Consider the following 142,834-nt stretch of genomic DNA (forward strand, 5'->3'; position numbering starts at 1 on the left):
TTCTCCTTCCTCATTAGTGCAGTTACCTATAAAGCTATGCCCTTAAACCATGATTACTACAAATTTATTCACTATATGTGCCATGTGAGAAGCTCAGCTATCTCAAACAGTAGCTGGGATAAAGGGTTCAATGTAAATGTTGCTTAACATAAACCTAGGTCCTTAGGATTAGCGTCGTGGCTCCATCAGTCGCCGCAGGGAGCTTCTGCAGCCTCCCCGTCGTGCCAACAGCAGGGGCAGGGTGCCCCAAGGGATCGTCTCTTCAGCAGGACCTCCCGGCCGAGACGCTCCCCAGCCCAGCTGAGCGCCACAAGCCAATCTCCCGCACCCCGCAGCATCTCGCTCAGCTACAGCAACCCCGGCACCCGCTGTGTCCTCAGCCCTGCCCCGACCCCGCATCCTCCTCCACCCCGGGGGAAGAAGGCGCTCCCGGGCCCTGGGCTCCGCGGGGGTCGGGCCGGGCCTGCGCAGCCCGCGGGGCGCGGCCCCTCTGAGGGAGCGGGCACGGCCGGCCCGGAGGGGGCGGGGGCCGGCGGGTCCCGGCACCCCGGGGCGGGCAGGGGGCGGGGGCGGCGGCGCCCCCCGGCCGCCGAGGGGCCGCGCCGGGCGCTGGGGCGGGGTCTGCGGGCGCCGGCAGGGCGGGCGGCGGCGGGCGCCACGTCGGCAGCGGGGACGGGCGGAGGAGTAAAGTCTGAGCGGAGCCCGGGCGGGCCGAGCGAGCCGTGAGCGCCGTGCGGTGAGTGAGCGAGCCAGGCAGGGATGAGCGGCCGCTGCTCCCCGGCCCCGCCGCCAGCCGGGCAGCCCGCGCAGGAAGGGGAATTTCGAGGGGAGGAGGCGGCAGAGCACCCGGCGCGCCCCAGCGGAGCCGCCGGCGGGAGAGGCGGGTCCGGGATGCGGAGCCGCCGCCACCTGCCCCCGGCGCGGGCACAGCCCGGCCGCCTTTGTGCCTCCTGCCGCGGCTCCGCGGGGCGGGCGGGCCGGGCCGGGCGTAGCGGCTCCGCCGCGGCCTTGGCTGCCACGTCAGTGCCGCCGCCCCGCGCCGAGATGCCGGCGGTGCCCGCGGCGGCCCGGCCGGGGGCGGGGGTGGCTGCCCGGCCGCCTCCGCTGCCCCGCCGGGCACGCAGGTAGCTGCGAGGGGAGGACGCGGCGGGGGCTGCGGGGCTTCGGCCGCCCCAGGGTGAGCGGGGGCGGCTCCCAGGGTGCGGACCGAGGGCAGGGTGGGCTGCTCTGCCCTGCCGCTGCCACCCTCCCCGGGCCCGTGGGGGAGCGGCGCCCCGACCTGGGAGGGAGGGCAGCGGGGAGGGCCGTGCTCGCCTCGGCCTGGCTCCTGGATGGTCTTGTTCTCCCTCGGGAATTTCTCCGACCTAGGAGAAGCTTTGTTTCGGGTTTTCTTCTTTTTTAAAGTTTGCCGTGTTCGGATGTTTGCTGTAGTAACATAGTCTTTGTTTCATCCATGTCTCTCGAATCCAGCTTGATAGAGTAGCATATTAAGAGATTTTTTTGTGAACTGTTTGGGACTAGCTTAGTTTTCCACATTCGCCTAGCCTAAGCGTTTATGTAGTGTAACCTGGAATTCAAGGCAAGTTATTTTAGCCAATTGCCTAGTTCTGGTCATTGTATGAACCTCAGAGACAGCCTCTGTGGATGCAATTAAATGTTTCCTTCTGCTCATTTAATTGGGGTGAAAATGAGAACTGTGCATCAGGATGTCACTCCTTAAGGAATGTAAATATCAAGTGCTCCTAGCTTGTTTCAGTGTGTCCACTGTGTTTCTTCAGGCAGGATGCCCCTGCATAACTGGAGGGGTAAGTGCAAATAGCTTAATTTAGCATGTAAGTATGGGTTTGTATGCACATCAGTTTTAAGACCGCTCAGTAAATATTATCAAGCTTTTTGTTAAACTGCGGTTAAATATTCAGAAAAGTTAGTATTTCCTCCTCACTGTAGAAATGGAGAGCGCTGCAGAAGTGCAGACTGAAGAGGGGTCCTTGTCCAGCAAGTGACTAGGTTTAAATGTCAGGTAGGAGCCAACAAATAGGTGTTGGATGCTAGGGAAAAGATTACTTCATTAGCAGAAGTGGCAAGGAAGTTCAGAAGCTGCTGTAAGGCACTGTCAGGTTTTGTCTTTGAGGGTCTTCTGGAAAAGGAGATCTGAGTCTGATCTGGAGCTCAGGTATTAAGAGTGTTAAAGGGAATGTGGAAGGCTTTTCTGAATTCTGAGCTAGGAGGAGGCGGAGGATGACAAAACTGGTAAAAAGGAGTTTTCATGCTCTTTCTGAAGCTGTGCCATGCACCTTACTGGAATTTACCACATACTTCTTAGGAACCAGCTTTGGAGAACTATAAAAGGGAATTCTGGTTCATGCCACCTTTGATTTTATATCTTATAAATCGTTGCATCAGAGAAAACTTGGTTGCCAACATCAGGTGTTTCGTAGAACCTCTTCTGGACCCTGGTCTGTATTTTGGTTGACAGTGATGGAGAAATGGTGGATTCTTCATCCATGGTAGCTATGATATAGAGATGTCCTGGGCAGAGTTAAGGGTTTCTTTTTTTGCAGGAGCTATTATACCTCTCTTTTAATTGTGTTATGTGTTTAGTTTTTAATACAGATATGTTGCATTACCTTCTCAGCTGTGTTCAGTACCCTGCGTACTGTGAGCCTATTATGTACACTACTTATGGCAACTTCTTTTGGAGGGTGTTATAGCCCATCCTGCTGTAGGCTTGGAAGTAAGTTGTGGTTCACACCTGAATCAACTGAATCAACTCCTTGTGGTCTTTATTTGAAAATGCAGTCTTTTTTTCACTGCATACTTGCTTCCAAGCTGGCCTTGCTTTGCATATAAATCTGAATTTTGTAACTTGGGTTTTAAACTGAAGGCTTGTTGAAATATGTGCTTGGTTTTTAGATAAATGCTTTCTACATGCCTGGATTTGTTTTTGTACTTTAGTGCTCCTAGCACTGATTCTTCTTGAAGAAGCTCAGTCAACTTTCTCCCTTGCAGTAACAAACTGAAACATACATTTCCATGTTGGCTGTGCTCTGGAGGTTGTGTCTGAGAGAACTAGGAGCACTGGGCACAATTGCCTGTGACACGTTACAAGCCCTAATCCACGGAGCAAGGCAGCGAAGCTGATAGTGAGGGGTTGCTTGTGCAGCTTGGAGCAGTACCCTGAAGAGCAGCCATAGTTGGGATTACCTTTTTTGGCTCCATGCTCATTTCCTTGTTTAATTTGGAGAGTAGAGCACTGTTGCTCTTCCAAAAATTTATTTCCTAAACTACTATACCTAAAAATATTTTTTTCCATGTACGTGAAATATATCAGGTTCGTTCAGAAACCTGCTGCAGCTGCTGAAAGAGGGGAAGAGCTGTGCATGTGGCAAGGGTTGTTTGTTTTCCATCAGCTCTGTAGCCAAGCTTTCTAACTTTATAGCTGGTAGCCAGAAGGAACATAACTTTTATTGTGGTGGACCAAGACAGGACGGTGGGTTTGTTTGCAGCTCTGTCAGGCGAAAGTTCCAGCAGTGGCTGCTGGTGCTGCAGCTGAAACTGGCCCCATCCTTGGGTCATTTCATTGCTGCCCACAAATATCTGAGTAGTGGCATTGAAACAAGCCAGTTTTCATTGGCTGCTGCTTGGGCCAGGTTTGCTGTGCTGAGACAGAAGGGCTTTTTGTCTGTAAAGTCAGAAAGACACCAAGAGCATCTGCTGAAACTTGGGAAGTTACACACGTCTGTAATTGTTAGAGCCCACTTCTCAATGGAAGGATAACACTTCACACAAGTTACTGTCCAAGAGCTTCAGGCTCATTAAGGAGCATTTGTGTCTTAACATGGATTATTGTGCTTCATAGCAATCCTCATGGCAGCAAGTCAAATTATCTTCATTGCCCAGAAGGAATTGGTGTTTTGGTGAAGTAAGTCTCTAAAAATGTGGCATCTTAAGGCCATACCAAGTGTGCTTCTTCCATACTTGTGGGGATATGTATTCCTGATTCCCACTGTACACCCAGTGACAGTCACTGTTCCCTAAGATGTCATTAACCTTCTGCCTTTCTCATAGGTGTATTCTGAATACTTTTGTGGAAACAACTAACTAGAAATCTTCACAAAAGAAGATATTTGGTGAGTAAGTTTTATTTCACTCAGCTTTGATGTGAATGTGTGTGTAGCTGTGCCATTATTTCTAGAGCTTCTTGACACTCAGGATCTTATAACACTGTTAGTGTTACAAATAACTCTTTAATTAAAAACCCTTTTCTAAACTATTTATTTATTTATTTATTATAACAGTGTAGAACATTTAAGCTTTCTATGTATTTCGTATTTGGACAATATGGAAGTATGTTTTTTTTCAAATCAGTTGAGTGACTTCCATCTTTATTTTTTAAATTTTTTTTTTTGTATGAAGGCTACAATTTATTTTAATATATTTTTAAGAAGGATGAGAAGTTATTTCTTATCTCTTGAATGAATAACATCTTCATAAGCACACAGGGGAAAAAAAAACCAAAAAGTAGTTTACATTCATCCCTGTTTGAAATCTCTTTTAAGATAGGAGTTTGTTTCACTTCTTGACACGAGAAAACACAGATGAAGGAGGAAACTGGAGTGTACCAGTGATATGATAGATTTCTGCTTCATTAATGTCTCTATGAGTTTTGCTGGGCATCGTGGAGATCCTGCCTCTTTCCATGTCATCATTTAGTGAAGATGTTAAATGAAGCTGGAGGCGTTTCTGCAGTGACACAAGTGAATTTAGCATCACAGGATGAAAATGCAAAAGAAAGATCTCTGCTTGCTTTCTTCCTCCCTTTTTCTTTGGCCAGTCTTAGTGTACTTTGAAGAAGTTTCTGAAAACGTATGAGAAGAGTTCCAAAGTTCAGGTTTCTGATAAATTTTTGCCTTGTGTATGCCTGCAGTACCGGTAATCATTGTGACTAATGATTCAGTGCACAGTGGGGACTTTGAATCTGCAGCTTCCAGGTTTCCAGAGTTCCTTAACCTACAGCATATCTGAATGGCTTAACTCTGCACTAAAGTCTTACACTTTCTTCTCTAGGTCACTGCCTTCTGTTTCAGCTGAGTTGTAATCTCTGTTGGGTCTCATGAGCTTTGCTTTCTCTTCTTTGTGGGGACACATCTTCAGGGAAAGCTTGGGATCCTCCTGAAGGATACACTGCAGTCTGGTGACAGAGGGACCCTGATGCAAAGCAGAACAGAGAAGCCTAGATCTTAATAGACAAAGGAGGCATTGAGTGCTTTTACCTCCGTGGTATTACGTGAAATGTAGTGAGTGGTTTCTGTTTTTATATCTCCAGTTTTTGAAGAAAAAAGTTGTATTACTGCCCTCTTGCTCTGAAGACTGGATGAAGTAATCTGCCACCAAGTGGTTATTCCAGGCCTTTGACCTCCAGTCAATAGAAGTACTCATCTTAAATCTCTGGAAGTGAGCCAGTTTAAAACATGCTCCTGTGCATATCCTGTTCACTAGATATGCTACACCCTGTTTAGTACACAGGATTTTTGCACAGAGTCTCTCAAGTCTCCTGACATATTAGATTGGATACAAGGATGCATAAAGCAAACTGTAATGTAGATATTTGAAAATTTTCTGTAGAAGTCCTTTGTTGGATCTTGGTCTTGATTCTGGGATTCTCTGGAGAGCTTCTACAGAAAAATAAAAGGACCTGAATTGTGCTTTGTGAGATCTTGTGTGCAAAGTGTTGTGTTTCGGGTCAGGCTGTGAGCCTTTTGTGATAGTGATGTGATTCTGTTTTCACTTGCCCTGGTATCATGGAACTGTAAGTAAAACCTAGTACAGGCTAGTTGGGCACATCTCTTGCAGCATCATAGAATTGTCAAAGTTGGAAGAGATTTTCATCCAGTCCAGCCATGTACCTAGCATCCCTGGAGTGCTTCCAGACACCTATAGAACCACTCATGGAACAGTAGTTTTCAACTTCCTGACCTGCAAGCCCCTGAAGGCTCCCTTCTGTGGACAGATTCAGTCCTAGCAACAGTGACCTACTTGCCTTAGCTGCTGTTCTCAGGTGTGTGTAGTTCTGCATTGACTTCTGGGGCCTGATAGCAGCAGGTTGCCAGTGCCTGAAGCAGACCACTGAGGTCTGGTTGCAAGTGAGTGAAGTATTTCTGTTGCAGTGGTGTTAAACCAGTGCATGTGAATTATATATATTGTGTAATATTCTGATGTAACTTTTAAGGAGAAGCTTGGGATCAACAATTATGTGACCTTGAGGTTCTAGGAAAGGTAATGGGAAGGGCTGCCTAATCTGAACCACTTTTTGTGTAAACTGCTGCGATTTTTTTTTTTTTATGTGCTGCTATTTTTTTTTATTTTTCTAATATACTTTTTAACTGGACTAGAAACTCTGCTGTGCAATTCCCCTACCAATACATTGCTTTGCTCAGCTTAGCAGGAACTGAAATCAAATCTAACAGTCTAAATTAAATTGTGGGGAGTTATGAAAGCAATCCTTACCTATCTTGTCTGCAGTCTTGCTTTAACTCTTTCTACTGGATAAGTCTTATCTTAATTAAATACTGGTATTATTTCTTGTACAACAGATTCCAGGGGCTTCATCTGGGCTGTGTCTGCTGTTACTGTTGCTGTATCCAATACGTTCTTAATAGTAGAAAATACTAAACCTTGTGTGAAGTCTTGTGATGGTTTCTAATGTTCTACCTATGTCCAAAACTGGTAACTTGCTCCAACTCCCCTCTAAACTTTTTGATAATCCCTGACTGTTCTTTATCTTTCCTCTTAAAATTAGATAATTTTTCTCAATCTGTTATGTGGAATTGTTGGCAGATACATTTTGGAAGCCCAAACAAGCAGTTTAATCTGGTGTTGTTTTAGGAGTTACATGCTGCCTTGATAGAAACTAAATTCATGGAGGTAGTTCTTTATAAAAGATAATTTACTTCTGCCTTTACTCATTTGTCTCCATTGAGTCTGCTTTAAACTTATTTTGATCACTTTCTCATTCCTTTGTTTGAATTAAGACTTACTAGGCTCTGACTTTAATTTTACTCTTTTTAGGACTTTTCCTAAAGGCAGTGGTTAAGCTCCTTTTGCATTCCTGGTAATAATCTTCATGACCAAAATGGCCACATGGTAATTAGGAACGTAGTTACTTCATCTTGATACAGATAATTTTGATTGAATAATGTCAGGTCTGACAGTTTCTTCTGTCTGCTCTTTCTTACAGTGCTTTATACTATTTCAAGTTGGAAAAAAGCAACAAACCTACATGGAGCTTCACTTAGTGAGGATGATAACCTTGTATTTCTTCCAGCTTGAATTAGATGAATGCAAAGAAGTCATGTAGTATCTGAATCAGGTCTTTTCTCAGAACCTGATTGTCCTCAGTTGCTCCCTGTGATTGGTCAGGTTGTTATTTTTTAAATTTTCTTTGTCTTATTTGTGATTAAGTAAAATAACAAGGAGTTCTATAATTGATACTTTTTAAAATTGTCTTTTAGCCCCCACGTGTTTTAGTTTTCCAGCTTGACATGTCACTACTCTACAACTTCCTCACGAGTGGAAGCAGGGGGGCAGACACTGATATCTTCCCTCTGGTGACCAGTGACAGGACCCAAGGGAATGGCACAAAGCTGTGTCAGGGGAAGTTTGGGGTGGATATTAGGAAAAGGCTCCCCCAGACTGTGGCTGGGCACTGGAACAGGCTCTCCAGGGTAATGGTCACAGCACCAGCCTGACAGAGCTCAGGACAATGCTCTCAGGTACATGGTGTAATTCTTGGGGCTGTCCTGAGCAGGGCCAGGGGTTGAACTTCAGTGATCTTTGTGCTTTCCTCTCAGCTTGGGATATCATATGATACTTTTCTATTTCTTAGCTAACATGTTTGCATTTCTGGCTTTTGAGTGGCACTTGTTCAGCATTTCCATCAAACTGGCCATGCTGGTAGTAGGTGTTTTGGCTTTTCTGTTTGGCTTCTTGTGTGAAGATACCTGTGTTTTCTGAGCCCTGAACTGATACCCTTAGGGCTGATTGGGAGGACTCTTTAACATTCAATTTAGGCTTGCTTCACATCTAAAGGTCTATAATTTAGTATGTGGGTGCCAGTTTTTAGTGTGATGTTTTAACTTCATAATAATACTGTGAGGGTTTTAGCTTTTGTTTTCCAGATGAGTCTTCCCACCTGTTTCTGCCTCCTCATTTCTTCTTCAGATCCCAGCCAACTGCTTTCTCACCCAGAGCATGTACAGAGAGATCTGGGCATGGCAAGAGAAGCAGGAATTATTTTTTTGGTGCTTGCTGACTCCTGGAAGAAATTAAATGATTTAAGGACTTGTGCAGAGGGAAGGGAACTAAGAGGTCACTGGCAAAAAGAGAAAAGGATGCTGACTGGTGTAATGTGACTTGTTTTTCCTTTTTCTGACCTTGGTGCTTGCTGAGGAGGAAAAGCAAGATTAGCAGGAGGATTCAGGAGGCAGGACTCAGTATCAAGGCATGCTTTGGTGGGGGAGGAAAGCAGGAAGGAAACCTGGACTGGTTATTACTTTCTTCTGCTCCAGAGAAAGAATTCTATAAGCAGAACTGCTGTTTGTGCTTTCTCCTATTTTTCCCCTGTCAGGGTCTGCTGCTCTAGAACTGCTCTAGGAAACAGTTTCTGATGTAAAGAAATCTTCCCTGAAATGTTTCCATTGGAAAGTTTGTGTAGAGTTAAAACAGTCTAGTTCTGCTGCTATCACCACACCATTTATGCAGTTCTGTGACAAGATAAATCATGTGTTTCTGTTGCTGTTCTTCCATCTTGTTTTCATGGCATTTGTTCAAATTATGCTGCTAGGACTTGGTGTTTTTAAACAGCTTTCCAGGTACCAGCAGATCTCACAGGCCTGCTGCTGTTGTTTCTCTAGTGGCCACCACCTTTGTGATCACTAGGCTTTTATTTTTCAGTACTTAAACATAAGCTGTTGTCTGGCAGTAGCTGTTTTGTTTTCCTACTTGTTGTCTTCCTGATTGCTTTTTAGGTTTGAGATGCACTTGGTGTGGTGTGGCAGCTCTCACCAAGCCTGCTGATGTGGTGGAGAGCTCCTTTTTTAAGTATTTAGTTTGGCTGAAGAATGCAAAAACACAGTCTGATAATAAAAATAGGAGCAATTTGGCAGAACCTGCTAGCTTGTCCAATAATGAAAAAGATGTTATTTTTGTCAAACTTAATCTACTTGAATTTTTGATTCATGGATTACATTTATGATTTGCCAGAAAAGATGTGTAGCACATGTGAATTTCTTTTTTAGGCAATAATGAATCAAATGGACAAAAATCAACAGGAAGTCCCATCATATGTTCGTGATGAACCACCAGAAGGTATGTATTAGTTTTCATGATACAAGGTAAATTAATCTGAAGTTCAGTTTTTTCTTCAAAAAATGGATCTGCAAGCTGAGCAGTTTAACTTTCTTTTACATAACAGTAAACAAATCAACCCTGGGATGAGATGGGCCTGGATTATAGTTCACTTCTGCATTATCCTGATTACAAAAAGGCCACTGAATATAACTTGGTAAACAATTGTACCTATGAATTATAGAGAAGATGGGCGGTTACTGGAGGACTTAATTTGCAGATTAGTTTCCAGAGGTATGAATTGGTCTAATGGGCATTTATTTCTACAATTCATTATGTGAGGCAGAAAGAGCCCAGCTTCACTATTGGACACATTGCTGTGTTCATAGTGCATGTGACTTTTATGCAAGGTGTGTTAAAAATATATAGAACTTCATTAGTGCTTCTGGAGACTGTTTTCCATCATACAATTAACAGTGGTTCCAACTGTTCACAATCTCATGGTTTCCTAAAAACAAGCATGCACTTGACTTCGTTAATGCAATGACATCGTGGTCTCCTGAACCTACTGAATATTAAACTGGTTATTAGACCTGCAGAGGAAATGCAGTTGCAAATGAGCAGAGTTTCTTCGAAGCTGTGGACTGGCAGGATTGTGCAGAGTCCTATTTGCATAATATGACTGGAAACATAGTAGATCAAAAGCCATTCTTGGCATACAGGTTGTCTGTGTTCTGTCTGCTCTTGCTTTAAAACCAAATGTGTTGGATGTAGAGAGGTTGGTGAGTTATGATTCCTCTCAGTTTATTGGTCTTCAGTTTATAACGGCCTTTAAAGCTCTGTTTGTTGGTCTGGTTTTTTTTTCAGCTCAGCTTTTATATGTTGTATAACTGAACAATATACCTCATTTGGACTTCATATTATCCACTAACTGTTGCAGAAAAGATTGAAGTGGAGTAGCTCACTCTACTCTCAAAAACTATAAGGAAAGAAACACAAGTAGAAGAAGATGAAAGGGAAAAATAGGTTTTCATGGCACAGTAATTCTTCACCTCTGTTATATTTGTTATAGTAGTATCATGTGAGGACAAAAAATCTTGCCCTTTTGGGGTTAAGATCCTAGAAGCATTTCTGATAGCAAATAGCCTGATTGGAAGATACACCTTAATGTGTTATCTTCAAGTCTAATTTTTAAGGCTGGGTTTTGCTTGCTTAGTTGCTAGGGGCTTTTTTGCCTTAAAGATTTGATTGTGTTTTATACGTGTTAAATATCATGTATGGAAAGTGAACAGTGGTCTGAAAAATAGAACTGATTCTTTATTGAATAAGACAATGAAACAAGCAAGCATTTTTTATCTTCCTAGAATATTCACTAGATTTTCCAGATTCAGAGCATAACAGCAGAATTTGATCATCACTGATTATTCCAAAGTTTTATTTAAAATCTATGAGCAGCTAAGACTTACTTTCTTCTGCATGTTGTTTTCTTTCAGAATGACAGTAGCTAGTTTGAATATGAAGTCTAAATAGATAAAGTTGGTGTAGTTAGAGGAGTAGAATGGAGCACAGCTCATCTTAATGTAAACTCCATCCTTGAAGAGGCTTTTTCCTTTTGGTTCTGGTTCACGTGCACTCTTCAAACCTTATGAGTTTGCTTAAAATATTGGAATACCCTTGAAAAACAACCCCATTTTGAATGTTGTGCAAGGCCTTATACAAGATAACTTATACCATCATAGAAAGGTGGCCAAATCTGGATGGAAGGAAACCAGTTCAGTGTTGGCAAGATATCTCTCTGAACAGGCTGCCAAAATACTCCTTAGAGGAAAGGCTGAATTCCAAAACCAATTTGCAATTTTTCCTAAAGACAGAAATAATTGTAGTTTGTTCAAATCATGCTCAACAAGCTCGGTGCCCAAAGGCTTTAAAGAATGTGTGGAAGAAGCTTTTATGCTCCTGCTTTTTATGAGTAGTGCTATCCTAATGCTCTGTTTTCTGCCTTGCAAGCAGCAAGGCAACCTCTGCAACCTAAGTCCATTCAAACTCTTGTTCATTCTTGGATTCCTTTCAGTGGGAAGCTGGCTGCAAGATAGCCTGGTAGAGCCAACTCCTGGATAGGGAACTTGTGTCATTTTCTCAGTGCTCCATAAATCAGAGACTATTCTGAGTTGGAAAGCACACACAAGGATCATTGAGCCCAACTCTTAAGTAGAGGTCCCATGTGGGGATCAGCCCACAACCTTGGTGTTAGCAGCACCATGTCTAAGTGATTGAGCCAATCTCCTGAGATTTAGGCATGATCTGGTATCCTTTAGAAAAAAGGAGACCAGAGATGTGTTTCCTAGAGTAGAAATCAACTGGCAATAAAACTTGGCAGCACTGGGTATTTGCTAGACCTCATGGACAATGCAAACAGGATGGAAATGGAATGTGCCAGCCATTACCAGAAGTTATTTATACACCATCACATTCTGTATTCACACCTGTGAAATTGGGTAGATGTTACCTGAAGTAAGGTAGAGATAAAACACATACAGATTATGTTTGTTGGTTTCTTTAATTATTTGTGTAAAGTCAGTTGTGTTGGCAGGGCTGGACAGAGGTCTCCCATGCATCTAGAGCTGGTTTTTCTTTCCTGCTGCCTCCTAGAATAGTTGTCCTCCTCCAAGCATGTTATTTCTGCTCCTGACTCCCTCACCTCTTTATTTCATGTCTGTTTATTCCCTAGCTCTGCCCACTGTGGTTCCACTTGCTCTTTTCTTGATTTCCCTATTGTTTGTTATTTGGAACTAGGTGTTGTATGAGCATCCAAGAAAAGCAGCCTGCAAGGTAAGTACAGACTGTGTGCAGTGGCTGTTAGGTTAGAAAAGGAAATACTTCTTGAGTAATGCTTTTTTGAAAGTGCTTAAACCCTAGTGCTGAGATTGATTTGCTTGTTGTTTCTTCCCTTAGGGTCGCTCAAAGACCACCCGCAGCAGCAGGCTGGCGTGCTTTCTCGTGTGACTGGTGGCCTCTTCAGTGTCACAAAGGGAGCTGTTGGTGCCACGATTGGGGGCGTTGCTTGGATTGGAGGGAAGAGCTTGGAAATTACCAAAACAGCTGTCACATCCGTGCCTTCCGTGGGAGTGGGTCTAGTCAAAGGAAGTGTTTCTGCTGTAGCTGGAGGTGTTACAGCTGTAGGATCTGCTGTTGCAAGTAAAGTGCCTTTAACAGGAAAGAAAAAGGACAAGTCTGACTAAAACCAAAACTGAGACATACTCAATTCTGCAGAATATTGCATCAGTGGCATTAAAATCTGCTAAGATTGGGACCATGAGAAGCCATGTGTCTTAGACACTTTATCTTCTAACGAGTTGTGCAAGTAACTCGATTTCATCTGAAACGGACAGAAGGAGCTTGGCTAGCACAGCGTATGAGGATTTATTAGAGCCTAGATTGAAGCTTTGTATCTGGTGAAATGTTACACTTGATAACTATAGAAGTGAGTGTATCTGAAGGAATAATACATATTTGAATAGTCATTTACTGTACATCTTCTGATGTTTTGGACTAAAATGTGAATGTAGAAACTTAGTCATCTCTGTGATGTCATCGATACAATGAGATGCCAGTTACTGTTCTCAGTGGTTTCCACATCCTCCGCTAAGGATCCTTCAGCTGTTGTAAAAGCACTGTTGGACATACCCAGTCTTGGTTATGAACCTGTATTTGTAGGCAGCCTGTAAATATCCCTGACTGCATTCTGCCAGTGAAGACTGTAGCGAAGAGACTGGAGGTGTGTAGAAATTTGAAATGAGAATGGGAGATAGAAGTGAAAAAGTTTAACAACGTGGTAGAAAGGATCATAAAGAGTAAACTAACTTAATGCCTTATTAGAAGAAAATCTCTTTTTACTAGGTGAAGCTGTGTAAAGAACTGTCCTGTTGTTTCAGTGCAGTTTACAGAATGAGCTTTAGGCTCTTTATAAATCCTGATATCTGAAACTTTGCTGTTTTTTACTGAAAACGTGATTGCTTCATCTCAGGTGTATTTAATAATATGCATCTATCCATCTATCTCCTGCAAGTGAGAACTTGCTTCTAATAAACTTCTTATAGACACTAGAAAAAAATGACAGCCTGTGGAAACTGGGCTGTTTGTGGTCATCTAGCACAGCTGTCTAACTTGCTAGAAATTCTTGTGTAGCTGGAAACCACTGAAGAACTAGCAAAGCTGTTCTCTCAGCTCCGTGATGCACCAGGTTAGCTTTTTGTTCTGTTTAAACAAGGCAATTTTCACTACATTTCTCATACTTTTCACTTTGATTTTTGAGTAAAATGCAATACTTTTATTTAAAGCAAACCAAAAACTGTAGATGAGGCCTTAAAAACAAACAAATATGATTCAAGTAATTTGTATACTGACAGATTCCAAATGTTGACACCTCAAATGGGAACACCTGTACATCCTCTGCAGCATGCGAGGCAAAATGCACTTGTAATGGCACAGCGTGAGGTTGCCTTAAAATAGAAACTATTTGTGGTCTTTTATTTGTTTACTGATTTTGCAAATAAGTAACCTCTTTTGAAGCCCATGGAAGGCATCTGTTCATGTTGTGTATGCAGTATTTTTTAAAAACTTGTGTTTCTATGGACAACTTGTATGCTTACTTTTTCAGTGGCTGTGGTTGTACTAGAAGGTTACATGGGGAGGACTTTTTAAAAATGAAAGAAACACGAAACATATCACTTGTCAAACTTAGTCCTCGGTTCACGGGTGTTGGAAGTATACATGTCTCAATTGGGGTACTGTAGTCACCCAGTCTCTGAGCCATTGGTACTTCAGCTGCACTCTGTCAGAACTTTATTTTATGTCAGAAATCGTATCTGTTGGAAGCATGACACTTGTAAGCATGGGAACTTGGGGCGGTGGGGAGAGCAAATGCCCAAGAAATGGCATCTGCTCCTTCTGTTAGATGCACCAGCTGCTTGGTTCTGATCTGCTGCAAGGGTGTAATGAGGTAAGTTGATGCAACAAATGGAAGGCTTTAACTATGTTTTTATAGTCGAGCAAATTGCATAGAATATAGTATTGTTTAGAGGTACCAGTTAGCTCTAGAAATGAGCTAGCCTAGATTTCAAAGGCAATCTTGCTGCAGCATATAACTTAGTATGGTCTGCTCCCCTGCAATTTCCAATGTAGCAATATCCCCCACGTGCTGCCACTGAACTCTTTAGGAGTCACCTGTTTGGAGCAAAGTGATAATTTGTGACACTCAACCAAACTCTTCCTAGAGTTTTTCTGTAAATGAGAATGTTGAACTGGTCATACCCATTTTTTTATTAAATTCTTTAATTTTAAACTATGAAACTTGTGGTAAAACAAGTGTGGTCTGAGATAAGCAATGTTAGATATGTAAGGAGTTACCAACACTTCATTATATTTTGTTCTTAACATATCCTGTAGCTATTATTTTGAGTCTTGTAACTGAAACACTTTTACATGGCATATGGTTTTAGTTTTCAAAGAGCTTTGTCCTATATCCTGTGTGTTTTCCATTCATTTATGAAACTTGCTTCATCTTAAAAACTTGTTCCAATTCTGTCCTGGCACCTGTGAAACATTAAATTGTTACTGTTTCAGACATTTGAAAGCTTCCTTAGTTTTGTGGAGAAAGGCATTCTTAGGTGTAAATCTTCCCACAGTACCGTGCTCCAGAGCATCTTTTATTTATATCTACTTAGCACCAACCAGCTCTTAACAAAAGCTGTAATTTCAGTGTGTAAGCTGTGCACAGACACAGCACAACATTCTTTGTACTAATTTTCTTTTGCCCTGGTCAATGATGCTTGGGAATACCCAGTTTTAAAACCATAGTGAGCTGAATGGAATATGGAACTGAAATTTTCCAGGTGAATGAGGTTCTTCTTTTGTCTTGGGATTGTTTTTGTGGTGGCTTTATTTCACTTTCCTTTTTCCAGTCCCTGTTCCAAAAGGGGAAATGTTTATGAAGGCAGCTTGTATGCCTGACTGCCCTCCAGGTAGTGAAAGACTTACAGGCTGGTCCACAATCACTAACAAAAGATGAGGATTTCAGCAATACAGTGTTTGGTGACTGGGAGCTTTCCTGAGGTTTTATTGCAAACAAATCCAGTGAAGAAGAAGAAACAGGTCCCAGGATAGAGTTACAAATGAAGGATTGACTGACTTTTCATCTGGTAGTAGAGAAGAGAATTTCTGCTCATGATTTTTGTTTTGAAAGAGGAAAAAAAAATTGAAACATTCAGAATGCAAAATGAGTTTGTGATAACTCAGGCTGTGACTTAGTTAAGGAAATGCATCCTTGTCCTGTTCTGTTGCCACTGGAAATAATTTAAGTGATGGGAATAAGCTGTTGCAAGACTTTTGTAAAAACAGGTATCTGTAGAAATGCTAGAACTAAATATTCAGGGAAAGCACCATTCTATGTCTAGGTTTCCTTTTCCTCCTAAGCTACCAATCAGGTCTCTGGCTCAGTTACACGAGGCTTTTGAATTCAGATAATATTGTGGTGTGCTTAATAGCTGAGCAGGAAAAGGCAATCAGAAAGTAGCAAAGGCAAGTTCCTGTGAATTTTTAGTATGGCTGTCTTCCTAGTTTCCTCTTAAAAAACGATAATGTGTTTTGAAACAATCTGCATAGACACAGCCTGGTGTCCCCTTCTTGGATTCCTGCCACTGTCACACGTGCTCCTGCAAGAGTGGCATTTTCCTCCAGAAAGGCCTGGCATGTCTGCACTCGCCTGCAGAGTGCTCAGTGTAAGCCCTTCAGCTGTTGAGATCTTGATACTGCTCCTACAGGTGTTCCCAGCCCTTCCCAGTGCACAGTGGATAACGTGGCAGACTATATAGAATCATCATCTTGCAGCATCATCTCCCCCCCTCAGAGGGTCTGCCCTCTGAACCAGTAATTCAGTACCAGCTTTCTTCATCAATTACAAACCACATTTTAAGACATGGAGGCCTGGACTTGCCTGCCAAAATATGTGTGTTAAAAGTTACCTTGAAGAATGCCTGGAGTGAGGCTGGCATGTAGCTGGCTTTTATTCTACTGTCAAGAGGGAATATGTGTGGAATAGCTAGTTATGAAAGTCTGAGAAATAAAATCACTGATCTTAATTCTATTGAGATGATTGCCAGTGATGCTGTTTTATATGACCATTCACAGCCCATAAATGAGAAGAAATCAAATCCCATGAGAACCTAAACGCTGTCTGATAGTTACTATTTTGAAAGCCAGCACTTGTTGCCAGTTGTCATACGGTGTTATCTGAGAAGCAGTGCTATCCATATATTTAGAAACTGTTGCAGCTGTTAGCAAACCTGGTAGTCATGTTTAATCACCAGTGGTTTACAGACTAGAGTTTTGTTGCACCTAATAGAAAAGCATGACTTTCTCTTTTCTCCTACCATAATCTGAGACTTGAGTCTCTCCCTAATCTTTCTTGTCCCCAAACCTTGCTAGAAGGCATTAATAGCAATAAATGTATTTCCTCCTCTCCCAAACCATTTGCAAAAGTAAGTAAATTTTGAAGTCTCAGATATATACAGGTTATCATCTTGTAGTTTCTTTCCATTATGGTTTATACACAAACATACTAGGGTCTCACCGTAGCAGTCAATGAATAAAAAAAATGTGTCCAGCCCCTGTTCTCAGAACAGGGCTTTGCTGTCCAAGAAATCAAATCTGTTGCAGGTCAGGATCCAGGAGCTAGAGCTACTTCAGCAATAAAGAAATCAGAGTGCTTCCTGAAGACAGTGAACCAGCTAATTGATGAATACTGCTGGAAAAATAATCATTTTGCCTTCCTCAGATAAAAATTGTGTTGATCGCTAGCACAGGCTGGACTGTGCAATGACAGAGCTGAAAATCTAAAGCAGTTAATGTCAGGTAAGAAAATGTCACATCTGAGGTATTCTTAGAAAAAAAACCCCTTTATCATAGCCATAACTTCTATCATATTATTTGAAAGCAGTAGAATACTACAATTGTATAATGAAGTTGTGCCTAAGACCCCCTCCTGGACAAAGTACAGTGTAAGGCTACAGTCTGGTTAAGATTGCTTTTGTTTCATCTCTTCTAAGCAAACTTCCCTTTTAATTTTCTCTTGTATAACTTGGAAGTACAGCATTCAAATTAATCTTCAATGTGTAGAGGAGCAACAGGATTAAAAATTGGTCTCTCCTTTTTTGATTGTATCTTACCATAAGTGACTTCAAAATCTTTTTTAGTACCATTCAAGCTTTCTAGATTTCCACTCTTTATATCGTACCCTAATGCAGAGAGCTTTTTAACTCTGTACTGAACGATCTGTGTTGTCAACTCCAGCACCATTGGTGTCTCTCTAATCTGTGCTATAGAAATTCCTTCCTTCAGTAGTCCTTCCAGTCTTTCTTCCAAAACTGGAACAGAATAGTAGAGAAGGGCTGGGCATTTCAGCACTAGTTGTTTCAGTTCTTGATCACTGCACTTGAAGACGTTTTTGGAGAAAAGCATGCTCTTCTGCATAGTGGTAGAATTAAGTTGAAAAATGAAGCCTTTAAGTTTGGACAGCAGCTGCAGAACTTCCTGGTCAGTGAAATCATTCTTTTGGAGAAATTCCAAGTTCTCCTGGATTGCAGTGGAAGTATTTAATAAAATAAATGGATTTTGGCTCAATAGCTTCAGTATCCAGATCTTCATATTTGCTGCAGAACCCCCTAAATTTAAATAATTTCTTTGTAATGTCTCTATCACATTTTTGTTTTTCTCAACAGGGTTGTAGAAAATATTGGGTGCACTTGTTAAGAACCTGGTGATTATATTATTCTTAAGTCCCAGCTCTTGAAAAAATAGTATGTTTGCCTTCTGGTTCTGCTGATACTCAGTAGTAAAAAAAGACTCTGGAAATTGCTCTATTAATTTAATCAGCTGTTTTTCATTCTGGCATACTAATTGCCATAAAGCTCTTTGAGAGTTTATCTCTGCTGGGGTGTGGAGAATTGCCTCAGGGCAGCGTTCTATAATGTTGGCTACAGTGGTCTCATCTGCTCCCATTTCCTGTAAGATACCAGCAATTTCTTTGACATAGGCCACATCCTGGAGGAGGACCCATTCTTTCAGTCTGCGTATCTTTGTGATGTCAACTGACAAACTGTAGAGATTCTCAAGGGTTTTTTTATTTTCCTCTCTTGACTTCGTATCAGTTGTGTAACTGGAATGTATTAGGAAGCTTCTGTTTGTTCTGTCAGGCCATCCTGATGAAAACTTCAGTCCCAGGTTACAGCTCTGAGATCTTGTCAACAGAAGAGTGAATGTGTCCTTTGCACCGTGAGCGACTCCTCTCAACATCGTGGAAGTCAATCCTGGGGAGACACAACTGTAAGAAAACACATGGAACAAACGAGTTAATGGTCAGAATCATTGATGTTTAGACAGAACTGGCATAAGAAATTAATCTCCAGAGTGCTTTTTGTTATTGGTGCAAAATCCAGCACATGAAAGCAGAGAAAAAGACTGTTTTTGAAATGTTCTGATGGATATGTCACTGGAACAGTAACATGGATGCAGCAGACTTGATGTGGGGCAGTGCTCTGTCTGCATCACTGCCTGCAGTCATACAAGCTCCAAACTGCCAGCCATTTCTTGCAGCTAACATTGTTACTGCATTACAGATCACTCACACTGTATGAGGAAAATGATTCATGCAATTTCATTTGACAGCAGTCCCTCTAAATTAACAAAAATGGCAGCTTAAATATCTTTAGTTCTTATGAATGTATTTGCTTTAACTTCTCAAGCACTATTTGGAGCGTGAGTTGTTCTTTCATGTGTCAGAAACCCACCACGCAGTGCTGCTTCAGCAGCACTTTGTAGCATAACTTCATTTTGAAATCATTCTTTATATAATTATGGGTGAAAAAACTGACATGAACATTTATGTAAGTGTTTTTTCACCAGCTGAGTGTGTTAATTGAGTTTGAATAAGCACCCTGGTATTTTGTGGGAGGAAGCAAGTCCACAGTAATATTTCCAGGCCTTCACCTACCTCTTCCAGCACCAATGCCTTATTTCTGCCTCCAGGTCTCTTCTGTATGCAGTGTCCTTGTGGAACAGATGTGTGGCTGTGCTGGAGCCCTGGGGACTACATACCTCACCTTTGCTCAAACTGGCTGCCCACTTATCACCAATAGTATGTGTGCTGTCACCTGCTCTGCAGGGGCAAAGGAGCCTCAACAGTCAAACAAAGATATCATCAAGTGTATCTTTAACTTCCTGGGGGTGTTTTCGTAACAGCTCTTTGGAAGTACCGACCAGAGCTGCGCATCTCTGCAGTACTCCTGGGAATAGCTGCTGCTGGTAACATGCTTAAAACTGCTCAAACTGAAAGTGAGAACGTTTGGACAGCTGCTTTCACCTCTCCCTAAGTACAGCATGCTCTAAAAAGTACCTACCTGATCATTATTCATTTACTTTTGGTTGGGTTTCTTTTTTGGGTTTTTTTTTGGTTTTTTTTTAGGAGAGGAAATACTGTTATGATCATGCAGTCTAATTTCTTACTTAACAAGATTCCTATTGCACAGCTGCACAAGAGCCCTAGAATTTTCCTTATAACTTATCTTCTAAGAAAATATGTGGTTTGTTTAGAGCACTTTAGTGGTAGGTCCTCTTTCTAGTTGCCAGATAAGGTTAAATATTTTCTAGAGGTAAGTCCTTTATCTCAAGAAAGTGCACCTTTGCTTTTAGATTGCTCTTTTTCTGCTTCTGAGATGGACTACTGTTAAGTTACTACATCATAAACTAACAGAATATGACGTAATTTCCTGTATGCACATTTACATTATTAACAGCAGCTGTTTATTGATGACTTATTCTTTAGTATTATTTCACACCTCTAAGGCAAAACCAATTGCCTGATGCACTGCTTGTGTCAGAACCCCAAGGCTGATGGTTTTGTTTTCATACAAAAAAATGAACTGTGACTTCAGAAGTGCTGTCTCAAGCCCCACAACAGAACAAGTGACTTTTCCCAGTAACTCAGAAAGCACTGGAAGTACTGGAAGGGTAGATAAGCCACAGATGTTTTGTGTGCTGACCTTTACATGTCCTGAAAAACTGACTGCAAACACTGCCTCTGTCTGAGCACTCTGAGTAGTTCTTCTGAGTTTAGTGGGTCCAGGCAGAATAAGCAAATCTCTGAAGGATCAGGGGTTTCTTCATTAATGCTTCAGCTTAGCTAGAAGCAGCCAACAAAGCGAATTGTTGTAAAAATTGTTTGGGATGTCAAAAAATATTTCCAAAGTACAAAGTGGAAAAGCAACCGTGACTTACTTCTACTTTAATGCATAATCCTGCTGTTAAACAAAATTGCCTTGTGAGTAATGCAATCCCTTAAAAGACTGTAATTTTTATTATTACAGAACTTAAAAAATTTCTGATATAGTAAATTGTGCTCTTCTAAAATCTGACATGGGAATGGTTGTTACATTCATTTATAAGAATTTTTATATTTTCTAAAAATGTCTGGGATCATAGTCAATTTTTTCCCCTGCTGTTAGTAAGGATCATCAGAAACACAGAATACTGTAAAAGAAAGAAAAAGTTTATTTGCCAAAATTAATTTGACTGGGGTACTCAGGAGCCCTTGTAAAAAAGCCCTATGCAAAATACAACATGTGAAATAACATGAATTAATTTGAATGTCATGGTGTTCTACAGAAACCAAGAAGATCTTGAGTTATGATTTGATGGATTTCCAAGTCCATAGATGACCGTATCACATTTCCAGGGTAACTGCTTTCAAGAGTTCAGAGTTCTCTTAAAGCTCTTGTTGGATCTAATGCATGTTCTAATGTGCAGGACCCCACTGTAACTTTTCATGTACTTAGATTGCTGTGGGGATTGTAAAGCAATTGAGAGATTAAGAAAAAATACCCAGCCAGCTCAGATAAGATGCTTGCTCTCACTGCCAGCAGCACCCTCTCACCACCAAGTGTTAGAACAGCAATAAGGAAGTGAGTTAAGGTTCAAGTTACCTGTGATCCTGCTTGCTAGCACACCTGCAGACCTGAATATACAGAGTAAAGGGGTGCTGTAAGTTTTACTATTTAATGAGACTCCTATGTAAATCTTATATAGGAAACAGATGCAAGGATCAACCGGTTGATTTATCCCCCGTGAATTTTTGAATGTGTGTTTTGAGACTCAAATATCACTTTTTGAAAATTAGGAAACCCAAACTTTTACTCATGCTGGACTGTTCACAAAATCTTTTAGTAAAGAGGGAACAGTATGACTGCCTGACCCCTACCCTTCTCATTATAGGAAACTTAGTAGGCTGTAAAGAATTGCATTAATCTACTGAATGCCTAGACTGAACTTTGAGTGAACCAAAAAGAGTAGGTATGTACCTAGAAAAGAGGAGTGTAGACAGGGTTTGAACAGTTTGTGAAAGAGTCTGGGTTATGATAGGTAGCAGTTTTGTAGATTAATGCACAGTAAATGGTCACATTTCTGCACTTAAAAAAAAAAGAATCCCTGCTTTGCATTAGTGGTGGAAATGAGGTAAAAGATTATGAAATAGATGATAGGCCAACATAAAGCTTTCTAGAAAAAAATATAGAGGATCCTAGGTTAAAACAGGTTTGAAGGGACCTCAAGAGCTCAAAGCAGGGTCTGCAGGATCCAGGCTGCCTTGTTCAGTCCGGTCTTTAAAACCTCCACGGCTGGAGTCCAGCCGGCCTCTGGGCTACCTGTTTTACTGCTCAATCTTTTTCCTACATCCAGGAAAGGAAAGACATTTGAGAAGCGCTTAAGGACGCACCGCACCGTTGAAGCCCCTGGTCATTAAGTGGCGGCGCTTTCAGCCCAGAGCGAACAAGGGTCTCCATCACAGGCCGCTCCCACAGCCCGCACCGCGCTTCCCCACCCTTTGGACTCCGCTTGGGGGCGGAGAGGCAGGAGCCGGATGTTCTCCTGCCGGCAGCCCGGGAGCAGCGCTGCAGGCCCGTCCCGGCCGAGCGCCGCTCCCGCCGCGGCCACCGGCGGCCGACGCGGGGGCCCCGCGCATCCCTCGGAACCGCGCGGCTGCTCCCCCTGCACGCCGCCCGCCCCATCCTCAGCGCCGCCGGCGCTCGGAGCGGGACGGGCGGACCGCCAGCCGCCCCTCCGCCCCCCGTGCCCCGGCTCCGGGCCCGCCGCAGAGCGGCCCAGCCCCCGCCGCGGCCCCGCCGCTCTCACCGGGCTCGCCGCCGCCGCCGGGCCGCACCACCGCCGCCGCGGGGGCCGCGGCACGTACCATGTGCGGCAGGGAGGGGAGGGGCGCGGGGACGTGGCTGTGCCGGCCCGGGCCCGTCCGCGGAACCAAAGCAGGCTGGGCCGGCGCTAGGAAGAGCCAAAGGTCGTTGGATTAAAACAGCTTGCAGGGAGAAGGAGTGGGGAAAATAGAAAAAAAATTAATTATTTCTAAGTAATATCAATTTCTAATAATATCAAAGAACGGAATATTTTAAAGTTGGACTACTTGAGTGCCTGTACTCTGACGGGAAGCGGATGATCCTTTTGATTCGGTAACACCGACATCATGATGGGAGACTTGTCTTACACCAGTGTATTTTCTTCGAATGACCACTGCCTTATTACATAATTAAATTCACGTATAGTCTATGGGCTTATATGGTTTTGCTGGTGGCTTTTCAGGAGCTGATTGAACTGTGATCGTGAGAACCATGTTCCTCTCTCTTATTTTTTAATCTGTTTTTTTTATCTACTTTGTCTACTTACATTTCTCATCTGGAGTAACAAATCAGCAGCCACATAAATGATTACTAGAAAAGAAATACTTTAATATTGGATTTTTTAACTAACTCCAAGTCTGCACAATCACATCTTTCAGAGTGTGAAAATCACTGCTATTGTCTCTGTGAACCCTTCTTTTGTCAGCTACATGTTCAGTAGTCTGTATTGGGTCTGTGAAAAAGAGATAATGAAGAAGAGAAATGCTGTAGAAATAAACTACTCTAGGAACAGGGTTCACAATTGGTCTTTCCTAAATAACAGCTGTTCTAAGAACAGTTAACAAAGCCTGTGAATATAATGCATACAATGATGTTAAAAACATGCATCTGAAAAATAGCTTCTGATTTGTAACACAAAATGTACTGTATACTTAATTCTTTATATTTTTTTCACTTCATGCCTTCGTGTTATCTTTTTTCCTTTCTATCTTCTCCCCACTCTGTTCATTTCTGCAATCATTCATTTTTGCAATCACAGTCTGGGCTAAATTAGCAATATTGTTTAAAAAAGTTATTCACAAGAGAACACTGTCAAGAGGTTTACTTGTATGAGTTCCTTGATTAACTGTCATTCTATTTTCTATTTCAACTAAGTTGGAGTGGCTCTTCCCTTGAGATCTGTCATTTTAATTAATATAGTCTGCATCTATTATATATTAATTTATCCCAATACAATATTAATTATACATTAAAATGTTCTTTCCCTCACTTCTGAGTCAAGAACAAACTGTCTCACATAGAAGGCATAGCCACGTAGAGCCAAATAGTGTTTTGACATAATGATATGCTAATGATCTATTGCAATTGTTATTTAGCCTGTAGCAACCAACAGCTTAGAGACTGATGGTTTTTATGGCTGCAATTTGTTTATGAAACCATAAGGTCTAGTGAGGAAGGGCTGTTTCCACCTCAATATTCCCAAGAAGGTGGATTGCTTGATGCTGGACTTTATTCAGGGCTGTCTTCAGTGTGGCAGCCTTGTGGGGAGCTAGCAGGACACATAATGAATATGGAAAAGCAATTTAAATGTTTGAAATAAAAACTATGTTGTGAAGTGACTTTCCTTGCAAATAAGGAATCTAAGTCTTCAGTGTGTTCAAAAATTATAGAATTTACATGAGCTGGAAGGACAGTGGTCATTAACTACTGTACTTCCTTTTTAATTTATTTGAAAATTATTTACCAAATATTTGGTTAATAATAATGATAAAAAAACCCCAGGGAAATAAGAACAAACTTTGTATTAATTGAGAAAGCAGTTTTTGACTTTACAACGACCCCATTACTCCAGCTCTGAGTTGCAGCAAGGGTATATGATGGAATCCCATATGTTCTTCTTGGATCAGAGTGATGAGCTGTGGAATAAGATTTTCTACATACTTCAAAGTGATAATTGAAAAACTCCTCATAATTTATGCTATTGTTAAAGTCAGTGGTCAAAAACTGTTCAGTCTTCACACGCTGTACCTTTTAAAAAGAAGTTTTGTGAAGTTTTCTGCTTGTGACCAAGCAGAAAGGGATTCTAATCATGGCTAGGGCCTTTGCATACCTTGATCATCAATGACAGGTGGGGCCTCTTCTCCCAGGCAAGCTGTGAAAGGACAAGGGGAGGTTCAGGTTGGACAGCAGCAGGAACTTTTTCACGGATAGAGTTGCTAAACACTGGAATGAGGTGCCCAGAGAGGTGACGGTGTCACCATCCCTGGAGGTGTTCAAGAAACAACTGGACATGGCACTCAGTGCCGTGGCCCAGCTGAGAGGGTGGTGCTCAGTCAGAAGTTGGCCTCAGAGGTCTTTTTCAACCTAAATGATTCTGTGATTCTATTACTGCATTTATTGTGTCATTCAACGTGAGGAAAGAAAAGCATGAAGGGAAATATATAATGCATGGGTCTCTCCTTGATGACTTTTACTTTCTGTGGATCTTAGCAGATAAAATATTTTAGGAGAAAGAAAAATAAAAATAAGTACTGTCTGGAATTCTCAAAGTTAAGCAAGGTCCCTCCTGCCTTTTACTTGAGACGTTATTTCTAATGAGACCGCTCTTGCTGTTGCTGCCCACTTGTCTGTGAACACTCTGGAAGCTGTAGATTTGAGCTGCGATCCACAGGTGGAGGTTTATTTTCAGAGCTGTATCCAGAGCCGCCTGTTAAGGCTCCAGAGGGTTGCACTGAGTTCTGTGAGCGCGATGCCGCCGCCGGCTGCTGGCCGTGTCCTGCGTAACCAAGGAGCAGGTCCAGGGAAACCCGCTGTGTGGGCAGCGCAGGCAGACGGTGGTGACAGCTCTGTAATTAACAGGCCTGAGAAGTTCACCATTTACTAATGGCTTTACTAACGGCGCAAGAGGGACCATTTTAACCCGTTCTGCTGCTCGAAAGCCCGTTCGGGTGCGGCAGCGCCGCACGGCCGAGCCGCTCTCTCTTGCCCGGGGGCTCCCTTTGACCAACGCGTCCCGAACGGCACCGGGCAGCAGCGAGCCCTCGGCGCGCGTCACGGGCGCGTCAGGGCCGCAGGAGCCCTCCGGGGCTCCGACAAGCCAGCAGATGCTCCCTACGCACACGCTTATATAAGCGCCCCGCCTGTTTCCCGCGGGATGGGGCCGGCGCGCCGGCACCGCCGGGCACAGCCCGGGGGCGGGAGCGGAGCGGGCGCGCGCGCCGCCCCATACATAACAGGCTCGGGGGCGCGCGCGCGCGCCCGCGCCTCCCGGCGGAAGCGGCGCCTCCAGGAGCCGCCTCGCGGCCCCGTGCTCATCCGGGTCCCGCCGCGCCGCGGGGGGGGGGGTGGCGGAGAGCCGGGCCCCGCCCCCCGCCGCCGCGGCCCGCCGGCCCCGCGCCGCCCCGGCGGGTGGGAATCCCGCCGAGGTCGCGGGTCTCCCGGCCGCCTCCGGCCCCGCCGCAGGCGCGCGGCCGCCCGGCCGGGCCTCCCATCCCCCGCGCGCCGCCGGTAGCGAACACACCTCAGAAACGTGAGGGCCCGCGGTCACGTGGGAGCGGCGCCGGCCAATGGGCGGCGGGGGGCGGGGCGGAGCGGCCGGCGCAGCCCCGCGCAGTCACAGGGCGAGCGGCGAGGAGGCGGCGGCGGCACGGACGGCGCTTTCCGCGGGCAGGGCGCCGCCACCGCCCAGCAGACGCTGCCGGACCCAGCGCTCCCACCTTTCGTCCCTGCTCTCCCCGGCGCGGGGGCTCCGCGGGGTGATGCGTCCCCGCCGGGCGGCCGCTCCCGCCGTGTCCGCCGGATCCTAGAGCCGTCCGCAGCGAGGCCCCGCGGGCCGCCCGCCGCCCGTCCGTGCTCGCCCGGCGGCGCCGGGCCATGAGCTGCCCCGCGGGCGGCGGCGGTTCCCGCTGAGCGCCCGCACCCGGCATGGGGGTGAACGCCGTGCACTGGTTCCGCAAGGGGCTGCGGCTCCACGACAACCCGGCGCTGCGGGAATGCATCCAGGGCGCCGACACGGTGCGCTGCGTCTACATCCTGGACCCCTGGTTCGCCGGCTCCTCCAACGTGGGCATCAACAGGTGGCGGTGAGTGCGGGGCGCTGCGGGGGCCCTAATCCTCGCGTTATGTATTCGGTCACGCTGCCTCCCCGCCATCCCCTCCCCTCCGCGCCCGATTGGGCCGCCGCCAGCGCCGGCTTCCCTCGGCCGCTCGCCCTCCCCGCGGCCCGGCGGTGTTACATATCCAGCCCGGCGCCGGCCCGGGCTGCGGCTCCCGCGGCGCACGTGGGAGGGACGGGAGAAGGAGCCGGGAAGCCCGCGGCAGAGTGCGGGGCGCTGCGCTGTGCCTTCCCGGGAAGGGGGACGCTGGTTCTCGCCGCCGAGGGCGGCAGTTCAGAGCCCGAGCGCTGGAGCTCAGAGCCGGGTTGCTGCCGGGCGGAAAACCCTGTGGGGAGCAGCTCGGAGGGCTTGCATCATTTCAGGATCTCTGGGCAGCCGGGAACCCCAGGGCGATTCCGTCCTGGAGACGCTGTGAGGCTGTTCACTTAGCTCAGAAGTAGTTTTTTAGAGTAGCGTTTCTGCACGGAAGGGTATCACAGAATATCCCGGGTGGGAAGTGACCCACAAGGATCCTGGTCCTGCATACAACAGCCCCGAGAAACCCACTGTGTGCCTGAGAGCGTTGTCTGAATGCTTGTTGAACTCTGGCTGCCTTGGTGTGCAGTGTCCCTTTCTGGAGCGTGCAGATTTGTTCCTGCACTGTCAGGCCAGTTGTAATTCTCCTACCCGATGTAAAAATGAACTTTACTGTGGAGCTGTGACTGATGCTTGCATGCTAAATGTGTGCCATAATAAGGCAGAGGTTAATAGGACTTCTGTGCATGCTTGTCATGTGAGGTTAGTTAAAACATCACTAGGAATCTGAAAACTGTTGCCCTTGTAAAATGGTTGGTAATGCAGTAAAGTTTGTGTATCATCTGTTCCTCCAGTGTCAGGAACTTGAAATGTTAGAGAACTTAGCCTGCTGAGACTACAATGCAGAGAAGTTGCCTAATTATGGGACAGGCACAATGAAACTTAGCCTAACACTACGTCAGAGAAGAATGACAAAGCTTAGAAATTTCAGGTTTCAGGTTTAGTTGAAGGATTGTTCCTTTCAGATTTAATAATTTGTATCCTAGCTTTTATTTTACCAGCCAGGTAGCTTACCTTTGGAGGTTTTTGGTTTCTATTTTTTTTTTTTTTTCATGTTTTGAGAGGTTTTCCTTACAATCTTCTTGTTTTCAAGAGACAGAAATACTAAAGATTCTTTTTGTGAACTTTAACTTGATGGTTATTTCATTTTCACTGACAATAATAATAACTGTTAGATACTTCCCTTACCTGAGATTTATGATGTACATTTATAAGAGACTTTTAAATGTCTTTTGCTTTGAAGGGATATAGTTTTTTGAATAACATTTTGACTTCCTGAAGAAGCTCAGAGGTCTTAATTTTGTGGTTGAAACATTAATAGCTACTTAAGTTTTAAAAGAATGTAGGCAATTGGCACCAGTGTAAGTGTTAAGGAAATCACGTCTAAAGAATACTTCCTAAGTCTCTAATGTGCCCTGCAAATGAAATGCTGAACAATTTTTGGTTTTATTCTCTGAGCTAGTGAATGATAGACAAATGTGAACTTTGATTCTAGCAGGAGGAAGTTCATGTCTTCAGTGCTATTGGCCTGGATCTTCAATGACTGTGTAATATGATCATTAGCTAATGGAGTCCTTGAGTACATTTATGTGTGATATATTGCAGGTTGGTTTACTTTAACAGTGTTTTCAGTGTTTTAGAAAGCAACTAGTCCTTCCACTGCATTTTGCATTTCAAGAAAAATGCTTGGTTTTAGTTGCTGGTTAGAGGGACTGAGTTTGGGGTAGCTTACAACTCCCCTGTCCAAAGCACTTCCAGCAATCTCCTGGTACTCAAATACTCCCAATGCACATGCTTCACATGGATTTGAGTAGGAAATCTTGCTGTCTGCATAGCCTGTTTTTTTGAGATCTTCAGGTTTTTTTTGAAGTTTAAAGGTACAGTAGCTGTATAGAATAACTGGCTGCTAAAGCTCTATATTTATTCCAGTTCTTCTCAATAAATTTTTATGTGAATAGACAGTTACTAGTTTGGTATGAATCCATTTTAGCCTCCAGTGGTTTTAATGAGATGTTTTTAACCAGTGCAGACACATACATACATTTCCAATAAGTATACACAAGATCTGTGATGCAGTTTTTTGGTTTGCCAGTCTCATTTGGCACTTATAATTAATAATAAAACATGGGTTTTTTTATGTTCTTTTTCATTTGATGACTGAGCAAAATTGTTGCTTATGTACCTGTTTGTTGAATAGGACGTTGAATTAGTCAAAACCATTTTATTTGAGACTAGGAGCAGAAGCCTTTCAGCATTAGGAAGGTGAGTCAAATTTAACCTCCTGGTGTGAATTTACAGTGGTCTTTGCTTAATTTGAGTTGATTGACACCAAGTGTTTGTGGGCCTAGTGCCTTGGGCAAAACTCTTCTTTGTCAAACTATGACTAACACAATCTACAGTAAGGAAAAATGTTGAAAGAATACAAGAAACCAGGAGGTTTAGTTTCTTGTTAGCATACTGTCACTCTGCAGGGGCACCGGTTATGGTTTATATTAACAAATGTGTGTTAAATCTGGTAAATAGCAACCTTTAATGGATTGGTGTTTTCTAATTAACTTTTCTCTTTAAACAGTCATGTAACAATCGGGAACTAATATTTTTGTGTAATTGCACTATTGAGCAAGTCTAATTACTGAACAGTCACATGGTCTTACTGACCTCCTTTCTCCTGGCATTCAGCCTACCTGCTCTAAATTCGTGAATGCTACGTAACAAATGCCAGGACCTCCCTCAGCTCACTTCATTTTTTTCTGGTTCTGATCTGTTTCTTCTTATTGTTCTTTTTTTCCAAGCTGTCAAATAAATCAAGATGTGCTTTCATTGAAACATGCTTTTTTCTATGGGATGAGTTTGCAGTGTTGTTCACAGATCAGCACTTGAGAGAGAGAAGTTACTTGGTGCAGTAAAAGGTGAAGGAGAAGTGGTGGAGGGAGATGCCAAATGCTAAAATCACACTAAGGCTCTCTTAAAATTTTGTCAGTTGCCCTTAAACTTAGGCATGAGAATTAGCTTACATTTAATTGTGTCAACAAAGGAGGCAAACAATGTAGCTTGCATATTCCAACAAGTAACCATTACCTACTTCTGGAAAAATGTATTCCTATGTGCTCACAGACGTTTCCATATTAAGGAGAATGGCATCTCATGCTTAACATCACCTAGGGGAGAGCTTCATTTAGCCTTGGTTTGAGGACAGAGTGACAATTGATCACAATACTTGAAAAGAAATGCAAACGTTCTGTTAGTTGCTGCATAAGGATTTAATTTAGGTAATAATTTGCCTCTTTTAGTTTGTCTTTTTGAGTATGTATGTCTGTCTTTGATATGCTAGTTAAAACACTGGTGTGACAGCTGATTTTATAAAGATGGATAGTCTAATCTTGCCAATCCTTGTATTTTTTTTAACCACTCTTGAAGAGAACAGATTTTACTTTTAAAATAAGAGTAATATAATTTGTTTTATATTTATCTTAGATTTTTTGGGTGTATTGGTATGTTCAACATCCTTCAAAGTTAGCTGCTTCTATTATGGCAGATAGTGGTATTGACTTCAGAGAGAGAAAAGAGGTGATTTTTTTTTTTCCCCCACACAAATTCCAAGCAAATAAAAAACTAAAACATGGAAATGGGAACTTGTTAAAAAAATAATACTTCAACATCTTTCTGTAGTATTATTAAATTTTGCTGTTTTGTACATCTGATTTTGAAAATATACTTACAGTTTCAGCTTACATAGGTATGATTTGTGTAATAGAGATGTGTTTGTTGGATGGGGGATTGGTGGAAAAAGGTTGTCAATAGAATTAATCTATGAGTGATTTGAGTTTCATATGTGTATTTCAGGCAGACAAAATTTGTGTATTATACTTTGTTAATTTTTGGTGACTTGCTTAGTATGTAAAAACAAATGCACAGAAATACTTATGACTTCCCTGATGAAAACATCCATTTAAGTTTGTTTTTATTGTGTAGCATTTAGAATGAAAATCTGTTTGATCTAAGAAATATTTAACATGAAGCCCACCAAAGGCACTCTTATCATTCCCCTCAGTTACACAGAAAATAGAAAATACAACAAAAAGCTTGTGAGTCAAGATAAGGACAAGGAGAGATCACTCAGCCATTACTCTCATGGGGAAAATGAATTAATTTATTACCAATTAATTCAGAAGAGGGTAACTGAAAATAAACTAAATTCTTAAAGCATCTTCTTCCCAGTCCTCCCTTCTTTCTGGGTTCAGCTTCACTTCTGTTTTCTCAGCCTCCCATCTCTGAAGAACACAGAGGGATGGGGAATGGAGGTTTTGGTCAGTTCATCAAATATCGTCTCTGCTGCTTTTTCCTCAGAGGACTCTTCACACTCGGATTTTCTCCACTTTGGTCATTCATGGGCTGTAGGTGAACAGCCTTCCTCTCAGTGGTCTTCACTGCAGACTGCATGGCAATCTGCACAGCTGCTGGAGTGTGTCCTTCCCATCCTTCTTCCCTCACTTGGGAGTTTGCTGTGTTGTTTCTCTCACATATTCTCATTCCTCTCTGGCTTTGGTGGCTCCTGAGCCATCAAAAATGTTTTCCTCCTGTCAGATACGTTTTCCCAGAGGTGATACCTTGGGCTGTGCGGGTCTGTGTTGGAGCCTTCTGGCATTGGCCTGGAAAGACAGATGGAAAGCTTCCAGCAGCTTCTCACAGCAGGCCACCCTTTAACCCCCCAAAACCTTGACCTGTGGCCATGCAGACCCAGTGCAACCCAGCATACCCTCTAATGAGTGGCTGCAGCTCTAGAGCAGTGTGTGCCGCTTGGAGAACTTCTGTTCATCCAGCACATGAAATTGAGGGTGATTAATCTGTGGAAAGTCTGTAGCTTGTTTCCAGAAGTTGCGTTTTCAGATGGAAGCTGTGGTACCCGCAGTTCAGTTGGAGAAACCCCTCAGTGCCACACCCCTAGGCTGCTCACCTGTTCTCTTCCACAAAAAACATTTTTTACCCCAAAAGTGCATCCAATTCAGCAACTCCCTCTATAATTTGTATTATGTGATCTAGCCCTATGATTTACAAAGTACGTCATTGAAGCATACTGACGTATGTCCTCATGGGTTTAATCCTGCACTGTTGATGAAAGGGTTGGTTCCACCCTTTTATGATAGCACACAACCCTGTGGTGAGCCAGTTTAGCTCATCAATCTGTCCAAAAGAGATTAATTACCAGTTTTGGTGGTATTAGCTCTGTGGTAGATTGTGCCAGCAAAAAGGTCACCGTAGTAGTAGTGAAGAGGCAAAGAGTGGGAAGGGCAGGTACCATTTCTTTCAGTGTCAGTATAGATTTGAGTCAGATTACAATGGTCATATCACTCTTGGCCTGCATTGCTCATGTCTGCAGTAACCACCAGGTGTTTTTTGAAAAAGGATTATTGGTTTCTTCTGTGGCTTGCCATTTGTTGACACCCTCTGAAATTCTATTGCTGAAAATAAGTATTGGCCTTTTTACTGTGCTGGGAAAAGATGCAATTTCTTTTTTGTCAGACTGTCAGAATGTGAGAAATAAGCATGCTAGCTGAGAAATTGTACTGTGCTTGTTTCCTTATTTTGGTGAATGATCTTGTATCACCAGAATCTGTAGTGTAACTACTGTTCAGTTGGACAAGAAAACTGCACTGGTTGATGTGGAGGGAGCAGGTGGTACTGCAAATTGAATTGTGCTCAGTAAGCTGATTTTTCCAAATAGCAGTTAGTATAGGCCAGAAAAATTATAGTGAGCATCTATACAATTTGGGTTTTGACTCTAGGGTTGATCTTGAAGGTGCCTTAATCTCTCAGGTTAAGAAATTTTGATTTTTTTAGACGCCTGGTTTAAATATCTAATCTCCAGGTTTGAGGATGTTCAGAGAAGGTCTGGATCAAGTGTTCTTATATGTAATAGTATGTGGACTTTGAGTATTAAGAGAGAAATGTGGTTTTGAAACAAGTCCATAGGATTTTTTAGTCTTCCTTCTCTTGGAACCGATTTTTGTTTTATTTCTGTTTTATTTTGCAGAAGTATCAATAGATCATATTCTTTATGTGAGTAGGGCAAGGTAGTCTGTCCACACCTCATAGTGTTTCCTGCTCTGGTCACAAACGAGGAGGGTGATAACCCCCAACAAACACCATCTGTGATGAATGTGAAAGCAGCTTTTTTAGGCAGTCAAGAATACAGACTTTTTTTTTTCCTTAACTGATCAGTATGTGGCAGTGTCAATGAATTCTCCATCAGGTCTTCAAAACAAGTTATTTTTACCATTCGTTTTTGAGCACTTTAATACAATAAAATATATTTTCCTCCAGTTTGGGAAAATGTCTCTATCCCAACCAATGGAAGCTACTCTTTAAATATATTAGGCAAATATTGCAGAAAAGCCTTGTCATTGTGCACTGCCTGAACTTTTCAGTTTCTAGCAGTTTATCTACAGCATGAAAGCCTTTATTTTCAGAAGTGGTTCTTTCCCATACTGTGTCTCAGTGCCTGGCAGGTTTTCAGGTTAGTTATATAACCTGTGATAGGAGGAAGGTCAAGCTGCCAGCAAAGTCAGCCATTTTTTCAGTGCAGAAGTCACACTAAAGTTTGTGATGTTATGAATTTGCATACTGAAAGAAACCCTTTGCTTTAGGGAATTTTGTGAATTTCCCATAGTGACCTAAAAAGACAAAAGTCAGCTTGAGCATGAGTGGGTTGTGTAAGTAGTGTGAGAGTATGTGCCTTTGTGTTCCACGGGTTTACTAATTTACTTAACACATTTTAGCAGGTTTAATAGCCATACCTTTGGTTACCCCTAGGAAAGGACTGGATTTGATTACCAGGGTAAGAAGTTCATCATATTTTAGTGCAGTACATTTCACTTAGATTTCTCAGAACTCTTAATTTAACATTGAGCAAGGTTAGATTGTGTGCTTCTGTGTACTTTTGGCTTTCATGTTCTTTGCAATCTAGGTCAAGAGGTGAGTTATAATTGCAGTGTTCTAAGCCTGAAGCCTCCATTTGTTTTTCAGGTCACTGTAAAGCATTTGCTTTCACTGCTTCGGAGTTTTGTGAGTGTAAATGATTTTCTATAAGGGAATAAAGCTTCAGTAGAGGTGAAGAATAGACTGGAAAGGACAGGTCAATATTTCAGTGTTCTCTTTCAAGTGTGTAAGTGGAGATGACTTTGGCAAAAGTCTGTATGGGTGTCTATACTTTCGGAACAGTTAAAAATTGGAGCGCATTCCATTTACCAGTGGAGATAATAAAACCAACACACGAGCTTTGTTAGCATTGGTTTAGACAGTAGGTGAGCTGCAGTGATCAGAGCTTCCTAAAATATGGGAGTTTTTTTGGTAATTTCTGTACTTTGAAGTTTAGACCTTTCAAATACTAATGCAATTTAAAAATAAATAGTAAAAAAAAAAAAAATCAATGTTGGTAAACCTGGGTGGAAAATAAGAGTTTCATGATACTTAGAGTTTCAGAAGTAAATTCAGGTGTCAAACTGTTGCTTAAAATCTCTTTGAAAAGTTCTAGTGTGACAACTTTCTTGCAATAAGATAAAACCTGTTCAGTTTTATCAGAAATGGAAGGGATTTCTTCCATTGCACATCGGTTAGGATGTGTCTTCCATATCTAATTTCTGTATTAACAGGCATGTGGATGTACACCTGAGCTTTTGTGTTATGCATTACTTCCTTCTACAACTAAACTAGAGAAATTTTCTGGACCTGTTTTAGAAATTTACTTTATCTCAGTGTTTCTTAATTTATAGAAAAGCATTTTCCTTCCTGTTCATTCTGATGCATTTCTTCTTTAACATCTATATGTTTTTGGCACTTTTAGAGACATGAAAAGTAAAGGCTGTAAAATTCTTGCACTGAAGGTTTCTACACTTTCAGAACAGAAACTCTTATCCCTTCAGAATTAACACCAGAAACGTTGAAAGAATTCTGTTTAAGCTCAAATGGGGAGGTTGTGAAATATGACTACATATTATTAATTCTTCAGTGATGGAGATGAAATATCTACACTACAACTTACTTAGGAGCAATTCCTGTAAGGAAGACTTGGATTTTTCTACCTGTTATCTATCCAAAATATGAAATCCATTATCTAAGAAATGCTTTATTTTTTATAGTAAGGAACCTGTGGAGTTCAGTACTTGCAGTTTGGCTTGCTTTTTTATTTTTTTCTGGTTTCTCAATGCCAGTGTTCTACTGACCTTGTCGGTGAGGGGTAAACTGTGCTGCAATTGAGAGAGAGAGAGAGAAAGGTATTGAAAAAACATAAATAGGAGGGTAATTTGTATCTGACAGAGAAATAAATAAATAGACAACTTGTTCATGTAGGCTGTTTGTTCCTTCATGTCTTGGATAGTTCATAAAACACAGTCATATTCTGAATGGTTGCAGTTTTGCTGTGCACTAAGGATATAGGACCCATGGCAGACTTATCTCAATTTCACAATCTGTGCAATTCTGAAGTACTGGGGAAGCATACAGAGAATTGTGATATGGCATTTTATACAGCAGCTAGCATTGAAAATATAGTTAGTGGCTTGATTTCTAATATATTGGATTCACTGAAGAATGGACTAAATGTTGTCTTTGCTATGTTCTCTATAGAGTTTCCTCTGCATTGAAATTTTGTCTGTAAATCCTGTGACATCAAGTGAATTTTTTTTTCATTCTTTCTCCTTCATACTTTATATTCTAGAGACTAAACAAGCTAATTTTTTTTTCTAGAAGTCTTAAGGCTGAAGAAAACATTGTGGCTTTTAGCAGAGATTACCTAATATTTTTTTCTCTTTTTCCTGTCTCATGGGAGAAGCATGACTACATCGGCAAAACTGAGGCATGCATTTAAAAGAAAATATTCTACATGGTAGTTTTTGCCATCCAGGTTTCAGAAGGCTATTTGGGGAGGAGGTTGCATTTCAGTTTTTTTCTTTGTAAGTCTTGCTATTAGTGAACTCAAAAAGTTGAAACCATCCAAGTCTTAATGCGGGTGATCAAGCCAAGGATGGCATCTGAATTATTTGTTTTATTTGTGTTGCCTAGGGATAATTCCTGTAACTTTCCTTCATTACTTTTCAGTACATGACAGGCCTGGTAAGGTCTAGTTTACTGTGCTTTATCCATGCTTATTTTTAGACAGTTTAACTGTTTACTGCTTTTGCACAGTATCTCCCAAATCCTGTGAATGCTTCTGTAAAGGTCACTGTGAGAGACTTTTTTATGTTTTTTGCTTATATGACCTGTAAAATCTCCTAATATGTAGTTTCTTCAGTTTATGACAAAGGGAAAAGTTGTAAGTTGTTCTGATATTGACAGTTCTGCTTCAATTGCTTTGTATTTTCCCCTTTTATTTCAAGGCTTTCATAACCTGAGGAGGCCTATGTAAAATTAATTTTTATCATATAGTCACGATGCTTTTCAGTGAGTAGGATTTTTTAACATGGTTGAAATTTTCTTTCTGTAAGCTAGTTGCCAAAAAATTTGCTGTTGAGAAGTACTTTATTTCAGCAGTAGTGTGTTTTTCTTCTAAACCATGAAGAAAATCATGAGTTTGTGGGGATAATGGGGATGTTTCTATTTTTACAATTTAGAATTTGGCTTTTTGCATTCTTTTGAATATAATTCCACCAACCGCTCTTTTGCAATGCCAACACTGAAACACTGTTTGTCAAAGCAAAATTCTTCAATGCTGCATTTGCAGTATTTGAGGAAGTTTTTCCTCCAAGTCTTTACTGCTTCCATATGAGACAGTACAATGAAGCTTGCATTTTTGGCATTGGAGGTCACACTTTGAAATGGAAAAGTGTTACTAGTAATCATGTATTGCTCTTTCAACTCAGCTTTATCTATTTCTCATCATAATTCTTCACTTTTTTTCCTTCTATTAGTCTGTCTTTATTCAAGAATCCTATCATTGCTCTATGGCTTGTCAAGTGCAGTGGTAAAGTGAAAATAATTTTTGGGGTTTTTTTTTATGATTTTCTTTGAAGAATATTGGGATTTTCAGAAACAGTTATGTGATTGTAAGTGACTTGTTCCCAAATGAAAGTGAGCAGGAAATTTAAAAAACTTTTCCACTTGCAGTACAATATTGTCACCAATGGCAGTATTTTTCCTGCTGAACTTAGAAATTTTAAGCATACCTAAGGTAGAGTAAGGTTTAGAGAGTTGGTTTTTTTGTCTGTGTTATCTGTCAGAAGCTTTCTGTTGACTGGAGTATTATTTATGGTGTATTATAAGGTAATGCCTAGCTTGGTTTTTCTTGGAATTAGTTTTTGGAAATGTTTGTCTCTTGTGCTTGTCTCTTTAATTTTACCTTGAAAGCTTTTGAAGTTGGGATGGAATGCATTGATCAAAAAATACCTAAGTACAACTCAGTGTGATTAATGTTTGAAGTCTTGTAGTCTTATTTCTACAGAGATAATTATTTCCTTCATTAGTTTGAGGTGATATTTTTTCCTTTATCATAAGGAAAAATGCTGGTTTTAGCAGCAACAGTAAACAGGAAATTATGTAATTGTCGACATTTCTTCCTCTGTGGTACCTTTGTGTCTCCCCTCGCCAGCGCATGCAGGTTTAAATAGGGTTTAAAAACATATAAGCTTTACCTGCCATTCACCAGGTTTTTCCTTTATGCAGCTTTAATGTTATTTAGAGCTGTAATAAAGGATGGTGTCCGTGAGCCTGTGCTTGGATGGTGGCACAGAACAGCCTGTTTGTGCCGGTGCGGTGCCAGCTGTTGGGTCTGGCAGGGGACACGCTGTTCACGAGCGCCTGTTCCTTTTCACACCTTCCCCTTCCACTCTTTATCAGCTCCTCGGCTCTGAGCGCTGCCGTGGCACTTCCTGAGCTCCGAGCACGTATTGGGTTTCATGTAACCTTTAGCCATCGACACTTCTGAATATGACACAGAGGAGGAGCAGAACCGACCCGCTGCTTGTACCTGCTCAAATGAAGCCTTTCTCTGTCCCTTTAGGAAGTTCAGTTCAGCTGTGCTACAGGAATCCTCTCGGAGCGGCTCCATGGGGAAGGAATATTCGAATGTACTACAGCGGTTACATATAACTGGAAAAGTAGGTCATTGTGGCAGGGAGTAGTCCAAACAGCTGCCCCGTTGCTGCAGCAACGACCTACTTTGCGAAACTGTTTCTGTTGATTCATATTGAAATGTTCGTCTCGAAAGCGCTATAAGGAAACGATCGGGAGATATGTAACAATGGGAGCTGCAGGCTTTGTGGACTCCTCCTGCCCTCCTCCTTCCCCCACGCCCCCGTGGTTTTGCCCCCTGATGTTGGATATAGGAGGGTTAAAGCAAATAAGGTTTGTTTCTGTTCAGCATGGGGAACTTCTAATGAGGAACATCTGGTTTTTGCTTGAAGGTTCTGCATGACAATGCCTATCATTGGTGATTGTTTCCAGAGTTCAGAGCCTGCAAATTTTCCCCTATAAATTTTGTCTACAAAATTATAACTAATAGTTATATTATTAGTTAATAAGAGTTAAAACAAGCAAACCAGAGAATCACCTTTTTCTCAGAGAAGATGAAATCTTTTTTGAGCACTGGAGCAGGTTCTCCAGGGAAATGGTCACAGCACCAAACCTGACAGAGTGACAGAAGTATTTGGACAATGCTCTGAGGTGTGAATCTTGGGGTTGTCCTGTGCAGGGCCAGGAGCTGGGCTCACCAGCCCATATGGGCCCCTTCCAACTCAGCATATTACCTAATTCTATGAGTATTACTCTTCTGGGATCCTCACAGTTTCTCTCAAAATTCAACTGCTCTTATACTAACCACTTGTCTCCAACAAAGTTTATCCATGTTCAGAAAGGTGGGCTTGGTGCCTGCCCTTTTTTTTTCTATTGGCAGTGTTGTCTGAGTCTTTTCTTTTGCTGTTAATTCTAATCCTCACACAAGCAAACAGGAAAAAAGGACAGTGATTCTGTATAAAAGGGTGTTTTCCAATTGTCTACCTTTATTCTTTCAACAGAGTAATAAAAAAGCTGTCACTGGTGTTTAGGAAGTGAATTTTGGTAATCCATTCCTGTCTTCTAAAAGGAATGGGTAGATGGGGGAAAATGGAAAAGTTTTTACAGTAAAGGTTTCATTCTTCATAAAATAACTCTTTATCTAAACTACGACTTGGGTTGAGATGACTGAGTATCACTCCTTAGTTATGAGAATTTTCTTCTTGACTGTCCTGTGTAACTTTTTAAGATCAGTTTAGTTACTTCAAGGGATGTACCTTCTGTTGGTCCTGACCTTCAGTATTGGAGACAGCTGCTGAGGTTGTGGCAGATGAAGTAACACATTTATCTAATCATTGTTTGGATTATGTCATCTATGTGTCTTGAGCTATACTTCAGTTCTGTTTCCCAGGACTTACATGACTGAGCTCTTTGCATCTCCTGCATCAGCCTCTGCAGCCTGAGTTGAAGAGTTACCTCCATTAGTCTGCCCACATGCTGAGATAGTTGATGACAATGTGGAGGTTTTCAGGATTTTTGCAGCTTGATAAACAAATCTGTGTTTCAGTTGTTTGTTTGGGGTGGGTAAATGCTTTTTTTTTTCTGCATGATTATTCCTCAAAACCCTGAATACATCTTTAACAAGTTTACCTTGTATTCAGCTCTAAATGACTGATTGCAGCTTTGAAAGACCAGTTCAGAAAATTTTTGCATTTTGATTCGTAATAGTAGCAATGGGAAATTAAGACAATTTTGGAAGTCTGACCACCGTAAGGTGAGCACCAGTCAATTTTAATTAAGATTTCCAGGAATACCTTCAGGATATTTTTTTTCCATTTTCCAAACTTTCTACCAATTTCTGTGCTTGCTAAAGTATTTCAGTTCTATCTTTAATTTTCTTCTATTAGTTTAATAGATTTTTGAGATATGGGAAGCCAGAGATGATGGAATTGTACATTAAGGACTTGCAATTTATCCAGTGTAGTTGAGAAATTTATTTATTTAAGCCAGTATTTCATTTCTAGGAAACATAAAACTGCAAAATTTTACTAGCACTAACTGTAACCTTAAAGAGGTCACTTCAGTTTAAGGAGATGAAGAAGGTTTTGCTAAAGTAAGTGAAGGGCAGTATAAAATCTGTCCTTCAGAATCAGATTGCAAGACTATCTTGTTGGAGTGCTCTTATCGTGCTTGTCCTTTTGAAATGAGCCTTAGCTGTTACTTTCTCATGGAACAGCTTAGATTGCTGAAAATAACGTGGCTGAAATAATTTATAAAGTAGGCCAGCTCTCTTTTAATTACATCAAGCCTTAAGAGCTGCTAATTTAAATAAGAGAACTTGGATGCATGCAAATAAGGTGGTTTAAATTTATGTATGACCATGTCTATACTCTCAGGTAACTCTATTTTGTAATTTGCTTCTGGATAATATTTCCCCAGTTGTCTCCAGTACAATTTGTTTGCTCTTGGTTTTCCTTTATGGATCCAACTAGTTTCTCTGGAGACAACAGGTGTAAAGAATTAAAATCAAATAATAAAGACTTTGATTTATCAGATTGGAATTAGAGCATTCAAAAAAATAAACACCTAATATGTACATTAAAGAACAGAAGATACTAAGAGAGAGATATAGGAAACTGTGAGCCTATTAGTCTTCTAACACCAGCAGGCTGACCTTTGTAACATGAAGTAATTTGAGATGTTCATTTCAAGTTGTATGGGAATAATTTAGGTGAGTAATGAGTGGCCTTTGGGTGTGAAGTTAAGATCCAGACTTTGTAGAAGCTGAATACACCATTTGCTGTGATGTATGGCTCACAAAATAGGAACCAACTTCACAGTGCTATTGAACAGAATCACAAAATGATTGGGGTAGGAAGGGACTTTGGAGATCATCAAGTCCAACCCCTCCTACTAAGGCAGATTCACCAGAGGAGGTTGCACAGGATGTGTCCAGGTGGGTTTTGAGTATCTCCAGGGAAGGGGACTGCAACTGCTTTGGGGCCTGTTCCAGTGTTCTGCCACTCCCACAGTAAAGAAGTTTTTCTTCATATTCAGATGGAGCTTCCTGTGTTCTAGTTTGTGCCCATCATCCCTTATTCTGTCACTGGGCATGGCTGAAAAGAGTTTGGCCTCATCCTCTTGACACCACGCTTAAGCTATTTGTATTCATTGATAAGATTCCTTCTCAGTCATCTCATATCCAGACTACACAGGCCAGGCTCTCTCAGCCTTTGCTCATTAGAGAGATGCTCCAGTCCCCTCATTGACTTTGTAGCCCTCCCCTGGACCTTCTTCATGAGCTCCTTGTCTTTCTTGAGCTGGGCAGCCCAGGATACCCAGCCACAGCCCTGGACACATCACTCTGGACGTGACCTCACCAGTGCAGATCATCTCTCTCCCCTGACCTGCTGGCAATGCAGTGCTCTTCCTAATGCATCCCAGGGTACCACTGGCCTTCTTGGCCAGAAGGGTACATTGCCAGCTCCTGGTTTAACCTGTTGTCCGCCAGGAATCACAGGTCCTTCTCTGCAGAGCCACTTTCCAGCAGGACAACATTTAACCTGTACTGATATTTTCATGCACTTCTCCTGTCCTCCATGACCTTTCAAAGATGATGGGGAGTGGATGATGGTTTAGTAATACATCTGCCAACTCCCTCAACACTCATGGGTGCATCTCATCGGGTTCTGTGGGTTTCTGGATGTCAAGCCTTTCATCAAAAGGATTTCTAATCTGATCCTCCTTGACCAAAGGAAAATCTTCCTTTTCCTAGACTTTCACTCTTGCCTCTATGCTCAGGGATTTCTGGAGTCTGGCTTTAGCAATAAAGACTGAGCAAAGAAAGCATTCAGAAACTGTGCCTTCTCTGTATACTTGTCACCAGGGCACCCAGTTGTTTCAGCAGGGAGCCCATGTTTCCCTAGTCATCCTTTTGCTTATATTCCATTCCAAATAGAGCTTAGCATTCTTTGTCATATCCCTGCATACTCTGACAACATGCCTCTATTCCTCCCAAGTGGCCTGTCCCATTTTCTATATTCCATAAATGCTCTTGTGTTTCAGTTTTGTCAGAAGCTCCTTGCTTATCCATACAGGTCATCTGAAGCTTTTAATTGATTTCTTACTAATAGGGATGCACTGGTCCTTAGCTTGGCAGAAATGATGCTTGAGTATAAACCAGCTCCCTTGGACTTGCTCTTGATTATTAACCATCTCTGCCTTCTGGAGACTTAACCCATGGGATTCCTCCAAGTAGGTCCTTGAAGCAGCCAAAGGTAGCTCTCCAAAAGTCCAGGGTTATGATCCTGCCTATTACTTGCCTCCTCCATCTTTGGGAGATTGTGAATGTCTTTTGAATAGGACAAAAAAATTGTGTGTTTCCTTCCTTTGGGGAATGCTAACCTTGAAAAGTTAGTTCAGTTGGAAAGAAATTAATGAGGGATGGTGTGTAAGGAAATACTAGCTTTGTGACCAGTGTGAGCTAGGTTTGATTCAGATGAGTTTGTTGCTCCTAATAGAGCTGTAGTGCTTGCTGTGGTTGATGTTCTATTCCCACTCCATATCTGAAATGGTCTTTATTCCTTAGTGTCAAAGATGTACCCAAAAGGACTCAGCTTAAAGAGATTGAATTTTAAACATGGTTTTCTCTTGATTATTGTTCAAAGCCCCTTCTGCTATCTGTTTTCAAAGAAATGCTTTTTTTTTTTCCCCCTGAGAACTTCTTTTACAGCTGTATGTGGGCTTGGTTTTATCTTGCATTTGTCCTCAATCACAGCTCTGCTTTGGCTTAAAGATTATAACAGTAGTAAATATTAGGGGAAAAAAAGCCAAGTGACGCACTTCATGGTCAGTGTTTGGTTTTGTTTTTGCAAGTGGATCAGCTATACAAAGTTATAAAAGATGCTGTAGTCCTGAATTGCTCACTAAAGGAGCTGTTTTTTCTTTGCTGACTGTAGAGCAACACTGCAGGAGATTACTTAACTCCCACAGCTACTTCACTTAAGTATTTAGAGTTGAATAACATGAACTTTTTCCTGCTCTTGTGTATAAGCTCAAAGGATAATAACTTTATGAAATATATTATTGTATACCATTTTAGGATGTGGAAGTTGGATGTGGGAATCGTTCAAACATTGTGGTACAATAAGAGATGCCTCTGTGACCTTGATTTGGTAACAGGAAAATACTACAGTGGCTGGCTGCCAAAGGATGCTGTGGAGTGTACATAACACTTAAATCCTGTCTGAGCTTAATCTTCTTACAGTTTCGTAATAATATACTCTTGCACTAAGACACATTGGTTGGTGACAAACAGGAAAATATACTGGTAAAATACTAAATATTTGTGTAAAGGGACATCAAATTTGAGATACTTCTTAGTGCCTCATACTCTGTTTTGGTTTTTGATTTGGTATTTGCATTGTGATTCCTGTTGAAATTAGTATGAGGTGTATATATACTTATACTGAAATTTCCTTATAACCTAATTAAGCATGTGGCAAAGTATATGTGAAAGAAAAGTGCTCTCTCTCTTTTTCTCAAAAGAGAAATAAATGGTGCATGATTTGTGTGATTACTACATTAGGGTCTAATGCTGTAAATTATACTCCCTCTAATAAAATGTGGTTGGTATTTTACAGTGTGTAATACTCTTTCTTTTTATTGAATCCAGCACTACTAAACTCTGAAAGATAAAGGAGGAATATCTGATAGCATTGTTGGAAAAAACAATTGAACAGGGTAATAAAGCTAGCAGATATTAGGCTGCCTAAGATAATTCTGATAGACAAAGTATGGGTGGCAATCAAATATGTGTAACGACATGAATCCCTTGTTAGACAGAACTTTTCTATTGATGGAAGTTAATGGCTTGCTGTGAGGACTAGTGGATAGATAAGAGGTATTTAAAAAGAGAGGTTAAACACAAGTTTGGACAGATTCTTGGAAGCTGACTGGTCGTGGGTAAAAAGTATTAAGCTTAGGAGCAGAACAAGTTTCAGCACTGTTCCTTTTCACTCAGATTCTTAAACTTCATCTCAGGATGAGGAAGCCTAGTTAAATTCCTATATTTTCTGTTTGTGCAGTCTAATACTCCTGCTAATGGTAAAATTCAGAATATGTATTAGTTGAGAAAAATTATTCATAATGGTTTAGCCCACTAGCATTTTCAGATGTGAAGAGCATCTGCAAGACAAGTAATTGCATTTTAAGTCCTCTCTGTTCCCATCAACTGCCCCCATTTTGTACCAGCAAAGATGCTTATATGTGATTGTGGTTTCTGGGTGTTTGTTACTCCTAAAAGTAACCCCAAACAAGACTTAAGGGAATCCTTAAATATTGTGTCATAGGTATCCTTCTTGCAGGTCTCCTCCCTAAATAAAATTGTTACCTTTTTAACAGACTGCTCCTAGCTTCTTCCCTGTACAGTCTTTAATCATGTTAATAGTGCAGAGACAGGAACATTGCATGATGTAGTGCTTGCTTTAGGCCATTTTGTTAATGGTTAACTGTGTTAACAATTATTTATTGAAGTTTTTGAATAGCTACTTTTATGGTGTCAGTTTCTTTCAGTTGCATGGTAGCTAAAATTATGAGGTGTATTATGCAATTATTGCCAGTTTCTGGCAATTAATTTATATTTTAGACCCCAGGCATATCTTGTATGATTAACAGCAGGGAAGGTTTGTGGAGTTTCTTGGAGTCAACTGCTAAGATTTTATGTGCATGTCTTTTAATGAATGAAGTCTTCAGCAGCTTTCATGAAAGTTCTGAATATCATAATTAGATGTCATAATTAGATGTCTCTGGCAAAATGTGTAATGCTCGCTAAGAATGTTGCTTGCAGACAGGTGTGCTTTGCATCAGCATCTTCCCCATGTCAAAATGTGTAAGTCTTGTTAAAATGTGTCTCTGTCGTGTCAGTACCTCTCACATAGTTTGCTACGGTGAAATTATTGGGAACATTTCCGTCTGGTTTGCCCAAGGAATGTTTTAGACCAGATACAGAAAACTGGGCTGATGTTCTAACCTGATAAAAGTTATCTGGGCATCCTTTTTGTGTCTCTTAATGAAGAGAGACATAGCTCATATAATTCAAAATTAAAAAGTGCTTTCCCATTGACTGTTAGATTGAGGTAAAAAAGTTAGTTTAGATTGCAGACTCAGAAACGTGACCTCTTTTTGTAGGGAGAGCTTTAAATATCTTCTCATTGCCAGAGTCTGCTATAAAGTATAGTAGAGTTTAAGCCTAGTAGCTCTTACTTCATAGATGCTATGAAGAAACTTTGCTTCTAGAGCTTACATACTGAAAAGAAATACTTTTTATGATAATGAGGTTTCATATTCATTCTCAATTCACAGACTAATTTACAATTCCTTTTTGGTTTTATTATTCTGTGAGAGGAATGTGTGAGCATTTTGGTGTATCTTTTCAGAGAGAAAGGTCAAGTAATTTTGCATTCAGTTAAGGATGCTGTGCTGCTTCTGCAAGTTTTAGGGGTACTAATGAGAAAAAGAGGAGGTGAAAACTTTGTTGATGACAAGTAGTTGATTAGATTATTATGTTTCTTGGTCAGGTATGTTTTCAAAAGCGAGTATTTAAGAAGGTTCATATTTAATTGAACAAGGCTCTTTGTGGGGGAGATTGGACTAGATGACCTTTAAAAGTCCCTTCCAACCCAAACTGTTTTGTGATTCAGTAAATCTGTGTAAGGGCTTTTATGTTAGACAACTTCTATTAACACTTCAATGAAAAAATGTCTGTAGATATTGTATAGCATAAATAAAGTTGATGAAAACAAAAGAGATTAATTATTTGCATCACATTTTGTTAAAACACATTTGGTTCGACCAAATGATTCAAATATGATTAATAAATGGCATGCTTGTTGTGAGTAACTGTGAGCTGAGTGTGTGTTCTGAAAGCAGTGTTCTTTTGCATTGCTATTACTCTAGATATTGTAAAGTCACTAGGGTTTGATTTGGTCTGTTATTTTTGAACAATGTGCTTTCCGTGAGTCTTGAAACACAAGCTGTGCTTGAGCTGTTTTTAATTGGTTCTGGTTTTTGTTAAGGTAAAGGGGAGTGTGTGTGTCACCTGGCCACCCTCCTGCTCTTTTCCTACATGTATATTTAACAGTTTGAGTCTACACTGTTATTTTTGTTAAGTACCTGAAAGAGTTTTATGGAGATTGAAGTGCTGGAGTGTGGTGAGAGACAAGAGAGATAACAGAGGGGATTTGGGGAACCAACAAATAGAGATTAAACTGTATTAAGGGCAAGTTTAGGGATCCTGGCTGTGAATTGGAGACTAGGTCAGTGCATGTTATCTTCTTGAATAGGATTTTGTGCCAAGTCCAGACTAGAAGTTATATATTGTAACCAGTCAGGTAGGAAGAAAAGAGGCTGAGAAAACAGAGGGAACTCTGAAATGCCAATAGGAAAAAAAATCAAGTTTCCTGAAATACAGAAATAGTTATGAATATTTTATGTCACCAGTTTCTTTCCATGACGTTTCCCTCTACTCTGTGATATGAGTTTAGACAACAAACACACAAGCCAGTGTAACAAAAACAAAACTCCATACAACCAAATGACAAAAAATACCAACCAACCAACAACAACAGCAACAACAAAAAAAAACCCACAGAAAAAACCCCAGATAAACAAACAAAACCACCACAAAAAACAATCAACCAACCAAATAAAACCCCCAACCCCCTGGACTGTTCCAAAGGTATCCAGGACAGTATTGCAGTTTGTCTTCCTAGTCATCTGTGAAGTATATGTGAACACACATGCTCCATGGAAATGAGATTCACACGGATAAGACTGATGAATAATGTGTGTCATTCCAGGTTAAAAAAAAAAAAAAACCACGAGAAAATGAAACTCAGAAATTAATTTCCAGAGTCCAAATAGAATTGACTTTGTCCTGGGAACGTGGGGCTCAAGTTCTCTCTGATAGAAGCATGTGCAACTCCCATCTTATTCTTAAAATGACTCCTGCATGGTTTCTAACTAAATTAGTATAGAGAAGTTTCTTCTTCTTTTCTAACTACCGCAGAATTTTTTCAAAACAGAACTGAGCAAAGTAAGAAAATTAGGCATTTTTGGTTTGTTCCAGTCATTAAACATCTAAACATAGTTTGCCAGCCGAGAAGCCATTGTATTCTTTTATGCTGGTTGCCAAGAGGCCTGTTCTTACTCTTTCAGGTCAAGTGAGCCACACATTTTAAGTATTTAATAGCAGCCAGGGGAGGTTCCTCACAGCCTTTTAGATATCATTTTTGGTAATTTTTTTCCCCATGTGAAGTCGGAAGCAATAGGTAGGCATTAGAAAATGGATATTACAGGTTTACAGCAATCGTGTATGCTATATCCTTCCTAGAAGGTGCAGCATTATCATTATATCTGGTTAGCTTTTGGGATTTGCCTTAAAAATGTAGCTTTGTATGAGCTACTGATTTTAGTAACCTTAGTTGCTCAGTGCCTTTGTCTTCATACACTGTGGGCACTTGCAGAGGTGCTGCACCTTCCCTGGTAGCTGTGCACCTTCTCAGCAGGCACAGTCTCCAGCTGCCCTTGGCGCTGCTTCCCCTGCCTTGGTCTCAGGCAGCTGCTCCAGGGCTGTTATCACTGTGGCCTTGCACCTGCACAGCGTCATTACAGCAGGGTTTCTCAGGAGTAATGGACAGCACTGTGGGAATTGCCTATTTTTTTTTTCCTCCCCCTTTGGGTGTAGCTTGTGGTTTATGGCAGGGGATGCAATAATGTGTGAGGACAGAAGTTAATGACCAGCAGGCGCTGAGTCAGCAGTTGCCCTGGTCAGCATGTGCTCTACTAAATGCCAGCAACACTGTAAGAAGTAATGGCTGAGGGGGCTTGAGCAGCTCCTGCTGAAATGTATATGGTTAGTACAGAACTACAGACTGTTTAGGGTTGGAAGGGACCTCTGGAGATCACCTAGTCCAACTGTCCCTGTTAAAGCAGGTTCACCTGGAGCAGGTTGCACAGGATCATGTCCAGATGGGTTTTGAATATACCCAGGAAAGAAGACTGCAACCTCTCTGGGCAGCTGTGGGGGTCCAGGGAGTCCCTCTGAACCCTCTGTGGGTGAGAGAACCCCCCTGTCAGACCCCTGAAAGACCCCCGAATAGAGCCAGGGGGGTCAGAGAGCTGGGTCCTGCACCATGGGAACATCTGCCTTCTCTCAGAGAAGAAATGCAACCGTTAAGTGAATCTAGAGTGTGAATTAGATAGTTAGCATGTAGAAAAGGTAGTTTTTAGGATTGTTTATATTAGCAGCCACGAGGCCAAGATGGAGAATTTGGGGTGTGGTGTCTTCTTTCTTCTTCTTCTTCTTGTTCTCCACGTTGGTGAGGGATGCTGGGAATCACAGATTGGTTGGGGACAAAACTAGACATAGTAATAAGATATTATAGTATTGGAAAGATAGTGTAAACATAGAATACATAGTTTAAGGTATAAAAGATAAGTCCTGCCTTTCGTGGGCAGACTTTCGTCCTGGATGCGGTGCTGATCAGACTGCTGCTCGCGAGCGTGAACACTGTATCGATAAGAAATAAAAAACAAACCTTGAGACCGGACGATTGTCTCCTGCAGCCTTTCTTCAGCAGCTTCAAGAATACCCTGAGCCTTGAACCACCATCCTATGTCCATCTGAGTGGTCTTGGGCACAAGAGACCCTCAGACAGTGACAGGCAGCTTGTTTCAATCTTCTGTTACCCTCAAAAAAGTTTTTCCTTATATTCAGATGCAGTTTCCTGTTTCAGTTTGTGCCTGCTGCCCCTTGTCATGTTGCTAAACTTTGCTGGAAAGAGTCTGGCCCCGTCCATTGACACTGTATTTAAGATACCTGTATGAATTGATAAGATCCCCTCTCATTCATCTCTTCTCCGGATTACACAGACCCCACTCTCTTAGGCCTTGCTCCAGTTCCCTCATAATCTTTGTACCCTCTATTGGACCCTTCCCAGTAGTTTCTGGTCTTTCTTGGGCTAGGGAGCCCAGAACTGGACTCAACACTCCAGATGTGGCCTCACCAGGGCAGAGTAAAGGGAGAGGATTACCTCCCTCAACCTGCTGACCAAGGGAAAAATACTATAGAGGAGCCATTTCTTAGACTGGAGAGAGTCCAGGGGAAGGGCACTCATCTGGGGGCCCCCAGCACTTCTCTTTCCAGCTGGCTGCAATGTAGAATTCTTTTTTCTCTTTCGTTTTTATTTCTTCCCCAAACCACTTTCACGCTTGGAGTTATTTTAGTTATTGTATCTACTAATAAATCTTTGCATATGTGAACCTGTCTCAACATTTTTTGTGCGACTACCTGTTTCCCTTGCAGATTTGCAGCACCCCATTCTCCCTCCTTTTATTTTTACCTGATGTGCTAATTTACTCATTAAATAATTCAGGGGAGGTTACAGCCAAGATGTGTGTGTTGTATAGGGGCTGTTTGTATAAATGAAGGCCAGAGGGTTAGTCATGACTGTGTGCTCCTCTGGTATGCTGTTTTTAGTAACAGTTCAGTATTGTAAGAAGGGCTTGGATTAAGTTTAGTAGCAGAGTGCCAACAGCTGATTATCTCTGTTCATTGGGATTTTTTTCTGTAGTGTAGGGGTTTTTCTGTCTCTAGAATGACAAGAGATTTATGGTTTTAGTTAAGACTAGAATATGTTTTTGTCCATTCCAGAATAACATTGAGGGGAAAACTGAAATGACAAGGCAGATTGGTTTTATGAATTATGTATTGTGGAAGATACTACATGGTGTCATACCACTGTAAGCCAAGTACAATTAGGATGTGAACATGCATGCATCACTAAAATATGCAATAAGTGTTCAAGATCTGATAATTGTTATTGATTATTCTTCTTAATTTCCTTCTTCTATTATAAAATTGTCTGGTTTGCCTCAGAAAATAAATGCTCTTTTAAATTCTTGCAGATTTCTGCTTCAATGTCTTGAAGATCTTGATGCCAATCTACGGAAACTGAATTCACGCTTGTTTGTTATCCGTGGACAACCAGCAGATGTTTTCCCCAGGCTTTTTAAGGTAAATGCCACCTTGCAGTTGTTGTTTCTATCCACAAATACGACCAACAAACTAATTACAGCTAGGAATATTTCTTGTACTGTTTCATTCAGTGCAAGTTTTTCATGCAAATACTAATCTATCTTTGCAGTTTCTCATTTAAGGTTATTTGTGTTAGTTTTGAGTTTTTCCTCTCTAATGTACATATCACCCACTGAGCTGAGTTGTTTTTAGACTTCACTGTTTTTTGTTTCTTTCTTTCTTTCTGGAAACAGAATTGATTTCAAATGGTTTGCTAAGTGTAGGAACTGTATATTACTACATTTTCCTTTACAGGTTCCTTTTGTAGTACTGAAAATTTTGTGCACGTGAATCCATGTTCAAAGCCTGACCTGTAAAAGCAATATTTTTTTTAGGCCAAACATCTACTGTGGTTGCTTTTTTGGCCATTAAAGGTGACTTAAGTTTTTTCCTAGTAGTAAGATTGTTAAAAGCGCAGTGTAACTAAAAAGTAATTTTTAGTGAAAGAAATTTAAGGCTTTTGTGGGAAAGAGTCTTACTGAAGAAATTAAAGCTGTGAGTGACTGTCACTGATAGTAGTATGTTGTCTGGATAGTAGTGTATTTGAGGTAGTAATACTATAATGAATACTTGTCAAATTGATTTGAAGAGTTTTTCAGAATGATTAATTGAGGTGACTGAAACAAGTGAGACTGAGGGTGCAAAAAGAGATACTAATTTTTCCAAAGAAGTCGTATGTTCAATATTTTTATACCTAGGACTTCAATAGCAGCCTGAAAACTCAACCCATACTCACATTTCCATCTTCATTATTGTGATTTTGTTGTGAAATGCTAACTGGATGATACTTCGACTGGTTTTTCCTTGATTTCCCCTTAGTGAAGAATTTCCTGGAGGAGTACTGTGGCATTAGCTGGTGCTTGCAACCCTCAGATGTTCAAGCTTGTTACATTTGTCTGCCAAACTTAGTTTGATTGTGTTTAAATAGGGGCAAAGGTCTTCCTGTTGTGTATTGCCTTCTGGATTTGAGCAACCTGTAACAAGTCTTAAATACTTTAATGACTACTTTGGCAGCTCCCGTTTCAGATTTTGCTGCTAGGCTGTTCTTTCTATGCCTGGCAGCATTGGATTGCCACATTTTTAGAATATTAATTTTATTGCTGAGAAGAAAATTAAAATAATTTGTAATCAAGATAGCGTACAGCAATCAAAAAAGAACATTCACATATGTCTGTGTCTTCTGTCAAGTTAGTGTGTTTGTCATATATTGGTTCACTTAGGGACTTTTCAGAACATCCTCTATGCTCAAACAAGTTACTGAAGCTCTTGAGTATTTCTTCATTTTTGGCTGAAGTCTACCTGGAACATGCATCTGTGTTATATAATTACATCTCACAACTTCTTTTGCCAGAGCAGTAGCTGTACATCAGACACCTGCAGTGCAGTGAAGGGCTTATAACACTGAACAAAGCTTTTCAGATCATCCCTATTAAATGTCTCAAAGGTGAGCAATGATCCTGACACTGAAGTACGAGCACATGTGGAAAAGATAAGTTCAGTTGAGTTTGGAAAAATAACTTCAGTTAATGACTTAAGGAAGGAGATAGTGGAACTTCTGTAGAGCCCTTTCAGGTGTCAGGAGCCCTATCACAGATGCCAGTATCTGTGGATTTCCTGGGAATGAACATATCACAGCTGTTTCTTGGTAAGGCTTTCCTTTTCTCAGATTGAACAATTCCTTCAAAAGGCAGAACACTGATCTATCTTTATCCTTAAAAAAGACATCAAACACCTTTAGGTTCTTTCATTTCAGTTAAGTTTTGGTTTGTTCTTGCCTCATCCTCTTCAATTTGTCCTGGTCTACTTTCTGTCTTTAGTTCTTTGGGCTTGGCTCAATAAAGAAAATAGAATTGAAACAATCACTAATTTTTTTAATGCATCAGTGTTGTTAAAACCGTTCAGCAGTATGAGTATGTGCAAAATGATCTGTGTCCATGATTCTTCTAATTGCCTGGCTCATGCTGATGTGATCTAGGTGTATTCACATTACACAGCAGTTATCTCAGAGTTTCTTCTTCATCCCTTAGGGATGTGACTCTGTGTCTTGGACATGTTTTTTTAATGATCTTCTTTGCAAAAAGCCAGAAGGAAAAAGAGTTTGGAAAGGTGTCTGCTGCAACTTGTCTGACAGTGGTTTTATGTTATGAAGCATTATGAAATGGGAAGTAAATGTTATGTGATGATGTAGGAAGTTGCTTGAGGATTCAAAGCTTGCTGGGTTAGTCTTGGCAGGCTTAAGGATGGCGAGATCCCAGCCTTGTTTGAAAGAGCAAACACTCCTTGGAATAATCTATCCTCAGGGCTGGGCTTCATTTAGGAGAGAGCTGAAGTCTGGAAATGAAACAGCACCCCAGGTGATTAGCACTGAGTGCCCTTGTCTCTGGTTTGAATCCAATTCTCTGAAATACTATGGTGTATTAAACCAAGTTATTAAGATTCTGAGGGATTAGAAAGATGTTTGAGTTTGTCTGGCATGGTGGCTTTCTAGGATCATCTTGTGCATACTTCCCCTTTCCAGTTTCTTACTGTTGCAGAAGCCTTAACCATTACTGATCCCATTGTTCCCTTCTTTTTCCTCACCTGTGACTGTTGGTCTCGGTAACAGCATCTGTGCCAAAGAATATTAGACTTCAAGGCATAAGGTGTTCTCTTTGTAGAAGATAGCCCTTTTTTTTTTTCTTTAATTAAGAATTTGAAGATTGTGAGAGTGAGGAGAACGGATTTGGAAAAGGTAAAGAAAGTCTTTGGTGATAGGGTGGGGCAGTATTTCCACACCCCTCACTTGAAACGTCAGTTCTGCTGTTAAAGTTGACAGGCACGTGTGAAAAGCTTTTCTGCAGAGCAAGGTACTGATGTTGATCCTTGTTCAGAAGACAGCCTTTGTCATCTTTCCCTTTTGTTGAGTATCTTAAGGTGTGTGGATCCTAAAGTTAGAGATGTGTTTTCATAATTGGCATAGAAATTGTTCCATTACAGTAAGCACCCACAGTAATAGGACACATGGAGGTTTTTTATGCTTGATAACTACTTAGATGCCAAAAAGTTCAAGTTTATTTTTGTTATTCTGGGTGCCTAATGTATTTTGGACCTTTCTATAGCTCTGAATAAGTATCCACATGTAAGAGCTGGTGTTCCATTCTGCCCCTGTCCTAGTTCTCCTTTCCCTGACCCTCCATCATGCAGCTGAGTTGCTAAAGGACCACACTTGTGGTTTGTGTTGTAGGAATGGAACATTGCAAAGCTTTCTATTGAATATGATTCTGAACCATTTGGGAAGGAAAGAGATGCAGCTATCAAGAAGCTGGCCAGTGAAGCTGGAGTGGAGGTCATTGTTCGGATTTCTCATACATTGTATGACCTAGACAAGTAAGTCATCATTTACCTTGGATTTTAAAAAAGGAGGAAAAAAACTCTTGGAATTGTATGTAGTATTTATTTATATATTGTGGGCTACTTTCTATATCGAACAGTTCGTAGCTAGGAAATCTACAAATTTGCTTTGTTTTGCTTTTATCTATCCATCCAAATTTTATAACATACTGGGTAGAACTTCAAAACTCCAAAAAATGATATGTAACTGTATCTGAAATGTGGTTTCAATTTGGAGTTCTTTTGAAAATAATGTTCATGTTAATTAGCTGGCATTAAGTTACTCCAATATGGCTGTAATTCCTCTCAAATAACATCTGGTTTTATCTAGTTGTTTTGTTTGTTTTGTCTTTATTTCACTTTTTGTGAAGTTATGAGAACTCAAAAGTTATGAGAAAATCCTTGAAGTTTTTTTTAAGAACTGTTTCCTACTAATTATCTATTCAATAAATAATTTGGGATTGTTTGCTATCCCTGTATTGCCTTATTTAATATCTTGTTTATATTTTTGCACAGATCTATTTAATGGATTAGTGTTAATTCCCTATTATAGAAACATAATCCACAAGCTAGTTACAAGTATGACTTGTCTTCTCTTAACATGAAGTGACTTATTGTGGTAGCTGCCCATTTTATTCTGCCACAGGCTGATGTATAAGAGACTGTTAGACACATGGGAGGGCAGTGAAATTGGAAGTATTTACTTTTTGAAACCAGTAGCTGACTTTTTTTAATCCCAAATTGAAAATCCTTTTTTTTTCCCCTCCCACCCAAGCACCCTGTTAAATAAGCATTTGGTTCCATCTACCACTTTGTAAATTTTTCTTTGACGTTTTCCTTTTTTCCATGACTTCAGATATATTTAAAATGGCAATGCAAAAGATGAAACTGTGTTTTTACAGCAGTCAGTGTATATAAGCTACATGTTAATTTCCCCCCATATTAAGACAGTTTTAATATCAACTACTGTTCTCAATACCGGATGGGGAAGGTGAATTTCTTTGGATGTAAATATTGTGGCCTTGTACATGGCTTGGATACTCCTGTATGTAGCTAGGATCTCTTGTCTGCTTCTGATCTTTTCTTTGCTTTGAACTGTCCGTGTTCATTATGTCCTTGTTCATGAGGGAATTCCTGTAACCCAGGAATGAAGAAAATTGACTTGGTTATAAACAGTTAATTTATATGTTTCCCTAAGTGGGGAAAGAAGGATGGTATATTTAAACTAAATTTCTGGATTACCATGTGTATTTGGAATTCTATGTAAGGTGGAGAGAAGTAAGAAGATATTTCTGTGTATGGGTAGGTATGTATATTTTATAAGAAAAACTGTTAAATATTATTGTCTGGCATGCTTCTTTTCTTTTTTTCTTTAATGTAGAATCATAGAATTAAATGGGGGACAGCCTCCTCTTACTTACAAGCGATTTCAGACCCTAATTAGTAGAATGGAACCCCTGGAGATGCCTGTGGAGACTATAACCCCAGAAGTAATGAAAAAATGTACTACTCCAGTTTCTGATGACCATGATGAGAAATACGGTGTGCCATCACTTGAAGAGCTGGGTATGTTCTAAGATTGCTTTGACATTTTGAAACAACTAAGATGTAATCTACCACAAAAAGCACAATACTCAAAACAGCAAGTGAGGTCCTGCTAGTGGTTAATTTTTAACCTGATGCAATTATGGCATACAAAAGGAACAAAAAAAGATAATCCACTGTAAATTTTGGTTGTTTTCTGGTAAATGAGAGGTCAGGTTCAACTGTTTTGCTTCTCATAATACAGCATAGCCATTTTCCCAAATAATCATTAAGCTACTAATGAATAGTCTTTGATGCTTCATTTAGTATTAAATATACTTTATATCTTTGTTCTTCCGGTCATTAATCGATCATTTAACAAACTAGTTTAGAAAAACCACCCTCTTTTCTTGATATACAAAAAAAAGATAATAATAAGACAATTAATTACTTTAGAAGGCACTGGGGGGGGAAGGTCTTATGTTTATATAAATGTAATTTAAAGGAATAATATCAGCTATTGTCCTGTGAAACTGCTCATCTCTTTCCTGTTTCCCCACACATCCCAAAATACAAGCAAGTGTGCTATGACCTCCAAATTGCTAATAAAATGGTCTGGACAGATTTTGGTTAACCTGTGACTGCCTTGTCTAGTCCATTTGAAGTCTCACAAAATAGACCTTGGTTTTTAAAGCCTTTATAAGAAGACATGATCTCACTATACAGTGGTTAAACTACAGGCAGACATGTTCTCCCATTCATCTGGTGAGCAATCTTGGGGCAGGTGGGAGAATGCAGAAAAAATCTGATTACCTTCTTTTTATCTTTCTTTAGAGGCTCAAGTACGTGTTTATAATCAAATTAACAATCTCTGTTATTTAAGTTGAGGTCAGTGATACCTGGGAATGTTCTGAAGATGGCACTCATGCTTTACCTTGGTGGAAAAGATTTTAGATATCCAGTAAATTACAAAAGCAATTGTTGCTTCCTAGTAGTAATTCTAAAAAAGTTATGATTTTAGGATAGCCTGCATATTGCCCATTTGAAAAATGATAGAGGGGTTATTTCATTAAAAAAAAAAAGACAAAAAATCAAACCCAGAATTGGGACTGAAGTTAAGACCATTCAGCATCTAAAATTTGATTTATATTAATGTGAATATAAAAGGAAAAACTTGAGGTTTTGCTGCAAGTTAGAGGTATTTGGATATGCTTTGAGAAGACTTGGCTGCATATTGATTTAAAACACACTTTTTCGTGCTTCCAACTTAGGGTTTTTCTCAGGATGCAGTAGTCAAATATCAATATGCTATAATTTTCTTGCCTTGCAGTGTAAGCAAACAAGCAATTTCCTTGTTCCAATTTATCTTTCAGGTTTTGACACAGATGGTCTGCCTTCTGCAGTATGGCCAGGGGGAGAAACTGAAGCTCTCACACGCTTAGAAAGACATTTAGAACGAAAGGTATGTTTCAGATCACTGCAAATCTGATGTGTCTGGGAAACTTAGTTATTCTTTGCTGTGAAACTTAAAGGGATTTGGGCAAGTTGTGTTAGAAAAAAATCAAACTCACGAACTTGTATTTGAGGCCTCAATGATATAAATCAATACTCTTTTTTTTAAAAGGTGATAGTGGATTGTCTTTGATATGAATTTTAGGGACAGTCTGTTTTACTCTTCTGTACTAAAAAAAAAATATTATATTTATTTTTAAAGTAATTTTATTTGAAACATACATTTTATAACTTTGAAGGGGAATTTCTCTGATAACTAATGTATTGCTAGCTGTCTAGGTTTCCAGTGTATTTAAAAGAAAGGCACAGATAGTTCTGGAAGACAGTCCATGCCTTCTGCATTGAGTTGGTTTACCTTCTAGAGGTTCTGCTGATGCAAAAGGAATGCCTGTGTATCGTAGGTGACCTGACCATCTGTCCACTGTTTGGATTCAGTTACAGACAGTGTGTGATTTCTCCCTTTCTAAGTTGCTGTGTAGCCTCTAGTCTGATTTTGCTGTGTGGGGTTTTGTTTTGTTTTTTTAAGGCGTGGGTAGCAAACTTTGAAAGACCACGGATGAATGCAAATTCCCTTCTGGCAAGCCCTACGGGGCTTAGTCCTTACCTCCGCTTTGGCTGCTTGTCCTGCCGGCTCTTTTATTTCAAGTTAACGGATCTGTACAAAAAGGTAGGACTTCTGTGTAGTCAGATATGTATTGTTAGGTGCCATGGGTTTCCCCTACTTCTCCTAATAAAATGTTTTTCTTTAATGATGTTCTTCAGGTAAAAAAGAACAGCTCCCCTCCCCTCTCCCTCTATGGCCAGCTGTTATGGCGTGAATTTTTCTACACAGCGGCGACTAACAATCCACGGTTTGATAAAATGGAGGGGAATCCTATTTGTGTTCAAATTCCATGGGATAAGAATCCTGAGGCTTTGGCCAAATGGGCAGAAGGCAGGACAGGTTTTCCTTGGATTGATGCAATTATGACACAACTTCGTCAGGAAGGTTGGATTCACCATTTAGCCCGGCATGCTGTAGCATGCTTTTTGACTCGAGGTGACCTCTGGATTAGCTGGGAAGAAGGAATGAAGGTATTGTTTCTTATTCTTGAATTTCTTGAAGTGCCTGTTAAAGTTTCAGATAGTCATTCTAGAATTGTTACTGTGTGGTAGAAGTTGAATTTTAAAGCTTAAATTGTGGGTAAAACTAAATTGGTTCTGATAAATCAGGTGTGCTGAAATTTTGCATCTTGAATGTCCTCTTTTATTGGGATGTTAAGAGTGTTTGTTGCAGTCAGGTCTGAAATTCTTTTAAATTTGAGATTTCTTCCTAATTCTTGACAAATAAACATGGATAACTATTGTAATTCAGATTTTTTTTTCCAGTCATTCTGTGTGTGAACAGTTTCTGTTCATATCTTGCATCTGCTTCCCTGCAAAGGGGAAGTACTATGGAAATTAAAGAGAGAAAACTAAAAACTGAGAATGTCCTTTCAGCAATTTCTGTCACTTTGCCCAGTGTTAGAACTGTGGGTAAAGGCAACATGATTTGGCTGAAGGCTCAATGCAGTTAATTTTATGCGAGTATAAGATGCAAGTATAAGTTCAAATTTAAGATGTCAGGTTTTTGAAGAAAACAATGGAATAATTTATTCTCGCTAATTAAGCCTTTGGATCAATTTTGCATATTTAGAAGTGTAGCATAACTTTTACTGAGCAATAATAATCTATGAAAAATTGAGAATCAGACAATTTTATTTTTAAAATCTAAAAAAAAATAATTGCCATCAGGATTTTTACCACATTTTTGTATATATAATCATAGGAAATTTCCTTTCTTAACAAATCAGTTGTAAGCAAACACCTTTCAGTTTAAAAAATTTTGGTTACTTCTGAAGTTCACAAATACAGACATTGAAGATGCACATACATAGGTAACTCAGTATATTACAGATAAATTACTCTGTAAATTACAGATGCATGGCAGCTTGTCCTTACTTTTGCAATAATGCAGATACATGAAGGCCCCAGACTTGTGCAGTGGAAAGATGCTCAACTCAAGTTTCCATAGCTAGCAGAAGTTAATCTGGCCTTCCACATTGTGTTATTTCTGAAGTCTTACTACATGGCAGCATCTAGTGGAACAATTGTGTGCTAACACACTTCATGTCTAAAGATCTTGTTGCATTATGAGTCACCATCTATTTGAAATGTTTTTTGAAAGTGCTTTAAGATAAATTCTGTTTTTTCAAAATAAACTTTTTTCCTAAGTAGTTGTAGATATTTAATAGAAGATACTTTTGTAACACTTATTCAGTGTATACTGTGGAATCAATGCATTATTAAGTATATGGAGAAAGAGATCAAGAGGTCATTGTTTAATGGTATAACCTTATTAAGACCTTGTATAGGAATAATAGTTGATTTTGAGTGGCAGTACTAAGATGTTGAATTTTTAGTGCCTCGGCACGAAGAAAGATGGTTGCTTTGGAACATTTGAAAATTATGCAAGTTTGAAAGGAAAATCAGAACTTGAAAAAATATGTATCTGTTCTTAAAATACTTCTAGGTGCACTGTTTTTGTAAAAGGTCCTTGAGCATTGCCTTTCACAGAATGAGGCTTTGCTCTGTTTTTTGTCAGCCTGCATTGCTAGTGATTTGACTAAGCAGATAAATTTCCTTTATAAAGAGTTAGTACTGTCTGTGTTGAAGATGAAAAAACAATCAGTGCTGGAAGCTTGAATGTTTCACAGCTACTGAGCTCCAGATTTAAAGTAAAACCCTCATAAATCTTCAACTTTCTCATATTTTGTTTTATTTTATTTTAAAAATATAATAGGGGTAGCAAATTAGAATTAAAGTGTTTGGAAGATTTTTTTTTTTGGTCTTCAGACCAGAATTCATTATCTGTCACACCATCCTTCAGTGTTCTTGGTGGTTCATAATGCCTCCAGGAATTTGAGTGTGTTCTCAAAACTGTGATCAACTATTAGCCTTCAAGAACACAACTTCTGCATATTTGTGCTGTCCTGAAACTCTTGAATTCTACTCTTAGGATTCCTCACATAGGGAGGACATCCTGTGCAAGTTGAGGTATTCAGACTAGCAGTTTGAGTTCAAAATGTACTTTGTATGTTCCCTGTTTTCTGGAAGTTTGCAAAGCTTACTCAGCTGTGATGTGATGAAGTAATTCTTCTGAAATCAGCAAATGCCACTTGGAAGTCATAAGGCTCCAGCCATCCTTTAGGGATTCATTTTTCAAGGATGTGTTTGTGTAAGAATGTTTAGCTTCCTGAGATGTTTACAAGTTTGTTTACGGGATAAAAGTCTGGTTTTGAATATTTTCTTTTGTTTTTTTAGTTTGGCACTGAATGCTGCTAGGTAAGAAAGTGCTTGAATTAGAAACTCAGGAACTAATCCTGAAAAGTAAGTGTCTTGAAAATATGCCATGCCCAGACTAACTTGTTGCACTGATTTCTTAAGGTCTTTGAAGAGCTGTTACTTGATGCGGATTGGAGTGTGAATGCTGGAAGCTGGATGTGGCTATCCTGTAGTTCCTTCTTTCAGCAATTTTTCCACTGCTACTGCCCAGTGGGTTTTGGCAGAAGAACTGACCCAAATGGGGATTATATCAGGTAACTCACAATCCAGAAATTGCAGTGATTGGTTCATGAGTGTTGCTTAAACTATTGAGCAGCTTTAACATGACCTTTTTACCATTTTTCTTATTTCTTTAAAGACGGTATTTGCCAGTACTCAGAGGTTTCCCTGCAAAGTACATCTATGATCCTTGGAATGCCCCAGAGAGCATCCAGAAGGCTGCAAAATGTATTATAGGAGTTAATTATCCCAAACCAATGGTAAACCATGCAGAGGCAAGCCGTCTGAATATTGAAAGGATGAAACAGATCTACCAGCAGCTTTCACGATACAGAGGACTGGGTATGATTATAGATTATTTATTTATGTAAAATTCTCACCTTCTAGCAATTCAAAATTTAGTCTCAGCAGTAGAGAGTCAGGGCTAAGGGCTAAGCTTGGGGGAGGTGATCAGGGTTTGTATCCAAGTAAATATATGTAACTGAGAAAGGAAAGAGTTTGAGGGAAGTGCCTCTCCAAATATTGCCTGGATTTTTTTTTCTATGGGTCTTTGGAAGCATTTTTGCTTAGCTGGGCCTTTTGTGCAATCTGTTAAACTCTCATATAGTTAAGTTTTAGTACCAATGATTAGAAATTTAATATGGTTGATAACTTCAACGATACTGTATTTGCATATGCAAATGCTGTTGCAGAAGTAGGCATCAACCCAGCCCCTGGTAGATTCTTCCCCTTTGCTCCGAGAGGTAAACTGAGAGGTAAAGCATTTTACTGCTCAGGAAGGTTCACATACTGGGTATTGAATCAGGATATGTTGCATTTAAACCCAACACATTGGATATGTGTAACTAAGGAATATTGGAAAAGGTATGCAGAATATGATGTAGAAAAGTTTAAGTTAAGTAAATGTGAACTAAAATTGTTTGGTAAGAAACAGAAGCAGGCAAGACAGAGAGTGTTCTCTTGTCATAAAAGTAAACCACTCAAGGTGAGGGTGGAGAATTCGCCATCACAAGGAAAACAGAATGCTGCACTTGATATTTTTTTCATTTCTATCTTTCTTTATATATTTTGTTTTCATTTTTAGGTCTTCTTGCAACTGTGCCTTCTAATCCAAATGGAAATGGAAATGGTGGCCTAATGGGCTATTCACCAGGAGAAAGCATTTCTGGTTGTGGTAGTACAGGAGGTCAGTCAAATTCTTTCAATACGTAGAGTTATTGGGACTGAACTACATGAACTTCTTTTATAATGCCCTTGCCATTTTGTATTATAAGGAAGAACTACTTTTATGAAACAATTTTAAGTGCAAGTCACAAATATTTTCAAACTTATTCACTGTTTGATAGTATTTATATAGACATCTTTAAATTATTTTTTTGTCTCAAATATGCAAATATTTTTCACCTGTGTTTTTCCCCCTCCAAAAATTACCTCTTAACTAGTATCAAACAATTTGATTTCAAAGGCATTTGAATATGATTTTCTCCTGGAAGTGTATAATATTTATATTAAGGAGTGATATTTATAATAAGAAGTGACTTGTGAACTTCCAAGTGAGAATTATTAACTTGTAAAGTTTTCTAATGCTGGCATTAGATTGCTTAGTGGAATTTACTTCCACTAAGAAAAAATAAGAACGCTATTAAGTTGGTATTAATCCATGGTGTATCTTAAATTCTTAAGTGCTATATATTCCTTAGACTCTTCAAGGTAGAAGGATGTGGCAGAACTGGAAATCTACTGGGTTGATATTCTTCATAGGCTTTAGTCAAGGTTAGAAGCAGATTGTGGAGGAAGATGGACCTTATTGTTCTTAGCCAGTACAGTTCTCCTGAAGATTTAAAATACAAACTCCTTAAAGCTGGGTGCTTGAGCTTTTATTTCTTACAAGTTTAGGACGTGTATAAGACAAGAAGGGTTTATTTTTAAAAAATTGACATTATGTGCACTCTTTTCTCTTTAAAATGCATTCATGTGTACATGTACCTACACTTTTCTTATCAGAAATGTATTCCTTTTGTACGAGGTTGAGTGAATTTGGAAAGCAAAAAACCATTAGGGCTTTGGATCTGTAATGAGTTGGTTTGAAAAAAAAAAATTAAAAGCCACAATAAAGAGGGGGTAACCCCTCCCCACATTTTAAATCCCAAAACGGGAGTTGTACCTTCTGTTATGTTTAAGTCTTCTCCCTGCCTCTCCAGGAGCTCAGCTGGGAACTGGTGATGGTCATACTGTTGTTCAGTCATGTACACTGGGAGACTCTCATTCAGGAGCAAGTGGAATTCAGCAGCAAGGTATTATGGCAGTGTCTGTCTATAGAGGATCTTCAAATGCTTGCAACTATGGAAAACCAGACAAAACTTCAAAATAGTATGGATAGATTTGGGGTGACAGCTGCTGTCCACAACATGAACTGACCTTGTTTCTGTTCTTGAAACACTGAAAGTATTTCTTAGAGTGAGCTTGCTTGTCTTGTAATTTTTATCTCTAAAGTGCTCATCTTGAGCAGTATTTCTGTGTTTTGAGTGGGAGGGATCACAAGTGTGACTAAGCAAAAATTAATAAATATTATCCTAGGCTACTTTAAAAGAAACAGAAAACCAGAAGTTCATCATGTGCATTGGATAGCAAAATTTGTATGTTATCTTTTCCCTGATTTCACTACCACTCTTTCCATATATAATTAATTTCCAGTTTTGTGTCGATAGCCTCTTATTGTGGAAGCAAATTTTTGTTATTTTAACTATACAGAACCTTAAGCTGTGGTTTGTGATAGATCCAAGTTGCAATGAAATTTAACCCAACTGTTTGTTTCTTTGCAGTCTTAACAGAGGTGGTGTGTTTACTGATCAGGAAAGGCTGTAATCTGTGTTTTGTTTAAGCACCCAGAACGTAACTGGAACACCGCAACTGTTCAGAACAAGAAAAAGAAACCTTGCAATTGCTTCTGCTGATTGCACTATTCATGCAGAACACTCAGTTTCAAGGTTGCCAGTAGATAGTTTACATTAATCAAAAGAAAGTTCTCATCTTTCTTTAAAGTTACTTGCTTTTTTTGTTTTTTCACAACTAAGTTATGCCAGGGATTCATTAGCATTGCTATAACAAAATAATAAAAAGGGTAAGGAGACTTGGCAGAAGTAATGTCAAAATTTCTAACTTCTAATTAAAGTGTTTGGATATACAAGCGTTCTGCTTGTTGAAAATATAATGCATAAATATATATGCACTAAATGTTGTTCACTCTGCAGATATAAATGCATATAAGTTTAACTGCTGTAGACTTACCATGAGGCTTATTTTTCTTTTACATAAGAACTCTTCTGCATTCATGATAGTTTCTGGCAAGATTTTTCTTGATGATGGAAAATAAATCAATTGGCTCCTTTTTCTTGTTGTAAAGAACATGATTTTACACTTGCTTGCAGCTCTAAATTTTATGTAGTATAATAAATATCTACTGTATCTGAACAGGTTACTGTCAAGCAAGTAGTATCTTACACTATGCTCATGGAGACAATCAGCAATCACACTTATTGCAAGCAGGTAATTTAAACAAAAATGAAAAAAAACCCCAAACATTTTTCTTGGATATATAAGGGTGCAATAGAGTCTTAATGTAAACACTGATTTTAAATTATCAGGAAGAACGGCCCTTGGTACTGGCATTAGTGCAGGGAAACGCCCAAATCCAGAAGAAGAAACTCAGAGCGTTGGACCAAAAGTCCAGCGACAGAGCACAAATTAAACTGGTAAGATCTGAGGCACCTTAAAGTTGTCAAAGTTCTGTACAAATTTTGTGTCTGTGATAACATTCATGTCACTGCAGTGCAAAGGATCCTGAGGTATTGCTGTAAATGTCTTCTGGGGACTGTACAAACAGACAGTACGAAATTCTGGCTCTAAGAGATTTGTGAATTAGGAAGTAGTTGCAAAAATAGAGCCAGACTGAAGATTATCAGACACAGATCCAGGTATTAATGAAAGGAAGATGGATAACTGTGGTTTTAATACATTAGCAGAGCTGCTTATGTAGCTTCAGTTACACTCTGCTCCCACATCTCACCTTAAGTTGTGCCAGTAGCAGTTTGTTGTGAATGTATGGTGACCTCAATCAGGAGACTACGACAACTTAAAAGGAAGAGCTCAGGGCCTCGATTAGTTTAGATCTGTAAGTGGACTAAGCAGAACATGTTTCAGAGAGGTACTGCCAAAAACCTGTAAAATGCTGATGTGGTTCTTAAGTGTGAAGATGTAGGGACCAATATAAGATTTGAAGATGTGAGCATCTTGTCATTGGTCTGTAATTGAAGCAGGTTGCTCAGACTGCCCAAGTTTGTCAAGCTGTGGTGAAAAAGACTTGAATTTGGAGAAGGCATTGTAGATGGATGCACACAAACAGGTGTGAAAATGTGGAGAGAGAAGCAGAAAACTGGAGGAGGAGTTTTGTGTGTGTAAAATCATCAATGTAGGGAAGTCAACTGTAGTTTCTGGATAAAGTTTGGAATAGGACAGAGGAAAGAGAAGGCCAAAATTGTTATACCTCTTGTCCCAGTAAGCTTGATTTGAGAGGAACAAGGAAAATGACCTAAAAAGAATGAAGACTAAATTAAAGAGTGCCAAATAATGGAGGACTATCTGAAATAAGAGGGGACATGTTTTCAAGACTGGGAGTGCAGCTGCAAAGGTTAAAGGTGATTGAGATATTTAAAGAAAATCAAGTGGAGCACTGGTCGTTGTGAAATTTGAAGAATAAGTAAGAATAGCACAACAAGCGAGATAATAGCACATGGAGAGACGTTGGAACTGGAAAACAGGGATTCCATACAACAAGTGTAGGAGATACATTCATCATCTCTAGAGATAAAAAGGGAAATTCAGTCTACTTCATTTGGTTTTGACAGCAAGACCTAATTTTGCTTGTTATACAGCGGCAGCACTTTGTCAAAGTTACTGTGGTGCATTAGGAACAATTGTGTCGTACTGATGTGATTCAGTGCAGAACCACAACATTGTTTCCATAATGCTGTCAGTTGAGGAAGTGAGCTGAGACCTTAGTGAGTGATCCATCTGCTATTTTCTCACATACTGGAAGCCCTCTAAACTGCTTCTGTATTCTCAAACTGATTTCTGTTACTTGGATGGGCCTGAGTGGAACAATTCCAAGAGAGTCTGTGTTTCAGTAGCTGTCTAATCCTTAGTATGTGTAGATTCATTCAGCATCCATGTTTTGTATTGCAGAATTCCTTAGGTGCTCGTGTCTGTGTAGAAGAAGTACCTGCAGAGCGAACGCCTGGTTCCTGTCTAAGCTCTTTTTCAATTGAGAGACAGGTTGGAGGGGTTTTTAGTTTGGCAGGGAAGATGATTTCGTTAGGGGTGTTCAAAGCATGCTGCAAAAGCATTATAGTAAATGCAAACATCAACAGAGATCATACTCAAAACCACTGCTGGCAAAAGGTTGTGCACTTCTAAATACCACTCGAGTACGGAGGCTTTTGTTGGGTTTTCTCTTATTTTGTTTCTTTCTCCTTTTAGCCTCTAAGGTGAGAAATAAGAACTCTGAGTATTTGGGCCAATACAGATTGGGACAGGGCTTCCTGTGTTGAGAAGGGGGGAAACAATATTGGTCCTTTGAATTACTTTTGGCTTTAAAGACTCACATTAAACTGCTTAAGAATATTTTTTTTTTCTTTTTTTCTTGCAGCTTGATTGGAAGAGAAGTTTACCACTCAAAGAACACATGGGACAAAATTCCTGCTACTCTGTATTGGAGCTAAAGTGTTGTGAGAGTTCATGTTCTAAAATTACATACTTTTTCATAAATTATTTTCAATTGTTCTCAGTTGTTGTAAACAAGTCCAATTTTTGGAATGCATTATTTCTAACTGGCATTTCTATGGTTTTTAACTTTTTAATGACTCTTTCACAAAGGGCAAATTGAGTTTTGTATATAAAGTATTTGGTGAAGAATTTGCTAACTTATTGTAAATATAAATATTCATGATTAGTGATAGACCCATCAATATATTTTTGATAATCTTTCATGTATATGGTAGTAGGAAAAGCTATAGTGCTGCTCTGAAAAACAGATGAAAATAGAAAGTTTGGAAGTTTTAAAATTGTTATTTTTAGATTCCATACTTGAGCTCTGTATGATCAACTTCATATTTTCATAATGTAAGTGCTTAGGACTGTGTTTAATCAAATACAGTAGTTGTAACCATAATTAATCACATCTGTATATAAAACACATGCCAATTTTAGTCGAGTTGTAAAATTTTCATGTATATGTCCAGTCCTTGTATTTCTCAGTTGCCTTGTTCAGTAATGACATACCTTGTTAATAAAAGAAAATTGTATATATAGATATATATGTTCGTCTGTTGTGTATTCTATTGCTCCTGCTTATATTTCCAAACATAACTATTTCAGGAAAGAAGAGAAATACTATCTTTAGACTTAATCTGGAAGTCACAAACAATGAACTATATTATCTTTTACTTCCAAGTTTCATGATACTGAAGCAAAACAAAATTCAAATTATCCAGGGCTTTTTCTTGAAACTGCGTGTATGTATTCTGACCATTAAATATTTTTCACTGATATATTTATTGTTTCTTCATAGTCTAGGTGTCTGAGTTGGTTTTTTTTCCCTGCTATAATTATAATTTACTTGATAGTTGTGAAGTTTTTCCTGCAATGCATTTAATTTGCTGCTTTTTGAGGATGTTGATTTCAGACTTGCTTGAATGCTCAGTCAATACTGTCTCTAATGTTTAGAGCAGTTTGTATCTAAATGTTTTCTCAGACCATTAAGATCTCTGAAGATGCAGTATGAATTTGCACGTGACTACTTGAATGGGCGCCCAGATTAAAATCCTAGAATATTTGAGTTGGAAGGGACCCAGAAGGATCACCGAATCCAACTTCTGGCCCTGCACAGCACCATACCCAAGAATCTTAGGCACCATATACCTGAGAGTGTTGTCCAAATGCTTCTGTCACTGTCAAGCTTGGTGCTGTGACCACTTCCCTGGGGAGCTGTTCCAGTGCCCAAACACCCTCTGGTGAAGAATCTTTTCCTGATACTCAACCCAAACCTTCCCTGACACAACTTCAGGCCATTCCCTGGGTCCTGTCACTTGTCACCAGAGACACAGAGATCAGTGTCTCCCTCTGCTCTTCCCCTCATGAGGAAGTTGCAGACTGCAACTGCGGTCTCCTCCAGGCTGAACAGACCGAGTGGCCTCAGCTGCACCTCGTACAACTTCTCCTCAGACCCTGCACCATTCTTGCTGCCCTCCTTTGGGCTCTCTGGGACCTTTAGAGCCTTTTTATATTGTGGCACCCGTACTGCCCCCAGCACTGGAGGTGAGGCTGCCCCAGCTCAGAGCAGAGCAGGACAATCCCCTCCCTTGCCCAGCTGGCCATGCTGTGCCCGATGCCCCCCAGGATACAGGTGACACTCCTGGCTGCCAGGGCACTGCTGACACACATTCAACTTGCCAGCAACCAGGACCTTTCCATGGCACTGCTCTCCAGCATCTTATTTTCCAGCCTTATCCCAGGTGCAGAATCCAGCACCTGTCTTTGTTAATCAATAATTAATATCAGCCACGTGAAGTTTAATTCTAAAGTGAGAGGAGTTAATTATCTTGCTCTTAGTATCACATTGGTGACTTCTAGACAGGGGGCACTTCTGTGTGTTGGTTTAAAATTCAGATTAAACTTCTGCAACAGCATATGTAGCTTGTGGCAAAATAAATTACCATGGTATTAGATTTTAGATTGTAGTCAATGTAAATATCTCTACATACTGATTTGTATACAATGGCAAAATCAAAAGCACTCTAAGAAAACGGGCATGTCTACTGTCTTGAGGCAGAGAATGTTTGAGATTGATGGAAAAAACTCAATAGTGAGAATAGAGAATAAGATGCTAAGTGTTTTCCACAGACCAGTCCAAATAAAATGGAGGGGTTCCCTAGGGACATACATAATAAGCAGAAGAAGCAATTCTTTTTTAAGTAGTCTAAAAATAGGAAAAAAATAGTCCTAAACTGCTTCAGACATGTTTTACTCTGTCAAGATAATGCTGAATTTTTCTGCTAACCTTATATTAAAAAAACCCCATACCATCTAAATTAAATATTCCACCTAGATTTTCTGAATGATTAGGCTATGAAACTCCCACAGAGAAACTTCATTAAGAACATCTGCTTAAATATTACCTTCCTCCAACCAGTTTGCAAGTTCAATAGGTGAAAGAAGAAATTTCCCAAGGAGTTTATTTTTATGGTAAAGCAATTCCCCCCTTCTTAAGTGCTGAAAGAAGCATTCCTGTTCTTGGTGTAGGCAAATCCTTGGATTTGCAAAAGAAAATCACTTGTGTGCTGGCTTGGAGTTGTTCTGGGCTGTGGTGGAAGAAATGGTCTGTGATCAGTTTAGTGTGAGAGAGGGGAGAAGTTGCCTTCAGAGTAGCAATAGCCTCATAAAAGCCCTTTGCCTCATATTCTTCCCCTCCAACCTACTGAGTGCTGTGACCACAAAAATAAATTAAAATAAGGGGAAGGCTTTGTTTGCACATTAAAAATTACTAAAGCCATTGTAACCTAGGGTTTTTCTCCCACCACCCCCCTAACCCCCTTGTGATTTTTCAAGGAATTGGACATGTGCTATAAATCCAGTATGGAATAAAGGGTGAGATATTGTTGCTTACTAGATCTCTCCTCCAGAAATGGATCTTAAAATACTCCTCAAAAAAATTCTGTTCCCGAAGGATTTAGCTGGCCCTTCTCTGGGCTGGTAGGAGACGGGGAGAGGAGAGTTTGCAGGCTTGTGGTTTGTGGGAAAAGAAAAAAAAAAAGTACTCTTGGAAACCTGCAGGAACAATTTTAGGGGATATTTGGGATAGGAAAATACGCCAGTTTTGAAACGTCTTTAAGCATTTGGGCGTTTGCAAGGGAACGTTGTGTGACCCTTCTCGTACTGTTGTGTGTACACGTATTGTACTGGTGCTGCTACGTGCTTATGGAGGTTTTTGAAAGGAGAGGAGCAAAAGGAGCTAAAACACAAAGCCGCGAGGTTCCGGGTGCGTGTTCGTGCCGGTGTTAATTTGCTAATTTAATTTATGTTTTCCCGCGGCGGCTGGCGCGGAGCGGCGCTGGGAGCGCGGTGCGTGTGGCTGAGGGCGCCGCGCCGGCAGGGGGCGCTGTGGGCGCGGCCGTGAGGGGAGCCCGGCCGGCGGCGGCGGCGAAACCGGCTGCTCGTCACGGCAGGTACTCCGGGGAAGGGAAAGTACTGGGAATTACAGAACGGCTCATGATAGCTACCCTGTGCTTCCCGGTCAGAAACCAAACCTCTTCTGTTACTCTGAAAGTCGCTTTTCAGGAACACTGCCCTGTGTGCTTGCCTGCACAGACACGCATTCTCTTTTTCAAATGCATCTTGCCTAGAGGTTGTTTCCAAAAGCCAGTTTGTAAGTATTGTCAAGATTTTTACCTGTTAGAAATGTTTGCTGGGCTGGCCCTTTTCGGACCGGAGCATGGAGCCAGGACAGCTGAGATCCAGGTTCTTGTCTCTGCTCCATCTGCAGGTAAAGCTCTCCCCATTCCCAAAGCCTCCGTGCACAGGCTCCTGCTGGCAGCCTGTTGTTCTGTATTAGATTAGATCAGATCAGATTAAATTAAGCAGGCTACAAAGAGAACCTCCTTTCTCTACTTTGTGCTCCTTATTTCCAATAGGAAAGTGTTCTTTGGACAAGAATCCCCACCCTTAAAGGACTAAGCGAATGAAACTCTTCACTTGCTATCTCAGCTTTCAACTCCAATGCTTATTGCAATTTTTTTCCCCCCCCAGAAATTTAAAAGTGGTGAAAAATTCTGGGTAGAGGGGAAATTTGCATTGGTCCAAAATGCACAGGGAAATTTAAAGCAGACATAGAGAAATAATTTTAATGTTGATTTCAAGGGATCTAAGCTCCTGCTTTTGAATACTGTGCACTGCAAATGCAAAATTCATTCAATATTAAACTAAAGAATGCAAATAGAGTTGATTTCAATATTTTTTTTTACAAAATTGCTTGCAGAACAGAAAGATAGAAATAAAAGAAAAGGAAAAGAGACCCAAAAGGAGTTTCTTTCTTTGGGATGCTGTTGGTTTGCTTGCTTGCAAGAGGTCTTAGTGCAAATTTCAAAATCTAAAACCTTTAAAGAAAAACTGCAAAATGCCAAAGGGCAGCCAATGTGCAGGACTGTGTCCAATAATCCATGGTTAGTGGAAGTTTGTGCACCTAATGCAAGGTAAACGACATTTTTCTCTGCTTTTCTTACCCCTACTAATTACACAAAAGACAAGAAGATAATCTTATTAACTATGATTATTCTGACTGGGAGTAACCAAGAAGCACATTAGTTAATAATAAGAACAATTTATAAGCAGCAATTGCAGAGAGGGAGAATTTTGTTTGGCTGTTTGGCTTTCTAGAGCTTCAGACCATGTGGTCATCACACATTAATTATCTGGACCATTCTTTTATCTCAAGTGCCTTTTACCCTGACCAAGTCAGGAATATTTTTAATCTAAGTCATCCTTACCTGATAGTGTTCTGAGAAATGGCTTCCACTAGCAAACATCAATGATATTGCATTCAGACCTCAGAGTGGCTGCTACATGCCCAAGAACAGAGGATTTCAAGAAAGCTTGGCAAATGGATGGAAAGAAGATGATGGAGGTAGGGAAGGATTCTTACAGAAGCCTTATGGAGGGAAGAAGGAAAAATAAAGGGATGGTGCAAGGAAAGTTGCCAGCTGAAGGAAAGAAGAAAAAAAACAGATAAGAAATAGAAGTCCATTGATATATAGGGGTTTATGGATACATTTAGCATCCATTGTCTTGGCTTACTGGATAATTGTTCTGTTATAACATAAGCCTTTCTTTAAAAGGGTGAAAAAGGGGAAAGAAATAATCCTCACAGGTATTTTAGGTGCTACACAGTGTTACAGTTTTCTGAAATACTTGCATTGCATAGGGTTTGTTTTCCAAGTGCTCGTGGATTTTGATGGATTTGGTCCCAGTTCTTCTGCCAGCCCCTCCAGGAAGGAAGAGTTCTGGGGTAGCACACTGGGATTTTCTCCCTCGGGCAGGGCAGCTGCCCTGGGTGCTTCAGCATCGCTCTTGTGTGCTCAGCAGAGCATGCCTGGGACTTGAGGGACTATCTTGCCTCATGCAAAACGTTTGCATATGTGTGGTTTTTTGTAATTAGCACAGTCAGGCCTTGATTTTGAGACCTCAGATGCTACTAATTACAGCACTTAACTGATGAGGGGTCCCCTCCTCTGCTGTGGCTCCTGTTGCTAGACTTCTGCCTGAGAAGCTAGAGCTCATCAGAGGCTTTTTCCCCATGGGTGTTGAGGGTGTAAAAGCTGGGATTTTAGATGCTTGTAGAGGCTCTGGTGTTGTGTGGTTGTGGCAGAGTTCAATATAAATACATTATGCAGCTCTGCTCCTGGGCAGCAAGGGGAGCACTGAGGTGGCTGTGCAACAAAAGCCACTTGCAGGGTAGAAACACCTTGTTGTAGTTATTCAGAATAATTTTGCTTCCAAGAATGGTTCCTATTTCTCCCTGTGGTTCTCCTCTCTGCCCTGCTGTGGCCCAGGTTACCATAGGGAGAATTAAGAACCATTCCCTAGTTTCTTGTAGCTGCTTGGTCTTGAGCAAACAGCAGCTTGCTGGGAGACACCTTCCATTAACAGGGTTCTTAACAGGCTCCAGACAAGACTTAGAAGCCTGTAAATGGTCTCACTTTGGAAAGCACTGGTTTAATCCTCTGGTTTAATGCCAAAAGTGTAACATAAACATGTAAAACACCCTAATCAACTCACAGCTGGTAATGGCAAAATCAGCTTAATGCAAATTTGAAGGTACTATCTGGAATATTTATTATGGTTTTATGCTCCATGCCATAAAATATCACCCAAAGTAATGAAGCCTGTAGATAGAAGAAAAATTATTGAAATGTAATTTTTATGAATGTGTAATGTTTGTTCTGCAAAGCACTTTGTCATGTACTTACAGGCCTAATCAAACCTGTGTTTGTGGATCCAGATAAAGAATAATGCAATTTTGAAACCCCTGAAAACACCACTGCTTGATGAGCTCTCATTTAATTCTCAGTTTACAAACACCAAAAACATCCTGGGCTGGTTCTCAGGCTACATGTGTACGTCCCTTGGAATTGGAGAATGTGAAAGAAGTCACTCTCCTCTTACTGCTGTTGTTCATATGTGTGGAAAATCCTGACAGAAATGAAGCGGTGGGAGATGGGAATGCACCAAGACTTTCTAATTTGAATACCTGACCTCAGAATCTAAATCAGATTTAGATGGTTTCTAAATAATTGATGACAGCCAAAGGTAGTCAGAGTCTCTGTTTTGAGATAACTATTTCTCACCTGACACTGATAGGCACGTAGACTCCTTCACAGAGGTGCCATGGGTTTGTAGCTCCTGCCCAAATTCAAACTAATACTCTTTCCATGGGCCTCTGTTGACACATTGAGCACTAACAATCTCTCCATAAGCAGGATAGCAACAAAATACACAGGAGCATGAATTTTCTGTGAAGTCTGTGTCCCAGGTTTGTGTCTTCCTCCCCATGATGTGAGCAGAGCCTGGAGTCTCTCCTCTGGCTGCCCTAGCAAATGCTCCAAGTTTAGACACAGTTCTCTGCAGGCAGAGCCAAGCCTCAATCTGTAGCCGTTTTGCATTGTTGGGTGGGTGCTGTTAGGAGTTAGTGTGATTTATGTTTTACTATCGCTCCTGCAAAAGCTGGCATCATTGCATGGAGCATATTTACAATGGAAAGAGATTCCTGTGGCTTCACTGAGGTGGTGGTAGATTCCATTCTCCATGTAACTATTTTTATCAGATGATCTGGGGTGAGTTTCTGTCTCTACAGCTATTATGGCATGATGCATTTTAATGTGGTAAATATTATGGTCCATAAGTTTCTTTCAGCATCCAGTGCCCGAAAAAGGAAATGTAGGCCCACCCCCACCCAATGAAATCTTTCTAGTATGCAAGAGCAGTGATTTCCAAGCCAAGCTCTTCTCCTGGGACAAGTATAAATGAATGGGTCCTTTTTTCTCCGATGCTAACTGCAGTCTGACAGTTGTGGCGTCTCCACTGGATGCTGGAGGCAGGCAGGGGTGGGATCTCTTCCTGCTGGAATCCCTGCCATGCTGTGTCTGATGATGAGAACTCTCTGGCAGAGTTTCCTTCCAATCACCCTCTCTAATTTTAATCTGTAGTTCTTGTGCCCATCTACACACAGCAGACTAGACTGTGCTGTGTCTAATTAAGAAGATATTTTGAAATTATCTCTTGAACCCTTGACCTTCAGAATTCCCTCAGATGAAATCCCTCTGATCTAGGGAGAGCTCCCTCATGGGTTGCCACTCTTCATGTGAAAGTAGGTAGGGTGTAATTTAAAAATATTTACAAAGTTCTGTTCTGGGTAACTGAAACTACTGTTAATTGCTCATGATTTCAATCCAGACAGCTGGTTTGTTTTTCTGCACTGCTCCCACAGGAGAAGTTGCCTTTCTCCCTGCTTCATATCCCCAAAGGCCTGATGGTTTGCATAGCATAATGTCTCTGTATGTTGTTCTCAGTAACCCTTGACTGAGTAGTAAAGGCGACCATGGCTTGTTCCAGGCATTGAGACAGAGAAGATAGTATGTAAAGCTTTTTGGCTTTGAAACTTTGGGAATGACTGCACTGGGAGCTGAGAGAGCACAAAGAGGAGAGGAAGCAGGGCTGTCTGCTGGGGCTCTGAGCAATGTGGTAGACTAGACCTTGTTAGGAGGGTAGATGTTATAAAACCTCTTAAATGGTAATCTGAGGTCAGTAAGAATCCACCTTTGACTCAAACTAACTCTCCAAAGGTTGGAATGGATATTCTTCACTGCTGCACAGAGCACATTTCACCAGAAAATTATGCATGAGTAGATAGATCCCACTGGACAGCTAGAAATCAGGTATGGCATAGAAAGGGAATAACAGGAGAGCTGTTAATAGTTTTCCTGAGAGACGTAGGAGAGAGTATTGGGGGCAACAATAAATCAGTAAGGTAATCAAAGACCAGGTGCAAGCAACTTAAACACAGCAAAGAGCAAAAAGACAGGAGGAAAGAAATCTTCTCTATACACACATATATGTGTGTGTGTGTGTGTATGGCCTTGTATATAAAAGGAATAGAGGAACACTAAAAGCAGCAATGCTCTTGAAAGGAAAGATTAATGAGCTGGATATTGCTGTGGAATGAATGTCTCATTACAGATAGTGAATGAAAAATGGTCTCTGAAAATGGGAAAAAAATTAGAAGGAACTGAACTAAAATCCAAGCAGCAAGAAAGTCAAGGCACCTTCATATAAGTGGATAAACTACTCCAGCTGCATCTGTGGAACCACAGCATGCAGCAGTGGCCTCCTCCAGCTCCATGACCCTCCTGGAGGGAGCAGCCTCTCCACACAGCCGAGGCTTGGGCCCAGGAGGAATATCTGAATTGGGCTGCACCACGGGTGAAAATGGGCTGTGGCATTCAACATGCAGGGTCTGGAAACCACAGAGTGGTTGCCTCTATTGCTTTGCAGGGGTTTCACTCCCACACCTTTGCTGTATCTTAGGGACAGGCAGGATGCAGCTGGAGGCAGTGTGTGATGGAATCTTCCAAAGGGTAGTCAGTCATGCCTGGATGACCTGATGGCTTCTTTCTGTCAGGACGTTGTTTTGCAAGCAGGGTGAACCAGGAGTGCTCAGCCTCCCCACTTCACACCAGGGCTTTACTAGCCCTGCCTGGCCAGCAAGCCTGGCAGCTCCCAGCCCTCAGCTGTGTCTGGGGAAACAGGGAATAATTAGGGTATGAGGAATAATTCAAACCAAGCAAAACCTAAGTAGTCGACAGCAGGAGCCAGCAGTGTGGTACCTTTCAGTCAGTTCGTGAATGAAGGAATGTGCATGTGCCAGAGCCAGAGTCCCTGCAGCAAGAGGAGATGCCCTGTGGTTTGAGCTTTCGGTTATTCACTCATGGCTGCACAAACTTCAGTGCATTGTTGTGCCCTAGGCACATGCTAAGTGTGACACACATTATTTAAGTTACTTTTTGTTTCTGGGAACTGCTCATTTTGAGAGGTATTTAGGAGAAACATAGCAGGTTAAAAAAAAAAAAGTCTATCCCAGAAGGAGGGTTGTGCCCAAAGGAAACTGGGAAAAAACAGACAGATCAGTGATAATGTTGATAAGTTTTAATTGTAACACACAGAAAAAAATGGAATGAAAATTCTTTAGATAGAAAGAGAGTTTATTTTGGTAATTCTTACTAATATTCACCCTATGCCTGCTTATATTTGATATATTATGTGCGGTGAATTGTCCTAACTTAATTTTTAAAAATTGGCTTATTGAACATGAATTGTACCATCCACCCTTTTTTTTTTAAAAAAAAAAAAAGACTTTTTTAGCTAGCGGTTGTATTAATTAGGGAAAGATGGTGGGAGCCAGAGGCAAATATGTCCATCTGCTATGTATGAAAATCATTGTGTTGTCCGTTCCTCATTTATTGCTGTCCCCTTGTCTTTAATGGCCAAAGCTAATGACTGCACAACTATAGAAGATACCAAGGAAACAGTGTACACCCAGTAAAACCCTCCAGCCAAACTGAAACTCCCCATAAGATCTCCATTAAATAAAATCTCTACAGATGGGTTCCCTTAATTGTAGGAAATGGAATACAATCCCTATAATTAACTTTCCATTCAAAGGCTTTCCCCCCCACCTCAGCATCTGGAAGGAGCAGCAGTGATTGTTTGGCACCTCGTTGCAGGAGGGTGCGGCTGGCTCTCCAGAGCACCCCACTGCCCAGGGCCCCACACCAAAACCAGTCTCATCTCTTTCTCCCACACTCCTCCACAATCCACCACGCTGCACTGAGAGGTTTCTGCCTTTGCATGGGTCATAACGCCAGTATCCACCAGCACAATGCCTATTTCTCCTTGCCTTGGAGGGAAATGTGAATTCTTCTCTAAAGTCTTTTCTGCCCTGGAGGGCTAAAGGGTGAGCAGCTCTTCTGTGCTGCAGCACAGGGAGAAATGTCAAGAAGTGGGAAAAGTGGTATTGAGGGATAGCCAAAGAGAGCTTGCTGTTCTCCTTGGAGCAGCTGGTGATTTTGGGGCAGACATTGCCTTATGACAGGTTTGTGGAACACGTCTGTGTGGTACCAGCTGTACAGAAGGAATGTCAATCCAGTGAGAATTTAGGCCTCTGTTTTCAGAGCTTACCGTTTCTTCCAGGGCAGCTCTGTGTTGCATTTTCTCTCTGCTCTGTAATTAAAAGACTTTGTCCAAATCTTCAGATCTCTGTCCCGGTTATTACCTCTTTCTCCTCTTCTATCCCACTATCCTCTAGTTATCACCCTCTTTTGCACACGTCCTATAATCATCTCAGTCTTCTTGCTCACAGAGTTCTTTTCCCTCCATTAGCTCATCCACTCTCTAGTACTGAATCCCATCTACTGTTCTTCCTTTCTTCTTCCATCTCCTTGAGTCAGTGTGCCGAAATGCCTTCTCCCTGTGGCATCTGTAAAACTGTGGGTCTTGTTTTTCTCTTTTCCTTTCTGCAGTGTGAGGCTCTGAGGTGCAGTGAAGAAAACTTCCCAAGAAGCGTAAGGTGGTGCCAGGCAAACTGAAAATTGTATGCTCTGGCTTCAGGCTGCCCAGCATCCCTGGTCTCTTGGGACATTTTGTGTACTGCAGGTGGTAACACAAACGAAGGCATTGGGCTTGGAGAGGCCCTGGTCCCTAAGGTAACAGTAAGTACTACCAGTAGCTATGACTAGCATGGGTTCTGGTGTCTTGTCTTGGAGGAGCTTCCACACAGATCCTTGTTCTTAGGGCTCCCAAGTGTGCCAAAGCTGTTCTTGTGGAGTGTGGGACCAGCTGCAAAGCTCATATGCATGGTGTCTGCAAAGGCTTCCCCAGGAAGTTGCAGCTCCTGCTCAAGAGGGGTATGGAGTGCGGAGGGCTGCCTTCCCCCCTGCCAAAATTACCAAGATGAAGGCCTTTGCTGGAAGTTCAGAGCATGTCTAGCTCACAGCTGTCACAGACAAACAATGCAAGAGAAGACAGGGTCACACATAATCTGAGGTGGGTGTTGTGAAATGACCTGGTGTCTTGCCTATGGACTTGACTAGGGAAAAGTATGTCATGTAACATGGGCTCTCCAGGCCAGCCCTGACCAGGAGCAGCACATTCCAAAGGCAAGAACACGTACACAGAAAAGGGGCAATATGAAAAAAGCCATCAGATTTCCCTTTTTGTAACTCAGTATTTATTTTACTGCAGTGTGTGAGTATCCACACTGTACAAATCACTGGACACTTGTGCTGAAGGCATTTCCATGTTATGCAGCACAGCACTGTGTCATGCAGATGTTTTACTGCTGCTTCCCATGCAAGAAAACCAGTCCCTGAAATACTGATGGTTTAATGCTCATTTGCTTTTGCTTTGGTCTGCAGCAGCTTTGTAAGTTTTCAATCTATGGCACTTGGGTTTTTTCCTGATGTTTGGGCTGAGTTAATTTAGGAACCCAAATCTGCTTTTAATCAGTGTTTTATAAAACAGTTTTTTTTTCCTTGGAAATAAGTCAAGCATTGGTATCTCTGAAGTTGCTTGCTCCCTGAGATGACTGTCAGCTGCTGTGAAACACTAGGGTCTGCTGACTACTCTGCAGACAGTTTCAGGCATTAAAGAATTACATATTTTGCTCTTTGTAGAAAACCCAGACATCATTCAAACTGCATAGGTTCACTTTCAGGATGGGCAGCATTTTTCTGAATTGAAGCAGTATCCCCATGCTTGTGCCCACATAAGGCACTAACCTGCATCTCAGGGGCCTTTGTCCAGTTTTCTACGTTCAAGAGCAATTCAGTTCACATAAAGATTTTAAAAATGATGGAGTCTTCAGACTACATCCTCAAACATTATGTAGCTACTGTAAAAGGCTTACATTGGAAGTCAATTTTGAAAATGGGACATGCCTGACAAAATAAGAAAAGGTAAGCATTTTTATGCCTTTTAAAGCCATGGAACATCATGCAGTGCTGCCACACAGGGCCCCAAGATGTCCCTTTATCACACTCACTGAAGATGGTGTATCACCCCTTTTGCTCTGTGCACAGTATTTACTTTCTGCTATACTCCCATCTCCTCTGGGGTGGCTCTACCTGGTCCTTCTCTCTGAGAGCCCACAGGAAGAGCAGTCCAGTCTAAACCATTGCTTCTGAATGCCATGTTCTTAACAGAATTAATTCACTCACCTGGCAGGAGGGGTTTATAGGAAAGTACAGAACAGCATGTGGGGTGCAGCAGAACAGGTGTACGATTCACTAGAAAAATCTGAGCATGTGTTTAAGGGAACTGCTGGGTTGCTGCTGTAACCCCTCAATCACCTGCAGACATGCAGCTACATAATTTACCACCAGTCTTAATTGCACATAATATAGGATAAACAAGATAAAAATCCCTTGTTTTTTGCTCACTGCCACTGAGCTGGCTGTAAGCTGAGTCCCACATTGTTTCCTGGAGTCTGCAGCAGCCCAAGGGTGCCACAGCCTCCCCTACCCTGCGCTGAGCCAGAAGTGGTGTAGAGGTGCAGGTTCCTGTCTCCAGAGGGCAGGTTCCTGTCTCCCTGCTGTCACTGGACAGCCTGTTCTCTGCAAGGCTTGAGCCACTCCAGGGGCAGACTTGCTTCTCAGTGACCTAAACGCTGCTTCTGCACATGCTTAAAGTCAGGGATGTGGCGAGGGAGGACTACTTCGTTCACTGTTTGCAAGAAGACTGATTTGAATTTTTTAAATGCTTTTCCTTCTTCCAAGTGTATTTAATCTGCAGGGATATACCCAGCAAGTGATTTTTCTTTACAGAGTTTAACTAGTTATTTCAAGAGACTGCTTCATGAAAATTGCTATCTCTGTGAATGTATCTTGTAAAGCTTTCTGATGACCTAATTAATTTTGCTAAAGTCTCTTTAGTGGAAGCATTTGCTACATAAAGGCAAGGTACCCACTGTCATCCAATGAATTTTTAAATGCATCTGGGTTTTTTTTTTTTTTTTCATTTTTCTTTAACAGTCTTTGTTTTTGAGCCATCAGATATCATGACTGGAATATAAACTTTTCTATCCACTGCCTGTGTCAGAGTGTAAAACTGAAAGTATTGATTCAGCTGTATACTCAGCTTGTGAGAGGCTGTCTAGTAGCTGCTGCTTTTCTACTGCTTACTGAGTGAAAAGCAATTCTGCTTAGCTTTTCCTGCAGAAGGTATCCTGCTGGCTTTTCACACCACAGGCTTGTTCCCAAGCCTCCAGAGTCACAGGAGTTTCATCAGTGATTTAATTAATTATTTGTAACTCTTAATTTTTTAAGGTAGGTTACAGTCAGTAAGGTGACAGAGTCTGATCCTGTCTGTACTAAAGTTAGTATAAAATGCTTAGGGTTTTCAATGTCACTGGATTAACTCATTAATTGTAACTGTCATTTGCAGGGTGGTGAGGACTGTGAAACACACCTCTCATACCTGTCGTGCAACACGCATAGACACAGATTCTAGTCTGAAATCCTTATCAATAATCACGTGGGAAATCACTAGATTTAAGAGACTTATCAAGTCCACAAAACCAAAGCACAGCCTGGCACTTCTCATATCGGTCATTCGAGCAGTGACCTGTGCACGCCCAGGCATCTCCACCCAGAATAATTTCTTAGGTGTAAAATGGCAGGCTGAAATCATCCAACATAAAAGAAAACATGGTGTGTCAAAATATGATAATCTTTGGACATTGAACTTATTAGCTATTGGAATGGATACCTGTCCTTTCCAATGATCTCTCTGGCAAATGGAAACTACTGCTTTTTTCCCCTCAGCTTTATCCCATGCAATACTATAGTCAAAGGTAAATAAAAGTGAAATGTATTCACTTCTCAACTAGCGATGTCAACTTTGCTTTTCATATCCAAACTAATTTTATATATTTAAATCTGCTTTCTGTTTTGCTTTCTGCCATGGATGTGTTGCAGTAGAAATAGAATAGTAGACATAGAAATGCAAGGGGAAAAAGCCTCGAAGGGGCTGTGCTTCTGGCTAGTTTGATTTGTTGATATCATTCTTCATCTTGACTTGTTCTCCTTTTTTCAGTACCTAATGTCTCTCATATGAGACTACTTCCTTTTTGTAGTCCTGCTAGGGAGAATTGTGTGCAGTGGTATTTTTTAGGAGGGCATTTTTATAAATGTTTATGTACACCAAATAAGCCATTCTCAAATACAGGCCATTTGGTCTGAGAGGGGAATTTAAACTTAGGAAGAAGCAATGGGACTAGAAACACTGGAGAGCAGCAGTACTTGCCACTAGCTAAATGCAGCTGGAAAGATAAAATGATTTTGTAGAAATAACTCCACTCAACTTTTTTCAAGACTTCTGGGGCCAAATCTGACCCATTAATATTTTTAATTTTGTGAACTTCCAGTAGAAATATTGATGCACAGGAAGGCACAGACTGACAGTCAATGAGTCATCAGTCTTATTTTATAGATTGCCTCTGTCTCTCAGCTCTTCTAATCAAATATGCATTGCTTGGAAATGTTCTCCCAGTGCATCCTTGCTGGTTAATTAGAATCCCCTCACCTTGACTCTGAAACTTCTCCCACAGATCAAATGGAGCAGACTTCTGCTTCTTACCCAGGCAAATCTTCCAGTAGCTCCCTGGGTTTGTACAGGGTGATGTTGAGCCTGAGGTGGTGCTGAGACCCTGCTGGCTCTGCTGTCAGCCACAGGGGAAGCCACGGCAACTTCTGATTGAATAAAACCCTCTGTCTTTATCAGTGCTGAGAGTCCCAACCTGTAAACTCAGTGAAAGTTGTTGAAATTCAAAGAGGACTTGTCTCCTGTTGGAGTGAACTGGAGCAATGGCAGTAAATTATAAAAACAAACAAGCAAACACACCTCACCAAACCACAAACAAAATACAACCCACGTCTTCTCCAGCTCCACGGATAACTTTCCATGTGGGCCTAACTCAAACGTAAGCAAAGTCCAAAGATTAGATCTACCACTTTTCTCTGATCAAGACATGCACCTATCCAAACAAGCTTAGTCTAATGTGATCTGTCTTTCCTAAAATCACATTGCCTTTTGGCCTCCTTTTGTTTCTGCATCTTGATTATTATTTTCTCCAATATCTGTTTGAGAAAGTTGTACATGATAGAGGTCAGACTAATGAACTGTACTTTTTGAACTACTTCTTTTCCCAGCTCAAGATCTTTATCTTTCTGTCATTTAAGTGCCTGCACAATTTCCACTACTACTTGTATGTTAACATACATTGCAATACCTATGGAAGATATGCATAATCTTGTACTGTCAGTATATACAGGTTTTCTGGCTGTTTAACATTAAATAAGGTTTTCAAGAAGTTTTACCAGATGCAGTTTAAAACTCTCTCTATTGCCATCCTTACATTTGTACATATGACTGCCTCTGCTCAGTACTGCCATTTTATCAATAGTTAACGTAGGCAAAGGAATCTGTTTCATTTATTTAAGTCTTTCAGATCAATAGGGAAAGTGTCATTGGAATTTTTTTCTTTCCTATGCAAAAATATCATCAATTATTAATCAAAGCAGACTAGATTTCATTGAAGATCTGCCTTCCTGCAGCACAATACAGTATACTTAAATGTTAAGGTGCACTTTTTCATAAACTGCTGCATGTTAGAGTAGCTTTTAATTGCAATATGAAATGAATCTCCTGGTAAAGCCTAAATGAGTGTAAACATGGGCTGCAAAGTTTTCACATGCAAAGAGTTTTGGCATGAGTACTGAAACTGTGCAGAACAGGGAACACAGATGGTCCTGTGGAACTTCAGCAGAAAGCCTGAAAAATTATCCTGCTCCTCTGGGGATGGGGCATGGCAGGGACGTTCATCCCTGTACAAAGGGCAAATAGGCCCCAAATCCAGATCAGCTCTAGAAAAAGAAGTGGAGGCATGACAAAAGCTGAATTTCAAGGCTAGGTGTTTTATTTCCTGCAGACATTTCTGGTAACCCTCACCCTAGATAACAAAGAATCCTCATCCTGCCAGGCCATTCCAGGACTGGGGTTATTGAGGGAAATAGGGATGTTTGCCGGATTGAGTCTCAGACCTTGGATCAACGTTGAGCAAGCAGCTTCCAGTATTTATTTTAAAGCTCTGTTGGCTCAGTTGAAGCCATGCCTGTCATGATAATTATGTTCAAATGCAAGCTAAAGTGACTTAAAGACACATTTAGAAAGACTGTGAACCCTGTCAGAATTGATAACTGAGGCCTCACTTCCTTTATTATTTTCACATGTTCAGTTTATTGAATATGTACAGAGAATGAATTGAAAACCAAGTGCTGTATTTGTGAGACATTTAAATTATGTATTAGTAGCTTGAGACACTGTGGTTAGCCATTAAATAAATAATCGTAAACAGACCAATTCAGAATGATCTATTTCTATATTTATGTTTGCAGTCTAAGAGAGGAAATGGATGCTTTTCAATGAGAGAAAAAAAATCCATCCATCATGGGGTCCTCCTAAGGTATCCAGTGCTAGTATAAATGGTATTTTTAAATGTAATGTCAAATTGGTTTCTAGCATGTCCTAGGAGTGGAAGGCAGCCAAGTTTCTTTGTATTACCTTTTTGTTTTCTATATGATGTATACATTCATTTTGAGAGAACTGTAGGCACAGTGAACAGTTTGTTGTCTGAGCTTTTTTTTTTTTTTTTTTCTCTTTAAGAAAATTGTTTTCTGTTAATTAAATTGGAATTCATCCCACTGAAACTCACCTGCCACAGAGCTCAGCAGGCAGGAAAAGGCAGTCCTGCTGGCCTTGGAAAACAGTAGCAATGTTCCAATTAATTGCAGTTGGACCAGAAAAAATGGCACTTCTCACAATGACCTCATGGTTTCAATGTGTGCACTCAATTGTTTGTGCACTTCTTATTACAGCTGCAGCTCCTGGAGTCATGAGAGCCCTGCTGCAATTCAGTGTCCTCGTCAGAAAGAAAAGAGGGGAGAAGTTTCTCCCTCTACCTGTGGATGAGAATGAAAAAGGGGACCCTTAGGACTCAGGCATGAGAAGGTACATAAAGGTGTCTCAGGTTGTCATAGTAAACTTAACCCACAAATGCTTTTTTTTTAATCCTTGCATGATAAGTTTGAGAGACCAGAGGTTGGTTATGCTGCAGCAGAGTCATGTCCTGTTGTTCAGAGCTGTAGGTTCAGTTATGCAGGTGACTTTCACAGCTGATGAGAAGTTAAATGCACACCTGGAATGTATAATCCTCAAGCATGTGACTTATATGGGACAAACTTTCTTGAAGTATCCTACCCTAGGGTCTGTTTGGGCAAAATATCCTGTCTGTCAAAACACCTTAATGTAAGTAAAATTTAAGTTACTAAAGATGAGGTGCTTTTGGGATTCTGCTCTGTGTTTTGATAATTGTATTATTTATCTAATTTATGTCTCAGTTCGATTGAGAAAAGTAAAATTCAAGCTCTTTTGGGCTTTCATTTTTTTCAGATCTTCTGGTTAATTTAAGGTTTTCATTCTCAACCTTTAGCACAGTGCTGTCATAGCAGCAGTAAGTGCTCTGAGGGAGTCCTGGGCTTTGGAGTTTACCTTTCTAGGGGAATATGTATGTAGAAGAATCATTTTTGTTGTTTGAAAAAAAGGATCTTAACCTGCTAACTTCCCTCCAATTTTATGTGCTGACGTCACTGGGTTGCATCAGCAGAGATCTGAACCCATGTGGGAAATATGAGAAGCTGCATCCAAGTGTCAGGAATAGGACCACTTATATTAATACCTTGTAAATACAGGAACGAGCTGTTCTTTGGAAGGAAGAAAAATTGCACAGCTCTGTATGTGAATGATGGATCTGTTACACTTGCACAATTTCACTAAAAATTCTCCTGGCAAGAAAAATGCTCTGGGAAAGCATCCCTAAAAAATTCAACACTGTCAATAACGTCAGCCATACAAACACCACCTCTGTGTGTGTCATCATATGTAAATCCTGCATAAATGTTTAACTGAGATAAATGTTTAACTGAATATTTCTGCTATTTTCCTCTCACCCTGAGAGCTGTTTGCATTAGTAAACAAATTCTAATGTTTATGTACACAGACACCCACTCTGTCTCGCTCCATCATTTAGCTTTTATTCTGGAAAATTATTCTCTCTGGTGATGTAAGGCTGCTGTAATAGCTGCACTGAGGGATGCTGCCTCCCAAAAGAGAGCTTTACCAGTGGGGTCAGATGATAAAAACTGGGTCAGTGCCCTTTAATGGATACCTAAAGTTCTTTTAATCAAAAGCAAAAGGCACTGCCATAGTCTGTCTATGGAGGAGATACAGACAAGGATAGAAAGCAGGTCTCTCACTTTCTCTGAAAGTAGTTTAGGTAGAACAAGAATTGCCTTTACAAAAGAAGGAAAAATACTGCAATTAGGCACTTGGCATCTATGTAGTCCTGGTGAGCAGAAGAGTCCACAATGGTTCATTCAGGTGGATACTGTGTTCCTGGAGACAAAGCCATGGCATGGAGGTGAGAGGTTTCCCTGAGGCTGCAGAGATTCTGGAGAAGAAACAGGGAGAAAAAGAATATTATGTGATGCCATACTTGCTGCTGTGTCCCCTGGAGCCCTGCACATGGAACAGAGGAATCTGTGAAATGCCAACTGAAGCTTCAACCATTTTCTCCCCTCTCTGGCTGGTGAGTACTGTTGTTAAAATAGACTCTTTCCAGCCATCCTCCTCATTGCTCCTACAAACCACATTAGTAAAAGTGGTAGGGATTGCTTTCCTCTGCCCATGATTTACTAGGAAACATTATCTCTTCCCTTTATTTTTGTACAATCTTTTGTTGCCTATAAGTAATTTTCCTTGATCCCAAATGAGAGCACTGCACTGGGTCTGCAATGTGCACCATGTCTAGTCTTGTGCTCAGATGTAGTGATGTGCCATATTTTAAAACTTGGTGGATAGAAGAAGCAGGCTACATAAATATGTTAGAAAACCTGCAGAGTGTGTTTGTTGTTTGTAGCTGAGTTAGGGCTGTTTGCAGGAAAGTGCTTCTGTGCTGTGGGATGTTGTACTTTGTGCTTCTGAAGGACATGGAACATGGGGGCCTGGTCACCAGATTTTGCTAGGAAAGACTCACCTTAGTATGGTTGTAGATGATGAACCTGCCACAGAGACCTCAATGCAGCTGTCAGCAGACAAGCTGTGAGGGGGAAAAAGCAGTCCCTGCAGGATGCTGCTGATGTTGGTATGTGTCCACTCAGCTTCAGCCCTGCTCCCTCCAGCCTGGTTCTAGGGGCTGACACAGGTGATGGAAACCAGCCCAAAGGCAGCTCAGGCCATGGCAAGAGCAGTCTCATCCCTAGGTGAGAAAACACACCAAGGCACAGTCCCTGTGAGCACCAGAACAACTAATCTTACGTGGCAGGAACCCCATTGGGTGGCAGGGTGCTGGGGAAGTCATCAAGGTGGCTGTGTGTGCCTGGCAGGGGGAAGCAAACTCTTTTGGAAGAGTTTTGCCACTGATTTCAGCAGAGCTGGGATTTTGGCACTGGTGATGCCACACAAAGGAGAACGCTCCCATCAAAAAAAGCTCAGCTGCTCTGAGAGGCGGGTGTCCTACCAGAGTTTGGAGTAGAAATCTGGCGACTGGAGATAGCAGACAAAGCACAGAGCCATGGTGAAACAGAGCTCTGTTCTTCCATCTTTACACAAACAAAAGTCCCATTGAAAGCTGTAAGACATTGAGTCCTCTGATTGAAATATATATATATATAAATACATGTAAAAATTTGATGTATTACAGTTTCAGCTCTACATTTTCCCTTGATTTTAATTTTCTCTGTGGAGTTCAAATACAGAGTGTTCCTTCACAGCTTATTTTCAAAGCCATTTTTTGACTTTCATATTTAAACTTATTTAAGGCCCTTAGATTTTTCTTCCAGCTGTGGAAGGCAAAGACAGAAAGAGACAGAAAAGTCAAAGACTCTTTTACAGTCCTGAAACCTTTAAAGAGCATCCTTGAAATATAGAAAAAAACCCTCCCACAATAAATAATGCTTCAATTTTTTAAAGGAAGAAAGGAAGTTATATTTTTGAATGTAGTTTTTACCCATTTTAAGAGTATGAAATAATTAAAGTGTGTATATGAATAATTATGCTTTTTCTCTGTACCTGCAAGTATTTGTAGGGAGATGGGCTGGGGTGTTGTTTCTCACTTTTGCTCCTGTTTTGTCTCTCTCATGTTACCAATCAAGCCCTGCTTCCCAAGCCGGTGCCCTTGGAAAGGAGAAATGCCTGAGCTTATGCCAGAATCACTGTCCTTGTTCTTAGGCAAAACCAGGTTTCTGACATGTGTCACATGCAGCACATGCCCTTCTCAGGCAGGTAACTTTCTCAGGGATTTCATTCAGCTAGGATGGGTATTGCTGTCTGAGGTTTTCTTTCCATCCTTCTCTGTAGTTGATGTGACTGTTTCAAATTTTTTTTGCTTGTTGTGGGGAGAAAACAGCCAGGTTTTGCATTCAAGCAGATTTGGCAGAAACATGTGTGTGTCCAGGTGCCTCTTGGAGTTGAGCATCCCTGGGTGACTGAAGCTCTCATTAACGGGGCTGCAGTCTTGGTCTCGCCCCTTTTCAGGTCTGAGGTGCCCAAGGTGCCTGGACAAGCTTCTTGAGTGCAGCTGGCAGAGGCAGCTGACAGATGCAGCAGCTTGTGCAGAAGTTTTTGGGCTCTAAATCTGAGAGTGGACAGGTAGAGGCTCTTGGGAGCTCTTTGTGGACTGTGAGATGAGGACACCATCTCCACTAGTGAGCTCTGGTAGCCTAGGGTTAATCTGCCCTCTGCAACCTGTATTGCTGTAAGATGACAATTCACTGAAACACTTTGCAGATATTTGCTTGTTTGGTAACCATTATCTTGGGTGACCAGTGGTGGAGCACTCAGCCCTGACCTGTATTGCACAGACTATGATTCTGCCCTCCAAACCTATGCCCAAGTAAGGCTTTTGCTTTCTTTCCCAAATACCTCAAGAATTTTTACATGCCTAACTTTATCCTGGGCAAGGATTGGCAATGTCTAAAACTACACCTTTATTTTTTCCTCTCAGACAGCAAAGCTTTGTTTCTTTATCTGCCAAAAAATTGGATAATTTTCTTACTACAAAACTTGATTTATTGTATCACATTTCTTCTGTACTGTTCTTCCTCCTCCAAAAGCCTCTTTCTCTAAAGTTCTTCAAGCAACTTGTCATGTTTACATCTGTCTGTATGACATTTGGAAGCTCAGTGGCTAGAGAAGAAGGCATGGAAAGAGGCCATATTCCCCCAGGACAGACACGAATGAAGTTGGTACTGGAGCCACTCAGCCTTGTAGGATGGGCTCTCTCCTGAACTGCTTTTCAAATGTTGGAAGCTTTGTGCTCTAGCAGGAGCAGTCGGGTTTGCTTTCTCAAGAGTAGAGTAAATTCTTAACAACCCTAGGGTATGTCTCTTAAATATTGAAGTACTAGGGTATCAGACAACCTAGGGAGTATGGAGGTCATCCTGGAGGGTTGCCTCCAAGCCCAGTTTCTCATAGACCCTTCTCACCCTGACTAAGGAGGAGATTTTCTTCCCATAGAGGAAAGTCCTCTAGCTGAAGCGGAGCAGGACAGCTTTCCTTAACTTAAAAAGCTTGGAGCAATCCAGGGTGCTGCCTGGTGCTTCCTGTCAGCTGTGTAGCCTCCAGGTCATACACAGGTGACTTTATTGCCCTGAAGCTTGCCACCATTGCCAGGGATGCTGTGTTGAAAAATACCCTGTTAATATAGCTGAGAAGGATGATGAGTTAATACCTTCCCCCTTTATTTTCTCAAGATAAAGTATTTATTTGTGCAGTGTAATTAGTGGGGGTTTGTGCAGATGTCTGCCACCTGGAGCACATCCAATTAAGTCAGGAGACTCAAAAACGGGCTGTGAGACTCACAGAGCATGAGAGGGAAGGGCACACTGAGTGGGTATAGCACCCCAAGGAAGATTCCCACTGCCACCCTGCTCACAGCTTGCCCCGAGTCCACCTTGCCTCCCAAAAGCAGTTCTTGCAGTAGCAGTGCAAGCCACTGTGTGAGGGTAGAAGGCAGAAGGAGATGAAGGGATGTGGGCACCATGGAGGAATGGAGAAGTTTGCCCCTCATGGAATGGACACCTTTTTCAGCCCCTTTTTCAGTTGTTTTGACACTACCATAAAATTTTGATCCCACTGGCCAAATCCATCAGAGTTTGAGAGAAATTTAGGAGTCTCAATTATATGTTCTCAGCAGATCTATGGAAAGGCTCACTAAATCAAGAAGTTGAGCCTAGCCAGGGATCCACCAAAGAGGTCCATGCTTATAGCTCAGTCTATCTGATGCTGATCCAGCATCTTGCCCATCCACATGGCAATGGAAGCAGAGGGTGGGAACTATTAATGCTGGGATGGTGAGGATTGTTGGGGAACAGAAAATGTAAATCTGTGGAGCTACCAACTCTAGTAATTTCACTACTTTTTAAATGAGGATGGGGAGAGGGAAGAAGAGCAATCAGTACTAGGATGCTTGTGATTATTAGGACAAATCCATTAGAGCCATGAAATTATTATTCTTAAGTGTGTTAAGTCTCTGGATGTTCTTATTCCTAAGTCACTTTTTTTTTTCCCTCTCAGATCTTTTTCTAGATTGTTAAAAAATAATTAGAGGCCAAGTTAGAGCTCAGGGTGGCCAACCATGTGAATAGAACTGTACAGGAGCAGAAGCTCATCAGATAAAAGCTGAAAAACCCAGAACAGGTCTAAAGGAAGTGTTGCCAGAGCCCAGGAAGGGGAGAGAAGCTGAATGTTCGGTCTATATATTAAATACATCTCTTCAGTTAGATTTTTCAGAGATATTACTCTGAAGGGGCTGTTGTGACTTTGTTTCTTAACTGTGTCAGAGAGACACTTCTAAGATAGTACATTTATTTCCATTCCCTTTTGTGAGAGTTGCAGATTCTCAGCAATGCTTTTTATGAAGTCTTGCTCTCAAGTGCCTTTAAAAAAAAGCAGTAGAGCCACACTTATCCCAATTTCTATGGGGACTTGATAGATTTTCTGCATGTTATACAACTCTCAACATCTCATGAACAACTCAAGTAGTTTCTATTTAAAAATGACACAAACCCACTTCCCAAATCAGAGATTGAAACATGACATTGAAATAGTCAACAAAATATTTGTTCTTTATATTTTAAAAACAAGTAAAGTTGTTCTGCTCCTGCAAATGCAGGTCACCGAGGTCTGCCTAGACTATAGGCAACAGGACAGGACTTGGAATTCATTTTTCTCTTCAAGATGGGTATTAGGGTCTTTTTCTGCATCACTTTAGGTTGGGGTCATTCATAATAGGTTGTGTAATGTAGCTGTTTTTGGGGGCTGGATGCCTTCCAACCCCCGAGGTAGCTACACAAAGTCCAGATAGCTCAGAACTTGGGTAGCAGAACCATTCAGCTACTTGCTAGCTAAGGATGAAGGCTTGAGGCCGTGCTGCAACAGTTCCGAAGATAACTTTATTTCTCCGAAGGGGAATTGCTAGCAACGCTCTAATTACATCAGACAACAAAGGGTATTTATAGGTTTTTAGAGGATTGAACTTCTTACCAATAAGATATACACATTACAAAGTAACCAATTATCTTTAAATCCTAAGTAAGAAAAGGACCAATTATTGTAACACTTTAAGAACCAATAGAAATCCTAAGAGATAACGGGAGTTTTGATAAGGGAAAGAGACCCCTGTCTTTAGGAATTCCTTTGTTTTAAGGAATGAAATCCCAGGGGCCGTTTTTAGTACATGGGGGGTCCATTTGAAATTGGATTTCTTTGGAAGCACTATCAGACAGATTTGCTTGGAAGCACTCACGTTAATGGCACTGCCTGCCTTGAGGATCTTCTCCCATAGATATATAGAGTGAAGGGTGGTGGGGGTAAGGAAGCTGGGGAGCCTGCTAATGGAAGTAGGGAAAAAGCAGGGATTTCCTTGGTCCCAGCCTGACATCTATGCTAGAGCTGCCCTCCCACAGAGCCCCCATCTTGCTGTGGCTCAGCTGGTGGTGGCAGGCACATGAGCTCTTTCTCAGCCTCTTGCTGGTAGAAAGTTTCTCTTTCTGCAGAGCCTTGGAGCTGACTTGCTAATTGGAGAGCATTGCTTTTGCTGATGGACACACCTTGGGAGCTGCTCAGCTGGCACTTGCTTCCCTCAGTCAATCTGAAGAAAGGTAAAACACTGTCCCAAACTCTGCCAAAACACTGCACATCTGCCAGGTGTTATAATTAGGTGATGCACTAGAGTTGATATCTTGCCATAATGTCCTTTTCGCACGATTTAGGGGGTGCAGGTAATGGGTATAGGAAGCATCACAGTCCAATCCCAAAAGACTGAAATCAGCAGCCCATGCAAGGCAGAGCAAACCTGTAATGTTGTCCAAAGATGTTTTGATATGAGGCTCTTTGGTGCCTTTGGTTCCATATGCAGCAAGCCTACAGCTGCTCTAGTCTCTTGTTGGCTGGATAAGCATGAGCTGGCTTTGTCACATGGCACCATTGTGACTGCTGGCATAGCTCTCATTCACTTTGATAAATGATGTGCTAAAACATGACTGCCATTCTTTCATGTGCTTTCACAGCGCCAAGGTATTATTTTCAATTCTTGGGTGACTTTCTGTATCCACACAGGAAAAAAAATTAGGGAGCTCATTGTCCTTGTGAAACAAATCAGAAGTCCTCTTCCTATACAAAATCCCCACAGTAAGTGGATCCCTTGGGCCTTACTTGGCACACGGTATGCTAGAGAAATCCCAGAGCCATCTAATGCTTTTTGGACGAGGCTTTAACCAGGACTAATATAAATGTTTCCTTTGCACTTTCTGTTTCAAGCTGGTGTCTTGTCATCTCAACCTACTTACTGATACTTCTTTCCTTCATACCCTTATCTCTGAAATTGTTTGGGCAATTAGCTGTTTCTTGTCACTTTTGGTCCTTTTTCTTAAAATTAGGAATGTTGGATACCTGGAAGTACTCATGCATAGCTCCTTCTCATATTTTCCTTGTTCTGACAGCATTTCTTAGGTCTGTCTCACACTCAGACCTATTGGCTTTGTAATACTGGAATACAGTTAATAAGCAGTATGATTTTTATCCAGATTAGTGTAAGTCATTATGATTTATTTTTACCTCAAAGTGGCATGACTTTGGGAGCAGGGATGCTGACCCTGCTATGACCAGGAAGGGAGAGGATCTCTGCTATAAGCAGCACTAGAAGCACAGAGCAGTGGCCTTCTCTTCCCTGCCTTGTCTTTTGTGACTGTGTGAACTCATTCAAAATTGTCTTCCCAGTTAAACTGAACACTAAGAATTAATAATAATCTAGAAGAATTGTAATTACTTCTGCTCTTCCTGGAAATTAGGAGTGTTGCTAGCCATGTTTACTTCAAAATATTCCTATTTCTTTTTTGTTCCTCAGTAAAAGTGCACAGACAACAGACAACCATGTCTCTGTTCTGGTGTGACAACACAATTAGAAAATTGTATCTTTAAATACCAACTTAATCTAATCTGGGACAAAAACAATAAAAGCTGTAATCATAATTGCATGGTGCCTGCAGGCTGTCACCAGAGGGCAGAGACAAGGTTGTTCATTGCCACATGTGGATAGTTTAGAAATTAAATCCCCTTTTCACAAAGGCAATAAATTCTGTTCTCACTTGTGTCCTTTCCAAATATTTCAGCTCTGTAACCAGATAGTTCATTTTATCAGCATCTGTCAGAGACTTTCTCTTGCTTCTGTCAAGCTATGTACAAAGGGGCAAGGAGAAATGTCTTTATAAAACTACACACACTTGACTTTGTAACATCACAGCTTACATGAAATACTAGCTCTAAATATAAACAGGGCACTAACTTTTCCTTCACAGGGATTTTTCCACTGTTTTGTATTTACAGTGCACACACTCTGAGGATTCATATCCACAGCAAGTAGCGGGGGGATTTACTGGGAATGCATCTTTGATCAAGAACTGCTCTCACACATTATATTTAAAAAACTGGTATGGTTTCAACTAAGAATACAGGTTTTAAATCCCAAATCAGTAAGGTACAATTTGTAAACTGCCTACCCTGTGTAGGAAAGGCAGATTCTGAGAACTCCATTTTCCATTACCTATGTTGGAAAGACAGTGAGGGTTTTGAGAGCATCAGTGGCAGCCTATGAATTAATTTCTGTTCTGGAGAATACTGTGAGGGATTTGGCACCAGGAAACCAGCTCAGTCTCAGATGCTGAAGCAAGGCACATCAAGGCACACCCCACCCCATCAAGGCACACCCCACCTTGACAAAATCCCTGGCAGTAATGGGTAGTCATTGACTCAAAATAGCTCTGTCAGTGTTTCCATTTGAGCGCTGGCACATGGAAAATCCTAGTAGAGAAGGAATGGGCAGAGATGCCATAGACTGGCCGTTTTAGAGAGAAAATGTTTCCACCAAGGAACATGGAATCTCTGAAGTAAGAGGCAGAAGTAGAAGACTTGGAGTCCCTGGGTTTCCTGCAAATATCAGGGACCTGATGGCAGCATGGGTACCTGGTGGGAAGCAGATGTGCTCAGTGTTCTGCTTTTCCATGGCTGCACACCTCCTTATTGTAATTTATAAGCAACTTGGTTTTGATTTTAGGAAGAGGCTTTTGAAAGTCCTTGCAATTCTCCCTGCTTGTTTCCTGGATAGCTACATTGAAAACGAACACCTAAGGACTCTGCACCTTGGGGAGGCTGAAGCTCCTGGATCCAATGATACCAGGCAGGAAACATGCTAGAGGCAAGATTACATACAGGACCTGAGTGCTGCACATAGCCTTAGAAGGAACAAGGCAGGCTGGGTCCAAAAGACAGCATGGTAGTAAAACTGACTTCATGAATCTTAGAGCACAGATTAAGTATCTAATGTACATTTTGTTTTAGCCTAAAATGAAACATTCAGCTCTGTGTGTATTCCTCTCTGAGGAACGAGAAAAGATTGAAAGAATCCATTTCCAGCGTGGAAAGGATTTCTTCTTTGTCTGAAATGCAGTGATACAGAAAGACCCTGGATGCTATTTGCAGAATTCCCAGATATTAAAATACACCACTCCGCACAATGAAAATGAAGAAATTAAGCTGAAATAGGACAATGTCCTAAAAGTAACACAGAGGTTTAGTAGGAGGCTAAGTGGATATGCAACGTGCAGATTCAGCATCACCAATATTGACCATGTCAGTACAGCTGTGATCAGCTTTTTTTTGCCATCAAGTTCCCTCTTGCTCCCATCTATTGCAGGTTTGATGATGGGCAAAGACATCAGCAAATGCAGGAGCTCAGCACACATGGGAGTTTGGCAAGAAGGCAGAGCAGCAATAAGAGCAAGGGAGCTGTGGTTCTTTCAGCGTGTCTGGTTTTAAGGAGCTACTGGTGCAGGATGCACTTGAGAACTTGAGAGGCAACACTTGCAATTACTTCCACTCTTGCAATTCAGGTAGTGATATTTCCCTCTCCTTCCTCTCCACGCTGCTGCTGGCCATGGCACTAGTGCCATCCCCAGGGGATATATTTTTCCATGGACATCTCTGCTACCAGCTTCCAGACAACTCCATAGAGCAGAGTTGCTCCTCAAATAAGAGGCAGAGGCTCCATCCTGCTCTCTCCTTTCCATCCATCCTGTTGTTTAGATAGCTAATATGATAAAGGATCAGATACTTATGTATTTCTGAACTTATATTTGGGATCAAAAATGGAATAAAATATGTAGGAAAGCAGACTCGCTCTTTTCCTAATCTCCTAAGGACTTAATGAGAGTCCAATTTTTCCCCACCTTACACCAGTATATTTTACTTTTTAATTAGAAAATACACTAGCTCAGACAATGGAACAAGGAAATGGAGAGAAGCCTTGTCAAAGTGTATTAGAAATATATTGTAGGGTAATGTTGTTTAGACCTGCTAGCTAATTTTTGGGATCTTTATTTATTTATTTATTTATGTTTACATATTTAAACCTTAAATTTTTGTAAAATAATCCAACTGTAACTCTGATCACGCTTACCTGCCTACAGTTTTAGATTAGTTTCATGGTCATGATATTGAACCGCCTTAAAACAGAGGCAAGATAGTTTGACTGCAGTAACGATTTACTTCAATGCTCAGTCAGGCTTATGTTATTTCTCAGAACATTTTTCATGCTGAACATATAATACTTAGATTTTGGATTATTGCAGTGTCTGTAGCTTTTTACCCCAAAATGTTATTTTGAACTGTTTCCCTTCAGCTATACCTTAGTGAAACTTTGGTTTGGGAGAGGTTTTGTTACACAGAGTAGTGCTGCCAGGCTACATGATGAACTGCAAGAAGACTGAAGAATGCTGCTTATTTTGGTTTTGCTTATTTTAATAGAACTGAGCCCAGTTTTTCACCTCATGACTGTGGAGACTGACCTAGCTTGCTGCTCCCATACTCTTGAGACAAGCAGTGCTTCCAGAAAGTGGCTATCTGTCTTCTGAGGTGGATCCAGAGAGGTAGTCAACAGATGGCTACTGCCAGTGAAGTTGATTTCTGCCAAGTACCACTAAACAACCAGATTTGGAATCTATAAATGATCTCTTGGGTCTGCTGCTCATCACTTCACTGCAAGGTCTTAACTGGAGTTAAGCCTTCACTCAGCAAGTGTGGAAACACTTTTAATCAGAAGCAGGAATCACTGGACCAGCTTGCCAAATCAGATTAGGAACAGTTTATATGACCATTGTAAGCATCATAAAGTGCCTGGACATGGGAAACATCAATATATAAACAAGATACCCCCTGATTTTTTTTTATTATTTTGGCCTGTGTCAGTGAAAAGCATTTGAAAGGCCAGATCCTTTGTAGTGCTGAATATCCTCAACTCCAGCTGCACTCCTTGAAAGCCAGTGTGCTCTGTGACTCCCCAGGAGGCCCATCTGGTAACAGCCCCACACTGCTCTCCCTGCCAGGGAGCAGTCACTCCCCCCCCCAGGAATGGAAATTAAAAGAGCAACCTGACTCCATTGAGAACCGCAAGACATTCCTTGTATGTGAAATTACTTCATTTTCAAGATTTCTTCATAGCTGTGCTGCCACTTACAGAAACATGTTTTCACAGCTTAAATACATTCACCCCCACTGAACCTCAGATCTCTATTTAGGATTTGACATGGCCTCAGGAGATCTTCAGGACCCACACAGGGTCCTGAATATATGTGAACTAAGCAGTGATAGGAAGAAAAAAAGCCACTCCTGGAAATTAAAAAGTAACTGAATTTAGATCAAACACATGGAAAGTCTAGCTTTTGCCCTAGAAGGTTAATCACTATTTGGAATTTTTTGCTGTGGGAGATTCCTTGTGTAATTGTTGAAAGGCGAGATCAAAACCCAGCATCTTCTTTTGAGTGCCAGTGTCACGCCTGGATAAAAACAAGCTGGATCAGCCCTAATGATATTTGCTCCCAGACATGCTGCTGAAGTTCTGACTACATTTGGGATAGGAAGGAATTTCCTCATGTGGTGAATTGGCAAAACCTTGGGTTTTGGCTTGTTCTTGTATATTGCTCAAGGACCATTTTTTGGAGTCTTGTTTCACATTCTTTGTCTTTCTGCAGCCTTGTGATCAGAGCTAAATATTTGGCTTTTCCCACCACTGGGCCCTGCTTTGTTTCTAAATGTTTCTTCTGCTTTACCAAACAGGTATGGATGAATCTCATTTTTCGGCATTACAAAGATACTCTAGCAATGGCAAAAATAATCTACATTATTACTATCCTAGAAATAAGATACAGGGAAAGGAAAAGGGCAAAGGGAATAATAAGCTGCACCGTCAGCTACAACCTTCTACTTCATTATTTGGAAAACAAATGAATTGCAGAATGCTCTAGTGTACAGAGGTATGATCAAATACCCGTTGTGTTGGGGCAGCACTACATGTAAGGAGCAACCTCTCTGCTTTCATGTGTGACTAAATCATTTTCATTGTTCAGTGTGAAGCAAAGGAAATATTAGCTAAACATCACAGTTAACAACAAAATTCCTTTTTTATTCTCTTGCTGTTACAGAAAATGGTCTGCAGGTCTGAGATACTTACAGCACACTTGATTACTCTTGTTATTTCAGGAATATTAGTTCCAGATCTTTATGAGCAGCCCCAGTCCCTTCTTTTGGTGCTCTCAGCAACCTTTGTGTACTTGAGCCTAGCATGATCCCAATGTGAGGCTTTGTACTGGACTGGCTGGGAGCGACCTTTGACTTGGGTCAAGGGCCAAAAGCTCGATCCAGCAACAGCTACTTGAGCCCATGCTTTTCTAGCTGTCTTTTTGTTCTGTTCTTCTTGTTTTAAATGGCAGTCTCAGGCTTGTTAAACACCTCTCTTACAAAAACCTGCGGTTTGAAACCTACCAAAACCAGATAGCTATGTAAAGCTAGTCTTGTAAGCACATGAGCATATGAGAAAAGTGAAAATTGGAGCACAAAGAGAAGTGTAAATGGAGTCTTTCCTCCCAAAGCAATATTACCTTCAACATGTTCTAATAGTAAGTAATGTTTACATTCGTTCAATAGCTAGTTCCATTAGCTGCAGTTACACTGGTCCATTCTGGGAGCGGTGGGGCACTTTCCCAGACAGAGCACTGCTGTCATCCCTTCCCCCTGTCACCTTGGCAGTACGTGTTTGAGTTTAATATTATTTTTGTTGTTCGTGGGCAGCCCCATGGATCAGAGGCTGACGAGGATGCTGGTGCAAGACAGCAGCCCTTGCACAGATCTGACAGGCCTAACCACAACTAGGTGACCAACAAAGTGCTCATTGCTGCTGTTGAGTCTGGCATCACCCAGCATGGAAAGCTTAAAGGGCTCTTTGACAGGCCCCTGATTATACTGAAATCCTTTCACTTAGCTCTGCTTTGCCCTTGTCCTGCTGCTGCTGAAGTCCATAGCACAAATGCTCTGCCCTCAGTTGTGTTGGAGTATTTGTCCTGCTTGGTCAAAAAAAGGAGTAAGCTGTGATGGTGCATAAAAGGCAAATGGAGAGGTAGGAACTACTGCTCTTTCCATTGTTTTATTATTGTTCATCATTTTCTAGTTGTTGTTTCACTGTTAATTGCTGTTAATCTGAGGAATGCACGTGGAACATGTTCTGCATGTTTCTATTTGGAGCTGACAGAGAGGGAGCATCTCAAAAAATCCCTGAGGATTTTTGAGATCACAAACCTTAGAAAGATAACAAAATTAGCACACATAATTCCCCTTGATTTTTTTTATGCCTGCAGACAAGGTTAGCAGCAACTCTAGTTTCTAAGAGTTTGTTTTATCTCCTCAACCAAAAAATCTGGACTGGTAATTGTTAGCCTGATTTATTATTGTATATCTTGTTTTTCTTATGGAAAATTAGAAACAAATTACATGAAAACATCATAAATTACAAAAACTGAAGACTGAGAGAAATTAATAAAAAACAATTTTTTTGTTTCTTTCATAATAAAAGTGAGATTTGGAGAGTATCTCTGCCTCCTTTTTAAGTACACCTTCACTCTAACTTGAGCTGGGGGAAAGGTTTAAGCAGTTCCCTTGTGAGGGGAATGATGAAACCCAAGCTGGGTGAAACTGCACAGTGTGGTCTCTAGTGTGGTCTGCAATAGAGCTGTCTGTCCTCAGAGTTCTTCTTGTGTTACAGAAGCTCAAGCAATTCTGTCTGTATCCTAGATGCCAGCTCTCATCTATTCCTGGAATTAAATTCTAGACCAATAGCATGCATTTTAATAGCAAAACATCTATTCGATCTTCAATTTCTTTCCATTCTCATAAAGAAATGTTAATTTCTCTAATTTCTGTTGATTTTTTTTCCTGTGCACCCTCTGCTTCTCCCACACATTCCAACTTGTGACAGAGATGCTTCTGTGATGAAAGAAAATAGGACCTGGGAAGAGGCAGGCATGATCTGGAGGCTTCAGAGGATCATCTTGTAAGTAACTTGTCTTTATTGTTTCATGGTATGAACATGAGTCCTTGTCCTTTTTAATGTGGTTGATTCAAGAGGTAGAAATGGAGTCCACTGGTATCAACGGATTATCCCTAGGGCTGAGGCTACCCACTATGTATATTTGAAAATCTCAGTTGCTTATGTTCTCAGCAAAAGCTCCTAATTTTCTCAGCTCTTTCTGTAAACTCAGCATAAAAGAATTGCATAATGGACACAGCGACTCCCACAACTATTGTTTACATCTGTCAGCTAATCCTTTCTGTGAGTCAGGCGGTGCCTACTGGGTTGGGCACTTGATTGGGATTAGAAACTCATTATTATGATGATGCATATTGCAGTGCTGCCTGGAGGCCTCAGCAGAATTATGGCCACATTGTGCTAGACAGCACACAGACCTAGAGCTTGTAGCCTATTGTTAGAGCACCCTCACTCTAATTCTGGATTAGACCCCATTTATTCTCAAGGCCCTTGGGGTAAAAAATCTAATCCTGTTCTGTTTCCATATCTTTTCAGGGGAAATGATAACTAATTTCCTACCATCAGTCAATGTCTGTATCCACCTGCTTTTGGAGGAGAATGCCAGGATGATGTCACCTAAAGTCTGCAGGTAAATGCTGCAGCACAAGTGGGAACCAACATTTTCCCTGTACAGTGGAATGGTTTTGCAATGGGAGTTTTTGAGGCTTTTCCAGCAGTGCTGCTACACCCAGAGAATATGCACAGCATAGGTGAAAAGAACAGCAAGTCTTGAGTTGCACCAAGGCTGTTTGCAGCCGTGAGTTGCTCGCTGAACCCTCAGCTCAGTAAATTACATTAGAATCTCCCTTCTTCCCTCTCAGGGCTGCACATGTGCCCATTCTATTGAGTGGCCCTTGTTGGGTAGCAGGCAGACTGTCCTCCTCTCTGTCCTTTCAGGCTCTAGGTGTTCCTGCTGCTGTTCCAGGTGCCAGCACAGCACGTTTGTACTCCGTCTGTGCACTGCCATAACCATGCACCTGTGACTGCAGCTAAGCCTGAGCCTGGTCCCTCACTGGCACTTACTGCTCTACAGTGTTGCTCAAGTGTGAGGCTTGACAGGGATAAGCTGTACTTATAGTTTCTGACTGACCTTATAGTTTCATTTCAGGGTGAACTTGACTGGATTTTATCACCCCATAGAATCTGCTTTTTGTCTGTCCTGGGTGGTTTGCTAAGGTGGCCATACAAATAGCTTTGAAAACTGCACTGAGTTATGTACAGGCAAACCCTTTGAGTGTTGTCCACTACCTCATTTCCCTTGCTGGAAGTACTGTGGTATTGCTGGTGGGACCACTCTGCAAGATGCTTCTAAGGAAGAACAAAGTTGTCTGAGACATCTTTCAAAGACAGGAGTAAGGCTGGTGCTTGCTGAGGAATTCTTGAACAGCTCCAGCTTCATCTCTCTCCTTTTTAAACCCAGACTCCTTCTCTGAAAACTATTACAATGTGCTATGGGAAATTTGAGACTTAAACACTCACCTGGTCTGCACCTCTTTATTTGAGACTGACCAGTCTGAATCACTTTTGATAAACTATCAATAGGAGTCTCAACCAGAGTTAAGTTCCTATCAGTTTAATTAAAGAAGATCACTGAAGAGACAACTCCTGTGAAATGCTCCCATAGTGTAGAAAGCTACACTATGAGTGCTCCCCTGCATAATCACCAGAGGCTGCTATCAGCAATGCAATCAGAAATGACTGAAGAGCTTAACTTGAAACTTAGATATCAATACATGGCAAAGACAACAGTGACTGAGGACTAATCATATCAATTATATCATAAGAGTAACAGAAAAGTAAATAGACACTGGCACTGTAAGGTGGTCTGACACAGGTCTGTAGGAAACTGGGCTTTCTCAGGTTTTTTTATACAATATGGTCAAGGTTTTTACATACTACTATGCTATTATAGACCCAAGGTCAGTCAGGAAAAACCTTGAAAACCAAAGCAAAGTTTTATTTAGAGACTTTCTTTGCCTATTGCATTCTAGCTCTTTCCTTCAGTAGCTTTTGAGGTGGTACTACATGAGTGAGGCTGGATATGAGAAGCTAGAAAAAGACAGCAGGGAGAAGAAAGCATGTAGGGTCAGCATGGAGTTTACTTCTTGCTCCTTCTTCACTGGTGAGTTAATGGTACTAGCCACAGTGGTACGGACTATACTAGGTCACCTTTGGGGACCAAAATGCATTTGATGGAGATATCTTCCATAGTGTTTGTTTTGTCTTCACAAATTAATGTTTATAGAATCTAACCTGAGATTAGATTAGTGCACTGCTCCCGTGGGATGCAGACTTTAGGGTTTAGTAATGTTCTATGGCTAACAAGAGCCAGCAAGTTATACCTGAGTCATTCTCCTGGGTGAAACATGCCCTGGACTGATGATGACAGGAGCCAGCTGAGCGTTGACACAGGTGCAGTCATCTCCCGTGGTGTCTAACCAAGCAGAACTTGCAGTGGAAGAGCCACTGAGGTGACTGATCTCAATGTTTATCCTAGTGGTGATATCAGCCTGCCAATGAAATTAGAAGGATGACACTTAATGTAGTCTTTTGGTAGTGGGGCAAGACTTATATTCTTAGCATAAGCTGCTTAGGAAAAGCTTCTTTTTCTTAGCATTTATCACTTGTTACTGGTGTTTTGTTACATTGATAACCATCCTCTAAAATATTTTCATGTTCTTACCTTTTTCATATATAGACATACTCCCTTCAACATCAAACATATTTTGAGAGAACAAGACTGTAGACAAGAGTTAGACCTGCCTTGTTACGCTGACATAAACTTAGCGAAGCCTCCTTTTTGACCAACAAAACAGCACCTAATACACTTTCTGAGCCACTTTTTTGTTTCTTCCTTCTGGAAGCCATATGCAGCATATATTGACCACAGATCCACAGTAAGGTGGACCTTACTCAGGAGAAGCTTACACTGAGCCTAGCAGGATCTCTAGCTTGAGCACAAAATGTCAAATTTGATCATGCAGGGTAAAACACCGCATTTCCTCAAACATTTCTTTCGTCCACTCCCTTTCAGATGAGGTAAACCAGACACATTCCTTCTAGCTGAAATAGTCCTTTTTTTCTTTTTTTTTTTCCCCCACAAGCTTCTCAGGTATACAAAAGGATAATGCAGTGTACAGCATTGTCACCTAACGGTGACTGTAATGTGCAACACGCAGAAGAGTCTCAGGGAGTTGTATAGTGAAATTCTACAATAATCTTAGTCATGAAGGGCAATTAACAGCAGTAGTTAACCTATATTTTTCTACCCTACTTTAGGAGTCAACTTACACCCAGGATTTCAAATACTAGTTGGAAGTGCATCGCATTGTCCAGAGGCATAATTACAGAGAGCTGTAGTTGTCTTTATCACAAAGTCTTAATTAGCAGGACACATTAAATAACCAGCTGATACAGATCTTAATGAATCATTTATAGGCCTGCATCTAAGACAATTATATATGTAGCTGGTCATACATAATCATTTGCGTACTTCTGGGCTTACGTGAAATGGAATATGCATCGTCCTCACGTGATGTAAAGGTGAAAGGGACAGGACAAAAGTGGGGCAGCAGCCTACTTTAACCAAACAGCTTTTTCCTGGACCATTGTTGACAAGACTGGGGAGGAAATATGAATAGTTGGGTTCAAAAGAAATCCACCTTGAGGAAAAGCAGCAGCTCTGGGTTCCTGAATTGTTGACTGGTTTGGGTTTTGTGTTTTTAAATCGAGGTGTTCTTCCACATGGATACTTTATGTGGTGCTGCTCAGGAATGAGGGCAGACGCACACCAGGCTGAGAACAGGATTCCTGGGGCAAGGTGGTACTCTGGTGTCTGCAAGCCATGTCATGCCACTCTTGCTGTGACTCCCTGACAGCCTAGCCTGTCTTAGATGTCTCCCTTTTTTCTCCAGCACTGTCTGCCCAGAAGCATGGAGAAGCTCCTCCAGAGCAACCACTGCAGACCTCTAGCAGCCAGATTTTTGCTCCACTGGGAATGTTCCCAGCTCTCTGGTTCTACCAGCTTGCTTGCTGCTTAGTATGTCTAGATGAAAAAGTGGGAAACAAACCTAAATATCCAATTGTTCTGGGGCTAAGTTTTGCTCTGAGCACTGTTTCAGGGCCAGATTTTCATAGCATTTGTTTGTGACTGCTCCTTGATAACTAAAAAGACATATATGTTGTCTGTTTGGCCAGGTGAAAGGGGCAGGAGAGCAGCTGGCTGTGAAAGCATGTTTATTGTCACTGCTGAATTCTGCAGAGCTCAGTCAGAGTACGCACACAGCATGGTGGAAGACATGGAAACAAATCAGTTGTGGTGTAAAAGGTGTAACACTTGCCTCTTCCTCCTCTTTGCCTGGAAGATGCAGCTGGTTACAGGCAGGCTGCTCTCCTTAATCAGCCCTGGTGGCAGGGTGGTCCAACTGATGTAGCGTCGCTTGGGAACTTGTATTTAGGAGAAGTCTGCCAGGCTTCAGGATGCATGTATTGGGCATGGTGCCAGTCCTGGATATTTCAGGAAGTTTATCCCTCCCATCCACTGTGCTGACCTCTATTGTGTACTTGCTTCTGCCTCTCCCTGCCCCATGGGCCGTTTTGGTATCCGCCTCAGGTCCTTGTACAATTTTGAGCTGTTTGTTTTGTCTCCTGTTTCTTTAGCAAGTAGTACTTTAATGACAGATTGTAGGTAATATAATATGCCCAAAACCACCACCCAAAATGCCCCCAAACTTATTGCATCAAGTAGACATACTTGTCCATGGTCTTTCTTGCCATGTCTGACTTGGCTTACTCTGCTTAGTTGGAGCTCCAATTGGAGCAAAGCCAGTGCTTATATGATTACAAGGCAAAACCTAGTAATAAACAAACCATTGCAAACATATACTTGAAAAGATTAAGAGAAAAGTATTATCAACCCATGTAATATTGTAATCCAAAGTACTTTAAAAGCAGCATTGAATAATTTTCTCAATTATCCATTAAGTCTGCTGTTAACAGGTTTCCCTGGTTCCCTACTATCAGAGGAACTCTGCTGATCTCTGCAAAACTTCTTTCAGTTTAAGTACAGAGTTCTCCTTAAAATTAGAGGGCTTTTAAGAGTTAATATGTTAATCTCCTGATGTACCACAGCAAGCATCTGGAATAGATCTTACTAGACTGTTTACACTGCATTTCCTTGCAGGGTGGTTAGAAGTGAGGGAGTACTTGTGGCAAGAACTGATGTGGTGTAGGGTTTGACAGCATTTTTCCACACCTAGTTGTTGCTTTTGTGAATGAAGGAGGAGCAGAGGCTTTCAGGAGGACTTTAACTATGGCTTTTCAGCTTCTCCCTGTCAGGGGAGGAGGCTGTCAGAACAGGGGGTGATCCCATGCTCAGTTTTCTTCAGCACATCCAAAGTGGCAGAGGTTTCCTTTGCTGCCTCCTCCTGGAGGAAAACAAGAAACCTAATGAAAGAGGTTTACTTTCTCTCTCTGCCACAGAATATAGTTAGTATGAGGTTCAACCCCCTGAGCCTAGGGGCACCTATACCAGAGAAGCATGACACGTGCCCCATCCAACAGGGCAGCTGCTGGGAATGCTCTCAGCACCATGTCTGAGGGCAGCCTACGTGCTGAAGCTGACAGTCACTCTGGACGGATGGCTGTAATAACTTTGCACTTTGTGGCTGTCGCTGTTTTTATCCTCCCAATTCCCCCAGGAGGTAGGGAAGTGCTGTTAGTCATTTTATAGGGAGAAATTGAGCCATGGTGTGATGAGGCCACACAGGGAGTCAGCAGCAGAGACATTCTGCTGTCAGAGCCTCCTCTCCTTCCTTATCAGCTCTGCCTGATCTGTGTGCACAAATAAGATTCGTGGAAATGGCTCCTGAGTGACTGTGAAGAGTGGGAAGGAGCCAGGGAAATGGGAAGAGTAGTGCCTGCTACCAACACCAAAACTAGGCTGCCTGAAAGCCCTCAGTACACTGAAAGATGACAGCTTTGCTCCAGTGCTGTGTTTTCAAGTAGAGCAGATTTTTTGCCAGTTCTTGTTAGACTTTCAGTATTGGTTTTCCAGCCACCGCCAACTCTGTCTGGGCACAGGTCCATGTTTACTCAAGCTCCACAGCCAGAAATATGGTGAGCCCTGGTTCATGCTAGTGTGTGTGGTTGTGCTGAATGCATCAAAATGCGTCATCAAGAGTCACCAGCTACATAACGTATGAGCTGTGGCAGGGAAATCAGAGAATATATAACACAACATTGAGGAGAGTAACAGCTCTGGAAGCCAGAAACCAATTTAAAACACTCTGAATTTTAAAAACACTTAATCATAAGGTCAGTTCCTAAAGTAAAATGCCTTTTTTTTTTTTTTTAAATGCCATGTTTTGATTCCTGAGCTGGATCAGAAGCACAGTTTATTTCACACGAGCCAATGGTACCAATTAAAGCCTGAGACTTTCAAAGCAGCACACGGGACTCAACTACACATCTTCCATTAATTATCTCTTGGCCAAGTTAACTCTGCGCAAGTAATATGTCACAAGCTCATTTTCTGTCATTAAATTCAGCAGATACGACCTTGATCCTTTCTGAGAGCACACCTTCTCAGTAATAAAATGCTGTTTTATTGCAGGCACTTTTTGAAGAATGCCATTTTAATGTCAGGTTATGCTGGAGAAGAATCCAGCTCCCACTTTTTCGGACCTTCTGAAGCAGGAAAGAACTAACAGCCTATATTAGACGTCTTATCAGTGTAGAGCCTAGACTAAATGTGTCTTTGTTGACCTTCTCCTTCTCTTGGTACAAAGAAATTACCTTAGTTTCAAAAAAGCTGACTTGGGTACAGCTGGTACATATTAGCACTTCAGTTGTATATTGCTGGAACACAAATAATTTGGCAGCTGTGATTTTACTTGCTTGACTCCTTGATATATGTGTTTAAAAAGTTTTGGGAGCAAGTAGTCCGGATTCCAAATCCAACATTTTGGCCTCCATGGTGAGGCAGCTTTGCTCTGGGAAAAGTGTCCTCTGCCCCTTACACCCGTGGTCTGCGATCTAGGACCTATTGAACTAGGGCTTGCCACTGTTTACCACCTTCAGAAATTGTTTCAGGTTTTTATGCTCCTGTTCCCTCTCCCATACTTCCATATCAAATTCAGGGGCCAAAAGGAACCTATTTCCAGTGCTCACCTCTATGCATTAAAACCCAGCAATGCATTAACTGCCAGCAATGACAATTTATGCATCAGCTTGCTCTGCCACAGGTTTTTTCTGAGAAGGAAAAATAAAAAATGCTCAGTTTGGAATAGACCCATAACATGCATGGGGTTGCCATTTTAAAGAGAAAAGGTAGAAAAAAACAGCTACTAGTGTTTGCCATATCCTTGTCTTACCCTTCACAAAAGCAGTGCTGACGGAGCACAGTGTTGAACAGGCGAGTACACTGCTCAGTCCATCTGCCTGTCCGGCGCCTCTGAAGACAACAGCTGGCCTCAAAATGGGAAGGAGGTAACCTGCTGAGTGAAGGTGTCCAGATAATAAATTAGCCCCCCAAAAACTGAGAACAAGAAAGAAATTACTGTCCAAAAATTTAAGCTAAAGGGCTGAGGATTATGCTGTGTTAAGCAGCCTCTTCCGTGGGCAATTATCACTAGGCATCAGCAGCGACACAGCAGGTTTTCTAGCATGTGTTGGGAGGTCTGCCAGCAGGATGGACATAGAGATTGTGGGGCAGTGAGAAGCACCCAAGCCTCAGCATTTTAGAGGTGATTGTATCTGTGTGGGTTTGTCCTGACAGACACCAGCTGGAGAATGCTCCACATGGCTCAGATGGGGTCTGCAATCCTGTCAGGATGCTATACTAAATCAGGCAGTATTAATGGAAGGCTGCAGTTGGAATTTCTTTATGTGAATACCAGTGGGGTATTGTGGGGTGTTATATTTATTATTATTATAATTGTTCTGCTTGTGAAGAATCTGCTTTTTCTTTTACAGCAGCTATTTTGAGACTAGGGAAAAGTTGACTTGGAAGACTTGCTCATCTTGCTGTGCAGGCACTGACCCAAGAAGAGCTGGATACAGACACTGCCCAGCTGAAGCCAGAGCAGCTGTGTGTAAGTGTGGAGTTTTTTCCTCTCCCTGAGTCACAGTAAGATCAGAGGTGGGATTGTGTGCCAGTGGTTGCAGCCTAATTTCAACTGCTTGGTTATATGCACTGGACTGTTGTGTGTATCTGTGTGGCACCGGGGCTCTGAAGCATCCCTCTGAATTGCTGTCAGTGTGAAGGATCTCTACCCCCTCCATTCATCCACAGCTGTAGGCATAGAAAAACAATCTCTTGGACTGACAAAGCTGCAGAGGCTAAATCTTCTGTTTTGAGGCTATCAAGGATTCATATTGCACTTTGCTTCCTCCACATCCTAAAGAGCCTTTCCTAGAAAGGCTCTGTGATGTGCTGCAGCAGGGCTCTGGACCTGGTTTCCCACAGGCATAAATATGAGTGCAGGTGAGCAAAGGCTGATAATGTCTTAACCAAACCCACAGGTGAAGAAATAGCTTCTTCTAGACAGGAATGTCTTAATTGATATTAATTAATGTTAATATTATATTGATATTTCCCACATAATATTCTGATGAGCTGAAACACTACAGCACTGGAAACTGGATACATTTGCACTGGACTGCATCCAGTGAGCACTAAAAGAAAGTAAAGATTTTAGGAATAAGAGAAGCTGTTTTAAATATGATTTCTAACAAAATAAGGCTTACACAGTCATATTATATCTTTCTCTCTGCTGGCTTATACCCTCCCCTTTCTCTACTTTTGCCTCTATTATGGTAACTGTTCTTTGTCAAAGACAGCAATGATCCTATGAGGTCTGTAAATGCCAGTAGTGCATCTGGGGAGAGATCTGGGGACATGGTGCCTGAGGAAAGTCAGCATTTCACACAGTTCCAAGTTCTGCTAGAACCAGTGACCATGGCCAACCTCTTTTCAGCTGCCCCAGCTGTTGGCTGATATAAATTTCCAGTGATGGTTTTCAACCTTTTCCCAGGGAAATAACCTCTGGTTTTCTCTGCTTCCTTGTGAATAAGAGAATAATCTTCAAAGTCTAAGACATAGATGGGCTTCACAGATGACTTCTTAGTGTCTGTTTTAAGCCAAGAGAAATATTGGTAGAGTCTGAGGCTGGCATAGTCTTGCCTGGCTCTTATGCTCTTGGGAAGCCAGTTATCAGACAGAATTTTAATGGCTCTTATGGGTCATATGAAAAACCAGAGACATCAGAGGGAATTCTTAAACAGACTTGTTTTGAGCTTTACACAATGTTTTTTGCCTGCAGTAGAAATATAAGCGCTTGCATGCTGCAGAACAGTTTGGCTGATGGATGCTCTGGGAGGATGGTGCTGGGAAAAGCTGTCTCAGATGCTGGTTCTTTCCAAAGGTGGGTTTGCATTTGCTGCCTGTGAAGACAACTTCCTGCCCTGTGAAAAAAAGGGCTGCACATCATGCTACCCCTTGTCCTTCTGGATGGAGCTATCTCTGGATTTGCAGCTTAAAAGCTGAGTGCTGGCAAGGGGACTTGCCAGGTCAATGATCATTGGAGGGATAAGTAAGACAGTAGCTTAAGGTAAAGCTTCAGAGAGCTCACAGTTACCGTTAGGAGGAACAAGCAGTGATGTCTTATTGGCATATCTAATTAGAAATTGCTGGGAGCTACTGGACTGGACAGTCTCTTCAAATGCCAGCAACGCTGCAGGATCTGGATGTAAATGTTGTAATTGATATAAAGATGGAAGCTTCTCCACTATAAAGTGACATTTCAGATATTGTGGGAATGGATGATCTGAAACATCCTCAATGAGATCTGTTTCCCTCAACTCTTTTGACTCCTGTCAGAGGTGCATGTTCGAGCTCTTCTCTGGGCAGATGGCTTCTACAAATAGAATTGGCTTTGAAATATAAAGTTTTGCTGAATTCATTATATGCCTTCTGACTTCAAAGCTTTGTACTTTCCTCTTTAGTTTTAAATAGAGTCACTTGGCTGCTTTCAGACCTGTTACATTGGAGGCAGGTGCTGCAGTGGATGTCACCGGTGAGGTACAGCAGCAGTCCTTATTTAGGGTACACTGAGCAGCTGGATGCCTGCTTCACCCCTGCCCACGTTCAGCCAGGAGGTACATGATTCCTACAGTTAGATGGGTTTTAGGGAGCTCTCCCTGTTTTTCCCCTTCCTCAAGGAGAGGTGGCTGCACTAGCCTGGTCCTGCATCTCTTGCTCTCCCAGAGTGCAGAGAGCTGTGCAAGAAGGAGGATGGGATGGAGTGGGAATGGTGTTTGTAACAGGGATTGTTCTGCCCATCTAGGCATACGTTCTCTTCATTGAGGACTTTACAAAAAGCTTCTTTCCTGAAAGGGAGGATTTTTATAAATTAATCTTTATAGAACTTTATATTGAACTGACCTGGAGCATGATGGTTTTCCACATCAGCTCAGCAAGTGGATACCAGTAGTCAGAAAATATTGTCAGTATAAAGCAGTCATTGTTACTTTGCTTTCACTGTAGGTACTTCAACTGAAGTGATTGGTTTGGGTGTCACATCTCACACTTTCAAGCAGCAGCTTAAAGGGACATAAGTAGGAGACCTTTCTCTTTGTATCTGCTTCCTACACAGAGAGATGACATTTTGATAGCCAGAGGTTCTCTAGAAAAAAAAAAAAAAAAGTTACTTTGGAGACCGAATTATCAGCTTAGTCAAATTGTACATATGCACGAAATAGGGGAGCAACGAGCACCCAAACTTCAAAGCAGCTAGACCGTTCTTTTCAGCATCTTCTGACTTGCCACATTTTATATAAAAATTCTTCAGGTTCAGTTTGAAAGTTTTAAATGCTCGAAGGCCAAATGTTTAAACAATACGAAATGTTTGCTTCATCCACAAACTACTCTTTTCATATTTTTAAAATTTTTTTTAGAACTAGCATCAAGCTGCAAATCTATTCCTCACCCTGCTCTGGTTGCCTATAGCATCTGGGTGAATTGGAGACAGAACTTTCTGAACTGGAAAGTGTTTAAGCAGAAAAATTAGATTCTTCACCAGAACCTCCTCTCTCAACAGCTGGATCCTTTAGAGATGATCTAAACAAGCAGAATATTACAGCTTTCAGCATTCCTCCATATATTTTTGAACTGAGAAGCTTTTGTCGCATTTTTGTCTTATCAGCAGTACATTATAAAACATGCCAACTCTTTCCAAATCTTTATTGTTTAATTGGAAGGATTATTCCTAATTTCAGTCCCAGAGTCAGTTTATGTGTGGTTTGATCTTCTGTTCTCCCTTTTATACAGATATTATCAGTATGGACAGCAGAGCAGCCCTGTCACACAGGATTAATGGCAGAGTGTGGTGCTGCTTCTTGGAACAGTAATGTCATATCATATGAATAAACACTTAAATTGGGATAATTTTTCTAAATGTTTCAGCATTCTAAGTACAAAGTAATAACCCTGTCAGGAACAATATTCACTGCTACCTCATCTGGCTGTGCTGGAATTAGTGGCAAATTCCAAGGAAGAACACAGGTATGTCAGTGCTGGAAACAGAGCATGTGGTTGTATTAGAGCAAAAAGCAAACAAATCCCTTGGTCACAGTACAGGGAGAGAAACTTAATACTTGGAAAATCAGCACTGCTTTGAATATAGCATTTTCTTGGTTTCCTTATGAGAAGGATAATGCAAAAATGGGAAATAGATAGACAGATAGATAGATAGATAGATAGATAGATAGATAGATAGATAGATGTATATGTATTAGTATATCAGACAAAATGAGTTGTAGAATTCAGCAATCAAGAATAAGGGGAGGAATGAACAGCAGACAGTGAGGAAAGTGTTACTGAGTACTCTCTGCCTTAATACAAAATCAAGGAGGAGCAAAGCCTTGATGAAGGATGAGGCTTAAAAATATTCCACTTCACCTCAAAAAAACCCAGAAATAATTCTGAGGCATTGCATGGGTGAGGGATGGTTGCTCAGCCATTTTTCTGATTTGTTAAACAATTTGCCTCTAGGTTTTCATGTGTGTACATTTGTAGAGGTGCCAGCCAAAAGATGTTTGATGCTGAGAAAATTGCAAAAATCTAGCTCTTCCTAGCTGCCCCAAGGTCACTGCTTAGAGGGTTTAAATTTTGGAAATGTCAGTTTGAGGCACTTGCATAGAGAAAAACAAATGCACAATTACACTGTTTATCCTATCTACTCAAAAAACATGTTGAGCTCTAGTCATCTTTAAAATAAAATCTTCCTCCACAACATATTTCTGCCCAGTAGCATGTGTTACAGAGCATATTTAAGACTTCTTTGGAAGAAGACAAGATCAGACACTGCCAGAAATCAGATATTCAATTAAATTGTCTCATGCTTCAACCCAATATGACAAGGGTACCTCTTAATGAAAAAATAAAAAAATTGCTGCTGTGGCAACATCTGAGAAGAAATTATCATCGAGAGAGAATTTTTACATTAGCAATGTGGTCACTTGCATGGATGTAACAGTAGGATCTGAAAAGTATAGTCATGAATGTGAGGAATGTTTCCCTTGAGCACTCTTCAGCCTTCAAACATGGTCTAGCCTGACCTGGGAAAATCAGAGGAGAGACAAAATTAGCTGTATTGAGATGACAGCTTTGCAAAAAGAGGTTGTATTCTAGCTATGGCTATCCAAGAAGCAGCTGTGCTGGGGCTTTGAGCACTGGTTTTAACAACAATGCAGGTTTGTGCCTTCACTCCTGCTTCCCCCTTCTCTTCATCTGGCTATATCCACCTAGAAAGCTGACCCAGCTCTGAACTCTGTCATAGAGTGGAGCTCATGCCCTCTCCTTCCCCTTTTGCTTTCTCCACACTATTTTCCCACCAGTTCAGTTCTCTACTACCTTTTGTGGTGCAGTGTCCCCAGTGTGGCTAAGGATTATTGTGCTGGGGCAGGGACTTACTCCAGGGAACAGAAGATTTTCTGTGCCTGTGGGTAGATGTGTGAAGCACTGGTTATTTTCTTTGCCTTTGGATCTAACTTCCTTGGTTTAGCTATTGTCAAACAACTGAAAGGACTGACATTAACTGCCTGGTTCCCATTAGTAAAGGCCCTTTTAAATCCTGTTGCAATCACTTTGTTTTCTAACATGTAACTTAAGGCCTTTTTACCACTTCTTACATGAATTCCTGCAATTGGAGCCATGCAAACAGTAATCAAGCATATGCATCTTGCTGATACCAGTATTTTGAAACCCTTTCCAAATACTTTTGCAAGTGACTGCAGAAAAGATTTTATACCAGTAAGAATGTGTATATTGGGCTTTCTTCCAGAAGCTATGAAAGGGGCAAAATATGTGCTGCTGGATTATTTTACCAGCTGAATAAATGTCATCTCTTTTCTAAATAAGAAACTTGGGCTATGGCAGGAAAATTATTTCAGTGTTTAAATACATTATACACATCCTGAGCAGGAATTTCATGGGGCAGGGATGCTGAGATATGTGCAGAAAAAGCACCATTGCATTTCTTAATGTGGCAGGTTTTAAATATCCAATATGGTGCATGCTTTTTCCTGAGATGAACTGTCTTTTTAAAACCACAACTGAGACCAAGAAGAATATGTGAGGCTTTTACAAAATCTCAGGCTGGACCTCTGATTTTAGGCCACTTGATTGAAAATCGGAATCCTGGGCTTTTACCTCCACAGCCCCTGTTGTTCTGGAGGATAATTGGGCTACATGCTGTTTTGTTTAGTTGATGGGTTATTGCAACCAAAAGCCTCACTGAGACACATGGTCCTTCTATCTGCTGGCATGTCACTGAGGCATTTTTCATTCACAAAATGATAATGTACCAGGAGCAACAAGTCTCCTCAAGAAACACATCATGAGGCCTAAAGCATAGAGTATAAGGAAGGAAGGAATCACACTAGAATAAAGGCTTCTGCTTGTAATTAGGAGATTAGTTAAGTGCTGTGCTCTGCAGCTCTGGAAAAGCTATAGGTAGCAGCTGAAATGCTTTGGGAAGGACTAATAACCACCTTGGTACTTTGGAACCAGGCTGTGTCAAGCTGTGAGTGTTCCCTGAAGTGCAATGTTGTGTGGACCCTGATGAGCTTGTCCTTCAAGACAGCCACCATGCCAGCCTTGCTGTGCATGGTGAGGGTACCACAGATGTGCTGTACAGATGGTGACCCCAGGGAGCCCAGCTCCTACATGCTGATCTGGATGCCCGAGCCAATGGGGCTGTGTGCAGCATCCTGTGACTGCAGAGGCTGTGCACTAGTTTTTCCACCAGTTCTTTTTAGAAGAAAATATCCATATATTCCTCTTCTTCCTCACTTAGGAGTTTGGAAAAGGCAGACTAGTGTCTACCATCCCTGCAGCTCCATTCCTGGCAGTACAGGGTCATCACAGGTGCTGGTACTCACAGCAGACACTGGTGACCCCAGCACTTGGGGAAAGCCTGTGGCACACAACTCTCTCTGCTCATCAGTGGGTGAAGCACATCTGTCACACACCCTTGTTAAAAATGCAAGAGTTGGGGCATTATAAGAAAGAAAGCAAAGCACTTCTCTTTGAGTACACTAAGCATCTTTTGCTTTTGAGGGTAGCTCCTCCAAAGCTTTAATGGGCATTGACTGTGGTGACTGGGGTATGTAGAGGGAAGGTCGGAAGCAGACAGTTTCTCAACAACAAAGTAGGAAGTGGATTTGGACTGGCTCTTAGCACAGCATAGAATTAAGCTGGTTTCTTCTGAAGCTTTCCTAGAAAAACCTTTAATTCATTCTCCTGTTTGCCTCTGCGCAGTGGAGTACAGAAGATACTCTTTTGACCTTGCACGGAGTTTGGGATTTTTCTTTCCCATTGTCAGCAAAGAGGACAGTGTGTTTGCTCCCAGACAATTTTTAATTTTTAAAGCTGATGAGTGCCTCACTTTGACAGAGTGTTAAACATTTAAATGTGTCTTCTTCATATCAAACTCAGATGGCTCATCTGCAAAAATAATCCCCAAAACAAACTGAAAACAATTCTCTTCAAATGCAGAAAAATTGGCCAAAATAACTTTTTTCCTTCTGGATCAAAGCAGAAACTATGTAGTTTGGTTAATGCAATGGGGTTAGATATTTTTTTCCTCCCTCCTACATAGCTTCAGTCAGTTGTCAGCCAAGAGATATGTTTGGATTTTTCATCCCCATGTGGATTTGTGGGAACACACACTAGGAGTCCAGATCAACACTGTAATAGTGCCTGCATTGATCTCACAGAGTGTTTATGTGGACTCCAGCCATCATTCATTTCTTCTCCGGCATCCAGAGGCCATAATGGATTATTTTGTATAATAATCATGATAGTACTTAGCTGTTGTCTAGCATTTGCAAGGCATTTTATGAAGAAGGTCAATATAATTATCTCTGTTTTACTGTTGGAAAGTAGAGGCTCAGAGACATAAAGTGATTTGTCCAGGTCCATGAGCACCACAAGGGGTGAGGATTCAGGGACTTCCTAAGACTAAACTGAAATTTAGATTGGAGTCCAGATGTAGGCAATGGGCTGTCACCATCACCACAGAGGTTCTGTGCTTGAGGGTAACAAACTTCAGGCATTGAGTCTATGGAGAGCTTATCTCACTGCCTTAAACTCAGCTGAAGGAAATCACAGGATTAGTCTTTAACAGGGCCTAAACCATCTGTGCCTACAAACTGGGCCCCACCTTCCTTGTGCAGCATATGGTCAGCTGCCACTTATGGGCACCTTCTGCACGTAAGCCCTGCCTGCAGGAGCAAGGGCAAAGTGGGCCATTAGCCCTTCCCTTCCACAGCCCTTGTAACTACAGGATAAAAAACTGTGTGTAGGTGCTTAACCCATCCTTCCTCCCAGCCTGGGAGTAATCTCCAGTCCTTTATTTACAGTCTTCTTTGAGCATCCAGCAGCTGTCAAGTGTGAGCTCTTACCAACCCCTGATTCAGGTGCTGGAAATGTTATTTTACCTTTGCAGCTGACATCAGCCTTGAGGTATTTCAAGATGTACAACAGGGAACTCTGAAAGGAGAAAAAGTTGCTTGTTCGGAGAGGTGTTCTGACAGGTTTCTAAATGAGATACAGGTCATTTGAGAGCTTGTGATGGGAAGTAGAAATGGTTTTCAGCCCTTCTCACTGTTTCTGCAATGCTTATTTCCCAGCCTTTAGGCATCTGCAAATGTAAAAAAAATGCTTGAAATTACTACAATTGGAAGAGGCACTTTGGTAGCTCACATTTCTTAAAGTATATGAAACTCCAGCAGGTTGGATAAAGTGGATAAAGCATAATCTCTGTATGTACCATAAATAGTTTGTCTGCTTGCAGTAATGGGAGAAAAAAAGGGGGAGAGGGTAGAGAAAAGTGAGGATTATGGGTTGATTAGAGGGAATGATTTCCCACAAACATTTTATGATTTGCTCCCACATTCACCATATATGAAAGCAAGAGTCTATAGTAACTTTCCAGTTCCTGAAAACAGCTACTCAGAAGCCACAGTGGGTTCACAGGCAATGTTTGCTTCCCTGTGGAGGCCACTGCCCTTGCAAGGTGAGTCTTCAGTTACCCTAAACCAGTCATAACCTCCTGCAAGTGCATTCTCCAGAGCAGGGCTGGCCTTCTCCTTCCCATCTTGCTGTGCCTTTAATTTCTGACTCACCAGGGAATCTGTGCTGGACCTCACTGCACCATGTCAGGGCCCCATGCAATGATGAAACACATCTTGTGACAGAGTTCAGAAATGTCCATTCTCGATGCCTAGTGCTCTCTACTGTTAATCTTTAAAAATTACTATTAGTATTTAAAAAAAAAAGATATTTCTGTTATGTATTGCTACATGTACCATTGTTGCTGAACTTGGTAGACTGCAGTGATGTGATACCCCTGCAAGAAAAAGCATTCACAACAACATGAGTTTTTCTGGAGCTTACTCGATTTGAGGCAAGCTGGGTGGAGTTTGGGGTTTTTTTTTTCTAATTTATTTATGAGTATTTCGGCAATACTTTTGGTCAGTCAAGAATGAACAGAATGCTGTACTGTCTAAAAACATGGAGCTTTGATTAACTTTTGAAGGGAAACCAAGCAAAAGAAGTTGTAAGTGATAGGGCAAAGGAAAGGGATGTAGAAAGAGTGATGTAGGGAACCTGTTTGTAAAAGCCTCTTTTCCTGAAACTGGCCTGGAGAGTGAGAGTGTAAGAGTTCCCTGCTGAGATGACTGGGGCTGCTTGTTTTGCTGCCAACGCCCCCCCATGAGTGGATGTGGTACTGAGGCCACAGGAGATGCTGGGAGCAGGACCTCAGCTGTGCCAGTTTGCACGATGAAGATGGGACCTTGTGGTGCAGAGGAGAGCTATGTGAATGGCAAGCTTTTGCTACCTGCAAAGGAACTCTTGAGAAAAAAAAAATTAAATGGGAAAACTGAGAAAGTCCTCACCTGGGAGTTTCTGTAGTCAAATAGTGCTGGCTGGAAATCTTGCTTTTTTAATAGTAGAAATGCAAGTAAGCCTAAAGTGCTGGCAAGAAGCAGAGGTGTGAATGGATTTAAAGATAACCTCCTCTAGTCTTTTTTCCTTCTGCTGTGCTTTAAAAGAAGCCCCCATGAGTGGGACAATGGAGAGCATGTTTTGTCTTTCCTTTCCTTTTGCACATGTGCCAGAAGGAAATGTCATATTGTAGAACCTGTTCCTCCTAAAATTGCCGTGGACAGCAGTAGCATGAAGAATAGTATTTAAAACCTACAAAATACTTATTGTCTTCTAAAATCAGAGCTGACTTTTAAATTGCAAACAAGGACAAATTATTACAACTCCTTAGGGATTGTATTCAGATGCACAGACCTAGTAAGCCCCACAGCCACTTGTCACCTCCTCACAGCATCAGGATGCAGCAAGCATGGTTACACTGTGAGGTCAAACCCCTGCAAACAGCCAGCAAGGTTGAGCACTCTGCACCTTGAGGAGATAAACTGTCATTCCTGAGCTACCAAGTAGGAAGAGGATTTCACTGGTGACAGACAGAGAGAAACAATTACTTAAAACGGTAGAGTAACTTGAAACAGTTTCGTGCTGGACGTTCCCCCAAGGGAAGACTAAAGGTCTGGCTTACTTGACAGCCACTGCTGATCTCAAGCACATTTGTCTCTTTAGATTTCACCTTTAATTTGTTTTCCCATATAGTCATACATATATCCCTTATGCAGGTTTGTCATGTTTTGGGTGGGAATGAAAATTACCACTGGGTGAACCGTCTTTCCTTGTGTCTGTCTTCTGGGAAGCCTGCTATTCCTGTTTCTGTCAGTTCTGATCAAAACATAGTGTAGGTATATCTTACTGCATAAAGCATGCAAACGCTGTTATGCTTTTTGGAGTGGTGTAGAGCAATGTGAGAAGAACCTATACCTGCTGGCTGGGGGCTAACTTGTATTCTGTTTGACTCTATATGCTTTTCATACTGCCTAAGAGTAAACAAGACAGACGCTAGTCCGACCCACTAGAAGGGTCTGGTAGCATCTTTTTATTCTTTCCATTTGTGGCAATGTAAAGGTTAGGTCAAATTGAGGAAGGCTGTTTCAAGCAGTAAGACTATTTGGATTTGGAAAATGAGCACCTAGGGAAGTTCTAGAGACTTTGTCATGGATAGTTTGAAGGAAAGTTGTCAAACCTGTCAAGATTGATGTAGAGATTGCAGCTGATCCTGTCTAAGGACAAGATCAAGGATCTTGTAAAGACAGCAAATGTTTCTGCGTTGGCTGCACAGAACTAGGGTGCACTTGTGAACTGGTGATAATGCCCTTTGCTGGTGTGGAAGTAAGTGTTTAAACCAAAGAACTGCCATGGAGGCTCTGTCCCTCTCTCTGCAGTGAAGTAGCTCATCTTGCAGAGCCTTCAACAACAGACCCGTTGAGTAACTGAGCAATTACAAAGTCCTCTGTCCCCTGGCATAACCTCCCCATTTCTGGCAAACAGCTGTTGAGAAACTTTCTGAGATGAAGATTGCACATGCACCATTGTATTTAATAGTTACCAGTGTCTTTAGCCTCCAGGAATTTGTCAGATCTCATTCTGAAATCATTCGTGTTCTTGGCTTCCAAACTGTACCATGGCCATTGGCTCCACAGCTTTGTTATACGAGGTGAGATTTGGTTTAGGCTGGCAGTTTCTCAGAGCATCCTCGGCTTGTGTCTTTTGAGAAATCCCAATATCTCCCTTCCGTGTCTGTCACAAGTCTACACATCTATTACAAAACTCCACTCTCAGCGCATGGGGCTGCAGGAAGAAAGTCAGAAGGGTTTTGAGCCCAGTGGGAAGTTGGTGCTGCTGGTTCTGCACAGCAGAGGAATACAGGTGGGTGGCTGCCCCTGGCTAAGCAACAGTCGACTGAAATATAGGGGCAGCTCTATTACTTAGTGTCTGCAAGAGGGGAAGCTGATCAGCTGAATCTTGCTTCTCTGTGGGGCAGTGGTTCCTGCTAAGTCCTAGCCAGGGGTCCTAACTCAGCTTGTTGCTAAGTCAGCAGGATGGAGCTGATGGGAAAAAGCGGCTGGTGTGGCATCCACTTGCCACGTGTTCTTCCCTCCCACTCATGCTGGAGGCACCACCAGTGCTTCCCTTCCAGCTGGCAAGCCGGTGGCCTCATTGCGTCACTCATTCCCACTGCTTTTGGAGTTGTGTGTGTTCGAGGAGCAACACTAGAGTCATCTCCCTGAGCCTGCTTGTCAAAACAGTTGGCAGCAGTGTCCCAGAGGTCCTGCAGCGACAGTGGTACCTGATGCCAGCTCTCAGCTCTTTTGACCAGTGTGTTCTTTGCAGCCCCAAAGGCTCCTCTGCCAGGGATGTGCATTTCACACCTGCATTACTGCTACAGGATTACAGCCTTGCTTTGTAAATGAACTCCTGTTTCTGTGATTAGAAACACTAGCACTCTGACTTCCCCAGCAATATAAGCAAAACCCTCTGAAGGTTTGCTGCTTGTTCCTAGCAGCTGGGGATAGAACTGGGAGATGCCGCAAATTTTGCTTTTGATCTGAGCTGTTACTGCAGTGCAGCACACTGGATTTCGAATACAGAAATTACATGGAGTGGCCTGATCCTAGGTGAATCCCTGCTCTGTCTGGCAGCCTGTTTGCCATGTTTTTCCTTACTGCTGTCAAAAATATGCCTTTTGCAGGCAGTGGGTGGGGTAGGAAAGAATTGCAGCACTTGGTGCTCTCCCCATAAAAGTGCCAAATTTCCATTCACTTAAATTTGCCCTAAGCGCCTTTTAAAAATGTGGTTCAATTTCCCTCTTTCAGAGTTTTAGCTGGCACTTATCATCCTGGTATGGTACTTAATCAGTCCCTGTCTGAATTGTCTGTAAGGATAATTGATGTTCCTGTCTCCAACAAGCTGAAAATTGTTTCCACCCAGCCTTTGACATATAAAGGGACTTTGTTTTCTGCCGTGGGTGTTCTTGTCTCATAGGCAAATGACCCTGGCTGTAAGGCTTGCAGAATAGAGTGCAGCTGCAGACACCTGCCCTTCCTCCCAGGCCAGGAGAGGTGTGGTGCCCTTTCTGCATTAAAGCTAAGGACTGTCTCCAGAGCTCGTCCCATGCAGGCACTGTATATGTTGCAGGGGTGCGTTTTGCTCTAAACTGTTTGCTCCTGTCTTTTCTGAGGGGGGTTTTAAGAATCCTGTCTGCGGAGCACTTTCCAAATAATGCTGAATCTCACTTTGGCATGCAGCAGCCAGTGTATCCACACCTGGGCAGGTGAAATTCTTTAGGTATCAAAAGATCACCTGAGATGTAGGCCGGTCACACTGAACTTATTTGAACTTCAGCCCTTTCAAATGGGAAGGTAATTAGTCTTCTGAACAAATGAGTCAGAAGTTCTTACTACCACTTTTGAAAGTTTAAACCAGCCTAGTGCTGCTGACATGCCTTTGGTGTGTCCAAGTATTGCAACATCTTCTGAGCTGGTAGTGTGACTGGGAATCAAACTGCTGTGTGCAAAATTGTAGCTACAAAATCTCTAGCAAGACCCAATATTTTGCTTTCTGAATTAAAATAAAATCCCAGCCTCTTTAGAAGTCCAAACTGTTTCTGAGCAACATTAGAAATGCTTGAGTCTACATAGTGCCCAAGACAACTGTCCACTTTTCCTTTATCCTATTCATCTCAATGCAATATTGTAGCTTAAAAATTATTCAGCACCCAAATGTTGACCTCTGCAGCGCCGTTTTTCACAAAGGCTGATGATCTAAACACCCGCTTCTGTTCTATCCTCCCTGGATGCCCAACTTGTATCTCTATGAAGCCCTACAAACCAATTACTAGAAAACCTCCCCAACTTGAACTTTACCTGAGTTTGTATGCTCAGCATGTGCAGTAGTGGCATTCTGTAAGAGCATAAGGACGGAGTCAGGTGAGTGGAGTAAGAAAAATAGCTATCCTGAGGGGTTTAGTCCTGTTGGTTCCTTCCTTCTATCAATGGGAAAGGCGAATTTTGAGCAACCACTGCACTGAGGTGGTGAAGACACCAGAGGGCTCTACTGTCAGATGTACTGCTGGATTGCTGCAAAGTCCACAGGATTTTACTCTCGAGGTATGCTCTCATTTTTGGTGAGCCAGCCCCAAGACGGGCTGTTGCCAGCAGCGTGGGCCTCAGCATCTTACTTCACTTGTGACAGTGGCTTAAGTTCAGGTTGCTCCTATTCTCAGCTCTTGTACCTTTCACCAGGGTACGGTGGTGTTTAAGAAATCTATGGAAACCCATTGTGCATACTGCATCTTGTGGAAGGGCCAGGACTATGCTGAGAAAGCAGTTTTTGACAGCGCTTGACTTCATTTGGAAAACAACCTCCTTGTCATAGTTGTCAATAGATGTCATAAGTGTCACAGTTGTCCCCTACCTGACTGGCAGATAAGCCTACCTGTAGTTGTGCTCCTGCCTTTCCTCTAAGAAGCTGATGTTGAAGGAGTGCCAGGCTTGCTTGGATGGGGAAATCACTTACATGACTTGCCTTGTCTGTCCAAGAATTTTGGCTGCCACTGTTGGCATGATAGACAAATGTGTTTGCTAGGCTTTTATCCTTAAAGGGATAGAAATTTTCTGGTATTTTACACTTAAAAGGATGTAATATTTCTTCAAAACTAGAGCACACAAACATATACATTCTCAGTCTCTTGCCTGGGACATTAGTCAGGCAACTCCTAATAGCTAAAGCCTAGCAATGTAAGATTAAAATACATTAGTCGAGGATAAATTGTCTTGCACAAAAACCACCTTACTATGCATAGGATATGTGCCCTAAGCCCAGTACAATTCTTACTTGTCAAAGCCTTCACGATACTTAATGGGTTAACGTCAAGAATGTCAAAGGGTTTTATTGTACTTGTTTTAATTATTTGGAAATTGCTCTTCCTGCCTCGAGTGACGGCTGGGATTCTTACGTGGCAGTTTCTGCTTGATTTCAAAACGTCGTGTCTGTCTGATGAGATGTGTGAGTGCCCTGCGCTCCCTGTCATTTGTTTATAGCAACATCAGGGAACTGCTGGTGTGAAAACCCAGCGCGGGCTGCAGCGGGACTCTAGTGCGTACGCCTGGGGAACGGCGTAGATGCATGTAGCAGAGCCGTGCCGTTCCAATACGTGGGGACACAGGAGACGGCTGGCCGCACTGCCCCGGCTGCCGGCGGGGCCAGGACCGCATTAACACATCTTCGCTTTGCAGCGCAGAGTCCCAGCCCTCGAGGTGCTGCCCGCGGGGAGATCGCAGCCCCGCGGGCGGGCCCGGGCCACGGCGGGGCCACGCCGCCTCCCGGCCCGCGCGGCGCGGCGCGGAGCAGCCCCGCGGAGCGGAGGGAGGCGCGGCTGCCGCAGGGCGCCGTGCCATTGGCCGCCGGGCGCGCTGCTTTGCATGTCTCCGCCCCCCGGCCTCCCCATTGGCTGCGAGCCGGCGCTGTTTTGCATGGCCCCGCCCCCCGCGCCCGCTGGCCGGCGCTGCGCTGCGGTGCGGTGTCGGGCCGGCGGCGCGGCGCAGTGCAGGAGCCGGAGCCGGAGCCGGGCCGGCAGCGGGCTTGGCCGGCGGCAGCAGCAGGAGCACAGCGCAGGCAGCACCGCCGCTTCGCTGCCGTCTGGCGGAGCGGGGCGAAGCGAAGCGGCCGGCGGGTCACGCCGCGCCCCCTCGCTGCTCTCTCCCCCCACGTTCCCCTGAGCCGCTCCCCGCCCGGGTCCCGCGGGTGCAGCATGAAGTGCGGCGATGGCCCGGAGAGGTAAGACGGCGGTGAGGACGCTGGAAGACCTGACGCTGGACTCCGGGTATGGTGGTGCGGCGGACTCGGTGCGCTCCTCCAACTTGTCGCTGTGCTGCTCGGATTCGCACCCCGCGTACCCCTATGGAGGAAGCTGCTGGCCGCACCTAACTGACTCCATGCACAGTCGGCACAACAGCTTCGACACCGTCAACACCGTCCTAGCGGAAGACTCCGAGGTGCTGGACTGCTCGGGGCAGCAGTGCTCCCGGCTCCTGCCCGACCTTGAGGAGGTCCCCTGGAGCCTGGAGGAGGTGGAGGCACTGCTGCTGCCGCCGCGCCGGGAGCCGCGGGCGCCGGGCGCCGCCAGCCCCGGGAGCCGGGATGCGGCGGCGCGGCTCTCGACGCTGGTGAGCCGGGCGCTGGTGCGCATCGCTCGGGAGGCGCAGCGATTGAGCCTCCGCTTCGCCAAGTGCACCAAACACGAGGTGCGGAGCGCCATGGAGATCGTCCTGGGCTGGACGCTGGCGGCCCGCTGCACGGCAGCCGCCCTCGGCGCCCTCTCCCTCTACAACATGAGCAGCAGCGGCGGCGACCGCTTCAGCCGCGGCAAGTCGGCGCGGTGCGGACTGGCCTTCTCCGTGGGCAAGTTCTACCGCTGGATGGTGGACAGCCGCGTGGCCCTGCGCATCCACGAGCACGCCGCCATCTACCTCACCGCCGGCACCGAGAGCCTGTTCCGCGACATCCACGCGCGGGTGCTGGCCGGCCCCGCCGCCCCGCTCCCGCCGCCCGGCCGCCCCCCGGCCGCCGCCGCCGCCCCGGCCGAGAAGGAGAAGGAGAGCGGCGAGGCGCCCCGCTTCACCCTGGAGGCGCTGGAGCAGACGGTCAACAACGACCCCGAGCTCTGGGGCTTGCTGCAGCCCTACCAGCACCTCATCTGCGGAAAGAACGCCAGCGGTAAGTGCGGCCGCCGGGCTGGACCGGGCGCCACCGACCACCTGTTGCGCCGGGCGGGCCCCCGTCCCCCCCCGGGCGCTGGGCGGGCCGCTGCCGCCGCCGCACCTGCCGCCGGGGCCGGGGGCCGCGGACGGAGGAGCGCCGCGGCTGCCCCTGCACGGCGGTGCCGGCCCGGGGCGCGGGGAGGGCTGGAGGAGCTGCCGAGCATCCTCTGCCGGGGCTGCCCGCCCGCCGCGGCGCGATGGGCGTGAATTGAGGGGCAGCTGGCTCAGAGACAGTGGTTCAGAGCTTCAGTTTTCCACAGGAAATGGCAGAAGCGCAGCTGAGCGCTTGCAGGCGAGATCAAACTTTTGTTACATATGCAGTGGTTTGGCCAGCGATTGCGTGGTTGGCGCTGAAATGCAGTCTTTCTGGACAGATTTCATTCATGTTGGTGCATGTTTTCCCAGAGCTTGACACAAATGCAACACCGTGATGCATCAACTTCCTGGCCATTTTTTCCCTTCGTTTTTTAAATGATGAATCTAATATTTTAATAAGTTATCCTTCGGTAGAGTGGCATTCCAAAGTTGATATTCCTTATTTCAGCTCCCTCTGTTTGTCAGGGAAGGGAAAATGGAACGAGACGTGATTCGGGGAGACAGAGTTAAAATAGGGTGTTTTTTCATACCTTCTCCTAAGCGTGCACAGACACATGCAAACACTTTTATTAAGCTTAAATTTAAAATACCTGTCAAGCTGAGATGCAAATATTTGGGGAGGGGGGGTATGGAAGAGGAAGGGAACTGGGAGAACGAGGTTAACTGGAAGCCTAGATCACGTCTCCAGATAAGCCTTGTTAAGTTGTTACAGCCACAGAGGATGCATTACAGCTAATTATCTATTGTCTTAAGGCACCTTCTATCCCATAAGAGACCCAAAGGAAGATGCCAAGTGGGAGCAAAAGAAAGGGGCAGATACTCCTCCCTGCTGTAAATAGATGTTACTTAGTTCTGTTCCTCTGGTGGTTTTACTCCAGTGGATGTCCTCCCCAGAGGCTTTGCTGAACCCCCTCTCAAAATGCATCTGCTCTCGGAGGCTTGTGTTGCAGGACCCTGGTGCGTTATTCCAGTGCTGGTGCAGGCAGGCATGGCTTCCCCAGGAGTGCCACCGTTGTTTTTTTCCTTGAGTCCTGCTACGGTGCCTGTAGGTTTCAGATGGCACTGTGTTGCGTTTCTGACATTGCAGCACTGGCTGTGCAGGCTCCTACTGAGCCTTTCATTTTGTTTTGCGGCTCTCTCTAACTCCCTCTGTATCAGCTCAGTGGATTTAAATGAACTTCATTCTGACCCTCATTTATCTCCCTTTTAGGGACATAAAATAGTTTTCATCTCCATTTTATTGTAGTTTTAGCTGCCACAAGTATTCTTGGTAGCTCAGTCCTGAGTTGAGCAAATAGCATTTTTCTAAGGTGTTTGAATCAGACCCTAGCAAGTTGTCCATTTTGTTTTGCCTCTCTCTCTCTCTCTGTCTCCCTGCTTTCTATGCAAATGTCTATAATGTTGTTTTGCTTTTTAACATCTTATAATACATAGTTTGGGATCCTGTTAAATATGTTTAGAGTTACAGGTACAAGCAAGAGCCAGGCCTCCTTACAGTAAAAGCCATTTTTTACTGCTGTAAATGTTTATTTAGATTTAATTCAAGGGTGTGTTGCCTGCTTTTAAGTACTTTCAAGGCAACTAAACCAGGCATTATAAACCATTAAACATATCAGTCTGTTTCTTCACCAGTGAGGTATGTATCTGTTTATATAGACCTCACCATTTTGATGTCTCGAGTGCTCCGTGTTTGGTTGCAAATGTTTCCTTCTCAGGCACTTAAAACAGGTGAGTAAGTCTGATGTGAGAGATTATTTGACTGACTTGAAACTGTTGGGTTAATTTGTGTCTGGAGGCTTGGGCTGCTGGAAGTTGCATCTCTATTTAGTGGCCTTACCTCAAGTTCATCCTTCCACTGTCCTCAGTACTTGAAACACCATGATAGCACATCTTAACAGGTAGCAGACTTCTCCCATCTCTTTGAGCCTCTCCAGGAGATGAGACGGGTCTTGTACTCTTGAGGTTCAATAAGCTGGGGTGTGATTTCCCAGCTGGGTTGCACGTGAACACAGAAGCACTGGAATTGGTAGATCTGGTCCATCAGGTGTGGACAAGAAGCAGTGGTGGGGTCCTTTCTGGAGGTACCATGTCCAGTGTGACATGAGTGAAGGTGGGGGGTGGAAAGCAGTGCAAAAGCAGACTCTCTAGCAGTACCTTATCTGCAGGCAGGTTTCTGTGGGGAGAGGTGCCTCTCTCTGGGAGGCAAATGTCAAACCTTTAAAAAATTTCCAGGCAAAATTCAACACCTTGAAGTTCATCCAGACTGTGAAACAGGCAACCCATGAAGATCATGGGATGCAAGTATGTGAGGAACATGAGTTTGTGCCCGATGCAGTCCAAGATTGCTCTAACAGCAGAGTTTGTGAACATGAGTGTTGGGGAAGATGGTCTGAGCATCTGCAAGACACAAACCAGCCTTTCAGGGCTTCCTTGTAAGTTCTGAAGAGTGTTTAGTGGTTTCAGCTGAGGTTTTTTTAGCCTGATGTCATGCTCAGTCATTTTGGAAGCTGCTGAATAAGATCAGTATTGCAAGATAATCTTCTCCTTCCTATAAATGATGCTCATGTGCCTTCAGACAGAGGTGTTTGAGCCAGTTCTTTCTGTGGGCCTTTGAGCCTGCTGCGTTTCTTTTGGGTGTGTTTGGCCTGAGCTTGGACATCTGCCTTGTTGGGAGCCCCACTCTCCAACAGGAGCTCCCTATTGCTCTTACAGGGTCGAAAGCCTGTGAATGAAGGTAGTGGCAGTCCTTCATGTGTTGCAGGCAGCAGTGCCTGTGTTCTTGATAAGTCCCTTGATAACCTCTTCTGTGGGACAAGGCAGCGATGACAAAGGCAAAGCAGGCGATGCCATTGGCAGTGAGCTGCTGGAGTATGGCAGCAGCTGCTGGCATATTGACTGAGCTTATCTTTCTGATAGCTATATCAGAAAGAATAGACCTTAAAAGCACTCTGAGGTAGTAATTTCCACTCCCCCCAGAATTTTAACATCATGGCTGAATGAAAATTAAAAACTTTACGTTTGGGATTTCACTGACGCTTAAATGTTTCAATTACGAGCTCTGTCTGAACAGCGCGTTTTACATCCCATAACAGTTGCACGGAGTGTTATTTCCCTTGGAACAGTGGGAGAAAAATACTGCGTGCTCAGTGAAAGGCAGTAAAAGCTGGCACCTCTGTGGTTTAAGCAATATTATTTTAGTTTCTTTATTGCTCATCAAACCTTACTTTTAGGCCAGATCTGAGAAATGCTTTGAGATGAATGGGAAGTTTTCCCAGATCTTGGATCAGTGTAGATCATTGGAGTAAATCCATGTATCTTGTTTTACCTGGGGTGCTTGAATGGCAGGTCCAAGTAGCTTAAATACTTGGTAATATGGAGGTCCTCTTTCACTGGGAGGAGGGATGGTATTAATAGAGAGTTAAGAAAATTGTTTTTTCCTGTTTCTTCGGGGTCTCTACACCTTTGTGGCAGGACTTGTGGTTGGAGGGAAACAGTCGGGGAGCTGGGGGATCACGTGGTGGAGTTTTCTGTGGAGGAGTCAGCATGCACAACTCTGCCTTGTCTGTTTGTGTACAGCTTCTAAAAATAGTGATTTGTAACCCAACTGTATCCATGTGGTTTCTTCCTCTTCTTAATATTATTTAGAGAAGAAAATCAAACTAGGATTAGGTCAGGCTTGGCTGACACGTGTCAGGCTAACCTCACTTTAACCTCAGCCTCTTCTAATTCAGGCGAACTAGGGGGACTCCAAGCAAATGAGCAGTACTAATATATTAGCACAGCTTAGCCAAATCAATAAGTGCTTTTAAATTTCAATACATATGTATACATACATGTGTGCATACAGAGACCATACTCTTCTTTTGCTGGCGAGTATACTGTTATTACTTCTCTGCTTTTTGCTGTAATTGAACCATTCAGGATGCCATTATGGCCTTGGGGCAGTGTAAAAATCAATCTAAAACTTATTTCAGCTAAGATGATAGGGGAATATTTGGGCACAAAATGGAATTTTATGCTATTTTCTTGGCCTTATTTTAAACTGTACTTTCAAGAATATCCTTCCCCCCACCCCCTGCTATGTTTTCATTTGTGTTTTTTGCTGGTTAAAAAAAAGAGTATAGTTGATGTTTCTTATATGTGCTTATAAGTGTTTTATACATGGAGGTCTTTGTTGTTTTGTTTTTCTCATCTATTCTAGGGCACTTGAGTCCCATGCCAAGAGGTTGACATGAGTGCTGGAGCAGCAAATTATGTGTATTTCTACTTGATTCTCTTACCTGACAACCTCCCAAGCAAACTTCCACACCCTCTTTGAACAAGCTGTGAATTTGTCCCCTCTCCATATGGGAGGGAGAAGGGGACAAATTCCCAAAGAGCAGAAGATTTTGGTGGTTTGTGGCCAGTGATGCTGGTGGGAGCTGGGATGGCGATGGGGGAACCATGCTCCTTCTCTATAGTCAAGTGGGTTACTTTGACACGTGGTGCTGGCAGGAGTGGGACAGAAGGAAAATCAGCGTATGTGTGCTTGTTGAAGACCATTGTTGCCTTGAGAGGACACTTTGAGAAGGGAGCAGTGGTGGGACTGGGAAGTAAGGACCCAGTGGGAGATTGAGGTTTGACTGACTAGCTGATGAACATTTGTTTCCCCTCTGGATGTTTTGATTCATGTAATTTGTTTCAGCTATGAGTCTAACATTAAAAAAACAAAAGTCTCAGAAATAGTTATACCAGAAGCACCCAGGATAATCATAAAGCTTGTGTTTGCCAATATGATTATTCCTTTTGTCATGTTGGAAAGTATCTTAATAGCATTTATAACCTTGGCCACACAAGGGAGTTTTCAGGCTGCATCTATATTACTTAGTTTCTGATGTAAATGAGGCTTTGGAATGATGATTGGGAAATGTGATTGTGTATACAAGGAGTGTGTTAGGGGAATAACAATATATTTTTAGCAGTATATTGGGCTCCTGGCTTTTTTGCTGAGTGCTAACAGGCTTCATGTAGTTTTTCAGCCATCCTGTGAGCTGATGACATAAGGTGCAGGTGAACATTAGGGACAACTTTGTGCCTTTTCTCAATGCTGCTGCAAATGCTTTCTCTTCTGCTGCTCAAAGTTAATAAAAAGGAAAAAGACGCCACTCTTAGTGTGTTGGTGTTTCTGCAGTATGTGTCATACAATACAGTTGGTTGTCAGTCACAAACCTTCCACATGGTTCAGCATGAATACCCAGGAGTGCAGTGGCTGGGAACATCTACAGTCCTTTCTCCACTGTCTTGGTTAGGGGTTGAGTTTTCCTATCTCAGAAGTTAGAAAAAAAGCTTTATGGTCTTTCCCTCACTTTTCCCCTAATGCAGGTGTAAAAGAAGAAAGCCCTGGTCAATGAGATGATACCAGAAGAGGAGAGGGCTGTTTCCTGCAGCACGTGGGTGTTGGGAATTTGGTCCTCTGTCTGGAGACATATCCTCTGGCCAATGGGTAGTGCAGAAAGAGTGGGGGGCTCCTTTCAGGTGGTTTGCTTAAATTAGCAGCTTCCATGCAAAATATTTTTGTTGCTGCCCCAGCAAAGGATGTACAGTAAAAGCAAGGAAGGGATGGATGAGGGAGTTCATCACCAGGCTGTATTTTCTTCTGTGAGTGTTATGAGCAGCAGCACTGCCACCATTCATGTCCCTGAGCAGGTTGACGTTCTGCACACTCATGAGGGCTGAAGTGGATGCTTGGTGGATGGTGGATCACATCAGTGTGTGTTCACTTTCCCAGTCTGTTCCCAGGCTCAAGATTGCTGCTGCCTCAGTCTGCCAGGCTGGGCTGTCATATCCAGCTCTGGCAGTGTTGCCATCCTGCCAGTCCCTCTGCTCTGTCTGCAGGCTGTTTTTCCAGGATGTAGAAGGCTTTAGCAAGGCATAAGAGAGAAGTAAGGACTATTTTCTTTCTTTGCTCTTGTCCTTGTTTACTTGCTGGCTGAAAGCAACACACTGCACCATCTCTGTATAAATCTGTAATTACAGTTGTTACGTACCTGATAAGTATTTTAAAGATTTCAAAAGACATAGTTAAGAAAAGTTTAAGAAAATTACCCCAGAGCTTGTGTGGCCAGCTTATTAACCTCTGGTTACTTTGCCAGAAGTGTTCAATTAGGCAGCCTGACAAAAACACAGACATGGTGAAGGATTGTGCCAGCCAAGTGGCCACATGTGGTTGGTTCTTGGTCTGCCCTTGCTTTCAGGGGTTTCCTGCAGCAAAGGATTTCTATCAGTGGCCACATTTGTCTGGCAGCACATAAGGTGAGCACATTTTCCCAGAAGCTAACATAGTTATCCTGCTGTTAAAGTGAGAAGATATAATCTGATGTCTGGTCACTCCTTTTGCTTTCCATAGGGCTGCATTTGTCTGTCTCAAAAACAGAAGAGAGGGGGGCACTGGTCAGGTGAATTGAATCAGTGAGAAGGCAGCTGTTGGCTCATTTTGACAGCAGGAGTGAGGGGCATGTTCCTGGGAGCAACTGAAGAGGAAGGATCCACTGTTGGTGTGGATCAGTTCAGCAGCATGGATGGAGCACAGGCACACTGACACCTTGCTGAGGCTTGTCTGAGTTACTTTAATTAATTTAACCTGATGTGCTGATGCTTTTGAATTGTCACACTTCCTTATTCTGGCAGTTTGTGGGCAAGGAGAAAGTTCTACAGCATGGCTTATGGCCATTTTCTTGGGCTCCACTGAAGAGGTGCCTGTCAGCTTGATGGTATTTTATCCTCTTCCTTGATTCCTAGGCTGAGTTCATAGTAAGCAGTACCCTTTTTTGGTGTAATTATTCCTGAAAACAACCCAAGAGGTTTTGTAGTATGGTTAGGGGCTGTCTGGTGGTATGTGGACCAGCTTGGAGGCTGAAAAGGTGGCCAAGAGACTTGAAGTTTCCCACAGGGACTCTCTTGGCTCATCACTGATAAGGAAAAGAAATAGTCTTTCACTTGTTTTAAACAATACTGGATTCCTGTTATTGAATAGGAAGAAAATTATATTCCCTGTACCAAGAGACTTCAGGACAGGTGATTGTGTGCCTGATGAATCAAGATGGCAGAGGTGGATAAGGAAAGAAGGACTTGTTCACCCCAGTTGGTTGCAGGCCATTTAAAAGCACAGTGTTAGAGCTGGTATAAATCCCTGTGGCCAGTGGTGTGTGGCTGACTGAGGTTGGTGCCTAGTGGGAACTTGGCTGGTGTGACACTTGGGGACGGGGCTCTTCCTGCCATGGTGCTTCAGGCAGTAATGGATGCTGGTACTGGGATCTTCCAAAAGATACATGGAAGCACAGGAGACAGGTGAAGCTCTTTCTGTGGTGGTTTAAGGCGGCTGAAAATGAAAGTGCAGGGAGGGATCATTGCTGCAGGATGTGTGAGAGGCGTTGGGATGCTCGCCAGGAGATAGGAGCACATGGAGGTGTTGCAGCTGAGCCGTGAGGGACTGGTAATACTTCTGGGTCAGCAAATTCACAGCCTTACGTGGCTTTTCCAGAGCTCTTGTGAGCTCACAGGGACTTCACACGGCCGTAAAGGTCTTGGGACAGGCTGGTGAGTGAGCAGGCGAACGGGAATCCCCGAGAAGATTAGAGGAGAGGCCTCTTCAAGGACCAGATTTCTGTCCTCAAGTACTGTGGAGTAGCACCTGGACCTGCAAGAGTCTGAGGCTTTAAGATTAATAAAATCACCCTGTTTTTAAATTGCACTGCTATGAAATATTGCTCCCAGGTGGGAGAAGTGAGCAGGGCTGGGTTTGCAGCAGAGATGTTGAATGTATTTGCATTTTTGAGGCAGTCAAATAATTGAAGGAAGCTGCATCCCGCAGTGTTTTGCAGTTTCCCTGGCCCCGTGGTAGTTTTGGATAAACACTGTTGGGCTGTAGTGCCTTTGCTTTTGTGTTGTGTTTGGCTGTGATGGATGTCCTACAGTCAGGGAAAGCTGGCTTTCTCTTGCAGAGAGCTAAGCAAGTCTTGCAAGCCTGTCTCTAGGATAATATCCAGCAGGGATTTGGAAAAATAGAGGTTGTGGTGCTGTGGGCCTTATGTATTCCCCAGACTGCAGGTCCTTCACCCCATATGAAGCATCTTCACTTCTCTGTCACCTCTAAGCAGTGAATGTGGCCGGCAGCAAGGCAAGCTGCCACTGGGGAGGTGGGCCAGATGCCTGGGGATGAGTGCTGGACTCCCAGACCTTCAGTGGGAAGTGCTGCCAGCAGGAATGAGAGCGATTTCAGAGGTCAGAGTCATTTTGGCTACCCACTGTGATGCTTTTTTTGTGGCGAGTGCTAAGAAGATTTTTTTTTTTTTCCCTATAATACAGAGGCATTTCATTGCATGCCAGCATATTCAGTGAAACTACTTTCTGTGATCATTCACTGAAAGTCTGGTTGGGTAGATTATTTTGCTCTGGGTTGCCAAATACCAATGACAACTGCTAGGGGCTAGATGCAGGTACCTCTGATGCTGTTATTTCCCTAAATGCTTGTAAAATAAGGGTCACAGAACACAATACTTTGGAAAAAGTATCCCTGTGCTACTTGTGTTATTTAATTTCTCTAGTGCATGTCTTGTGCAGGGTGCTGTGTGATACAAGCTGTTCCAATCCTGTGGTCCTTGTTTGGGCAACATTCCCACTGATTTTGGTGGTAAGGACAGCCTGTCAAACACCAAGAAAAGCTCTTGCATTTGATAACAAATTAAGAAATTAAAAATTAAAGGAATTTTCAACTGAGTCAAAGCTGTAGGCCCAGATTTAGGTGTTTAAGATAAGCTTTTCCAAAACTGAGGATGAGTGTCAATACCTCACTGCAGATACATATTCCGAATTTGAAAGGAATTTTTTTCCCATTGTTTCACTGATTAATGGTGTTCAGCTTAAAGATCGCACAGTGCAGTCTGTGAGGCCTTGTGCTACCTGGCTGTAGCCTATTTCCACTGGCCCACATAAGAAAAATTCTAAAAATAGTCCAGCAGTGTAGGTTTTCAGAAGTAAATTAGATTTTAAAAATAAGAGGTTCAGTTTAATTATCTGGCATGCTGTCAGTAAGGAGGAGGAAGAGTTTCAAAGTGCGCAGTTCCTCTAACACGGAAAACCCCCAACCCCAAGCACCTCAGTGGTGAGGACCTGCTCTTGCTTTGCTGTTGTGCTCTACCTGTTAACTAATTCTTCGTCATACCAGTGTGCTCACAAAAGAATTGTCGTCTGTTTCTGGAGAATGAAAACAGTTTTACAAGCTGGCTGAGTGCAGGAACAGACACCAGCAATGTGCAGACTCTTTTTAAGGAAAAATACCTGCCTGTGGGAATGCATGGGATGCCTTGCTTCCATCTTAAAGAGCATGTTTGGTAGTGATGGGTAAGACGAGGAGTAGTTTGAAATACTTTACAGGTTTGAATGTAGGAGTGACATAAACACCTAATGCAAAGGATGCTGAACTTAGGTATCAGTGTTCTTGCAGCAGAATGCTGGGAGCCAAGATAAGTAAGTTGGTGATGCTGTCTGTCTGACGCACATCAGCAGTTAGACTGTGGTGGCTGAGCACTTCTAAAGCAAAATTAAATACAACAGGAGAAAAACTCCCTAGCCAAAACTCAGTCCTTCTTAAGTGTACAGATAATCTAACTGATCTTCTGGAAGGATATATGGGCTGTCATCTCTCTTCAGCACACAGAAACTGCCTATGCGTGGGATAATTGGCAGGTTTTATAAGGAGACCTGTGGTGATGAGAGCCCTCAAACCACCAGAGCAGATGGGGATGCTGATGTCTGCCCACTCTGCCTCCTCTGACCAGGGATGTCATGGGGAGAAAAAGGCACAAGATGGAGCTTGACGTTGTGGAGGGACTTGAGTTATCAGATAGATGGGTGGGAGAGTGCTGCCTTATCAGGGCTGGTGAGGTTCTAATTACAGGCTGTGTGAGGCAGGAGCTGGTGAGTCACTAAGGTTTGGGGCTGGATGCTCAGGTGTCAGCCACTGTTGCAGGTGACTTCTTTCACTGAGTGAGGAGGCAAGGCAAGGTTTTCCTTTGGATGGGACCCTGTCCACCGTTCTGTCAGCCTGAGATTAAATGGCTCTGATTTGCCCAACCTAGGGCTATGTTTTGAGGGCTCCCTGGAAGTTTACTTGGAACCAGGCTGCTGCCTGCTGAATAGGTGCTTCTCATGCAAACAGTGCAAGCACAGCCCAACTGCACAACTGGCTGCAAAGCTGGCTGCTGAGCAGATTTAAACCTGTACCGTTGACTGCTTGTGCAATCCATGTTGCATATTTCTGACAATGCTGGTAAGGCATTCCTGTCTGGAGTGAGAGGGTGGAGTGCAGACACTGGTGTCTTTAGGGTTGGTATTTACACATTTTCTGGTCTGGTAGGGTCTGAGTTGGGTGAGTCCCTGGGAAACATCCTTTTTTTGGGGCAAAAACCAGCACTTAGAGGGAAGAGATGTTAAGAAAATAAGGACTTGTAAGTTTACTTCTTTCCTTGACTGTGACTTGAGAAGCCTCATTGGGGTGAGTTTTGATCTTTTTTCCTTTAGAGGTTTGCAGTGCTGTTGGCATTGCACTGATGAACAGAAAAAGCTGTTGATATTTAAACACAAATGTTGACCATGGCATAAGGAAAAATTAAAACAATTAGCACCCACATAAAGCATTCTCTGAGCCTGGAATAATTAGTTCAGTTTTATAGCCTGATTTTCAGAAAGAGGAAGAACAGAACAAACAGCAGAAAAGATAATGAAATTTGGTGAGGGGGCCATGGGGATTGTTTCTGTGCAGTGATAGTCAACCACAGTGGTGTCATTTGGTCCAGAAATGGACCAAATGCACCTGGGGATTCTGTGATTGCACCATGAAAGGGACTGAGTGGTAAAGTAGGAACTTGAGCAACTTCTGAATTTTTTGCAGAGAGCCAGCATGCAAGACTGAAAGTTAAAGTTACTCTAAAGAGCCCTCTCCTTTTCCCAGCATGGTGAGGGTTTGTGGAACTGTATAATTGCAAAGGAGTGGCTGGGAAACAACGCGCTGGGGTTATGCACATGGAGACTGTTTCTAAAGATTATATTAATCCTATATTAATAATTGCAGAGGAAGTACTGGTTTGTGTTTTAGCCAGAGCTTTGCTTGGACAGCCTTTGCAGACATTGCACAAGATGTGGTGGGTGTTGCTGCTGTTTGTGCAGCAGAGCCACTCGCTGCTGATGGGCACTGCAAACTGAGGCTGCTTCCTGCAGTAGCACACGAATAACCTTTATGACTTTCAGCAGTCCTGTGAATGAGTAAGAGCCTCAGGACTGAATGTTCTACTGTTCTGAACTCCTTTCATGATCACTTCCCTAGGCTTTCTTTTGCCATTTTGACATGGGCAACATTTCCTTCCCCGAGTTTCATATGTGCTCTCTTCATTAGGAGTGGTGACCTTCTGGATACTGCTCCTTTTCTTTCCCCCTAAGTTTAAAGAAGTTCAGTATTTACATAAGCAGCTTGCTTGCTTGCTATTTTACTGCTTTCTGGCATAATCTCTCGAATGCCTTTCTGAAAATAGTCTGTCCAAGTAAAAATATGAGGTAAAAATATTCACTGTTGAAGCAGAGTATTTAGAAATAGCTGTAATTTTGAGTTGTATCAAGTAGAAACCCAAGCCTTTGCAGTTGATTAGGGACAGGTGTTTTAACTTCTTCTGCAGCTGTTTTTTAGGTTGTTAACTGGAATTTTTGATCTACTGGAAGAAAAACAAAACAACTCGCACTAAATTTGGTATCAGGGCTATAGCTCTGTCAACTTGGTGCAAAGCACTTCATTACACTGGATTGTTACATCAATAATGTAGTAATGTAATTTCATGGAGGGAAAAATAATGGGCTCTAATGATGTGACCAGTGTGTTTACTGATACTGTAGCACAATTAATTGTGGCTTTATTGCAATTAAGTGCTGCAAACAATTTCTGTTAAAAGTGGATGCAGGGCATTTGAGCTCAACTTCCTCCATCCAAGGAGTTTATCCCCGCTCTTCTGGGATTATCTGCAGAAAAATAATAAAATGTGTCTCATGATGGGACTGGGTTTCCCTGTTCATCATGTAGTGGTGTGCCAGAAACTGATGCTGTACTCTCTTACACCCATGTTTTGTGACAACCGTGGGAACTGACCTGGGGGAAAAGTGCTGTGGAGGGGCTGTTGACTTCAAGGCTTTGCCTGGATGTGTTTCACCATGAGATTGTGGATAGCAGGACTGAGGTCTAGGTGGAGGTGTGTCATCTTTCTGGCATCACTGGATTTGTCTGAGAGACCAGTGGTGCTTGGCTGTATCGTCAGGGAGAGATTTGATCTCACTGAGGAAAGCAGCTGGTGGCCGTGGCCCTTTTGTGATATCCAGGCATGGTGTGGGGAGGAGACCTTGGGAAGGGCAGAGCAAGCCATGAGGCAGGGTGGGCTTTTCAGACAGTGAGTAGTCTCCATATTTTATTCAATTGTGGCCAAAACCCACGGGTGGAGAGTGGCTACATGTTTGGGTTGGGTTGATGAATGCTGTTTCTATCTTTTTATCATTCAACACACTCCTGTGTTGCTTCTCCAAAAGTTCAGCTTGCTGCCAGCTCTCCCTTCCACAGAGGAAAATGATGTAGTCTCTCCTAAATCTCTGGTTCCCCTAGCACTTGGAGTTATCCCAGTGTCCATAACAATGGCTATCCCTTATGCTGCTGTCGTTGTCCAGAGGGGGTGGAAATCATCCCCTGAGCTGGAAGGTTGCTGAGATATGGTGGAGGAACTGGCAGGCATGTGCCACCATGGAAAACTCATTTTCTTAAAAAGGAGGTAAGACATGCAGCTTCCCATTTTGCAAGAATTTTGATAAATGCATCTGCATGTGCTCATTCCTATTTCTCGTGAACTCCCTGAGCAGTCCCGCTTGTGTCACGTACAGGAGACAGAGGCTTACAGGAGCTGCAGCGCTGGCTCCTGACAGGGTGGGTTATAGGCACTGCCAGGGATCCTGGTGTCTTTGGCAGGCAAAGCTCTGGCTGCTTTTGTATTGGTGGATTCCAAGGTGTTTTCCTGCTTTCTTTGCTATGTACTATGGGTGGGAGGGGGGATAGAGAATGGAGCAATAAAATTCTCAAAGTATTTTATAATGCACTTTTGTCCCCCACTTTGAAACTGAATAGGAGGATGCTTATGAAGAGATTTTAAGTGACAATTTTCTGTTGGGAGATTTATTTAGTGATATGAAATGAAAGAATTCTTCAGTCTCATCTTTTAATTTGTCATAAAAGAGCCAAAATGATACATTTAATCATTTTTCTAACCACATACTTTCAAAACTGTGTTTATCTGATCTTTTTACCACAAAGGATAATTGGCTTATACAAAACTAAGTATTTTTTCTGCTAGTGGGTTACTTGCTTTTAAATATGTATGTAGCAGCTTTTCTTTTGAAAAGACTGTGCCAGGGAGAGGTCATACTTCAGTTCATACAAGTGACAGAGTGTGTTTAAAAAATGAGACACTGCAAGTAGCTGAGAGAAACAGTTGCAGGTATCCGTCTGATGTGAGCTTGGGACTGGGACTAACTGGGAAGATTTGCCATTTATTTACCAGAAAAGGGGAGCTCGGCTTTTCACGGGGATTTGCAGGAGTTTTGCTGGTGGCACTTTCTGTTGATAAACACTTGGCTCTACCTGGAGCTGCCATGTACAGACAGACCTTTAGTGTACTGTAGACTACCTGTGGATATAAGTCCCCTAGGGAATGGGAAACTAATGGTGATGATGAAGCTTCCTCCCTGGGAGCAAGGGGGAGCTTCTTATGTGCTTAGGCAATGGGCCAGACTTATTTTTTCTTGGATTTGCTACATGAATTTGGTGTCAGCTTTCTTCCAAAGAGTACAAAATTGTAATTTATTTTATTTATAGAGCTGTGTGATTTATACCCTGAGATATGTCTCAGTGGTTTCAAATTACAGAGAAGGATGGAAATACTGGCTGATTTTTTCCCTTACTCTGTCTGTAGACTTAGAGCAGCGGGTCCAAGCCTAAAACTCTGCAGCTGGTAATGAAAGCACAATTTAGTTTCATGGCCTCAAGTATTACTGTAAACCTTTCTGACATTTCTGCTTCTAATATCTGGTGGTGTGCTACAATGATCTTTCTTAGTCTTATCATTAGTGTGAGAGAAAGTGTCTTCAGTTTTATGTAGGTAAATATATCACCAGGCAGATCTAGTGGTTGAATAGTGGGAAAGATCCATTGAAGTCAATATAACTGTGTTTAAAAGAAAAAAGAGAAAAGAAAGAACTCATCCACCAAATGAGTCTGTGACCTGCTCTCTGCTCGAGTTATTGAGAACTGACCTAGATGTACCTACTTGTGTTAATCACCGTGTTTTACTGCGGTTTCTGCTCCTGAAGTGTGCTTGTTGGAGAAAAACATTTTCTGTTCGAACTTTTGTACAGTACTTCCCTCCTTAGACAATTTTCAGTGATACCAGGCTTTGTTTCTGAAGCACTGCTGTTGATAGAAGCTGTTGATGAAAGCTGTCTGTAACACACATACTTGAAATGAGTGGCTGGTGTGGACATTAGCACATAGTATGTCACTGCTTTGGTGTGCCACCCATTTTTGAGGGCAGCTTAAGGATGGTATCCACATGTAGCAAATACTCTTAGTCTGTTTCCATCAGGTTACCAAATGCCTTCTCCTGGTGAATGCAAGCGATTTTCTGACACGGAGTCATTTGAGGCAGTCCTGCTGCCTCAGGGTGCTGGATAAGCTGTCAGCTAGTGCCAATTTGCCTCTGTTTTACATGTGTAAATGTAGTGTTGGGAAACACCACCTCCCTCGAGCATGTACAAACCAACCTTGTACTTGTGCAGCGATTTCAATCCAGGGATGTTGAGGCTTGCTGTCACCTCACTGCTCACGCAGGAGAGCACCAGTGCAAGTGCAGCTGGAGCTATCTAGGGAGGGAGTTTGATACCTCTCATTTTGGTGCAGCAAGAGCTGCCTAACTGTGGGAGCTTCTTCCCTGACTCTTGGGAAGCTGGAAGGGATGTAAAGTAGGGGCAGGTACTGCCTTTGCATATGGAAATGATACATCTTCTGACATGCCCAGCCTGGCTCAGTGCCCTGTACCAGCCCTGGGCTCTGCCAGGTGGAAACCATGCAGGGATTCTGGGGAGTTGGGGTCTCTGTGCTCCCCTTTTACTTAGCTGTGAGTCTGGAGTGCTGATGGGCTGGTAAGGAGATGCTCTGTTGGTGTCTAGCTCTGTCTCTGTGAGTAGGATGCCCAGCTTTGATCTTTTCACAGATGGTATCATGGAAGCCTAGTAGAAACCAAAAGCTTAAGTGCTTTGACTTCTTGATCTCCATTGCAGAGCCAGACCACTCCTTTCAGCCCTGTGCACTGTAGACAGTCGGCTCTGAAGTGTGGTTGCTTCCAAAGACCTGGGGCCAAGAGGAGGGTCTTTGGAAGTCTCCCTGCTCAGAGGTGACCTTTGCTGCCAGCACCACATCCCCCAGCTCAGCAGTGCCGGGAGGTTGGCACTGTCCCATGGGAGGCTCTTAGGAGGTCTGTGAACTCTGGATGTTTTCCAAGACTATAGCAGGGCCTCTGTGCAGCAGCTGGTCGCATTTGGAAACTCTGCACCTTTTTACGGCAGCAGAGGGAACCAGAAGGCTTAACAAGTCCTGTTGGCTCCTCCAGAGAAGGAAGGAGGGATTTATGGTCTTTAAATAAAAGTAATAAAAGGCCAAATATGTTTTCTGAGTTGTGTGAAGTGAATGCCTAAACTTGGAGGAAACTGAGGGGAGATTTATGCATGTTGTGTTTGTCCTGCACACATGTGAGTGATTCCTTGAGAGAAAGTAAGAGTTAAGGGAAGTGGCAAAAGAAGGGTGGGATCCCTACAGGAATAGCAATTACCATACTGTGGTAACATGGGACACTGCCACTTCTGTTCTTGCACACATGCACTGAACCTCGAAAGACACCTGGAATCTGAACAACATTTCAGGCCAAGACATCCATCCAGAAAAAAAATACATGGAGAAGGGGAATAACCTCGCTTTCCTGAGATGATGCCATTTGCGTGTCAGGATCAATACCTGAAGCAACACAGACAGCAGACTCTTCCCTTGCAACGTATCATTATTCTTCCCTGAAAAGTGCATGTGCCTGGATGAAGGGTACATATGTTTGCATTGCAAGGATCTGAATTTGACTGAAATTTAAATGTCCACATTTGTATTTGATTGGTTGCTGTCTGCTAGCCAGCAGCACTGTGGAAATTAAGAGATCTGTTTGACGAACTAAATTGAATTTCAGTTTTGGTTGCTCAGGAACACTGCTGTGAGTGGTTTTCATACTGATTCAGCACCCCCCCAAAATGTGGGTAGCAGATGTCTTAGATCACTTCTTCAGTGGGGCCAGCTGTTGATGTGCCTCAAAGGAAAATACGCAGTTGTTCATTGCATGGGTTTGGCAAATTATACTGTGCTGCCCGCGTTTGAAAACCTGGCTCAGCATCCGCCTCCATGGTTTGTTTGCAAGGTGTTGATGGTACCTGAGGCAGTGCTGCTCCACCCCCTTGCAGGGTGTGAGCTCGTACAGAGTCAGGCCTGTAGCAAGTACAATTGTCAGCAATCAGTGAGGGTGCACTGTGAATTTGGAATAGTTCTGTCCTTGCAGCATTTCAGTGACATGCCCATAATCACTTCCTTACTTGTTGTAGATGTTGGGTTTGTGATCTATAACAAAAGACAAGGGAAGCAGGAAGGAATGAGTAATGTTCCTGTGACAAAAGCGGTGGCTGGATTCCTGTATGTGGAGTGAGTTCTGGAGGCTCCTTCCAGTCCTTGCCTTCTGTCACCCTGCACCAACTGAACTCCAGAATTATTTTCCCTCTCTGTCTTGCCCTTCCTAAAGTAGAGACTGCATCTTGAGTCAGATGTTTCTTGGTAGGATCATGCTACAAGTCTCTGCAGTTGCAGTTACAGTGTGATATGACATTAGGTGCTGCCCTCTGCCACGTTCACTCCTCCCTTTCCTCATCTGTAAGTCAGGGCTAGGTTGAATTTGAGATTGAAACACAGAATGGGGGGATAAAACCCTTCCATGGGTATATATGTAATGTATCTGGGGAGCAGTGTAGTCAAACCATGCAGTGTATCTGCTACATGGCTCTCCTCCCATTCCTTTAAGGCCACCTGGAGGCAAGGACCAGCTTTGTGTAGTACCCAGGAAGGCTGCAGCACATCCATTCAGTGTTTGAGAGTTTCAGCATTTTTTGAGGCCGATTGCTTATTTTTACGCGTGTATGTGCTGCAGGAAAGCAAAAAGGCTGGCTTCTGAAAGGCAGACATTTTTACAGGTGAATTGCCTTCCCAGCACCTCTCTTGCTTCAAAATGTAAACAGTGGAGGCAAGAGCAGTGTCAAAAAGCTATCAGTGGGTGCAGAAAGCACGTCAGAGTGCTTCCCGCTGCACTCGGCAGTAACGGGAGCTGCCGCGCATTTGACTGGAAGCGATAGCAGCGGCTGCCTCTCCCAGTGCTCCTGTGGCCATGTCCCTTTTGCAGTCACTCCTCCGAGGCACTCTGCATCACTGCTGTGCACCTTCCTAGTGAAGTCCAAGGCAGCGCTCCCAAGCTCTCCCAGGGAGCAGCCTCTTCGCAAGGTTTTCTGCTCCACTTCTAATTTTGGATTGCGTTGCTTCGTTTAAAATCCACAAGCCATGGAAAGTGTGGGGCTGATTTAGAATTTTTGCCTGAGGCATAACATCCAGCCTGGATGTTCCTTGACTGTCACTGTGATGCATCCTTCGAATAAATTTCTTAAACTGAAACTTCTTGTTGTGTTGGGAAGTCCAACCCAGTGCCTGTTTCACCAAACAGGAGATTGCTTGAATGAGTGTCACCTATGGTGTATGGTGCAGTGTGTTACTAATTATTGTATATTGTACATTCTATGTATTCTGGCTTGCATTTGTTACTAATTAGGAATTACTGTACTGCTGGTGATCTCTGGTGTTCCAATGTATCATCCATAGAGTAAACATCTGCCAGAAGGTGATGGTTTTCCCAAAGAAGATCTAAGCAGCCATCTCCCCAAGCCTCCCTGCAATTCCTCCAGAGTTTCAGACTTTCCTGGCTTCAGTGTGAAATGCCTACAGGCATAGGTGTGAAGAGTTAGAGGCAGCCAGTGTTGCTGTGGATCATGACCTATTGCAAAGGAAAGCTGGGAATGCCAGGTGCTGCAGTCCAGTCTTATCAAGAATTAAAAGAGATTTTGAAAATAGAAAGCAAGTGTGGATTTAAATGGTGGATTCTTGAATGTGACCTGTAAAGTGCTGTAAAAATGGAGTTGTCTTTTTTAACAATGTGCAAGCAGCAACAGGAAAGGGAACATTTAGCCATGTACTTAATTCCTTTAAACCTCTGAAGCTGTTGGAAGCAGCAGCAGTGGGCTGTCCTCACTGTGCTGTGGTGTCCCGGGATGCCCTGATGTTCCTGGTACCCTGCTGGGTGATTGATCTACCCCATACAGGTCCTGTGTGGTAGTGATAGTGTACTGTGAGGTGGCACAGCTTAGCATGGGCTATGATAACACTATTTCATATCCTTTTGAGATAGTATCTATAGAAATGTTTTTAGAAATTGTGAAAAAGTGTTGTTCTTTCTAAACAGTATTTTTCCATCCTTTCCAAATCCATCCTTTTTCCAGTGTATGGAGAGGTGAACTGAGTGGAGATAATTGCTGTAGCCATATGGGCCTGCAAACCAAGTGGATGCACTCCACAGTCTGGTTTTCCAGGTTTTTGAATTTGTATCAGTGCTGCTGCAAATAGCTTTTTCTTTAGATGCTCTTGCTTCTGCTGCTTTGGGATGACACAAAATGTGTCCATAGCATTTAGTAACTTTTAACTTCTGCAGATTGGCTTCTTTTAGTTGAGTTGCCTTAATTTTCTCTTGATGTTCTTTCTATCTTGTCCTTCAAATAGAATGAAACTTGAGGTGTGCAGGGATGAGGGGGAGCCACAAAAGTTCATTCCTAACTGTGGCCACAAAACTTCTGATTAGTTAGATCTTCTGAGTATGATCTTATGGGTTAGACATAAACTTTTAACATGTCTAACATCTGACTAGGCTTGGGATGGGAAGAAGCAGATCACCCTTGCACCACCAGTGGAGGGGGTGAAAATAGGATAAGTGAGTTTTGGCTTCACTCTTACTTACTTTTGTGCTTCATAAATGGTTGCTGAATATGTGTTGTGCATGAAGTTACCTCCAAAAACTCATAATACCGTGCAACTGGTTAAAAGAGCACAGTGACCATCCTGAAAGTCTGGAAGGTACCTGCTGATACAGGCTCAAATTTATTAAAACCATATTTCCCAAATACTTTCCCTTCCTCTTAGTGCTCTGCTTTCCCAGCCTTGTGACCTGCAAGAGCCCCTGGTGTTAAGCAGAGACATGGAAATTTATAAAGATGTAGGGCGTCAAGACTGACAGGGTGGGGTACCCGCCTCCTGCAGCTCCTTTGGCGATGTGACTGGTAATACAGCTGGTGCTGAGGCTCCCTGCCACCCAAGGACCTGGATTTTGGCATCATAGTGCAGGGATTTCCTACCAGCATGTGGCCAGTGTCTCCCAGTGCATCACCTGGCATTGTTTCTAGGCCTGTATCATCCGGCGTCCTGGGAAAAATCCTTGATGGTTGCTCTTGGAGAAGCAGGAGTTCCAGGGACTTCACTGAGAGTGGAGAAAGGCAGCTGAAAAGAGATGTGGGGAACAGCCCAGCTTTTGATAATCCCTGATAAGCCACTTGGCACCAGGCTGATCCCCCAAGCTGCTGATACAACAGTTGGGAATAGTCTCTCAGGGGGGCCTGGGACTTCCCGAGAAGTCACATTAAGGGTAGAGGTGCTGCAGATACCCCCCCAGCTGTCACTGTGGGAATGCCTGCCACATCCGAGCACTGGAGTGAAGGATGGGGGTATTTTCAGGAGGGCCATGAACTCTGTAAAGAATGGGTGAGCCTGAATAAACTTGTTTTCCTGATCCTGCCTCGACAAGGTAAGCTACCTTGTAAAAACACAAAGTACATGACAGGCACTTATAGTTACTTCTCTGAGAAACAGCAATGACTCTGTTGTGGGCCCTTTGATCAGCAGCTGCTGTGGCAGCCCTGGCCTGGCTTTGAAATCCCCTGGAACTTGCCAGAGCTATTGAGCAGGTCACGCATTAGCTCTGGGAAGTGCCAGGCGTTGGTCTTGCTGTCAGTGTGTCCCTTCAAGGGCGGGGTGGTGTGGAGGATCAGTCCCCTCCTGTGTGTGTCACATCCCACTTGT

At 42.3% G+C, this 142,834-nt stretch overlaps 4 protein-coding genes and 1 long non-coding RNA gene across 10 annotated transcripts in view; 3 read left to right on the forward strand and 2 right to left on the reverse strand.

The window, feature by feature from the left end:
* Nucleotides 1-644: 644 nt before the first annotated feature.
* TMEM263 (transmembrane protein 263) lies at nucleotides 645-14,970 on the forward strand. 4 transcript variants are annotated; one of them, XM_056508310.1, is made up of 4 exons: nucleotides 645-736; nucleotides 4,069-4,130; nucleotides 9,297-9,366; nucleotides 12,298-14,970. In XM_056508310.1, exons 3-4 carry the CDS (start codon nucleotides 9,303-9,305, stop codon nucleotides 12,582-12,584), a joined length of 351 nt encoding a protein of 116 aa, XP_056364285.1. In that variant the 5' UTR covers nucleotides 645-736; nucleotides 4,069-4,130; nucleotides 9,297-9,302; the 3' UTR covers nucleotides 12,585-14,970. The 4 variants fall into 4 exon arrangements, with proteins under 4 accessions (XP_056364285.1, XP_056364271.1, XP_056364279.1 ...); XM_056508304.1 differs by lacking the exon at nucleotides 645-736 and adding an exon at nucleotides 941-1,124; XM_056508318.1 differs by lacking the exon at nucleotides 645-736 and adding an exon at nucleotides 1,157-1,177.
* On the reverse strand, nucleotides 13,806-25,774 carry MTERF2 (mitochondrial transcription termination factor 2). Of its 2 annotated transcripts, none has more exons than XM_056508278.1 (2): nucleotides 24,688-25,774; nucleotides 13,806-18,721 (listed from the first exon to the last, which is right to left on the reverse strand). In XM_056508278.1, the coding sequence occupies exon 2, from the start codon at nucleotides 18,691-18,693 to the stop codon at nucleotides 17,500-17,502; it is 1,194 nt and encodes a 397-aa protein (XP_056364253.1). In that variant the 5' UTR covers nucleotides 18,694-18,721; nucleotides 24,688-25,774; the 3' UTR covers nucleotides 13,806-17,499. The 2 variants fall into 2 exon arrangements, with proteins under 2 accessions (XP_056364253.1, XP_056364262.1); XM_056508287.1 differs by lacking the exon at nucleotides 24,688-25,774 and adding an exon at nucleotides 22,166-22,567.
* Nucleotides 25,775-26,157: 383 nt separating this feature from the next.
* Nucleotides 26,158-66,241, forward strand: CRY1 (cryptochrome circadian regulator 1). 2 transcript variants are annotated; one of them, XM_056508258.1, is made up of 13 exons: nucleotides 26,159-26,659; nucleotides 49,715-49,823; nucleotides 53,107-53,249; nucleotides 54,634-54,818; nucleotides 56,150-56,238; nucleotides 56,815-56,955; nucleotides 57,051-57,362; nucleotides 59,754-59,905; nucleotides 60,010-60,212; nucleotides 60,955-61,056; nucleotides 62,072-62,164; nucleotides 63,345-63,416; nucleotides 63,515-63,622. In XM_056508258.1, the coding sequence occupies exons 1-13, from the start codon at nucleotides 26,502-26,504 to the stop codon at nucleotides 63,616-63,618; spliced, it is 1,863 nt and encodes a 620-aa protein (XP_056364233.1). In that variant the 5' UTR covers nucleotides 26,159-26,501; the 3' UTR covers nucleotides 63,619-63,622. The 2 variants fall into 2 exon arrangements, with proteins under 2 accessions (XP_056364242.1, XP_056364233.1); XM_056508267.1 differs by lacking the exons at nucleotides 63,345-63,416; nucleotides 63,515-63,622 and adding an exon at nucleotides 65,575-66,241 and having other exon boundaries at nucleotides 26,158-26,659.
* Nucleotides 30,891-37,765, reverse strand: LOC130261784 (uncharacterized). Its single transcript, XR_008842030.1, has 2 exons — nucleotides 37,390-37,765; nucleotides 30,891-31,416 (listed from the first exon to the last, which is right to left on the reverse strand). It is a non-coding gene; the product is annotated as an uncharacterized LOC130261784 (long non-coding RNA).
* A 54,911-nt stretch (nucleotides 66,242-121,152) lies between the features above and the next one.
* Nucleotides 121,153-142,834, forward strand: part of ABTB3 (ankyrin repeat and BTB domain containing 3) — a 174,081-nt gene continuing 152,399 nt past the window's right edge. Inside the window, exon 1 of the mRNA XM_056508141.1 lies at nucleotides 121,153-122,329. Within this exon, the coding sequence (XP_056364116.1) occupies nucleotides 121,378-122,329 (952 nt within the window). The 5' untranslated portion in view covers nucleotides 121,153-121,377. The remainder of the gene's footprint in view (nucleotides 122,330-142,834) is intronic.

The sequence above is a fragment of the Oenanthe melanoleuca genome, chromosome 1A, assembly GCF_029582105.1.
Source record: "Oenanthe melanoleuca isolate GR-GAL-2019-014 chromosome 1A, OMel1.0, whole genome shotgun sequence".
NCBI lineage: Eukaryota > Metazoa > Chordata > Aves > Passeriformes > Muscicapidae > Oenanthe > Oenanthe melanoleuca.

Excerpts from the sequence above, each read along its gene's own strand:
- TMEM263 (XM_056508296.1), top strand. The coding sequence starts at position 760 with ATGAGCGGCCGCTGCTCCCCGGCCCCGCCGCCAGCCGGGCAGCCCGCG. Across the intron at positions 1,125-4,068 it reads CTGCCCCGCCGGGCACGCAG|GTGTATTCTGAATACTTTTG; the intron begins GTAGCTGCGAGG and ends CCTTTCTCATAG.
- MTERF2 (XM_056508278.1), bottom strand. The coding sequence starts at position 18,693 with ATGTTGAGAGGAGTCGCTCACGGTGCAAAGGACACATTCACTCTTCTG.
- CRY1 (XM_056508258.1), top strand. The coding sequence starts at position 26,502 with ATGGGGGTGAACGCCGTGCACTGGTTCCGCAAGGGGCTGCGGCTCCAC. Across the intron at positions 53,250-54,633 it reads ACATTGTATGACCTAGACAA|AATCATAGAATTAAATGGGG; the intron begins GTAAGTCATCAT and ends TCTTTAATGTAG. Across the intron at positions 56,956-57,050 it reads TAACGGATCTGTACAAAAAG|GTAAAAAAGAACAGCTCCCC; the intron begins GTAGGACTTCTG and ends GATGTTCTTCAG.